Here is a 144179-nt window from a genome sequence, read left to right on the forward strand (position 1 = left end):
TCACCAGGCAGAATGCTCAGCAAACTCTGCTCCCACTGGCACCAGCAATGAAACACTTCACTCATCTGCAAGTGGAAACAGGTAAAATATTTCCCTGATTTTTGGAAGAGCTCTGTACTCTGTTAATTTGATTCAAAGAATTGACTCTTATGTAATGTAGTCTGCAAGGGCTTCACATTCAAAGTCAACAGCTGGATTACTGCCAGAGAAATGCTAGGCAGATGTAGCCTGCAATCTTTTGGTCTCCTCCTCTCTTTCTCTTCATCTCCTTTAAATGCAGTATCACGTTTTACATTCCAAATACCTGTGCTGTCACTGTCATTTTACAGGTAGATATACGGTACACACACCAATTTCACAACTTCCCTAAACAAGAAACAAGCAAGCAAATCTGAAAGCAGGGCTGCACCCTCAGAACTTAGACACTCCTTTAAATCTCCTACCTAATAGTCATTGTTCCAGTTACCCTACATTAATGTACAACAACAATACAGGCATGCCATTACTCTATGTAATCATCACAAGTACAGACACACACTCCATAATATAGCTTTAACTGTCACTGTGAGTCCTTGATCTTGCACAATGCACAATGAGGGAATCCAGCACTGATCCAAGGACAGTTTGTTATATGAGAAGTTTGACTATTGTCCGAACTGTTTGTTTTGGGTAGGTGCAAGGAACCCCACTATCCTCGTTCAATGATGTCCCGGGAATTCTACCAATGACCAGGTCAATATTTATCCTTGAATCAGGACCACCACAAGATATCAGTTGGTTGTTTAATTCATTGCATTTCATGCAATTAAGATGAGTTCATTTTGGTTGGTTTCCTTTCCTGCAGAAATAAGTGACTTCATTTTAAAATTCATTTATTTGCCATCAAGCACTTGAGAATGGATGAGGTGTTTCATATTTCTTTACTTGTATCTGTACTATGAGAAGACTCATAAGGACTTCACCAAAGACACAGAAGTTGGTGAAGGTGCTTAAAACTTGGTAGATTTAAAAATCCAGGAAACAAAACCTCAAGGAGATAGGCAGCCAGAGCATTCAGTAACAATATTGGAATAGACAAAAGGAAGTCAGAAGAACAGGGAGTGGCAGAACAAGACCATTTGGAGATGCCAGATGAGAAGAAGAGCTTTGAAATGGAAACGTTGGAGGACTGAGAACCTGTTGATCAGTGATTGAACCCTAGATGAAGGTAGAAAATAGCAGGAGATTCCTGGATTTATTGGAGTTTGGACAGGTAGATTTCAGAGTGTCAAATAGAATATTTTAGAAGAAGACAAAGTTTGGAAATCTAGAAGATATGAATGAAGATTTTATCAGTGAGCCAGAGATAAGAGAGGAGGAGAAGTAGGATACTTGGAAAATAGGAAGTGATGGCCTTGATGGTGATTGAGATGTTGGCTTTGATGTTTAGTTTAGGACATACATATATTAGCATATAGGCTGTTAAGTGAGATTTTCTGTTTCATTTGATTCTTTGTAAAAAGAAGAATGGCTCCACAATTTAAATTTTAGCAGCTAAACCATTGTTATTTTACCTCATTGTGATATTCACCAAATAATTTGCAGCTTATTTGAATGGCTGAAACAGAGTCTGGAGAAAGTGATTCCACAACCAACAGGGATCTCCACGCCTGCCTCAGCCAAAGTGGAATCTGAACCAATAGCAGAAAACAAGGTGGGTCTGAAAGCTCTTGATACAACTCTTCCAATTGCTTAGAACATATTGACAAACAATTGCTTGATAACTGCTCCATGTTTCTTGAAGTATTTCATTTTTTGGGTGAATGTCATTGTCTTTAATTTGAAATCTTTCTGGTACGTACTTAGTTTGAAGAAACAGCAAATGAATTGAAAGCTATTTATGGCTTGCAAAGGACCTTGTCAACATCTCATATGTGTAATTACTTATATTACTGATGTAAGTTTAAACTCAGTAACGTGAAAAATCCCATCAGTGAAATGGTAACGGCCTCTCTCGCCATAAATCCTACCTGACCTACTAAATATTTTCAGTATTTCTTGCTTTCATTCCAGATTTCCAGTGTTTTGTTTTTGAGACAAACAATTATGAGGAATCAGAATATACATTCACCACATTTTTCCCATTGAAGCAGGTCAAGTTAGTAATATGGGGAAACCCTGAGGACTGACATGGTCATTCTGTCAGAAACCTCAAAACATAGTAAAACTGACAGTTCCTTGGGAAGACCGGCTTGAGGAGGCATTTGAGCCTAAGAAAGCCAAATAGCAAGAGCTGGTAGAGCAGTGCCAGAGACAGGGGTGGAAGGCATGATGTGAGCCTATACAGGTGGGGTGCAAAGGTTTTCCTGACTATTCTTTCTGCAGAACATACTCTTTCCTTGGCACTATGAAGGCTGCAAAGAAAAGAGCCATCAGGGCCGTCACAGAGGCTGCTGAGTGAGCCTCCAGATGGCTATGGATGGATACTGATGATGGATGGATGCTGATGATGGATGGATGTTGATGATGGATGGATGCTGATATGGATGAATGCTGATGATGGATAGATGTCGGTAATGGATGGATGGATGTTGATGATGGATGGAATGTTGATGATGGATGGATGTTGATAACGGATGGATGTTGGCGATGGATGGATGTTGGTGATGGATGGCTGTCGATGATGGACCAATGTTGATGAGGGATAGATGTTAATGATGGATGGATGCTGATAATGGAAAGATGCTGATAATGAATGGGTGTTGATGATGGATGGATGTTGAAGATGTATGGATGTTGACAATGGATTATGTTGGTAATGGATGGATGCTGATTTGGATGGATGTTAATCATAGATGGATTTTGATGATGGGTGGATGTTGATAATGGATTATGTTGGTAATGGATGGATGTTGATGAATAGATGTTGATAATGGAATATGTTGGTGATGGATGGATGTTGGTAATGGATGGATGTTGATGATGGATAGATGCTGATGATAGATGCATGTTGCTATTGGATATATGTTGCTGATGGATGAATGCTGATGAATGGATGTTGATAATGGATCATGTTGGTAATGGATGGATGTTGGTTATGGATGGATGTTAATGATGGATGGATGTTGATAATGGATGGATGTTGATGATGGATGGATGTTGGTAATAGATACAGGTTGATGATAGATGGATATTGAATGATGGACTGATGTCGATAATGGATGGAGGTTGGTAATAGATGGATGTTAATGATGGATAGATGTTGATGATGGAAGGATGTTGATAATGGAGGAGATGGGGACATTCTCTTAGGGAATCAGAGGGATTTGAACAAGCCAAGTTAAGAATAGTGTGCACAATAGGCATATCCTTTATATCCCTATGTCTGCGCTATCTGCTCTTGTGGACTAAAAGAATATCAGATGAAGTCTCCTCTCCCAAACGTGGAATTTGGGAGATCTCTTTATAGCAAACTTGGTAAATGAGATATCAGAGCAGAGTATCAGCAATTAGTGCAAACAGAAGAAATGAATTTAATTCCCAACAAATGAACTTTCAGAGTGCTTATTTCTCATTAACTCCAATGCGAAGTTAATAATTTGGAACACTAATTCTGTTTCCCTCTTTACAAATGCTGTACAATTTGATGAGAAAATCCCTTGCTATCTTTACTGTAGCAACAAAGAACTAAAGAGGTTGTTCTGATTACAGTTTGACCTAATCATGTGGGTCTATGTCTTCTCTTTGAAGATATTCATGTTTTGTACTGTCTCCTTTAAAGGTTCCAGTGCAAGAGAAGGACCCAGAGGTGAAGGTGACGGAGATTATAGAGGAATTATCGAAAGCAGTCACTATCATAGAAGGTATTAAATAGATTAGACATCAATTTTATCAAAAAACACAAATAATTATTAACTCCTCAGGAGGTCAGGAGTAATCCCCGAATTCCCATTTTTTCCAATACAATTTGATCCAATCCTTTTAATAGTAATTCCATTTCTTCAAACCAGTCTGCATTCCAGGTTGGGTCATAGCTAAATTAAGGTTTGTTATAATATGTATCACGCCTTTGTAGAGATGCTCAAAGATGTTCAGGTTTTACACCAGTATTATAATATGACTGTTATAATTAATTATGATTATGTAATTAACCATACATATTAATTATTATAATAATTATAATTGAATGACATTTGTAGGGTGATGGCATCAATGGTACTGATTCAACCATTTCTATATTTCACCAGTTGCTCCAGCAGAGCCCACCCCAGATCCCGTAGTGAAGGAAGAGAAGCAAGCAATGCCTGAGGCAACTGCGAAGACCAGGTATCAGTGTGTAAACAGTTGCTTGAACCTTATAGAGTCTTGCCTCAGATTCTAAAGTTTCCACATAAGATAAGCTCACTGAAAGTATTCCTGATACTTTCCTGATTTTAGCCCTTCTCCAGTTTCTAGTTGGATCTGAGGCTCCATTCATTTATCCAACAAAAGAGGAAGAACATGGAAATGGACACAGGGATTGGGGGCGGGCAGGTTGGTGTGGGACAAATGTGTTCTGTGAATGAAATAATATAGACTGTTCCATTTCCTGGACCAATATGCATAACACACTTCAGAAATTCAGACAGGTAGCTCTGTTCTTTGCTCATTGCCATCTATATGAAAATGATTTCTATACCGGCATTTGAGTCAATTTTGATTATCTGTGTGTTGCATTACACCACCCCCATAAATTCATTTGGGTATATCATTCTGGTAATGTTCTTGCACAAAGGTGGAGGAGCAGTTAGACCTGCTTCTGTACACCTCCAGCAACCTGGGTTCAAACCTGACCTCAGGTGTGCATGGAGTTTGTAGGTCCTCCTTGTGATCCATATGGCTTTTCCCTGAATGCTTTGGCTTTCTCCCACATTGCAAAGGTGTGTGGGATGGTAGGTTTCTTTCTCCCTGCCATGTCTTTCATAAACCTGCCCAAGTTTCCAAATGAAATTATGAACAGTTGCCCATCTTAATCTCAACTATTAAAATGAGTAAGCATTATACCTGGGTAGTGAGTTGGATTAACAGAAGATCTAAATCAGTAATTGACGCAAATGCAAAGATAAAAGTTGGCACCTGTCTACCCCTGCCCATCCCAGCCCCCTCCCTTTCAGCTATTGTGACATTTAGAACTAGTGCAAAGATATATTCAAATAATTATGAGACTTATTGTTTTTTTTCTTGCGTCAGTGAGGATGACAAAAGGTATTGTGTATCCTGTGTATTGTATTAATTTCTATGTGTTTTATTGTTCATCATGTGCCAGTGCTGATAAGTAGTGCCACTGAGCAAATAAGGTGTTGCCTGACAAATAAAAGTCTTCACTTCTTCCTTTGGACAGAGCTGAGCCTTTTGAGTCACTCATTCTTTAGACCAGAGTTCTACTGGAGACTAAACATTATTCCAGATCATACAAACCAACTTTCCATTTTTGATGTGGTGTTAAAGACAATGCCTGCATGTTTATTATGTGCTCCCTCAACTTTTTCAGACTCTGTGTGTAGGTCTTAGCATTGTTGTTGCTCTGAATTTTGGTATAGATGCACTCTGAAAACAGGAGAACTGTCATACATTCAGATCAACACAACTACATTTTTTCCTGAATATTCAAACACTTCAGAAGGATTCCCACCTCCTATCCTTTCCACTGACCTTGAACACTGTTTCCTCATCTTATAATGAAATGAGGAGGCCCCATGATATTAGGGGACACAAGGTCGAGGTGTCCCAAAAGTATATCTTGTGCAATGGAGGGGTGGTAAAGAGAAAGGGTAAGAGGGAGAAGTTAAAAGTTGGGGGAGGTCTCAGTATGTGAAAAGAGAAGATTGTGAGAGCAGTCCTTGGTTGAGAGGCTGAAATTTACCCCACAATAAAAATGTCTACTAATGTTAGATCTTGAAGTGTGAAAGTCTTGATATCAGAACACTTCTCTCTTCTACAAGTGTGTGTGATGGATTTAATGTGTCCAGTACTAACTTAGCATTGGAAAGAGCACTATGAATGAATATCCTGCTACCAGGAAATCCCATATCTGTCTGCCATTAGGTTAAGGGAGCAGACAATGTTGGCCTCTTAAGAAAATGGAGACTAAGTGATGGAAGTATACACTAGATTATTGACACAGTCAAGGCCAGTTACTTTCTTTTTGATGAGTCATCAGAGCTCTCCGGGCTGCAAGCCCTGCGACTTCACGCCTGTTTTTCTCCATTGATGCCATTGGTCATGTGGACATTTCCACCACATTGGAAGCTAACTTGGAGCTTCCGCTGTCAATCTGTCAAACTGATAATGTAAGGTCTACAGCAGCAAAGTGAGGATTTATTGGATTAGTGTGTAGTACCCATATATTCTGATTTGGGGCCACAAGGTCAAATTCACAAAGGGAGTTGGAAATTTAAGTTCAATTGATTAACAAACATTTGGAATTACAAGCTGTTATCATCCACTCATGTCCTTCAAAGAAGGATTTTTTCTGTCTAGTATAGACCATACATTATCTGATGAATTCTGGACAAGTCAAGATAAACAGTAATTTCTAACATCACAGTGTTTGCTAACAATGTCGCCTTGTTAGTGATGCTCTCACTAAATGAATTAAATGAATGAATAAAAAGACTTGGGATCTAGATCCAAATCAATTTATTCCTAGTCATTGTAAAATTAATGCGATCAAATTGTTGCTAAATATCTTATAATAGCACTTATTATTATATATGTTCCTCAGTGTCTTCAGTTGGCTGGTACAAGGTCTTGGGAAAGTTGTGCCACAACCGGTCACCAGACCCCAGTTACCAAAGGAGGTACAGTATGTTCTGAATTACAATGTTGATGTCAGAATCAGAATAAGAATCAGGTTTATTATCACCAGCATTTAACATAAAATTTGTTAACTTAATAGCAGCAGTTCAATGCAATGCATAATATAGAAGAAAAAAATAATAAAAAATAAATAAGTAAATCTTATTCAGTATACCTTATACCGTATATGTATATTGAATAGATTAAAAGTCATGCAAACAACAGAAATACTATATATTTTAAAAAAGTGAGGTGCTGTCCAAGGGTTCAATGTCCATTTAGGAATCGGATCACTGAGTGTGTACCTTTAGGCTTCTGTACCTCCTACCTGATGGTAACAGTGAGAAAACGGCATGCCTTGGGTGCTGGAGGTCCTTAATAATGGACGCTGCCTTTCTGAGACACTGCTCCTTGAAGATGTCCTGGGTACTTTGTAAGATAGTACCCAAGATGGAGCTGACTAAATTTACAACCCTCTGCAGCTTCTTTCAGTACTATGCAGTAGCTCTCCCATCCCAGACAGTGATGCAGCCTGTCAGAATGCTCTCCACAGTACATCTATGGAAGTTTTTGAGTGTATTTGTTGACATACCAAATCTCTTCAAACTCCTAATAAAGTATAGCTGCTGTCTTGCCTTCTTTATAACTGCATCGATACTTTGGGACCAGGTTAGATCCTCAGAGATCTGACACCCACGAAGTTGAAACTGCTCATTCTCTCCACCTCTGATCCCTTGATGAGGACTGAGATATGTTCCTTCATCTTACCCCTCTGGGAGAATCAGAGTCATTATGAACTAAACTTAGGAGCCTAGGTGTTGGAAACCACCGTCTCTTGGTGGCCTCTATTGGTGTCATGTAGAACAAAATGGATTCATGGCAAAATTTATTGAAGTTGTGTCAAATATGTAAGAAAAACACATTATAGTAGTTTGTACATGGAGTCTTGCTTGAAAGATTGTAACTGTCTCATTATTGTCATGCTGAGAGAAATGACATATCTTAACAGAACTCTCCCCAGAGCCCACAGATCCGCTGCATAAGAGATCCATGGAGACATGGAGGAGGGACACAGAGGTCTGCTGTGTGTGGAAGCAATATTCATAGAACATAGAATAGTATAGCACAGTACAGGCCCTTCGGCCCACAATGTTGTGCTGACCCTCAAACCCTGCCTCCCATATAAGCCCCCACCTTCGATTCCTCCATATACCTCTCTAGTCGTCTCTTAAACTTCACTAGTGTATCTGCCTCCACCACTGACTCAGGCAGTGCATTCCACGCACCAAACACTCTCTGAGTAAAAAACCTTCCTCTAATATCCCCCTTGAACTTCCCACCCCTTACCTTAAAGCCATATCCTCTTGTATTGAGCAGTGGTGCCCTGGGGAAGAGGCGCTGGCTATCCACTCTATCTATTCCTCTTATTATCTTGTACACCTCTATCATGTCTCCTCTCATCCTCCTTCCCTACAGAGAGTAAAGCTCTAGCTCCCTTACTCTCTGATCATAATGCATACTTTCTAAACCAGGCAGCATCCTGGTAAATCTCCTCTGTAGCCTTTCCAATGCTTCCACATCCTTCCTATAGTGAGGTGACCAGAACTGGACACAGTACTCCAAGTGTGGCCTAACCAGAGTTTTATAGAGCTGCATCATTACATCACGACTCTTAAACTCTATCCCTCGACTTATGAAAGTTAACACCCCATAAGCTTTCTTAACTACCCTATCCACCTGTGAGGCAACTTTCAGGGATCTGTGGACATGTACCCCGAGATCCCTCTGCTCCTCCACACTACCAAGTATCCTGCCATTTACTTTGTACTCTGCCTTGGAGTTTGTCCTTCCAAAGCGTACCACCTCACACTTCTCCGGGTTGAACTCCATCTGCCACTTCTCAGCCCACTTCTGCATCCTATCAATATCTCTCTGCAATCTTTGACAATCCTGTACACTATCTACAACACCACCAACCTTTGTGTTGTCTACAAACTTGCCAACCCACCCTTCTACCCCCACAACAAGGTCGTTAATAAAAATCACAAAAAGTAAAGGTCCCAGAACAGATCCTTGAGGGACACCACTAGTCACAATCCTCCAATCTGAATGTACTCCCTCCACCACCATCCTCTGCCTTCTGCAGGCAAGCCAATTCTGAATCCACCTGGCCAAACTTCCCTGGATCCCATGCCTTCTAACTTTCTGAATAAGCCTACCGTGCGGGACCTTGTCAAATGCCTTACTAAAATCCATATAGATCACATCCACTGCACTACCCTCATCTATATGCCTGGTCACCTCCTCAAAGAACTCTGTCAGGCTTGTTAGACACGATCTGCCCTTCACAAAGCCATGCTGACTGTCCCTGATCAGACCATGATTCTCTAAATGCCTATAGATCCTGTCTCTAAGAATCTTTTCCAACAGCTTTCCAACCACAGACGTAAGGCTCACTGGTCTATAATTACCCGGACTACCCCTACTACCTTTTTTGAACAAGGGAACAACATTCACCTCCTTCCAATCCTCCGGTACCATTCCCGTGGACAACGAGGACATAAAGATCCTAGCCAGAGGCTCAGTAATCTCTTCTCTCGCCTCATGGAGCAGCCTGGGGAAAATTCCGTCAGGCCCCGGGGATTTATTTGTCCTAATGTATTTTAACAACTCCAACACCTCCTCTCCCTTAATATCAACATGCTCCAGAACATCAACCTCACTCATATTGTCCTCACCGTCATCAAGTTCCCTCTCATTGGTGAACACCGAAGAGAAGTATTCATTGAGGACCTCGCTCACTTCCACAGCCTCCAGGCACATCTTCCCACCTTTATCTCTAACAGTCCTACCTTCACTCCTGTCATCTTTTTTTTCTTCACATAATTGAAGAATGCCTTGGGGTTTTCCTTTACCCTACTCGCCAAGGCCTTCTCATGCCCCCTTCTTGCTCTTCTCAGCCCCTTCTTAAGCTCCTTTCTTGCTTCCCTATATTTTTCAATAGACCCATCTGATCCTTGCTTCCTAAACCTCATGTATGCTGCCTTCTTCCACCTGACTAGATTTTCCACCTCACTTGTCACCCATGGTTCCTTCACCCTACCATTCTTTATCTTACTCACCGGAACAAATTTATCCCTTACATCCCGCAAGAGATCTCTAAACATCGACCACATGTCCATAGTACATTTCCCTGCAAAAACATCATCCCAATTCACACTCGCAAGTTCTAGCCTTATAGCCTCATAATTTGCCTTTCCCCAATTAAAAATTTTCCTGTCCTCTTTGATTCTATCCTTTTCCATGATAACTATAAAGGCCAGGGAGCGGTGGTCACTGTCCCCCAGATGCTCACCCACTGAGAGATCTGTGACCTGACCCGGTTCATTACCTAGTAGTAGATCTAGTATGGCATTCCTCCTGGTCGGCCTGTCCACATACTGTGACAGGAATCCATCCTGGACACACTTAACAAATTCTGCCCCATCTAAACCATTGGAACTAATCAGGTGCCAATCAATATTAGGGAAGTTTAAGTCACCCATGATAACAACCCTGTTATTTTTGCACCTTTCCAAAATCTGCCTCCCAATCTGCTCCTCTGTATCTCTGCTGCTACCAGGGGGCCTATAGAATACCCCCAATAGAGTAACTGCTCCCTTCTTGTTCCTGACTTCCATCACATGGTGATTGGTCCTGACCAAGATCTCATGTATTTCTTTACAATGCAATGGAAGACCATTTGACGTTTCAAATCTATGCCAACTCTCACACAACTATCTCTCGGTAACCTATCATCGCCCATATGCCCATTAACACCTCTATTTGTTCCCCTGCCACCCACCCACTCTTGGGGTAATATACAGTGATCAGCATGTCTTTGGGACGGTAGAGGAAAAACAGGTCAATGTACAAACATCACCAGAAGTCAGGATTGGACACAAGATACTGGATCTGTGCAGCACTCTGCCACCCTAAGTTCTGTGTGAGGAATCCCACACCAGGGTGAGACATGGAATGACCAAGGGAGAAAAGATCACCATATGTCCCTCTGTCATGATTTGTACAATAATTCTGCAAAGAGTAATGGAGTTACCATTGATGATATCTTCATAATATAACTGCAGAATTCCTGGGGATTATCCTGGTCCCAAAGAAGTAATTCATCAAATCATTCCAGTATTTTACACAAGATCTGTTTTCCAATGATTCAGTTCCATTTGTACTGTAATTCATTAGTGAATGAAGTCTGCTTATCCACAGGTGCAATTAGATGTAATAGGACGTGGACAAATCTAAGCTTAGGCTGCTACTTAAGGGAGCCATGTAATGACCATTCCCAACATCCCCTGAGACTTAATACCATTACAGAATCCCATTGACCAGAAAGTCTGCTGAACCAGTAACCAAATAAAGAAGCAAGATCAGAAGTTTGGTTTGCTACTATAGTGACCCACCTCTTGACTTTCTGAAGTCACTGTCATAGGTTAGTTTCTGGAGCAGATGTGCGAGTGGGGTGTGAGAGAGTGGGGGGTGGGGGGGGTTTTACAAGTGTCATATGACTCAAGGTCCACCTAATTGACATCCCTTCCACCAGCCTGGACATCCACTGAGAGGGCTCAGGAAGAGGAAGAATACTCATCCCTAGCTCCACATGAGAAATCACTGCCTCCTATTCCTCAGATTCCTCACTCCATCTTTGGGATTCTCCCAGACTACAACATCATGACTGATGTACTAGATGAGAATTCTTCTCCCACCAATTAGTGCCCTCTGGCCTCCCAAGCCTCCTTATAACTCAAATCTGGAGAGTAAAAATTAGGTTAGCAAAGTCATTTCCCTTCCTGCTCACCCTACATTGAAAGGCCTATTGAATATTGAAAAGCCTAGGTAGAGCGGTAAAGAAGAAAATGTTTCCATTAGTGGAGGAGTCCAGGACTGGGGGTACAATCTCAGAATAGAAGGATATCCCTTTAGAACAGAGATGAGGAGGAACCTCTTTTGCCAGAGGGTGGTGGACCTGTGGAATTCATTGGAATAGATGGCTATGAAAGCTGAGTGATTGGGTACATTTGAATCTTAGGTTGATAAGTTCTTGATTAGTAAGGGTTCAAATGTTGTGGGGAGAAGGCAGGTGAATGGGGTTGAGAGGGAAATGATATCAGCCATGATGGAATTGCAGAGCAGACTCAATGGACTGAATGTCTTATGGTCAGTGAAAGCTAAACACTTCGCAGAATAAACAGGCCAGATGAAATGTCTCAACCCAAGTTTATTTTTCTTTTCAGATGCTGCCTGACCTGCTGAGTTCCTTCAGCAGTTTGATTTTTGCGAGAGCTGAGCTCTCTGGTATCCATAGAATAAAAATAGGGGAGTTCATGGTTTAGCTTTCTCTAACATCACTGTTTCTCCTCTCTTCTACCCAGGATGTTGGGACGACTGCTGTATGTTCTGCAGAAGAAGGTAAGTACAATTGTTTCAGAAAACTTCAAGTTAAATGGGCAAATAATCTCAAATAAAAATTAGTGCAAGAATCACAGAGCAGGTTACCGAGAAAAAGAGATCTGCTAAGTGAACGGTAAATTGCAATGATTTGAAACTCTGGCAAAGCACAGAGTAGATCCTTGGAAGGAAGTAATTGGAACAAATAAGCTATAGAGGATACTGTATCACCAAGTTGTAGGCTTTGAGCTACTTGAGCTCTGGTTTAGATTCACAACCCTCCAACAAAAGTATACCACTTGAACATCAGCATTTGCAGAATCAATTCAGTTTTTTATTAACATTAGGTAAGCATCTTGCATTGGAGATCACAATTAGGGTTGACAACCCATAGGCAAGAAATATCATTATGTGGAAGGAGGGGATTTTGAAATTTACATTCCATGGTATAATAGACAGGATCCTAAGGGAAAAAACCTTGACCATATTATTTCCACATTGTGTGTGGAGGAAAAATACTAAGCCTGAAGATACAATGGTTCATTAACTGAACTGACAGCTAGATGGTTTAGCATTTAAGTCCATCTCAGACTTGATCATCTTGATGTTTTTAAATACCCTACCTCTAATTTTCATTCCATGCTTGCTGTAATACTTAATCAATATTAATGGAACAGGCTACCAGGTCGGATGCAGAAAAAGGCACTCTTCACGAGAGCCGACTGCAGAGCTGAGTGGAATTTCTTCTTTTATCTGTTTTTGCTATTTTATCTTCTACAATCCCGCTTGTTATGTTGCTGAATGCAAATAAGAATGTAATGGCTTGTTTGAGAATTCTGTGTCACAGTCCACACCTACTCAAACTCATTCTGGACAGGACTTGTAGCTGAAAGAGGAAACACTCACTGCATTGATCAGTAAATATATTTAAGACAAGGTTGGATAGATTTTTGCATAGTAGGGGAATTGAGGGTTATGGGAGAATAGGCAGGTAGATGAAGATGAGTCCATGGTCAGATCAGCCTCCTCCCAATTCTTATGTTCTTATGATCATGCAGACATTGGCTCTGAAACTAATTGAAGCCTAGAAAATTAAATAAACTAATATGAAATGGTCTCAGACAACATAGGGAAATTGAAGACATTTCCTTTCTTAACGTACACATACTAATGTGTTGGTACCAAGCAAGCTTTGCCAGCCTTTGCCTGTTGGAGGTTTGGGTGTGGTGGTGTCAACTCTGCATATCTGCCAACCCGGGAGTCTTGGTATAATCGTAGTTTAAGATGTAAGTAACTTTTTGTGCTGACTTCAACCAGAGGGCTCAATACTTTAACAAGGATTGAGCTTATGCCAATCATGCCCCTCTTACAAGACAAGCATCCCCAAAACAAAATAGATCAGCATTTCTGCCCCGAAATGAAGGTTAGACGATAACTATTATGGCTAAAGGAGAAATATCTCACCGCCTTTGGGGTTGTGGTTCTGGTTCTGGGAAACCAGTAAATGATGAAGGACGATTGACCTGAAATAAGTTGATTTATTAGTTTAGAAGAAATGTTATCCTGCACCTAAAAGGGAGCTTAAAGGATTACTGTAAAAGTGTGATGAGAGACTTTGGTGAGGATGGTAAGGACCCAAGTGCTGGAGTATCTGAGACTAGAATCAGGACTGAGATGTGTTACGTACCCCGTAACTGGGTTGCCAAGCCAGCAGAAATGGATCACTCAGTTGGAGTCTGGATTACTGGAACTAAGAAAGTTTTATTAAAGAAATAAACAACACAGTACTCTAATAGTAAGGATATAAATGCAACAAGTTAGCACTGAATAAACACACATGTACACAGAACTAGGATAATAGGATCAATCAAGCTCTATCGCAGTCTAGGGGTAAAATGTTCAATCACAAGTGACAGAGTTCAGTTTAGTTCAGTTCGCAGCAATCGTTGTTGTGCTGTTGAAGACAGAGAGAGAGAGAGAGAGAGCGAATGCTGATATTCAAAATTGGATTCAACAGATCTTTGATATTTCCCGCAGTTAGCTTTCGGGCGAGCCCTTTGTAATGTCTTCTGAGGTCACCGACTGTGACCCCTCCGTTTTCAGATACGATCATTCCTCTGCAGTGAACCCGGCACCCAGGCAAGGGTGGACACACACACCAGGTTCCCGCCGACCGAATCTTTCCACTCTGTGTGTCTATGGCTGGTCCCGTGACTAACCCGCCAAAACTCCCACCGACTTGTGGGGGCACACCGCTTCCAGGGTCTCGATACCTCGTGGTGTCGTGAGTGGTGTCTCGTGTGGTGTGTGTTGCCTTAGCGAACCCGTCCCTTTTTATCCCCCTGTTGGGGTATCGCCTGTCCATCACTTCAAACAGTTCAGGTTCAAAGCAAACCAGTCTTGACAATACCCAGACCGGTGTCTCTTTCCGTTAATCTCTCTCGTCTCTTCATTAACATTTCCAAATGCTGCTCCATTGTCTTACTTATCTCTCTCCTGAAGACAGGTGGCAGATCAACTGTTGATCCCACTGGTGATAGCACAGGACAGTCAACATCTTAGTCTATGTGTACTTTCGTCACGGACGAGAACAGGGTTCTTGTCTGGACGCTAGACAAGAACCTGATGAGACTAGACAAGAATCCAAAAGAGATAGAAATCCCAAATGCCACAACATGGCCGCCAATTAGCGGAGTGGGTCAGAATCTTTAAGAGGACCGCACCATTTATCTATACTCTGGAGAATCAGAGCATCTAAATCATGGAGGCTGGCGTGGTCATGTGCGTACTGTAACAAAAGGACCTTCATACCACCCATCATCCACTGATCTTTGTCTCAGTACACTTAATTCTGAACTTGACTGCAAATATGAGTAATTATTCTGTTACTATACATTGGCATCCTTCCAACACTATCAATATTCAACAATATTTTTGTTGGTAGGAGCAAAGTCGTCCGGGAACAGCTAGCCGCAGCGAGGTAGAAGAGTGGGGGCAGGATGAGCGCAAGTAGTGTGCAGTTGTTTTCCCTAATTGTGTCGTCTTCTCCTTTGTTTCAGGAGGGAAGCTGGTTCTCATCTCTGAAACAAAAGGAAAATGAAGGCTTTGGGAAGATATCAGTGTGTAGTGAGCAAGGGCTGCCTATAATCACTCCATCTCCATGACTGGGAGCTGAAACCCAAATTCATCTGAGATGAGACGTTTCTTGGAGGGCAGAATCTCACTCAGTCTCTGGGTGTCCTGGGGCACTTGCAGGAGTAATATGGACCAGGGGAGGGCAAATCTTTAGCAGCCGCTCCTGGTCTTCATGTGACACTCATGCTGTTAATTAGGCTGCTTCTAACTACTAAATTTTTTTTCTACACACTTAGCTGAGTTTTACTGAAAAAGATTCAAAACCAAAATGTAAATGACTGAATTTACATAAGTCAGTATGAGATTTATAGATATCTAGTTTGAGACATTTATGAGACAGTGTGGCCCCATCCATCTGAGAGGCATCCATCAAACGTTGTATCTCCAGCCCCCCAGGGAACATCTATCAGACAGTGACCCTCAGTGTGCAAGGCATCCATCAGACAATCTAACACTTTCAGTTACGGCATACAGCATCTGTCAGGTAGTGTGATCCCTCAAGATGAGGGACGTCTTCCAAACAGTTAACATCTCCTGTCTGAGAGAAATCTAACAGTCAGTGTGAGTGTCCCCTCTCCACATGAAAACCATCATCAGACATTGGACTCCTCAGCCTAACAAACATCCATCTGGCAGTCTGTCCTTATAGCATAAGGGGTAACCATCTGTGCCCTCTCAGATATCATACAATATCATTTCACTTTGGTTTGAAATTAGTTGGTCAGACAGGTTGACACAGCAACACACCTTCAATCTTCGGGGTATCTATCAGAGAAGGTTATTTCTCCCAGTATAAGAGGCATCTATCAGACAAGTGAGGCCACATCTGATGCCAGTAACACTATTTGGATATATTTGCAGGAGAATCTATCATGCCAAGCAATAAAATTCCTGTATATAGTTTCAGTTATGTCATTCATAGCTTCTTAATCCTATGATGCATAATTTACTGTAATGTGGAAGATAGAAACTAACCTTCTCCAATCTCAGGTCATTCATTACTCCCTTGATTTAATCAATAGTATCTCTACCCTTTGTTGAAAGCACTGACTTCCCCTTCACCCCATCCTCATGGGCAATAGCCAATTCCTCACCCACAGACAAGTGCAAAACACTGCAAGTTTTGGAACTATGCATATCCAATGCCATAAGTACTGGAAATTCTCTGCAGGTCCGATTGTCTCTGGGAAGAGAGCAACATTGTCAGTTTTTAGGCTGGGTATGTTTTAAGTTGGAGCAAAAGACAGAAAGAAGAAAGATTCTTTGGGTGGAGTGCAGTAGAGATTAAATGCCAGTGGGAATGAATATCAAGAGATGAGCTCAGGGTTAATGGGGCATTATAAAACGGGTCCAAGCAGAAGAAGCAAAAGTAGAAGTCATTCAGTCGCTGCTTTTACTGCCTCTCACATGAATGTGATTCCTGAACCTCAGGTTCAGCAGTGATTTTCAGAATTCTCATCTATCTCTCATTGCTCCAAGAATTACAAGACAGGTTCTGTTTAGAAGAAGATAATCCCTTTCATTTATTGTACTGGATGAAGGGGAAGCAACTTAATTGTCCCTAATCATTCTGCATAGTCTCTGTATGTATTAATCTCATTCTCCCCAGAATGCTGTAATTACCATGTCTATTCTCAGTACAAAGGATAGAACTATATTGTATCCTTCATTATATTCCCCATACTGACAATATTATTGCCCTATATTCTCCGCCACACTCTCAAACCCTTCAAAATATACTTACCCCCGATCCTCCTTATGAAGCAATTTTTTCCACTTATATTTTATTTATTTACATCTTTTCTGGTTCCTTTCTGTATCTCAATTTCACAGGAAACATAAATTTATCCATTGGTCCCCTGACCTTCACCATCAGTTTCCACTGTCCTTTGCTCTGATAAACATTTCTGTGTGTAAGCTGAGAGAATCACAGGAGTTTAAATAGCTTCTCTTCTTCTGATGAAGATGTTCCCACAAAAACTGATGACAGGGCACAACCATATCATGTCAGAACCCATAATGGTTCCTGTTGTTTTGGTGCTGCTAGATTTAATGGCCAGGTCCTCTGATTCATCAAATTAAGTTCCTTTTCAATGCGGTTCTTACAGTGCTGGACCAGATGTGAACTCTCTTATCCTGTGTACATCTACACTACAAGATACTCTGCAAAAGTCACACTGTCTCTCTTAGCCGTGAGAGAATTGCCTCATGAACTTGCCCCGTATCCTCTCCAACCATCCTGCTCCCCCTTCAGGTGCAGAATCTAGCCAATATTCTCCCCTTCGCCCACAATTCTCAGCGCCACTCAAGATTAGCTGCAACTACATCCACTGGTACTTCAAACTTTCAGTGAGTTCGCAAGTGTTGTCAACTGGCCTTGGGGCCTTAGAGTTGACTGGAAGTCTGATGTCTCCATTTCTTCTTGCAAAGTCTGTTCCTTACAAAATCGTTGCCTATTTGTAAGATCTGTGTGGGCTCCCACTCATGTAGTGTGCAGAATATAATAAAACACCAAAAGGCATGGACAACTACTAAAATGTGTGTATCTTGTTCATTCCACTCTCTCCATCTGCAACATGTGTACACAAACCATCATGCATGTACATCATTCACTAATGCACACCACAATCCCTGCTCCAGTGACCTGAATGACTTGCTATATGATCCTGTGTTTTCTGATGAGTTAGGACTTTGGACTTCGATGCTCTGGACAAAATGACATTTATCTTTAAGCAGTTCCACTCTGTAGGCATAAGCAGTGGGGCACATTGACATATCTCATGACATTGGAAAATTTGTTTGGCAGATTGCTCTACAACACAGGGATTCACACTCCTGGAAGAGACGACCGTGGCCACCTCTACCGCAGCTTCCTATGTTGGGATACAAAGCCATAGCGTTCCAGAGCATGGAAGCATGCCCATTAGTCCACAGTATTCACGCTGGCCATTGCACTCATCTACATTAATCTTGTTTACCTGCATTTTATTTGAAGCCTTCTGTGCCTTAGCAAATCAAGTTCTGGTCTGAACGCTTCTTAAATGCTGTTGAAGTGCCTGCCTTCACCACCTCTTCAGGTAGCTTGTCCCAGATTCCAAACACACTCTGTGTGGCAAAAAAAAACATGGATTCCTGCTGAACCTCCTACCCCTTACCTTCTATCTGGACATCCCCAAACATAAGAAACAGATTCTTACCATCAGCTCTCTATCCTACACATAATTTTGTACAGCACTACCAGGTATCTCTTCTGCCCCTGGAAAAATTCATCAGGCTCATCTACCCTCTCCTTATAACTGAAATGCTTCAATACAAACACCTTCCGGATGAATCTCCTCTACACTTTCTTTAGCCCAATCACATCCTGGGTAGGGTGTTAGGTGGTGGTCTCCCGATGTCCAGAACACAGGTCATCCCTCCAGGCAAGTGTCTTGTTGACCTGGATTTTGACGTCTCTATTAATCTGAGCATTCTCTCTCCTCTGCTGCCTTCTCTACGGCAGTCCTAATGTGCACTACTGCTGTGTGGCTGTCATGGGAAGTCATCAGTCCTTTCAGGACTGATGTCATTCTCTCACTTATGCACAGCGATGTTCCCAGAGTTACACCAAATAAAATAATTGTTGGGAATCATGCAAGTGTGTTCTTGAGTATCTCTTTCTGGGAACAAACCTCCATTATTGACGTTAGCTTTGTATTCCAGATTTTGTGAGTTGCTCACATTTAAATTCCACTGAAGTCGGGTTGGGATTGGAACAGTGATCGTGTTATCATGTGGCTGATTGTGAGGAATTCATGTTCCACCAGTAACTGCACATCAAAAGGATTTTGTTAGCAGGGGGAATCCTAAGGTCACAGCTGATGGCTTGAATCTGTCCTCACAAAGGAAGCAAATGATTTGACAGTTAAACAGGGTGCAGACTATGTTCAAGAGAATACTTAGGCAGAGAAGGCTTATTAAGAATAACATTTCTAAAAGTTGATCTTGTCACCCAGCCTAGAGGCGATGTCTACTGAAAGAAGGAAAGACTGTGATGGCCAGTACATTGCCATAATCTTTAAGGTCCCACTGGATGTTGGAGTGTGAGAGTGCTGAAAATTATTAATATTGAACCAGTAGTCAGGAAAAGGGAGCAAAATAAAGAATGAAGAAACTGGCCTGATTCAGAACTTCACATAAAATCCCACCATGGCAGTTATAGATTTAAATTAATATCAATAATGTAGAATTTTTAAAAAATCATTAGTAAAGATGACCACAAAATTATTGTATTGTTATAAGAAATCAAACTGGTTAACTAATGTCCTTCAGGGGAAGAAATCAGCCATTCATCTCCAGTCTAGCCCATTGTGTGACTCTGGAGTCACCAATAGGGTTAAATGCTCCTTGAAATGGCCCAACACGCCACTAAGACCAAGGACAATTAATGTTGGATCTGCCAATGATATCAAGATTCTGAAAAATAAACAAATAAAATGAAAGGTTGTCTAACATTCCTGATGAGAAGTTATTGGAAAACATCAAGAATATAATAATCTTTAATTTAATCAGGAATATCCATCATAAATAACTAATGTCAAATCATACATGTCCAGTTTGATTGAATTTGTTGATGATGGAACTGAAAAGGTTGGAAACAGGAGCTTTTAGAAGGTATTTGATGAAGTACCATATAAGAGGTGATGGCTGATTTACTGTCACTCTCAACTCCATGCATAATTAATATAAACAGTAACTGTGATAAACCAGTTCTGTTTTCCCCAAATTCTTGATTTGATCTACGTTACCTTCTTCCCATAAAGAACATAAAACTGTAAGACAAAGGAACAGAATAATGACGTATGGCCCATCGAATCTCATCCACTATTCCATCATAGCTGATTTATTATCCCCCCAACCCAATTCTCCTGCTTTCTCCTCATAAATTTCAACATGTTTATTAATCAGAACTGATCAACTTCTGCTTCAAATGTACCCAGTGACCTCGCCTCCACTCCCAGCCATGGCAATGAGTTCCACAGATTCACCACCAACTGGCTAAAGAAATTCTTCCTCATCTCTGATCCTGCAGTTCTAGACTCTCCCACTAATGGAAACATCTTCTCCGCATCCACTCTATCTAAACCTTGCAGTATTCAGTAGGTTTCAATGAGATCCTCCCTCATTCTTCTAAACCCACATGAGTAGCCCAGAGCCATCAAATGCTATCCATCCTTAACCCTTTCATTTTTGGGATCATTCTTGTAAACCTCCTCTGGACCCTTTCCATCACATCCTTTCATAGATATGGGGCCCCAAAACTGCTCACTATACTCCAAATGAGGTCTGACAAATGAGGTCAAGAGCCTCAATATGGCAGAATTCCTAGGAATTAAGGAACTGTGACATTATTAGGAAATGGCTTAGTGACTCAATCACATTGTATGGTGATGCTTGGATCTTTATGAGTAAATTTGGAGTATGTTTTTCTTTCAGTTTCTGGAGATGTTCTTGGTTCAAATGCAAAAGAGCAAGAACATGAAATTTTGGAAATAATATGCATTAGATATGGGTGAGGATAATAGTAGTTTTCAGAGAAAAAGTAAAAGGCATCTTAAAACAGACTGTAAAAAAGATGAAGTGATGCATTTAACAGAGGACCAGTATGAGATGACTGGCTAGATCAGGGGTTCCCCAACCTTTTTATGCCATGGACCCTTACCAGTAACCAAGGAGTCCATGGACCCCCAGGTCGGGAATCCCTGGGTTGGATGACAAGAGGGAATTTGGAGTCGATGTAAGTAAGTCAGAACACTCTGTCAAAGTGGATCTAAGTGCTCGTGGCTTACTCTGGTTTCTAAACAGAGACTTAAAAATGAAACATGAAGTCAACCAGAGCTTTAAAAGTCATTAGAGTTAGATCTCAGCTGGATAATTCTGGATGTCAAAAATGATGAAACAGTTTGCTTTTCCTCATTTAGTCCCCGTGATTTGAAGACTTTGCATGCCACTTCACTGAGCTTTACTCTTCCAGCTCCAAGTGAGATGGTGTTAGAAGATGTTGATTCTGATTGGGATGAAGAGGTTCAGTGCCACGATGCTGAAGCACAAACAAGTGAGTGTGAGACACTGGAGCAGCTCACAAAACAAGCCATAAGAATTGAAGTGACACCAGTGGGTTCAAGGTACTTCTTTCATTTTTATAAAGTCTTACCTCTACTTCAATCCTGATAGAACTACTGAAAGTGAGCAGTGGAATAGGGTCCAATCAGTTGAAACATGCTTATTATCATTTTAGGTGAGGTACAGGTACAATGAAAATCTTGCTTGCTGCAGTGTCACAGGGATAGAGGTTCATTGACACATTCTTGCTAATAAAAACACTTCACAAAGAGACTTTGGACAACTACCATCAGAGTGAACTTTAGTTTAAAAATAATTGTCAAAGCACAAAGACCTTAAAACCTGCAAATCTCTTTCAAATCTTGATAGAGAAGGTCCATGCAAATAAAAACGAGGGTTCTGACAGTCCATTATGCTTGGGATGGGCTGGATTTTTTTGCTTTCTTGTGGGTAGCTCTGATAATGAAGTACTCAGATCAGTATGATCCTCACTCTGTACCTGTAGGTTAGAACAAAAGTCAGGAGCAACCAAGGAGTCCTTTGCATCTGACTTCCTGTCCAGTTGCTAAGTTCACCTTTGAATAAGCCTATCACGTCTGTGCTGCTTAAAAAGAACCACTCAACTTCCAACACTAGGTCCATAATTCTGCACACCATCACTCTCCAAGTGCACGTCAGAGCACAGTTTAATTGTGCTGAGTGCTTTTGCCTCTACCATGAAGGAAATTTTCCTTATCTTCTCTAAACTTTTCTACTACAAGAAATCTATGCCTCTTCTTTTTTGTTCCCTTGTTAAGGAAGGACATCCTTCTCTTTTATTCTATTTAAGCCCCTAAAAATTTTTCATACATTAATTAAAGCTTTTATCAGCCCTCTCATTCCAAGCAAAACAACCCTATCCTATCCAATCCTTCTCCACAGCTGCAATTATCCAGTTCTGGCCATACCTTCATTAATTTCCCTTACATCTTCTCAAATGCAATCTTTATTTTCCTACCATATGATGACCGGAATAGTGCAGAGTTCCAAATCTGTGTTCTGGTTTGTATGCAGTTGTAGCATCAACTCTGTTGTCTTATATTTCATTCTTCAGAAAATAAAGGAAAATATCTTGATTTCATTGTTAACTGCCATATCCATCTTTAAGGACCTGTGAATATGTATTCCAATACCTTTCTGTTCCTCTGAACTAATCAATATTGTATATTTCCTTGCCTTGTTGCATCTCTCCAAATGACTTCTGTTTCCCTGTGTAAATAAGTGGCTATGTGGAATGTGTTTATTAGTACCCTAAAGGACATCAGGTTGCAATTTTACAAAACACTGGCCTCTGCATCACAGGAAGGATGCGTTTGCATTGGAGAGAGTGCAGAGGAGATTCACCAGGACTGGTGTTGCCTGGATTGGGGGACTTTAGTAATAGGGGAGAGATTAGATTGGCTAGTGCTATTTTCCCTGGAGTAAAGAAAGCTGAGGAGTACAGACATATAAGTAAGTTAGATAGGCTCGTCATGATAGCGGTATCAAAAACAAAAGGCATTTAGGTTTAAAGTAAGAGCAAGGAATTGTAAAGAGGATTTGAGGAGAAAGCTTATTTTTCCACAGAGGAGAGTTGATATCAGGGCTTACTACTTTTGCAGTTGGTGAACCAGGTGCAATCACTAACTTTAGAGACATTTAAACAGGTCTGAAATAAGCTGGTCATAGAAGGAAATGGACCAAACGCAGGCAAATAGGATTCATGTTGATGGGGAGAAAGGCCGTTGTGGAGATGGTGGGTTGAAAGCCCTGTTTCTGTGCTGTACAGTTCTATGACTCCACAGAGGGAGCAGAAGAGATAAAAAGAAAGCAGGAAAGCAAGGGAACGCAAGGTTCCGAGTCAGAGTGTCAGGGAGTGGATGTGTGAGAGAAACATGGAGGAATGTGTGCATAAAAGAGAGAGGAACAGGCTCATGGAAAGGGAAACAGGAAACAAGATCATCAATAGGACAAACTAGAAAGAAAGATAATGAGAAGAAAAGGCAAAATGGAATGAAAGAGATTACATATTGATTTCCTCACACATTAAACTCCATCTGTCAAGGTCTTGGCCACTCACTTAACCGATTCATGTGCCCCCTCTTTGTCTGTCCTGACACTTACTAACCCCACTATTTTTATATCCTCATCAAATCTGGCAACAATACACTCATTCTCTTCATCCAAGTCATTAATAATGTATGAAAATAGTTGAGGTCAATGTGCTGATCCTCTTAGCAACACAGTAGTTGCTGACTACCAATCCAAAGATCATCCTTTTGTCCTGACTCACTGTTTTCTGTTAGTTAGCCATTCTCCTGCCATTGCCAATATATATTCCCCAACCCTGCGTACTCTTCTTTTTATGGCATCTTATCCAATGCCCCCTGGAAAGTCAAATTCACTATATCCACTGGGTCCCTAAAACCACACTTTATAGCATTCTCAAGGAGCTCCTGCAGATTTATTAAAAATGATTTTTCTTTCATGAAGCTCTGTATAATCATTCTGTATGTGTTACTAAATGTATGTGTTACTAAATGTCCTGTTACCCACCTCCTAAAAAATAAATTCCGGCAATTTCCTAATGACAGATGTGGTCCAATCTGACCTACAGTTAACAGCTTTCTGTCACTTTTCTTTATGGAATAGTGCTGTTACCTTTGAAGTTTTTCTGCCCTTTGCAACCTTTCCAGAAGACTGGTAGTGTTGGTAGGCATGGCAGTAGAGCAGTTTGCGCAAAGCGTTCCCGTGGCTGCAATTGCCTTGGGGTTTCAATTCCCTCCGCTGTCTGTAAGGACTTTGTGTGCTATTCCCACACCTGCACGAGTTTCCTACAGGTGCTCCAGTGCACCCCCCCCCCCCATTCCCAAGACCTACAGGTTAAGATTAGTAAATTCTGGCCTTGCAGTGTTGGCACTGGAAGCATTGTGACACTTATGGGCTGACCCCAGAACATCCATGGACTGTTTGTTGATGCAAATGATGGATTTCATTTAAAGTTTCAATGTATATGTGACAAATAAAGGTAATCTTTCCTTACTCTTTAATGCATCCACTATCTCTACAGCCGCTTCCTTCAAGACTCACATTAGTGGATATCACTGCTCGGACCAAGTGTGGGTGCTGAGCAAAGACATGGGTACGTGCCAGAGTGCCAGGCAATATGCTTGTGTACAGGCAGTTGCACTGTCTCCACATACTGCACTGAAATTACCATTACCAATAGCAGTATCTGTGCCCATCGTTTTTCTAACAATGGAACCGAACCTTTGCCTTGAAGTTTCAACGCTTAGGGCTCATGTTAGAGTATTGGTGATATTTTAGATATCCTTTCAGCTTGCTAAGCAACAGAAGCTATATATGTTAACAGTCAACTTGGAAACTAATTGCAATTCCATTCCATGCACACTCTTGGAACATTTATTTATAGGGAATGTCAGGGAGACAACCCTTAAGTTGTTTTTCTATTTCAAATGGATGTGAATTGTATGATATGTGTGCTAATAATGGAATTTGTCTTTGTGTAGCCAGCTGTGGAACATCACGGAGGAACCAGAACCTGAGACAGAGTAAGTGCTTACGGGTGACGTCTTTACAGGGAACTGACTTTACACAGTGTGACCATAGGCCTAGGCAACAATGCTAAGGACCTAAGTGCTGGACTAGAATCAAGACCGAGATGAGAACAGGGTCCTTGACTTGACGCTAGACAAGATCCTAGACGAGACTAGATGAGAATCCAAACAAGACAGAAATTTTAAGTGTAATCGCAGACTGAACCAAAGTTGAGCTGATGACTGAACACTGAACTTGAGTTCAGGTACTCTTCAAATATCCAAATCCTGGTGCCAAAATATGGCCGCCAATTAGCGGAACGGGCCAGAATCTTGAAAGGAACTGCGCCAGCTCTCTATACTCCAGAGAATCAGAACATCTAAACCCCAGAGGCTGGTATGGGCAGGTGCATACCTTAATACCCAGGTTTACTGCAGAGTTCACCTTGTACAAGGTTCACTGCAGCAGCTGACAAAGGCTCCCTTGTCAGTGTAACCAAAGCCTGAGACTACTGTCATTTCAGAGGGCAGTTAAAAGGCAAGGTTAGTATGGACCTACTAAGGCCATCTGAAGCAATGGCAGGAAATCCCCTTCCTTTAAGGATAGTAGTGAAGCAGCAACCCATTGAATTAACAATAACCATTGCTGTCATACAACTTTTAATACTTTTAAAATATTCCTAATCTGAATTTATGTAATTAACTGACAATCAGTCCAGATTCTGGGCATTACTCAGAAGGGAAGACATCAGCTGTGTACATACATCTATTGATGCTTCTGGACACATCTTCAGTGATGTTCCTGGAATCATACAATGTCCTCCAGGTGACCCAGCTGGGGCTGATCAGACACCAGCTTGTGTCCAGATGGCTAGCTACTTATGACTCCATGGCTCCCCTCTTTTGAGCCACAGCCATCTTGAGGCCCTCTCTGCCACATCGGTGGTACTGCGGATGGCTCTCCTCTTCCTCTCTCCCTCGATGCCCAAAATGCTGAAGGCTCTAACTAAAGAACGGGCTACAAATCCCCTACAACCAACCTCCACTGGGAGACACCTCGCTCTCCATCCAGCCTGCTGACAGTTGCTGACTAGTCCTGAGTACTTGGAGAGCTTCCTTTCAAAGGCCTCCTCCAAGCTATCTTCCCATGGGACTGTCAGCTCCAGCAGCACCACTTGCTTAGTAGCCTCAGACACTAGGATAATGTCTGGTCGCAGGGTGGTGGCTGTGATATGGTTGGGGAACTTCAGCTGCCTTTCGAGGTCCACCAACAGCTGCCAGTCCCTTGCAGAGGTCAGAATGCCTGCAGATGTTCTTTTGGCAGGTATTTGCTGCTCCCCAGCTCTGACAAAGGCAATGGTCTGCTTGGAGGGTCGGGACCGCTTCGCCCACTCAACTCCTGCGCTGATGGCTTCAGTGATGGTCTTCAGGACCTGATCATGCCTCCACCTGTACCGTCCCTCACCAAGTGCCCTTGCACAGCTGCTGAGGATGTGCTCCAGGGTTCCTCGCTTGGAGCACAGTGGGCACGCAGATGACTCTGCCTTGCCCCATGTGTGCAGGTTTGGAGCAGGCAAAGCCTCTCTTGCAGCTACATAAGCCAAATGGCCTTCTTCCACGATGCTATAAGTCCATACCAAAGTTAAATCTTTCAATAAAGAAAGTGCTGTGGTGTTACAGTGCGGTATCACGGACATCTGTGCTTAAAATTGAAAGAATGGGAGGGGATGCTGTGAAATTTTGAAATATCGCACAAATTCCATACAGCAAAAAAGCACAATGAGATGAAAAGCAGGACATTTTTCTTGATACACAGAGGAACTTTGATTGGAATAATCTTCTGCCTTTTTTTAAATAATGTTCTGAATTTTTAAAATACACTCACGTAAATGATTACTAAATTCTGGAAAGCAACTCCAACAATGCAGCACACCTTCAAAACTCTTTTGAAGTGCAAACTGAGATTGTATGTTCAGATAACATATAGAGTGGCTGAAGATACACAACCTGAGATCATTTAAAAAAAGAAAGTTCAGTGAAGATAGAATTCTGATGATTGTGTAGAAGATGTCAAATTACCTGAGAAATGTAATTAATTATTGATTTTTCTGAGTGCTGTGCCTTTCTCTGTCTCCAGGCTCATGCCCACCTGTGAAGAAAACAAAAGAAGTGATGATCCACCCAATGAAATGTAAGTCCCTCGCCTCCAATGGCTCTGAATAAATCCGACAATGAGATGACTTTTCAATATTCACAATATCTGTTCCTATGAAATGGCAAGCAAAACATTCTAGAAAGAAACTTACTGCTGTTTTTTCAGATTACGTTTCGAATAATGTTTCATTTATTGTCAAACTTAGAATGTCTTGAAGCAGCTGCTCTCCTGCATAATTTGATCTTGCTGCAAAATACCAGAAATATTGATTTTAATTCGCCAGTTAGACTACTCCCAAAAACTTTTTGCATCACACAATTAACAGGCTGTGGCCCCAAGTGTTGTTTCTAAACTGTTCAGTCTCTGAATTAGATTTCTGTCCCCCTCAGCAGCTTGAGTTTCATTTCACTGAAATCCCTCCCTTATTACTGCTCACATTAGTTTGTTTGTGTATGTACATTGACCTACACAGCAGCTCCTTGCCTGTAGAGATGTACACTTGTCAGGATTAGCCAAGCAGGCAGCCTGCTGATACTTATTATTTGTTTTGCTTTTACTGTCAGTCCAATGCTGCTGTGTGAGGATATCAAAAACAATGAAGACATGCAATTGACAGGGTGAGTTCTCTACCTTCCTTCTCAGGGAGAGAATGATGGAAAGAGGGAATTAGGGATCTAGTGGGAAGAAGTGATAATTGCTGGCTATTGTTTTTACTGTGGTCACTGGCAACTCCCAAATCCATTAACAACTGGAACAGATCCATCATTGGCATAGCATTTAAGGATATTTCCATTTGGCTCTGGAAATTCTACAGCTGAAATTCCCAGCAAGCGGTCCCTCTCCCAAGTGCCACGGATTTTTGTCCCATGTGCTGTGCAGCTGTTTATTTCATTTCATACTTTCTATTAGGCCAGTGCAAATACATGAGGAAGTCAACTGCTATGAGGATGCACCAGCAACAGAGTAAGTCTTTCACATTCTTTCCCTTGGTGGGGGGGGGTACGGGGGGAGTGAGTAATAGGGCAGTGCAGCAGCAGAAATGAATAATTTGACTAAAGGTCAGGACAGGGTGGGGGGCCGGGGGTGGTGGAAGACAACGTGAATATCCCATGATGAAAGAAGGTAATTCAGAATGAGACTTGGGAATCCAGAAAGATGAACAGGGCTTTTAGCAGCTGAAGCCTCTTCAGCTATTCAATGTGATCCTAAATCCATTTATCTAGCTCTTCCCCTCATCCCTTTATTAAAAGTGTTAATAACTTTTGGTTATCAAAAAGCTATCAACATTTGACTTAGGTTTGTTATTTTGCATAGCTTCCTTTTCCACTTGAGCAAGAGTTCCCAATTTCCTAACTTCACTCCTGAAAGACTCTGTGTCGTATTTATGTAGAATATATAAACAAAGTACATTGGTTTGATGCCATCATATGCATGTGTGAGGTAAGAACCATGTACTGGTCTACATTGTTGTTAGACGAAAATAACACACAGACCATTGTTAGCTGAATATTATTGGCTTCTTGGTCTTAATACAATCATAGCTTACCAGCAATACCAGCACAGTCCAAGTAGCTGAACTGTTCTGTGGTACAACTGTCCTCATTCTGGCAGGAGTCCCCAGAGTTTGTGAGGAGCACTTTTTTGGGAAACGCAGTTAACTATGGAAAAGCATACTGCCGTACTGAAGGGCAATTCAAGGTGATAGGGACAGAGAGACAGCACTGCTGCCACTATTGTGAGTGTTACCTGATGTACTGTTTTAGTGGGGGTGGGCGATGAGAAAAGGCACTAGTCCATGTTGGGATCAATGATGGAGGGAGAAAGAGAGCTCAGGTCATGTAGTCAGAGTTCAGGGAATTTCATCGTAGCTGCATCTAAATTCTGGAACCCCCTGCCCAATAGTAATGCTGGGCTCTTTTCACTAGAAGCTCGAGAAGATGGATCACCACAACCTTCTGAAAGCAATGAGATTTGGCCAATGAATGCTGCTGTTGCCAGAAACTTCCACACCCTGAAAATGAACAGGAGGAAGAACTTGGATTTCTGAGCACTACAGACAGTGCAGTGATAGGACAGCCCTGTTTTAACAGATGTTCTACATCTGAACTGATCTGGGGCCAATATCTATTGTGAATATTGTTGAGAGAGTTTAATTTTACAGGGCATTAGACACCACAGTGTAAAGGTAACAAAATAGGAAGAAGGTGCACAGTGAGAGTTAGCGAGAGTTAGAAATAACATTGAATTAGGAAGCATATAAAATATGCAAAGGTCCAAATGGGGTCAGGAGTGCATGAGTGTAAGTGTAGTTATGAAATTTTGAGGCCTGGAAACACAAAGCTCTTGATGGGAATGTGTCATGGTGATGATAGCTGAGACCAGGATCAATCAGCAACCAATGATGAAAGGTCATTGACCTGAAACATTAAATCTGTTTTCCTCCCTAGTCAGATGCTGCCTGACCTGCTGAGGGTTCCAAGCATACAGTGGCATGCAAAATTTGGGCATCCCGGTCAAAATTTCTGTTACTGTGAATAGTTAAGTGAGTAGAAGATGAACTGATCTCCAAAAGTCATAAAGTTAAAGATGAAACATTCTTTTCAACATTTTAAGCAACATAGTGTATTATTTTTGTTTTGTACAGTTTTAGAGTGGAAAAAAAAGGAAAGGAGCACCATACAAAAGTTTGGGCACCCCAAGAGATTTGAGCTCTCAGATAACTTTTATCAAGGTCTCAGGCCTTAATTAGCTTGTTTGGGCTATAGCTTGTTGACAGTCATCGTTAGGAAAGGCCAGGTGATGCAAATTTCAAAACTTTATAAATACCCTGACTCCTCAAACCTTTTCCCAACAATCAACAGCCATGGGTTCCTCTAAACAGCTGCTTAGCACTCCGAAATTAAAATAAATGATGCCCACAAAAGCAGGAGAAGGCTATAAGAAGATAGCAAAGCGTTTTCAGGTAGCCATTCCTCAGTTTGTAATGTAATTAAGAAATATCAGTTAACAGGAATGGTGGAGGTCAAGTTGAGGTCTGGGAGACCAAGAAAACTTTCTGAGAGAACTGCTCATAGGATTGCTAGAAAGGCAAAACAAAACCCCCATTTGACTGCAAAAGATCTTCAGGAAGATTTAGCAGACTCTGGAGTGGTGGTGTACTGTTCTGTGCAGCAACACCTGCACAGATATGACCTTCATGAAAGAGTCATCATAAGAAAACAGTTCCTGCATGCTCACCACAAAATTCAGCATCAGAAGTTTGCAAAGGAACATCTAAACAAGCCTGATGCATTTTGGAAACAAGTCCTGTGGACTGATGAAGTTAAAATAGAACTTTTTGGCCGCAATGAGCAAAGGTATTTTTGGAGAAAAAAGGGTGCAGAATTTCATGAAAAGAACACCTCTCCAACTGTTAAGCACAGGGGTGGTGCGATCATGCTTTGGGCTTGTGTTGCAGCCAATGGCACAGGGAACATTTCACTGGTAGAGGGAAGAATGAATTCAATTAAATACCAGCAAATTCTGGAAGCAAACATCACATTGTCTGTTTTAAAAAACAAGCTGAAGCTGAAAAGAAGATGGCTTCTACAACAGGATAATGATCCTAAACTTACCTCAAAATCCACAATGGACCACCTCAAGAGGTGCAAGTTGAAGGTTTTGCCATGGCCCTCACAGTCCCCCAACCCGAACAACATTGAAAATCTGTGGATAGACCTCAAAAGAGCAGTGCATGCAAGACAGCCCAAGAATCTCACAGAACTCGAAGCCTTTTGCAAGGAAGAATGGGCAAAAATCCCCCAAACAAGAATTGAAAGACTCTTATAAGGCTATAGAAAGTGTTTACAAGCTGTGATACTTGCCAAAGGGGGTGTTACTAAGTACTGACCATGCAGGGTACCCAAACTTTTGCTTCAGGCCCTTTTCCTTTTTTGTTATTTTGAAACTGTAAAAGATGAAAATAAAAAAAGTAATCTTGCTTAAAATATTAAAGAAATGTGTCATCTTTAACTTTATGCCTTTTGGAAATCAGGTCATCTTTTACTCGCTTAGCTATTCACAGTAACAGAAATTTTGACCGGGGTGCCCAAACCTTTGCACGCCACTGTATACTGATTGTATTCTGGTCATTGGATTCTCCAGGACCCCCTTCCCTATTAATACAGCAGCTGAACTTTCAATCCAGAGAACCCATTACATTTGGTGACTGAAGTATTCCTCTGTTCTAGCAGCAGCCAGGAAAAGAAGTGTGAAGAAAGCGACCAGAATGAGGATCCCCCGGTTATGGAGTGAGTTTACCAGCTTCCTTCTCATAAAGGCAGAATGGCAAGTCAACGAAGAAGGGAGGGGATGTTAGGAAACACATGAATATGGGGGGGCGAAAGAGTAAAATGTGAAGAGTGAGAGAAGTAAAAGTCAAAGTGTTTTGTGGGAAATATCGATACTGCGTAAGAAGAAATCTGAATGTAGAACAACACACATAAAAGTTGCTGGTGAACGCAGCAGGCCAGGCAGCATCTCTAGGAAGAGGTACCATCGGCGTATCAGGCCGAGACCCTTCGTCAGGACTAACTGAAGGAAGAAATAGTAAGAGATAATCTTCCTTCAGTTAGTCCTGACGAAGGGTCTCGGCCTGAAACGTCGACTGTACCTCTTCCTAGAGATGCTGCCTGGCCTGCTGCGTTCACCAGCAACCTTGATGTGTGTTGCTTGAATTTCCAGCATCTGCAGAATTCCTGTTGTTTGCGTTTCTGAATGTAGAACAGTTCAGCCATTCATCATGGCTTATCATAAAGTCATATAGTCTTACTGCACAGAATTAAGCCTTTCAGCCCACCCTCTACATGTTGACCATCAGGACCCCAACTGTACTTTCCACATTTTCAAGCAGTAAGTCTGTAGCCTTCTTTGCCTGGTGATTCAAGTTCTTGTCCTGATGGTTCATAAATTTTGTGAGCCTCAGCTTTCACCATTCTCGATCAATACGTTTCAGATTCCAATCAGATGAAATACTTTTTCCTTAAGTCCCCTCTATATATTTTATTCTGTACTTATGGCCTTTGGTTTATCTGTCTCTGCTAAGGGAAAGAGTTTGCTATTATTCACTCGATGTCATTCATAATTTTGTGTATCTCAGTCATAGCCTCCTCAAACCTCTCTACTCCAAGAAAAACAAACCCAACATAATCAATCACAAACAAGAGAAAATCTGCAGGTGCAAACCCAACATAACCAATATTTCTTCACAACCAAAACACTCTATCCCAGACAAAAGTGTTTGATATAGTTTTAAAAGTGTTTTGATGGTAAATTTCCTCAATGTTCTTAATCCTCTACCTTCTCACCTAATCTCCAATTCCTATCAATCACTCTGATTCCAAAGATCCTTCCCTCTCAATTTGAATTTCCTCAATTATTATCTACAGATCTTGCAACATAGGATTCCATAAATTTGCAGCCGTTTGCATTAAGAAATCTTTCAACTCACTCCTAAATGACTGACCCCATCCTAAGTCAATGTACCTCTAACTCTCAAGAGAAAAAATTTTTAGTATCCAGACTTTAACATCCTTTCAGAATGATATATGTTTTAATGACCTTTACATCACCAATGCTTACAACCACCGTAGCTTCTGTAGCTGGTGAGCATCGGCTACTGCTATCACTTTGCAGTTCATGGCTCAGACCATGTGGAATCAGATAGAGGGTGTTCCAGAACTGGATTCCTAGTCTTCCAAAATCTCTTCCACAACTATTGAGACTTTAACGAAAAAGAATGGTCTGATTCATGTCAAAAGTTTATTGAACAGCCTCTCTAGAGTGGAAACCAAGATCCCAAAATTTCACATACGTCAAATAAAAAAGAGAAGATGACCATTTCTCTTTATATTTCATAATTCAGTGCATAATTATAGGAACATGTAAAGTCTGATGGCAGGAGATGAGCTTCTATTGATGAGTCTTTAACTGCAGAGGAGCTTCATTGTCTTATTGCAGTTAACCATCCATTTCTGCATATAATCAGCAGCCAATCCAATTTTTTTCCAATTTGGGCTACTGTGCAGTTCATTGTTAAAACCTAAATAACTTTAAAAAGTAACAAGTTGTTGCCCTCTCTTCTCCTTGTATTGACGAGTCCTTTGACAATATTTCTTGTCTATCAGCACAACAGAAGAAGAACCGAGCAGTGAGGACCTGCCACCAGTTCTGTGAGTCTTTCAGCTTACTTCTATTAGTAATGAAGAAAAAAAAGAAAAGGCATAAATGAAGTCATGGACTAATAAGTTAAATGAATGAGCAAGTGTAAGGGGTGAAACGATGACAGAGAAAAGAGAAGCACTAACTAATGGAATGGAAGCTATATATTTGCAATGTGAAGTGGGTTGTACTAAATTACTGGATGGCTCCCAAAGCACCTGAAGGTTTGTATTTGTTCTGGACCAAAACAAAGCAAACATAGTTTGATCTGAACATTGTAAAACAGGCTGAAAACAGACAAGATACAAAACCAAGAGTAATGATCATATACAGTGCTGAATGCAATAGCAATAGCAGCTTGCTTTGTTCTGGATGCTGTTAAGCTTCTTAAGTGTTGGTGCTGCACCTTAATCATGCAAGTGAAGACCCTCTTAACACTTCTGACTTCTGCCTTATAAATTGTGAAAGGATTTTGGCCAGTTAGGTAAGAGTCATTTGCTCTTGAATGCCAATTACTGACATTCCCTCAAACTCAAAGTATATATGCCTAGTCTAGTTTTTGTTTAGTAATGAACCTAAAGATGTTGAAGCTGAAGAATCTGTTGTTGACACACCAGTTGATGAACAGTATTCTGACATAGGAGCCACTATTCTCCAGGTGGGACAGGACTGAGTGGAGGGCAGAAGCTATTGCATTATCAGTGGGCCATTTTGGGTGAAATGCATATTGATAAGGGTCCAATGTAGTGGGAAGGCATGATTTACCTAGAGCTTTCTAGTCAACCATGACAGAAGAGGTTGGTGGGCTGAAAGTCTCACCTCTCTCTTGTGTTCCCAGATGTGTAATGAGGAGAGAGAGAACAAGTAAGAACAAACTCAATGTGAGGAAATAAGCAAACATAAAATAAAAATAAAGAAATAGCATTGGGGAGCAGATGAAAAACAAGTCAAGTGAATGCACTTCCATTATGGAACTAGAGTGAATTTCCAAGTTGTAGTCCTTATATAAATCTGTCATTGCAAATAGTCAAACTGTTCATGGAAACTTCACAGTTCTCCTGGGTTGACTATCATCAACTGATCTAGGTTAGGCAATTCACTATACAGCTTTTAGTTAACCAAAGCTTGCACTTTATTGTCTCTGCACAGCTCAACATAACTGTGCTGACTCCAGGCCAACAACTTGAAACATGAATTCTACTGTTCCCTCCGTACCAGTACTCACTCAGACCACTTCTCCAATTTATACTAATGCGGGGATCTCCTGTTGGCCAAACTATTGATTCTTCTTCCACCCCCCTGGCATGGGGGTCTTCCTTGCAATAGTTATTCTCCAGAGTTCTTGCCGCTTTGCATTCAACACCCCTCATTCTTATACTCCTCTTATCAGTTGAAATGTTGTGTCTCAATCTTGTTGGCACTGGCCTATCAGGCCAGCTTCCCGTTGGTTCTGGTCCAAGCTAGCATTATTTTATTGTCCTTCTCACAAGTGATAACTTATAATTAATGTAAACCTTATACGCTGTTTGGGTAGCCTCCAACCTGATGGCATGAACATTGCTTTCTCAAACTTCCAGTAATGCTTTCTCCTCCCCCCCTACCCCACTATTTCCGATCCCCTTGTCTCTCTCTCTCATGTTATCTCCTTTCCAGCCCATCGCCTCCCTCTGGTGCTCTCCCTCCCCTTTTTTCCTTTCTTCCATGGCCTTCTGTCTCTTTCACCCATTAACTTCCTAGCTCTTTGCTTCATCCCTCCCCTCCAGAATTCACCTATCGCCTGGTGTTTCTATCTCCCCTCCCCTTTCAAATCTACTCCTCAGTTCTTTTTTCTTCAGTCCTGCTGAAGGGTTTCAGCCTGAAATGTCGACTGTGCTTTTTACCATTAATGCTGCCTGGGCTGCTGAGTTCCTCCAGCATTTTGTGTGTGTTGCTCAGATTTCTAGCACCTGCAGATTTTCTCATTTACACTTAGTGTTTCTTTGTTGTTAATCAGAGCAGACCAGCTAGTTGCTAGGTTTGGGTTACTCAGGTCAGACACAGACTCCCCCGTTCATAAACCTGGATGTTTTATCAAACTGAGGAATACCTCACAAATAACTTCTTATTTGGAAATTATGTCTAGATCAACAGATTATCAAGAACATCATTATGTCCAACTTTAATACAGCTATTCCTGAGCAATTCACAAAGCAGCTCATAAAATGCAGATTACAGAGCAGCTTCACAAAATGACAACCTCCACTCCTTCAACCATATGGCAAGAACTAAGACAGTTGGCATGTCTACTTCCAGTCTCTGACTCATTCGAGTTCAATTTTTTATTCCATATTTTCATCCCTTCATGGTAAAAAACTATCCATCCACTGGAAATAATTCTGTATATAGCTTATGTGTATAACCAGCAACCAATCAATATATTATGTATATTGCTGGAAACACAACCTCAATATCAAAACTTAAAAGATAATTTACATATAGAAATTCAGTACTTGTGGTAATTTGCTACACTTTGCTACCTGTAAAGCCATGTACCACTTTATTTCTGTATATTATGAAACTTTTTATCAATATGCCTCAAAATTATATACATCATATAATATTTGTAATGGTTTGTTGATGTTTAATTTTGGCTGATTGTGTTTCATTTCTCTATCAGCCTGGTGCAGGTACGTGAAGAAGACATATGCACTGAGGATTTATCACCTGCAGAGTGAGTCTACCAATACTTTGCTCCAATTTTGCTCCAGACTGAGTGTGGAAAGGCTGAGCGAATGAGAGAGTGAGACTCTGCAGCAGACTGAGTGTTTGAGAGGATGGTGAGTGAAAAGGGCAGAGGCTGAAGGGTAATTGTCTCTGAGTGGCAAAGGTTGGCATCAGTCTGAATTGAAGGATCTGGACCAGCTGGGAAAATGGACCAAAAAGAATGGCAAATGGAATTTAAGGCAGGCAGGTGCGAGGTGTTGCACTTTGGTAGGACCAACCAGGGTAGGTCTTACACAGAGAATGGCAAGGCACTGAGGAGTGCTGTAGAGCAAAGGGATCTGGGAATACAGGTTCATAATTTGACGTCACAGGTAGATAGGAGTCATTATGAAAGCTTTTGGCACAGTGGCCTCATAAATCAAAGTACTGAATACAGGAGATGGGATGTTCTGTTGAAACTGTATAAGATATTGGTGAAGCCTAACTTGCAGTATTGTGTACAACTTTGGTCACCTACCTACAAAGAAGATGTAATTAAGAGTACAGAGAAAATTTACAAGGATGTTGCTGCGTCTGGAGGAGCTGAGTTACAAGATTTAATAAGTTCCGACTTTATTCCTTGGAACTTAGAAGATTAAGAGGATATTTGATAGAGGTATACAAAATTATGAGGAGAATAGATATGTCACATTGATGGGGCATTGGGAGCAAGGGTGGACCCAAATGCAAGACACATCTTGTGAGGTGAATTAGATTTAGTTTATCGTTCAATGCCAGGAGAGCAAGGCAGGAGCAGGAAATAGCGAACTGGACAAGGTCTGAGGATTACAACTAGGCTGGGACCAAGGGTCTGGGCTAGGACTCAGAATCGGCTCCCAGAACTAGAGGAGACATGAAGAGGCTAGGGTAAGGACTCCGAGCCTGAGACTGGGCAAGAACCCAGTACCTGGATCTTGCCTTGGGCTCGGACCCCAGAACCAGGCATGGACGTGACATGGGCTAGGGAGAAGAGGAACATGGAAAACAGAGCCTCGCTCTCAGGAGAGCAGGTACATGGAACCATAGACATATACACAGAACACAGAGCCAGGACCCCTCCTTGGGTACAGGACATAGGTCAGGGACTCGTGACCCTCCACGGGGCAACGGCAAGATGGCCTGACTTGTCCTGACTCATGGAGGTGAGGACAAGACAAGACCAACACGAATGAACACCAGACAGTACCTATATAGCTCCGGTGATGGAACTAGACTGAAGTGCAGGCGGGGGCTGCAGACGAGGGCTAGAGACGAGAGGGGCAGACAAGGGATTCAGACAAGGGGGTAGGACAGGAATCACAGATCGCCAGGGCCAGGACTTGACTCAGAATTGGGAAGCTGCCGGGGTCAGGACTGGACTTGGTGCTAGAATGCCTCCGGGTAATGGCGAGCTCTCGACTCGGCCCGGGAACAGTAGACAGCGGTTCTTGATTCCCTCTGGCAGGGTAACTGATGTACCCACCTCGGTGAGGAAACTTTGCAGGCTCGCTTTAGTGGGGTAACTTGACAGGGGTGCTCCGGTGAGGAAGGGCGAATTACCGGCACTCGCATCGGGTGAAGACTAGGCTTGCTCCGGCCAGATGACAGCAGCACGCCATACCTTGGTGACTTTGCAGACGCTCCCGCGCCGAATAGCTGAAAGCCGGAGACTATAAACTACCGGTTCTGCCGAGCATTAATTGCCTCTAATTACCAAAGTCGAGGGACATGGGAAAACAGGGAATCAACGGTCCGGATTGTAACATAAACAAGGTAAATTTAAAGGGACCCTGATCCGGACCATGACAAGTAGGGCAAATGCAAGCAGGCTTTTTCTACTGAAGTTGTGTGGGACTACAGCCAGAGATCATGGATTATGGAGAAAAGGTGAACATTTTAAGGGGAACATGTGAGGGAAACTTATTCAGTCAAGAGGGTTGTCAGAGGGTGGAATGAGCTGCCAGCACAAGTGGTGCATGCATCCTTGCTTTCAACGTTTAAGAGAAGTTTGGATAGGTACATTGTGGTCCTGGTGCAGGTCGATAGGAGTAGCCAGTTTAAATGGTTCGTCACGGACTAGATGGGCCAGAGGACCTGTTTCTGTGCAGTATTTCTCTATGACTCTATGAGCATGAGGCTGTTTGGAGTGGGAGTAAAGCTGGGAGGCACTGATCAAGACATGCCCAGGTTGGATGATTCAAGCAACACACATAGCAATTAGTCCTGACGAAGGGTCTCGGCCTGAAACGTCGACTGCACCTCTTCCTAGAAATGCTGCCTGGCCTGCTGCGTTCACCAGCAACTTTGATGTGTGTTGCTTGAATTTCCGGCATCTGCAGAATTCCTGTTGTTCAGGTTGGATGATTAGTATTTTCATCTTTTATTTTCTTGCGGTCGTTGCCTCTAGATTTATTGCCTAATTCTTGAAGATCTGTTTTATCGAGTAATATATAATACGATAGATGGCTTCGTGATTATGTTTAGTATTTTAAGTGCCCGAGTATTATCCAGTTTGAACCTCCCTGTCAAACGTGTAGTGGGGCCTGTGAAACATTCTGTGATTGAAGGAATAATTGGTGCAGGTTATCACTACAGTTTGCTTGGGTGCCAAGGCGGGCTAATCCGGGTACGCTTCACACTCCACGGCAGACAGCTCCTGACGTCGCTCGAGTCCATCTTTCTCGCGAGCCTCTTGCTGGCTACTCCCTAGCAACTTGCGCAGCTCGCGTCGGTCTCCTGGCAACGGGAGCCGGGCTGGAGCTGTCCTTGCAGGGCTGGTGCTGATGAGCCGGGCGCGGACACCGCAGCTCCGCTCGAACACCACGGAGGTGTCCGATTCTCGGCGGCGGGGTGAGGATACCGGTCTTTGTGCTAACGGGAAGACGGTAATACTGATTAAGCAGCACGCGGCAGAAACTCCGCTGAGTCGTTTGGTTATAGGAAAACGTTAGGCTTCACAAATCTTTGAAGCGAGTTGATTTGTCGAGCTGTGGAGCGGTGGGGTCCTCTCGGTCTACTCTGGGGGTAAAGAGTGATGGTTAGACGGAGGCAATAACCCGCCCTTTACAGGAGCCATCCATTTTAAACTCGCACTAATAAAAAGAAGACATTTCTATAACTCGCTGATGATCGGCAAATCCGATTTAATTAAGCTGTAAATCCACCCCACACTGGGAAAGGCATTGAATGCTTGCGGCTTTAACAAGAGCTCAGCGCGATTTTATCCTACCGCGTGATTTTTGCACAATGTTGGAGCCGCTCCTCGTTCAAAACGTTCCTGCCCACTGCCCCCCAACAACCGCCCCGATCCCCTCCCCCCCCCACACACACACAGTTCTGCCTTCCCGACTACTGCGTACATCTTCTCTCCCATCTATCAAACGGACTGAGATCCCCACGGGACTCAGGCAGGAGTTTGACTTAGACCAAGAAGGCTTTAACTGCTGAAAATGACAGGAAATGGGCAGGACAGCCAATAGCCCTGGTCTACATGTCGGGTACACCTGTAGTAGTTTCCTGTCTCTTTGGGAGATTTGAGAGCTAATGGAGTAACCAAGACACAAGATACAACTCTAGAAAAATCCACTGAGTACAAATTATTTCTCCTGCACCTGATCTGATAACAAAACCAGAAGATCAACTTTGACTGTCCACTTGGATGCTTCCTATCTGCTGAGTTCCTCCAGCATCTTTCCTTTCCTGGGTTGTCACACGTGTAGAAACCTCCCTGTGGATTGGCCGTTTTGTGTTCTGTCTGGATGATGCTCACTAATCACTAAGTGTAATAGCATGCCTGCAGAGTTAGTGCTTTGTTCAGGGTGTCAGATGTGGGAATCCTGGGAGACCTCCAGCCTCCCTGATGGCCACATCTGCACCAGGTGCACCGAGATGCAGCTCCTCAGAGACGCTGTTAGGGATCTGGAGCTGCAGCTTGATAACCTACTGCTTATTAGGGAAAGTAAAGAGGTGATAGACAGGAGCTACAGGGAGGTAGTCATCCCTAGGCTACAGGGGTCAGAAAACTGGGTCACTGTTAAGAGAGGGAAGGGAAATGCCCAGATAGTGGAGAGCACATCTGTGGCTGTCCCCCTCAGCAACAACTATCTTGTTCTGGATGCTGTTGAGGGGGATAACCCGACAAGGTACACCCACGGTGACCGGGTCTCTGGCACTGAGCCTGGCGCTGTTGTGCAGGAGAGAAGGAGGGAGAAGAGAAATGCGGTAGTCGTAGGGGATTCCATAGTCAGGGGAACGGACAGGAGATTCCGTGAGCCTGATAGAGATACCCGCATGGTGTGTTGCCTCCCAGGTGCCAGGGTACGGGATGTCTCGGATCGGGTCCTGAATATTCTAAAGGGGGAGGGTGAGCAGCCAGTTGTCTTGGTACATGTTGGTACCAATGACATAGATAGGACAAAGGAGGAGGTCCTGAAGAGAGATTTCCAGGAGTTAGGAAGGAAGCTGAGAAGCAGGACCTCCAGGGTAGTAATCTCGAGATTGCTACCTGTGCCACGTGCTAGCAAGGGCAAGAATAGTAGGATCAGGCAGATGAATGCGTGGCTGAGAGACTGGTGCAGGGGGCAGGGCTTCAGATTCTTGGAGAATTGGGATCTCTTCTGGGGAAAGTATGACCTGTTCAAAAAGGACAGGTTACACCTGAACCCAAAGGGGACCAATATCCTGGCGGGAAAGTTTAATAGAGCTGTTAGGGAGGGTTTAATCTGATTTGGCAGGGGGATGGGAACCGGAATGATAGAGCGGAGGAAGGGGAAAACAGAAATAAATCTAAGATAGTGTGCAGTGGAGATGTCAGGAAAGACAGGCAGGTGATGGGGCAAATTTGTAGTCATTGGGATGAGTTGCAGTGAAATCAAAGTGAAAAGTATCAAGTACTGGTCTTAAAGTGTTGTACTTAAATGCACGCAGCATAAGGAATAAGGTGGATGATCTTGTCGTACAGCTACAGATTGGCAGGTATGTGTAATGAACCAGAGGTGATTAGAGAGATTGAGGTGAAGGAACCCTTAGGAGGCAGTGATCATAACATGATTGAGTTCACTGTGAAATTAGAAAAAGAGAAGCTGAAATCTGATGTGTCGGTATTTCAGTGGAGTAAAGGAAATTACAGTGGCATGAGAGAGGAACTGGCCAAAGTTGACTGTAAAGGGACACTGGCGGGAAAGACGGCAGAGCAGCAGTGGCTGGAGTTTATGCAAGAAATGAGGAAGGTGCAAGACAGGTATATTCCAAAAAAGAAGAAATTTTCGAGTGGAAAAAAGATGCAACTGTGGTTCACAAGAGAAGTCAAAACCAAAGTTAAAGCAAAGGAGAGGGCATACAAGGAAACAAAAATTAGTGGGAAGACAGAGGATTGGGAAGTTTTTAAAACCTTACAAAAGGAAACCAAGAAGGTCATTAAGAGGGAAAAGATTAACTATGAAAGGAAGCTAGCAAATAATATCAAAGAGGATGCTAAAAGCTTTTTCAGGTATATAAAGAGTAAAAGACAGGTGAGAGTAGATATAGGACCGATAGAAAATGATGCTGGAGAAATTGTAATGGGAGATAAGGAGATGGCAGAGGAACTGAATGAGTATTTTGCATCAGTCTTCACTGAGGAAGACATCAGCAGTATACCGGACACTCAAGGGTGGCAGGGAAGAAAAGTGTGCGTAGTCACAATTACGATAGAGAAAGTACTCAGGAAGCTGAATAGTCTAAAGGTAGTTAAATCTCCTGGACCAGATGGAATGCACCCTTGTGTTCTGAAAGAAGTAGCTGTGGAGATTGCAGAGGCATTAGCGATGATCTTTCAAAAGTCAATAGATTCTGGCATGGTTCCGGAAGACTGGAAGATTGCAAATGTCACTCCGCTATTTAAGAAGGGGGCAAGGAAGCAAAAAGGAAATTATAGACCTGTTAGCTTGACATCGGTGTTTGGGAAGTTGTTGGAGTCGATTGTCAAGGATGAGGTTACAGAGTACCTGGAGGCATATGACAAGATAGACAGAACTCAGCATGGATTCCTTAAAGGAAATTCCTGCCTGACAAACCTATTACAATTTTTTGAGGAAATTACCAGTAGGCTAGACAAGGGAGATGCAGTAGATGTTGTATATTTGGATTTTCAGAAGGCCTTTGACAAGGTGCCACACATGAGGCTACTTAACAAGATAAGAGCCCATGGAATTATGGGAAAGTTACATACGTGGATAGAGCATTGGCTGATTGGCAGGAAACAGAGAGTGGGAATAAAGGGATCCTATTCTGGTTGGCTGCCGGTTACCAGTGGTGTTCCACAGGGGTCTGTGTTGAGGCTGCTTCTTTTTACATTGTATATCAATGATTTGGATTATAGAATAGATGGCTTTGTGGCTAAGTTTGCTGACGATACGAAGATAGGTGGAGGGGCCGGTAGTGCTGAGGAAACTGTGAGTCTGCAGAGAGACTTGGATAGATTGGAAGAATGGGCAGAGAAGTGGCAAATGAAGTACAATATTGGAAAGTGTATGGTTATGCACTTTGGCAGAAAAAATAAACAGGCAGACTATTATTTAAATGGGGAAAGAATTCAAAGTTCTGAGATGCAATGGGACTTGGGAGTCCTCGTACAGGATACCCTTAAGGTTAACCTCCAGGTTGAGTCAGTAGTGAAGAAGGCGAATGCAATGTTGGCATTCATTTCTAGAGGAATAGAGTATAGGAGCAGGGATGTGATGTTGAGGCTCTATAAGGCGCTGGTGAGACCTCACTTGGAGTACTGTGGGCAGTTTTGGTCTCCTTATTTAAGAAAGGATGTGCTGACGTTGGAGAGGGTACAGAGAAGATTCACTAGAATGATTCCGGGAATGAGAGGGTTAACATATGAGGAACGTTTGTCCGCTCATGGACTGTATTCCTTGGAGTTTAGAAGAATGAGGGGAGACCTCATAGAAACATTTCGAATGTTGAAAGGCATGGACAGAGTGGGTGTGGCAAAGTTGTTTCCCATGATGGGGGAGTCTAGTACGAGAGGGTATGACATAAGGATTGAAGGGCGCCCATTCAGAACAGAAATGTGAAGAAATTTTTTTAGTCAGATGGTGGTGAATCTATGGAATTTGTTGCCACGGGCAGCAGTGGAGGTCAAGTCACTGGGTGTATTTAAGGCAGAGATAGATAGGTATCTGAGTAGCCAGGGCATCAAAGGTTATGGTGAGAAGGCGGGGCAGTGGGACTAAATGGGAGAATGGATCAGCTCATGATAAAATGGTGGAGCAGACTCGATGGGCCGAATGGCTGACTTCTGCTCCTTTGTCTTATGGTCTTACAGTCTTAAGTGTTAGAGCCTTTGTTTCTTGTGTTTTGTAGTGACCAGGATAGTGTCTGCCCTGAGGGGACAGAGCAGATTGTGCAGCCATGTTATGACGAAGTGGTCGAATATCAATTAATTGAAGCTGCTGAAGCTAGTCACCAACATGAGGTAAGGGGTTGATGGGGTAATTATCCTGTTGAATGGTAATATTAGCCTTGAGGATGAAATCCTTGATTCATCCCCTTGTGGGTTATATTAATGATCTCATACTGTATCTACAGCAGATTGAAAGATTTCTTTAACAACAGGAGAATTATACCAAGCAAAATAAGGGAAAATATTCAAATTGAAACTAACATGGGAACAGTGTCAAAGTGTGCCAGCTAGTCTGGTATCTTCCAAAGGAGCAATAATAGTGCAGTTAGTATCACCCTTAACTCTTGAATGGTGAAGGTCGTCAACCTAAGTTACTGACTTCAGAGTAACAGCCTAGACTGTTATTTTAGAATGTTGCACTGACAAAGTGCAATCCCTCTGATGTGGTATTACGATGAGTCCCATTCTGAGCTGTGTTAAAAAGTGACAAAATAGTATCTGCTCAGGTCAGTACAGCATAATACAAGCCCTTTGGCCCACAACATTGTGCCAACCCTTTAACCTACTCCAAGATCAATGTAACCCTTCCCCCTCACATAGACCTCCATTCTCCTTTCATCCACGTGCCTATCTAAGAGTCTTTTAAATGTCCCTAATGTACGTGCCTCTACCAACATCCCTGACAGCACATCCCATACACCTTCCACTCTCTGTGTAAAAAAATTATGCCTCTGACCTCTACCCTATACTTCCCCCCAACAGCTTAAAGTTATCCCCTCATATTAGTCATTTCTGCCCTGGGAAGAATCTGGCTGTCCACTCAGATCTATGTCTCTAACCATCTTCTACACCTCCATCAAGTCACCTCTTATCCTCTCCAAAGAGAAAAGTCTTTGCTCACTCATGCTTTCTAATCTAGGCATCATCCTGGTAATTACTCTCTGTGGAGCTTCCTCATCTTTCCTCTAATGAGAACTGAACAAAATATCCACTAGTGCAATCTAACCAGGGTTTTATAGAGGTACACCATTCATTGCACTGCCTTCATCAATTTGATTTACATCCTCAAAGAACTCAGTCAGGCTCATGAAGCCATGTTGACCATCCCTAATCAGACTATTTCTCCATATGCTTGTAAATCCTGTCTCTAAGAATCCTGCTCAACAGTTTGCCCACTACCGATGTAAGACTCGCCAAATGCATAATTTCCAGTTTTATCCTTATTACCTATCTTGAGCAAAGGAATAACGCTTGCTACCCTCTAGTCCTCTGCCACTACTCCTGTGGAGAGTGAGGATGCAAGGATCCAAAGGCACAACAATCTCTTTCCTCACTTTCTGTAGTAACCTGGGGTATATCCCTTTTGGGCCCTGCAGACTTATCTATTGCAATGTTCTCAAAAGTTCCAGCGTATCCTCTTTCTTAACATCAACTCTGGAGAAATTTGACAATAATACAACAAAGTGACCTAACAGCTGATAGGAAGAAAACTGTAAATTGTGTAGTCAACTGAGCATGAGACTAACAACTGAACTGATTTTATATAGAGTAATGCATTTGGGGAAAGCAAACAAGGCAAAGAAACACAAAATAAATTATAGGATCTTGAGAATGTATGACAACAGATTCCTCAGGGTAGAAAGGAAAATAGATAATAAAGGCATATGAGACACTTTCATTTATAAGCACACAAAAGTCATACCTTAACCATGATGATTTAGATTTAGATTTAGATCATATGCCATGGAAACATAAAGTGAAATGTGTTGTATTGACAACCAACACAACCTAAGGATGTGATGGGGACAGTCCGCAAATGTTGTCACACATACCAGCACCAGTGTAGCATATCCACAGTATTTAGCGACACGAGCAACAACAACAACAAAACAGCAACAGCAAAACAGGCCCCTTTCATATACACACACACACACACACACACACACACACACACACACACACACACTCACACATACACACACACACACACACAATGTCACACACATACAAATACACACTCACACACACACACACACACACACACACACACACACACACACACACACCTTCAATCCAAGTGCAGGCTGTCTCTGGGCCTCCAACCTCCAGTCCTTGGTCCAGACACAGAGTCACAGATATTGGACCTATAACCTTTGGACAATCTGACCCAGGGGCTTTGACCTTTGACCCTCAACCTCTCGTCAATTTCAGTCTTCAGACTATAGGCATTATCCTTGGGATTCTCTGCCCTTTGGACTTTGACCTTGGACTTTGCCAATCACTAGGTGTCAACCCCAGGACTCATTGATCATGGGACTTTGACCTCCAGGCCTTGACCCTGGACTCACAAGAAGCTTCAACACCAGGACTCACCGGCCTGGCAAACTGGGGTGTCATTGACCTATCTCTGGAGCCCACTGACTTTGGTCCTTGACCACAAGGATCACTGGCCTTTATTCTCCATGCCTGCTGACCCTACATCTGCCCTTGAGGATTGCTGGCCTTCAACAGTGCAGTGTACTGACCGGGTCTCTGAACTCTGGCTTCTGCCCCTAACTCTTCATTTATTACCTCTGACCTCTAATGCTCCCTCATCCCTGTCCCTAAGCCCTAACCTGAGCCATAACTCCCCTCACTGTCCCCAAAATTATCCCTATGAACCTAAATAACAACTATATCTGAGCTATGATCTTGATGGACATTGTAGCTCAATGCCATCTCAAAGGTTCGAAGGTTCATCTATTATCAAAGAAGGTATGCAGTATACAACTCTGAGATTCATCTTCTCCAGATAGCCACGAGGCAAAGAAAACTGTGGAGTTTGTTCAAAGAAAAACAGCAACCTCCTACTCAAAAGAAACAATCTCGCAAGCGCAACACAATCAACATGTCCCCACACAAAAAACTAACAAATCTCTCCAAACGACAAGAACATCAATCCCCAAACCCACAACAACCCCCCACATACACAAAATAAACTAACAAATCACTCCAAACAGGAACAAGGAAGAACGGGCAAGTACACAGAATGTAAAAAACATAGAAGTAACAGAGTCCACAGTTAAACATAGAACATAGAACAGTACAGCACATTACAGGCCCTTCGGCCCACAATGTTGTGCTGACCTTCAAACCCTGCCTCCCATATAACCCCCCACCTTAAATTCCCCCATATATCTGTCTATTAGTCTCTTAAACTTCACGAGTGTATCTGCCTCCACCACTGACTCAGGCAGTGCATTCCACGCACCAACCACCCTCTGAGTAAAAAACCTTCCTCTAATATCCCCCTTGAACTTCCCACCCTTTACCTTAAAGCCATGACCTCTTGTATTAAACAGTGGTGCCCTGGGGAAGAGGTGCTGGCTCAATTCATAAATCACAGAACTTCAGTAATATCCACCGACAGCTTCAAGGGAGAGAGAGACATCACTCGATCGCAGAACCCTTCCAAGATGTGTCACACACAGATGGCTTATCCAGCAGCAGTAAGTGATCTGTCACAGCAGCGAGCAAGTGGTCGGTTCTGAACACTCTCTCACTTCCAAATTCCTCTACGCTTCAATTGGTGAGATCGGTGAGAAATGGAGTTGATCATGGGCTCATACTCTCTAACCTTTCTCAGCTCGAGGCCACTGGTGCTTGCCTCCAATTCCCAAGAACAATGGTGAATGAACGTAAGAGACAATGGTGAGTGTTTGGTCTCCAGATTCCAGTAAATCTGTGCCACCACCAGAACAGGTGCAGAGAAAGATTATGAGAATGCTACCAGAGTTCAAGAATCTTATTTATTAAGAAAGATAGAGTAAAGTTGTTTTTTTAAGTAGAAACAGCACATGTGAAAAATACTTAGATGAGGACTTGATATGCCTCATTTTACAAGGTTATACATAAGTCTGGGAAGTGAGATTGGACTAGTTTACTTGATTGTCTACCCTGTGTGAATTGCTTCCTTCTGAGTTTAAATTACTATGATTCGATAACACACAATAAATCCCTTCCCTCTCCCCCTGCCCACACACAGGCAGTGTGTGCACATATGCATCTACATGTACAACGCAAAATAGTGCTTAAAAGTGCATGAATCATTCAATATCAAATAAAAGTCACAGATTCTTTGAAGCATTTGGTTCAGCACATCCATGGAAACCTCTCTGCCATCTGCATAAATCCCATTTAGAACCATAGAACCATAGAACATTGCAGAACAGAAACAGGCCTTTTGGTCCTTCTTGGCTGTGCCGAACCACTGACCTGCACCTGGACCATATCCCTCCATACACCTCTCATTCATGTACCTGTCCAAGTTTTTCTTAAATGTTAAAAGTGAGCCCACATTTACCACTTCATCTGGCAGCTCATTACACACACCCACCACTCTCTGTGTGAAGAAGCCCCCCCCATGTTCCCTTTAAATTTTTCCCCCTTCACCCTTAACCCATGTCCTCTGGTTTTTTTTCTCCCCTTCCCTCAGTGGAAAAAGCCTGCTTGCATTCACTCTATCTATACCCATCATAATTTTATATGCCTCTATCAAATCTCTCCTCATTCTGCTACGCTCCGGGGAATAAAGTACTAACCTATTCAACCTTTCTCTGTAACTCAGTTTCTCAAGTTCCGGCAACATCCTTGTAAACCTTCTCTGCACTCTTTCAACCTTATTAATATCCTTCCTGTAATTTGGTGACCAAAACTACACACAATACTCCAAATTTGGCCTCACGAATGCCTTATACAACCTCACCATAGCATTCCAACTCTTAATACTCAATACTTTGATTTATAAAGGCCAATGTACCAAAAGCTCTCCTTATCTACCTGTGACGCCACTTTTAGGAAATTTTGTATCTGTATTCCCAGATCCCTCTGTTCTACTGCACTCCCCAGTGCCCTACCATTTGCCTTGTATGTTCTACCTTGGTTTGTCCTTCCGAAGTGCAATACCTCACACTTGACTGTATTAAACTCCATCTGCCATTTTTCAGCCCATTTTTCCAGCTGGTCCAAATCCCTCTACAAGCTTTGAAAACCTTCTTCAATGTCCACTACACCTCCAATCTTTGTATCATCAGCAAATTTGCTAGTCCAATTTACCACATTATTGGTATTGATATAGATGACAAATAACAATGGACCCAGTACCGATCCCTGTGACACACCACAAGTCACAGCCCTCCACTCAGAGAAGCAATCCTCCACTACCACTCTCTGGCTTCTTCTATTGAGCCAATGTCTAATCCAATTTACTACCTCTCCTAGCAACTAAGTCTTCATAACTAACCTCCCACGCGGGACCTTGTCAAAGGCCTTACTGAAGTCCATGTAGACAACGTCCACTGCCTTCCTTTCATCCACCTTCCTGGTAACCTCCTCGAAAAACTCTAATAGATTGGATAAACATGACCTACGACGCACAAAGCCATGTTAACTCTCCCTAATAAGTCCCTGTCTATCCAAATACTTGTAGATCCTATCTCTTAGTACTCCTTCCAATAACTTACCTACTACCAATGTCAAACTTACCAGCTTATAATTTCCCGGAATACTTTTAGAGCCTTTTTTAAACAACGGAATAACATGAGCTATCCTCCAATCTTCCGGCACCTCACCCGTAGATACCGACATTTTAAATATATCTGCCAGGGCTCCTGCAATTTCAACACTAGTCTCCTTCAAGGTCTGAAGGAATACCCTGTCAGGTCCTGGGGATTTATCTACTCTGATTTGCCTCAAGATAGTAAGCACCTCCTCCTCTTCAATCTTATAGGCTCCATGACCTCACTACTTATTTGCCTTATTTCCATTGACTCCATGCCAGTTTCATTAGTAAATACAGATGCAAAAAACCCATTTGAGATCTCCCCCATTTCTTTTGGTTCCATACATAGCCAACCATTCTGATCTTCAAGAGGACCAATTTTATCCCTTACTATCCTTTTGCTCTTAATATACCTGCAGAAGCTCTTTGGATTATCCTTCACCTTGACTGCCAAAGCAACCTTACGTCTTCTTTTAGATCTCCTGATTTATTTCTTAAGTATTTTTTGCACTTTTTATACTCCTCAAGCTCCTTATATGTGCCCTGTTTCCTATACATGTCATACATCTCTCTCTTCTTCTTCATCAGAGTTCAAATATCCCTTGAGAACCAAGGTTGCTTATTCTTAAACAACAGGAATTCTGCAGATGCTGGAAATTCAAGCAACACACATCAAAGTTGCTGGTGAATGCAGCAGGCCAGGCAGCATCTCTAGGAAGAGGTGCAGTCGACGTTTCAGGCCGTCAGGACTAACTGAAGCAAGAGTGAGTAAGAGATTTGAAAGTTGGAGGGGGAGGGGGAGTTCCAAAATGATAGGAGAAGACAGGAGGGGGAGGGATGGAGCCAAGAGCTGGACAGGTGATTGGCAAAAGGGATATGAGAGGATCATGGGACAGGAGGTCTGGGAAGAAAGTCGTGGGGGGGGGGAGACCCAGAGGATGTGCAAGGGGTATATTCAGAGGGACAGAGGGAGAAAAAGGAGAGTGAGAGAAAGAATGTGTGTATAAAAATAAGTAACAGATGGGGTACGAGGGGGAGGTGGGGCATTAGCGGAAGTTAGAGAAGTCGATGTTCATGCCGTCAGGTTGGAGGCTACCCAGACGGAATATAAGGTGTTGTTCCTCCAACCTGAGTGTGGCTTCATCTTTACAGTAGAGGAGGCCGTGGATAGACATGTCAGAATGGGAATGGGATGTGGAATTAAAATGTGTGGCCACTGGGAGATCCTGCTTTCTCTGGCGGACAGAGCGTAGGTGTTCAGCAAAGAGGTCTCCCAGTCTGCGTCGGGTATCGCCAATATATAAAAGGCCACATCGGGAGCACCAGACGCAGTATATCACCCCAGCCAACTCACAGGTGAAGTGTTGCCTCACCTGGAAGGACTGTTTGGGGCCCTGAATGGTGGTAAGGGAGGAAGGGTAAGGGCATGTGTAGCACTTGTTCCGCTTACACGGATAAGTGCCAGGAGGGAGATCAGTGGGGAGGGATGGGAGGAACGAATGGACAAGGGAGTCGCGTAGGGAGCAATCCCTGCGGAATGCAGGGGGGGGGAGGGAAAGATGTGCTTAGTGGTGGGATCCCGTTGGAGGTGGCGGAAGTTACGGAGAATAATATGTTGGACCCGGAGGCTGGTGGAGTGGTAGGTGAGGACCAGGGGAACCCTATTCCTAGTGGGGTGGCGGGAGGATGGAGTGAGAGCAGGTGTACGTGAAATGAGGGAGATGCGTTTAAGAGCAGAGTTGATAGTGGAGGAAGGGAAGCCCCTTTCTTTAAAAAAGGAGGACGAGACGAGACGAGTCAATGAGACGAGGGTGATGTCCTCCTTTTTTAAAGAAAGGGGCTTCCCTTCCTCCACTATCAACTCTGCTCTTAAACGCATCTCCCCCATTTCACGTACATCTGCTCTCACTCCATCCTCCCGCCACCCCACTAGGAATAGGGTTCCCCTGGTCCTCACCTACCACCCCACCAGCCTCCGGGTCCAACATATTATTCTCCGTAATTTCCGCCACCTCCAACGGGATCACACCACTAAGCACATCTTTCCCTCCCCCCCCCCCCGCTTTCCGCAGGGATTGCTCCATACGCGACTCCCTTGTCCATTCGTCCCCCCCATCCCTCCCCACTGATCTCCCTCCTGGCACTTATCCGTGTAAGCGGAACAAGTGCTACACATGCCCTTACACTTCCTCCCTTACCACCATTCAAGGCCCCAAACAGTCCTTCCAGGTGACGCGACACTTCACCTGTGAGTCGGCTGGGGTGGTATACTGCGACTGGTGCTCCCGATGTGGCCTTTTATATATTGGCGAGACCCGACGCAGACTGGGAGACCGCTTTGCTGAACACCTACGCTCTGTCCGCCAGAGAAAGCAGGATCTCCCAGTGGCCACACATTTTAATTCCACATCCCATTCCCATTCTGACATGTCTATCCATGGCCTCCTCTACTGTAAAGATGAAGCCACACTCAGGTTGGAGGAACAACACCTTATATTCCGTCTGGGTAGCCTCCAACCTGATGGCATGAACATCGACTTCTTTAACTTCCGCTAATGCCCCACCTCCCCCTCGTACCCCATCTGTTACTTATCTTTATACACACATTCTTTCTCTCACTCTCCTTTTTCTCCCTCTGTCCCTCTGAATATACCCCTTGCCCATCCTCTGGGATACTCCCCCCCGCCTTGTCTTTCTTCCCGGACCTCCTGTCCCATGATCCTCTCGTATCCCTTTTGCCAATCACCTGTCCAGCTCTTGGCTCCATCCCTCCCCCTCCTGTCTTCTCCTATCATTTTGGATCTCCCCCTCCCCCTCCAACTTTCAAATCTCTTATTCACTCTTCCTTCAGTTAGTCCTGACGAAGGGTCTCGGCCTGAAACGTCGACTGCACCTCTTCCTAGAGATGCTGCCTGGCCTGCTGCGTTCACCAGCAACTTTGATGTGTGTTGCTTATTCTTATTCATTTTGCCTTTATTCCTGACAGGATCATACAAACTCTGCACTCTCAAAGTTTCTCCTTTGAAGGCTTTCCACTTACCAATCACATCTTTGCCAGAGAACAACCTGTCCCAATCCACACTTTTTAGATCCTTTCTCATTTCTTCAAATTTGGCCTTCTTCCAGTTTAGAACCTCAACCCTCATAGGGACCATATTTGCTCTCATAAGGACCATATCCTTCCATGCATTTCTTATTTAAATGTCTGTCTCAATAATAGTAATAAATGAAAGAAATTTGGAATATATTTTGTAGAGAAACTGCATCTCCAATCATTTGAAAATATTTACTTTTTCATAATAATTATGTTGTTACTTTTACATTTTAAATAAGGAGGAGGAGGTTCTGAAGCCCGAGTTAGAACAAGAAGGTAAGTGTCCTAACAGCATTGCTTAGCACAAAAGAATGATTGGGGTTATTAATAATTACATCAGTGTTGCATGGCTACATGTGCCTTTGGACAGTGTGAGGTCAGATCTGTCTCAACAGGGTGGGAATTCTTTCATGCAAAACACTTTAGGTGTTACAGTCTGACAAGTGATGCTGTCTGAGATGAAATACCTGTTACAGTCTGGGGTGAAATATCTGGTACAGTCTGTGGTGAAATGTCTGTTACAGTCTGAGGTGTAAAGTGTGTTACAGTCTGAAGTAATGTATGGTACAGTCTAAGATGTGATGTGATGCAAAGTATTGGACAGTTTGAGATGTGATGTATGCTATGCTATGAGGTGTGGTGGGCTGCAATGGCTGAGATTAGATCCATAAAACATGAAAGGCAATGTAAATTATACTTGTAGTACAGTGAACGTTGTATTGTGTGTTATGTTGTCTAGGAAGCAGTATTTAATCTCCAACTCAATATGTAAACCTACAATAAAAACAGAGAATGCTACCAATACTCAGTAAGTCAGCCAGCATCTGTGGAGAGAGAAACCTAGTTAACACTTCGGCACTGAACTGTCTTCAGAACAGATCACTGACCTGAAAAGTTTAAAAAATGCAGATACTGGACACAAAATGTTAACTCCTTTTCTGTCTACAGATACTTGCAGGCTCATCATCATCCTTTGTTTTTATTTGGGGTTTCCATCATCTGTCAAATGTTGCTTTTGACTGAAACCTGCTTTTGCTCTTTAGTTGCAGACACTCTGTGCTGAGCCATTGTCAGTACAAGTTGATGCACATTCTTAGAAGTGCCTAGTAACCAGCATCATGTCTAAACGAAGAACCGACATAGCCTTAGTCCATCTCGTTCGTGATATGCCGCTGACTCCTGGATGCTCCTCCCCCAATTCCCAGTATGCTTTAGAATTGCCCAACGTACCCAGCTACCGTCCCTCAAATTCTCGGCTACCTCCACTTAGCCCTAGGAGGCAAACATCTGGTGTCATAAACCCCAGCTTCTTGCCCGAGGAGTGGTCTCCATTGCATTGTATAGGTGAACATTATGTGTACTGTTTGTGTTTCATGATCTCCGTTTTGTGCATTTTACTTGGTTTTGTATACCTGCATGTGATTGCCTAGATTGAATCCTGTGTGTTAAGAACATCCTTGTGGTCTGTGATATGCATTCATGGTCAATATCTGGCCTGTAAGCCTCTAGCTCCTGCTGCGGCCTGAAGCCATTTTTCTGGTCAACCAACATTTTCTTAAGACCATAATGGCAGCCCATTCATCCCATGATATGTGCTGATCTTGATGTTCATTTATACTAAAATTCCTCCTGTTGTGTATTATCCATATCCTTCCATTCCTTTCATATTTATGCATTGATCTAAAAACTCTTAAACTCCACCAATCTGCCTGTTTCCACTTGTACCCACTAGTGATCTACTCCAGGTACCTACCACCCTCTGTGTAAAAAAGTTTACTCCTCACATGGCCTTTAAACTTCCCCTCTAATCTTAAAAGAATGTCCTCTGGTGTTTGACATTTCTACCCCGGGTCACAGAATCATAGAGAGGTACATTACAGAAACAGGCCCTTTGGCTCATCTACTTCATGCCAAAACCACTTAAACTGCCCACTCCCATTGATTGTAGCCCTCCATACCCCTACCATCAATGTACCCATCCAAACTTCTCTTAAACTTTCACATGCACCACTTGTGCAGGCAGCTCATTCCACACTCTCACCATGCTCTGAGTGAAGAAATTTCCCCTCATGTTCCCCTTAAACTTTTCACCTTTCAATCTTAGCCCATGACCTCTGGTTATAGTCCCACCCAACCTCAGTGGAAAAAGCCTGCTTGCATTTACCCCCCATAATTTTATATGCCTCTATCAAATCTCCTCTCTATCTTCTACATTCTAAGGAATACAGTCCTAACCTATCCAATCCTTTCTTATAACTCAGGTACTCCAGACCTGGCAATATCCTTGTAAATTTTCTCTTACTCTTTCAATCTTATTTACATCTTTCCTGTAGGTAGGTGACCAAAACTGCACGCAATACTCCAAATTAGGCCTCACCAATGTCTTAGACAACTTCAACGTCCCATCTCCTGTACTCAATTCATTGATTTATGAAGGCCAACGTGCCAAAAGCTTTCCTTACAATCCTATCTACCTGTGACACCACTTTCAATGAATTATGGACCTGTATTCCCAGATCCTTTTGTTCTACACCCCTCCTCAGTGCCCAACCGTTCACCATTTTAAGTCCTGCCCTGGTTTGTCCTCCCAAAGTGCAACACTTCACACTTGTCTGTGTTAAATTCTATCTGCCATTTTGTAGCCCATTTTTCCAACTGATGCAGATCCCTCTGCAAGCCATGGTAGCATTCCTTGCTGTCCACTACACCCCCAACCTTGGTCAGAGTCACCAGCTTTTAATTTGCTGGTTTTTGTTTAGAGCCTATTTTAAACAGCAGAACAACAGTGGCTATCCTCCAATCTTCTGGTACCTCACCTGTCACTATGGATGATTTAAATATCTCTGCTAGGGCACCGGCAATTTCTGCACTTACAACCCATAGGGTCCAAGGGAACACCTTGTCAAGGCCTGGTGATTTATCCACCCTGATTGGCCTCAGGATAGCAAACACTTCTCTGCAGTCTGTACAGCGTCCATGAAGATGATGCTGCTTTACCTCACTTCTAGAGACTCCGTGTCCATGTCTTGAGAAAACAAGATGCAAAAAAATTTACTTAAGTTCGCCCCCATCTGTTTCGGCTCCACACATGGATTACCATTCTGGTCTTCCAGAGGGCCAATTTTGTCCTTTGAAATCCTTTTACTCTTAAAATATCTGTAGAATCTCTCAGGATTCTCTTTCACCTGGTCTGCTAGAGCAACTTCATGCCTTCTTTAAGCCTTCCTGGTTTCTTTCTTAAACGTTCTCTTGTACCTCATTAGTTCTTTCCTGCCTATACCTGCTGAGCACCTCCTTTTTTTCTTAACCAGGACCTCAATATCTCTTGAAAGCCAAGGTTCCCTACATGTCTTTGCCTTTTATTCTAGCAGACAGGTACAAGCTTTGTACTCTCAAAATTTCTCACTTTTGAAGGCCACCCACTTACCAAGTACACCTTTGCCAGAAAACAGCCTATCCCAATCATTTCTGATACCATCAAAATTGGCCTTTCTCCAATTTAGAATCTCATCCACGGACCAGATCTATCTTTTTGCATATTTAATTTGAAACTAATGGCATTGTGGTCACTAGATGCGAAGTGTTCCCCTACACAAACTTCTTTCACCTGCCCTGTCTCATTCCCTGATAGCAGATCCCATATTACACATTCTTTCGTTGGGACTTCTACCTACTGATGAAGGGGACTTTCCTGAACATATCTGGCAAACTCTATCCATCTAGTCATTTTACAGTATAGGATTCCCAGTCAACATGTGGAAAGCTAAAACCACCTACTGTAACAATCTTATGTTTCTTACAACAGTCTGCAATCTCTCCACAAATTTGTTCCTCTAAATGCTTTGGACTGTTGGGTGGTCTGTAATTTCCCCCATTAACGAGGCAATTCCTTTCTTATTTCTCATTTACACTTATAATGCCTCACTAATCAAGTTCTTCAGTCTGTCTGGGATGGAGCACTGCCATGACATTTTCCCTTTATTAATAACGCCACCCCTCCTCTTTTAATCCCTCCTGCTCTATCACATCTAAAACAATGGAACCCCAGAATACTGAGCTGCCAGTCCTGCCCCTCCTGTAAGCAAGTCTCAGTAACGACTACAACATCATAATTCCAGGTGTTGATCCATACCCTGAGCTCATTCGCCTTTCCTATGATACTTCTTCCATTGAAATATATGCAACTCGGGACACTGATCGCACTATGCCCAACCTTTTGATTCTTGACTTTGTCTGCAGTCTTACCAACATCTGTCTCCACAACCTCTCCACTAACCATTCTGGCACTCTAGTTCCCATCCCTCTGCGACTCTAGTTTAAGCCCCACTGTGCAACATTAGCAAATCTTCCTGCTTGGATATTGGTCCCCCTCCAGTTCAGGTGCAAGCCATCCCTTCTGCATTTGACAAGGTTCCACAAGGTAGGCTTATTCAGAAAGTCATAAGGCATGGGATCCAGGGAAGTTTGGCCAGGTGGATTCAGAATTGGCTTGCCTGCAGAAGGCAGAGGGTCGTGGTGGAGGGAGTACATTCAGATTGGAGGGTTGTGACTAGTGGTGTCCCACAAGGATCTGTTCTGGGACCTCTTCTTTTCATGATTTCTATTAACAACCTGGATGTCAGGGTAGAAGGGTGGGTTAGCAAGTTTGCAGACGACACAAAAGTTGGTGGTGTCGTAGATAGTGTAGAGGATTGCCGAAGATTGCAGAGAGACATTGATAGGATGCAGAAGTGGGCTGAGAAGTGGCAGATGGAGTTCAACCCAGAGAAGTGTGAAGTGGTACACTTTGAAAGGACAAACTCCAAGGCAGGATACTTGGTAGTGTGGAGGAGCAGGGAGATCTGGGGGTACATGTTCACAGATCCCTGAAAGTTGCCTCACAGGTAGATAGGGTAGTTAAGAAAGCTTATGGGGTGTTAACTTTCATAAGTCGAGGGATAGAGTTTAAGAGTCGTGAGGTAATGATGCAGCTCTATAAAACTCTGGTTAGGCCACACTTGGAGTACTGTGTCCAGTTCTGGTCACCTCACTATAGGAAGGATATGGAAGCATTGGAAAGGGTACAGAGGAGATTTACCAGGATGCTGCCTGGTTTAGAAAGTATGCATTATGATCAGAGACTAAGGGAGCTAGGGCTTTACTCTTTGGAGAGAAGGAGGATGAGAGGAGACATGATAGAGGTGTACAAGATAATAAGAGGAATAGATAGAGTAGATAGCCAGCGCCTCTTCCCCAGGGCACCACTGCTCAATACAAGAGGACATGGCTTTAAGGTAAGGGGTGGGAAGCTCAAGGGAGATATTAGAGGAAGGTTTTTTACTCAGAGAGTGGTTGGTGCATGAAATGCACTGCCTGAGTCAGTGGCGGAGGCAGATACACTACTGAAGTTTAAGAGACTACTAGACAGGTATATGGTGGAATTTAAGGTGGGTGGTTATATGGGAGGCAGAGTTTGAGGGTCGGCACAACATTGTGGGCCGAAGGGCCTGTACTGTGCTATACTATTCTATGTGCTATATTCTAAAGGTCCCACCTGCCCAATGATCCACAAATTTTACGTCCTCCCTCCTACACCAACTCCTTCACCATGTGTAAACTGTAAAATCTTCCTAGTTCCGGGCTCACTAGCATGTGGGATAGGTAACAATCCTGAGATCACAACCCTGGAGGTCCTACCCTTTAACTTAGCATTTAACTCCCTGAACTCACTTTGCAGAATCTCGTCACTCATCCTACCCATGTCATTAGTACCTACGTGGGGAAAAGATTCTGACTATCATAATTTTTTGAAAAAACCCTTGTTAGGTCTCCGTTCTGCCTCCAATGCTCTAGGGAGAACAAATTTGTCCAATCTTTGTTTATTGGTCACACCCTCTAATCCAGGAACATCATGGTAAACCCCTTCTGCACCTTTTCTATAGTCTCCACACTCCTCCTGTAATGGATCAATCAGAACACTTAATACTCCACTGAAGTTTAATATAGATAAAGCATGACTTTCTTACTCTTATACACTGCCCTTCTCAATGAAGGCAAGCATGCCATCTGCCTTTTTTCCACTTATACATTTGTGCAGGTGCTTTCAGTAAACAATAGAGCTGAATCCCAGCATCCCTCTGTACCTGAATGCTATTAAAGGGTCTACCATTAACTGTATACTTTCTCTTTTCCTTTGACCTCTCAAAAATTAACACCTCATATTTGCCCAAACTAATCTCCATCTGCCATTTCTCCATCCGTATCTGTAACTAATTTATTTTCTTTGTTAGACAAAGTATATTTATTATTAAAGTATGTATGCAATATAGAACCCTGCGATTCATCAACCCTGCGATTGTGGAGTCCTTTACGCTGTCACAACTCCACAAGTCATAATGTCACCCGTAAACTTGCTTATCCATCCATCTACATTTTCATCTGAATCATTTATGTATATCACAAACAGGCCCCAACTTAATTGCTTAGTTATTATGTGTTATGTGTGCTTTAGGATAATTATTGGTGTTTAGTTTGGGGTTAAGAATTGTAATGTTGGGCAGGTCACTTTGATTTGGGTCTACGATTTTGGAAGCCCCTTTCTCTCGCCCCCAAGTAATGTTATCCTTGCTTAGGTATCATCTCTGCATTTAGCACTATTAGGAGGTGATAGCAATTCACCAACCAGATCTCTGGGAAGGCATTGAATATTTAAACATAGAGGGGGGTGTCTAAAATCAGAATCAGAATCAGGTTTAATATCACCGGCATATGTCATGAAATTTATTAACTTTTCAGCAACAGTACAATGAAATACATGATAAATAAATAGAGAGAAAGCTGAGTTACATTAAGTAATGTTTGTCTATTAAATAGTTAAGTTAAAATAAGTAGTGCAAGAAAACAAATAAAGAAATAGTGAGGTGGTGTTCATGGGTTCAATGTCCATTTAAATATCAGATGGCAGAGGGGAAGAAGCTGTTCCTGAATTGTTGAGTGTGTGCCTTCAGGCTCCTGTACCTCCTTCCTGATGGTAACAATGTGAAGAGGGCATGTCCTGGGTGATGGGGGTCCTTAATGATGGATGCCGTCTGCCTAAGGCACCACTTCTTGAAGATGTCCTGGATACTACAGAGTAACAACTCTTCATGACCATCATAATCCCCTCTTTACTTTATTAGAGCCTTCTAATGCCTCATGGCCTTCAGTGAAAATTGAAGATGTGGATTCTGAAGTGGATTCTTTAAAATCAGGACAGAATAAGTTGCCTCCAATTGAGTCACCCTCCTCAACAAGCAAGAGCAGGACACTTGCAGTGCCCAACGTCCACAAGGCAACACGAAGGTATGAGCACCAACTGGTAATGAGTATTTGGAAATTAACCCAGTAGTAAGGTCAACTTGCTGGAGTTCCTTGTATATGGATTAGTATTTTCAATCCAGGTGACATCAGACTAGAGATATGTAGATCAAGTTGGCAGCCAAGAACAAATGAAGAGCACATGGCTGGAATGCAGTAACAAATAAAATTCAGTAAAACAATGATGAATGCTCGGTGTAGAAGTGACAGGTTTTACAGGTGAAATGGAACTTTGCAAAGGCGTCGGAGGTGGTCATTCACTCACCATCCGAAAAGTATATGAGAATCAGTCAAGATGAGAACATTTCATGGAAAAATTTAGATTAATTTAGCAATTTAACAGGCAAATGAAATTAGTTTTTAATCATGATGAATATAACATATTTTACATCGGTAGTATAAAGGAATAGTATGATTTCACAATGAAAAAATTATCAGTAATGAATTGAAAAGAAGCTAGAAATTATAGTAAGCTTGTTGTTTTCTCTGCTGAGATTAAGAAAAGTCTCTTAACTGTCTGCTGACATAGCATCGCATTCCTTAATAATGGTGCCCAGAAGCTGAGGGCACAATGTTGCTCAGTGCAGGATTCATTAGTTTTAAAGGAACAATGGAAAGGACAGATGCATCAAAGGCATTGTAAGAGGTACCTAAAAAATTATAACATAACATAATAAATGTACAAATAAAGGAGCTGAAATAAAAACAGAGAGCAGAAAATACTTCATTATATTTAGAACAATTAAGAACTGCAAGAGGCTGAGGAATTTTCATAGGTTATTGATTTAATTTACTTGTTTTTTTCAACACCTTGTCACAAAAGATAACCTCAAAAGAAACTAAGATGTGTATCACGTAGGAACCTTTTACAGTGACAGATACAGAACTGTTATAATCAAGGCAGTAAAAGTAGGTTTCTGAGACATCTTTACTTGTGGTATTGTTATTTACATATGCTCTCCTTATAGGTGTATGCCCCATAACTAAACCCACAGAGCTCTGTCCCAATCAAGGGCTGGGAACACAATGGGTGCTTGAGTTTAATTGGTTAAGCCAGCAAAACTTAGAAATGAGAAAAGGCTTTCTCCACATTTTTCAGACAGCATCTTTTTTACTTACCATAAGTTTTCTTAGTCCATTTTATTATTGGAAAACAGAGACCTTTCTATTTTCATTAGATTTCAGTGAAATATAAAACATAGCAAATAATGTCAGCTCCTCTGTGTCAAATCAATCACAACTGCTCCCACATGCCACTTTCAGCTGCTCTCTTTCATAGCCACCTATCCACATAATGCTTAACTCTCATGGACAGTCTCATTATTTTGTTTCTGCTTTGCTTTATGCTTTCAGTTCTGTTAAGGATTTGGAGTAAGTGACCAGCTCCTGGTTTTGTAGTAGTGAAAATGTATGAAATAGAGCATATTAATGGTAGAACCTGTACAATATAGAACACCGTGATTACTGACCAGGAATAAGCAGTAGTGTTATTAGAAGAAAGTGCAATACAGTAGTGCAAAAGTAATATTAGACAAATAGCATGCCATGTTGCAGTGGAACAGTAATTTCTTCATTTTTATTGTTTCACTTTCTATGCATTCATTGTTCAAGGGGAAATGTATCTGGAGGCTGGGGTTTTCAAAGGCAAAAACCTGTCACAGCCGCAGATCCATCTGGAATACTCTGCTTGTAGAAGATTGTTGTTACTTTGAACCACTTAGCTTTAACCTTAGGTCAAGTCATAAAACAATGCTGCATTCAAGGTACTTTCCAATTAAGCGTGGAGAATTTATGTCCTTCTTGGAAAGAATTAAACATAATTATCAGGAGCGGGAGTAGGCTGCTCAGTCCTTCATGCCTGCACTGCCATTTAATAAGATCATAGTTGATCTAATTGTAACTTCAACTCTCCCTGTAACCTTTCACCTCTAATCTGCCCAACTGTTCCTCCCAAGACAATCTACACAGTCCAATCATTAGCTTAATAAACCTTCTCTGAACTGCAATCTTAAGTAAGAAGATCAATCCTGTACACAAGACAACCAGTATCCTATAGCCTATTGAAAATTATGCACAAGGATATCCAGATCCCTCTGCATTGCAGAGCTCTGCAATCGCTCACCCTACATATAATATGATTAATTTATTTTTCCCCGGTGAAATTGATGGAGGATGTGAACTTTGTGTTTGTGTGCACTGGAGCAGAGTTTGTTGGTGAACATGATTTGCTGCAGTTTCAGTCTACCATAGCAAGCTATTAAACTGTAGTTGCAACTAGAGCCAGGTGCTCAGACAGTTACATTTCCTAATGCTGCTTCATTTCAGCTCGTGCGGGCTTCCTGAGCTTTCAATCACACAGAACTATTTAGCCAGGATGTGAAGGTTCATGTTGATGAAATGAGGCATCTGTTGTTGAATTAGCATTGCCACTTTCCTCCAGTGCTCCCCAAGCTGCACATGATAGTCGTTGGACTGAATTATTTTGATTGTTTATGAACAATAAGCATTAATTACGCTTTTTTCGTTAAACAGAAATAAGCCACCATCCCATGAAGCCAGTGCAGAGCAGCCAGCCCAGGAGTTACACGGTGAAGCTTGGCAAAGCCAAACAAGTCTTCAGGTTGATGATAGGTCAGTAAGACATCGTTTTTTTTGTTTTGACCAACAGTTGTTCAATGATTGATTTTGTCCAGGTTTTTCCTGCTGCTTATTTTTGATGCTGTTCCTTTCCATCACTGTTCCTGTAATCTATCAAAGGGTGTGGACTGAAGTAACATTGAAAGGGCAAGTCTGTGATTCTAGAGGGTGTAGAGTTGGGACATTGTGCAGAGCCAACATTGGCACCCAACCATCCAGCAGATTTCAGGCACCCTGAAATCAGCTTTGTTATTCAGTTTCTGAATTTGACAAGATTAAACATGAAGTACAGTATTACTGGTGCTGTGAAATTACCAGTGTGAAACAGAAGCTGGTTAAACAAGTTTCACCTTGATCATCAGGATCTGACCTTCTGTAGAAGGACTGTAATTTGTCTTAGGTGTACCTTGGAAGATGTAAATACTAAATTAAATTAATTCAATAAAATAGCCAATGAGAGTGAAACAGGGAGCAGGAAATCCAACATCCGTACAGCCTATATGGACTAGCCTATATGTTCACAGTTCAAAGTAAATTTATCAAAGTACATATATGTCACCATATACAACCCTGACATTTATTTTCCTGTGGACGTACTCAGCAAATCTATAACAAGATAAATGAAAGATCAACTGGAGTGCAGAAGGCAACAAACTATGAAAATGCAAATATAAATAAATAGCAATAAATAATGAGAACATGAAATAGCAAAATGAAGAGTCCTTAAAGTGAGATCATTGATTGTGGGAACATCTCAATGGATGGGCAAGTGAGTGTAGTTATCCCCTTTGTTCAAGGATCCTGATAGTTGAGGGGTAGTAACTGTTCTTAAACCTGGCGGTGTGAGTCCTGATGGCAGCAGTAAGAAAAGAGCATGGCCTGGGTGGTGAGGATCTCTGATGATGAATGCTGTTTTTCTACAACAGTGTTTCATGTCGATGTGCTCAATGGTTGGGAGGGCTTTGTCTGTGATGTACTGGGCCAAATCCACTATGTTTTATAAGATTTTCCATTCAAAGGGATTGGTGTTTGATGCAGTCAGTCATTACGCTGTCCACTACATATCTACAGAAGCTCCTAAGACTTCAGAATATGTGACTTCAGACCCAATAATGTAGTTGATTCTTCAGAAAACTCAACAATGTAGGACAGCAAGGAGAGAACAGGGCATCATAGCCTGATGGCATGACATTAATTATTTAATCAGTTACTTTTAATATTCATAGCCTGAGATTTGATTTGGTTTATTTAGGGCACACATATTTACTTCTGACTGGCACTCAAAGGCAGAATCTGAATTTCCTGGACAGCCGGATTTCTTGAATTCTGGCTGGATCTCCTGTTCCCTTACTGCAGCTTTCAATGATGGAGCAGTGCTGCAGTGCTGAGTTGAGGCAGAGGCTGGAAGCCAACATGAAGGAGCTGTGATCGTTGTCAGTGAGGTCCCTAGTGCTGGAAAGACAAGCATCTTACACCAACAGGTTAAGCAGCTATAGGCATTTGCCAGATGAAAAGCCAACAGTAAAACAGCAGGGCTGAAAGATGACAGAGCCAGAGACTATGTGTTGGGTGTGTTGGTAGTGCTAAATGGTAAATGACTATGCCAGTATCCAAGGGCAATATTTCATAGCTCCATGAACAAGAATAGTCCACTCTCCCATCAGTTCATGCTATTGTCTATATTCAATATTTCTACCTTCTTTTTTTTGCCTAAACCTATCAGGGTAACCCTCTAATCCCTCCTATATAGCAATGAGTTGGAAAAACTAATGGACCATTGAATCATTGAATGTTGGCCCTTACTACATGCTGTTTTGTGTTTCATGTACCAGGACCCAGGGACCTATTTAGACCATAAGATAAAGGAACAGAATTGACCACTTGGTGCATTGAGTCTGCCCTACCATTTGATCATTTTGGGCTGATTTATTTTCCCTCTCAACTCCATTTTCTTGCCTTCTCCATGTAATCTTTAGCACCTTTACTAATCAAGCTTTAAATATACACAATAATCTCATCTCCACAGCCTTCTGTGGCAATGAATTCCACAGATTCACCACCCTCTAGCTAAAGAAATTCCTCCTCATCTCTGTTCTAAAGGGACATCCTTGTGTTCTGAGGATGTGCCCTCTGGTCCCTTAGTTTCCTGCTTTCTGGCCATCTCCTTTCTTGTATAGTGGCACTGCATTTGCGGTTTTTCCATCTTCTGGGACTGTCCAGGACATTTTGATAGGTGACAACTGATATGCATAATAATGAAGCCCTTGGATTGTACTTTGATATACAGTAATTGTTTTTGGTGTTGCCATTTAGGTTACAGTTTTAACACTGGCACATATCATAACCTATTTGGAAAATCAAAGTGACTAAATGCAGCTTAACTCCTCAGTTTCAGATCTCAGCAGGGTTCAACATCAAGCATTACCAGTGCTATTGTTAACGAGCGCCTCCAGGAATTGGTTAAACTCTTTAAAGAACGAACGGAACAAGTCAAAGAAAAGCTTATTGACCCTGATGCATCCGAGGATGAGGGAAGCCCAACTGCATGTAAGTAAAGGGGAGTTTGGGATTGAGTTCGGGACATGATGGTTGCAATGGACCTGTTCAGAAGTGTGAAATGGTCAACTGGCTCTACTTTATGGTCTGTCTGGACCACTGGCTGATAGGCAAGAGTGTCTCAGGAAACACGACAGACAATGGATGTGGAAGAACACAAGAAGTAGCAAACATGACAGGAGAGTTTGGAGCACAGTGCTAACTTGACTGACTGTACTTTGAGTACTTAGTAGGTTGGATGCTCTCTGATGCCTACAGCCAGGGAGAGAGCTCTGTGGATGTGTATGGGTGAGGGGTTTGGGAGGGTGGGAAGGGGAGAGAGATGTGGAGAAAATGCAGAGTTGATGTTTCAGTTACTGAACTGGTCAATCTCCTGCACATTTTCTTTCATTTTTATGCCATCATTGTGGTTCACTGTTGTGTTTTTAAATTTGGTTTCTAATTCATATAAGAATTTCTTAAGATTTGGAAGCATTTGATCATAATTATTATTTAATTATTAATTGCTTATTTTCCCTTTAAAAGTTGTACTAGTGACTAGTGAGCTGTCATATTGTGAAAGAATAATCTGTTTCTATTGCATAGCAAATACATCTTTTTCTCCTTTTGTGGATAACACCATATAAAATACATCTTTAAGTGAGGAGCGTAGTTAAAAAAGAATATAAATACGCCTGACAGAAGGCGCTTAGCACAGCCTCAGTGGTTGTTTCTGTCACGTAACCTTCCACCTGAATGACCCCAGCCAGAGGAAGGTGGAGCCACTCCCATTTCTATTGGTGCAGAAATTCCAAACAATCTCCAACTGGTGAATATCTGTAGAGGTGGGTAATATTTCCCTGTAGACATGCTGTTAAGCCAAATGGCACTGTCTAACCAAGCATGCTTACTCAATTTTACTTATTCTCTTCACTTAAACATGTCTTATTGATATAATTTACAAAATAAGATTTTTTAAACTGTCCATTCTATGCAAACAGATTGATCACTCTAACGATATTCTTCCATTCTTCCTTTGGAAGTTCATGAGGTCACGATGGGCAGAATATAAAAGCACTTTTTCTATTAATTTATTCTGTTAGAGCCACTCACTCATATCCCTGTTTACATAATGCCACAGCACCCTCGAAGGCGGCTCCGGCAGCTCCTGCCCCACCCCCAGAGGAGAAAAAGGAGGAGGAAGAGAAGGAGGAGGAGCACTACTGTGAAATGATGTGCTGCCGGTTTAAAACAAGACCTTGGCTCAGGCGGATCAAATCCGTGGGACTTCCATCCAGCGTTGATCCTTTCAGCAGTAGGTTTAATTGAATCTGTCTTTCAAAGTTTGAAACTGTAGTCAGAATAGGAACTGAATCTGAGTAACAGCCAGTCAACAGTTATGCTACCAAAAGCAAAATACCTAGTTGGGCAGTAACTGGTCAACAAGATGTTTTCTGAAGAAGAGGTAGTTAGCAGATATATGTGATGGGGCAGGATCTTAGCCAAAGAAAGACTGGATTGTAGGGATTTATCTGAGCAGTGCAAAGGGAACGGAGCCTGGGCAACAGGAATCACCCTGTAATAATCAGGTTTCATCACAGCAAGAGCTGTTCAGCATAAACTAGTGAACATTTTTGAGTCTGAGGGTTAACTAGTCAATAGAAAAGAATCAACAAATGAATGATCAGCACTCTTGATCTTTAGCCATCCAGTCTGGTGGGGAGTAGTCTTCCTTTTGGGAATGGGCAAGGGCAGGATGGCCACCCTGGGGCCCAGGAAGTACGCAGAGGAGAGGTCATCTGGCTCAGCTCTCAGTATATTTTCGGAGACGTTATGTGGGCTGTTATTTGTCCCTGGAGAATATGCAACATTTGTCACTGGTACACTGAAGAGACTGAGCAAGTCATTTACACCCAGAACCAAATTATATTTTAATTTATCAGATTCGTTAAAATACTAACTACTGGCATTTTATTGTTTGTGCTCTTCTGAAAATGGCAAATCAATAAACTCTCAATGATAATGAGAAAGATCTTTCTTGATAGTAATTTAAATGAAAGAGTATTCAGGTTTGAGCACCGTGTGTTAATAATTTAATCAGTTACTTGTCAACAGGATCTAATCACAACCATAGTGGCAACTTAATTAGTTAAATACAGTTAATCTGGTAGGAGCTTGTTCACTGAATTTCCGCTGATCATTTTTAGTGTATATGATCCAAATTAGGTGCATTTATTTCATGATAGCACAAAGTAAGAAGTAGTCAGCAATAACATGTTTTGATATTAAGTGTACTTTGTATCTTTGATATGTTACGTAACCGGCAATAATGACTATCAATCGAGACAGGTTATATCAAAACCAACCAAACATGTATTAAACATGTATAAACGATAAGGGAAAAAAAACAAAGGAAAACTTTAACCGGAAGTTAACAGGTACACAGCCGTTCACCAACTCCACTCGGCTCTGGTTCTTAAAGCGTTAAATGTGAAACCAGTTCTTAAAGCGATACAGTCAGATATAGTTCTTAAAGCGATAACTTTGAAAGTCCAACAGTTTTACACATTCAATTGGGAGAGACTTCTCTGGAGAAAGATTTCTTCACAGACGCACCTTTACTGCTGGTTCTGTCCACAGGATTCACGATGCCGAAAATAAACAGTTTAAATCGACTGACCTTAAATTCCTTTAGAGAGAGAGCACCTTTTTGCATGAACTCATTGCCCTTTTGCAAGAGTTATCTCGATGCAGGTTCTCTCCAACGAAGACTCAATAAGGTCGATTCTTTATTAAACTGCCAAACGATGCCAACTTCTCTCGATCCTTCGATGAATTCTTCACTCTCCCTTCAAGTGTCAAAATTGAGTAAATTGGCACTTCCAGTCACAAATTTCCAGTCCAATAATACAATATCTTGTAAGAGAACACACCTTCCGTTTTAAAAATGAAACTGCGTCACAAAAAGAAACACGCAACAGAAATGGAGGCACAACACGTTCTACCTGGAAATCTACAAACTCAAAAACTAACTAACTGCGTCACCTGGATCGACACTTATATAGTCATGGGGCATACGTCATCACGTGACCTCACATCGGCAGGAAAATCACATCAGGTGACCTCCAAAAGACCATTACATCATTCTCACAAAAAAATAGATCTCCTTGAGCATGTAACAGATAACATGCCAATAATGAATCTGAGCTATAGTGAGACGTTATCTTATCAGTGTTATATTAAAGAAAGAAACAACCAACCTACCATTTGATGGAAGTAACTTCCTTTTACATACACAGTGGATTCTGGGCAATTGGGCCATCGTTAATCAGTGCAGCCACTTACTTGGGACAAATCTTAAAGAACAAAAACTGATTGAGAGAATAGCTGGGATTCCCTTCATTTATTTGGAACACTATATTGTTTAATTGGGCAGGAGATTGCTGCTAAAGTTTCTACCTAGTATCGGTTGTGTGCACATGTATGGCCAGTAAACATTGCACTATGCTTAGCACAAACAGTTTTAAATAGCGTCAGTTGTGTGCGTTTCTGTTCTAAAAACAAATGATTTTTGTCACTGAAAGCAATAAGACAATTTGGAACTGTTTTGTTCACTGTAGTTTAGAGCATTCAGACTTGGAGTTGCCAGAAATTGCCAGGAGTGAAAATGAAATGATTTCACTACTTCAACAAGTTAGGAACAACAAATAGTTTGAAGGTATCAACAAATGAATGTTACAATAAGAATGAATTGTCAGACAATGCAATCATCGAAAGCATTTATGTAGGCGGCCCATTATTGACACTAGGTGTCTGTGCTCATTTACATTCAATCAATAGAACACAGCAGTGTACTCTGGATGAAGTCCAACCTCAATAACTATTAGGACCAAAACACAGTTTTATAGTACTGTAGTGGTATTGATAGTGTTTTAATTTGTTCTGCATTTCATTTAAATACTAATTTGTTACTCAGTTAAACAGTTGTTTGCCTTTTTAACTACTTCCATGAAACTTTGGCTAATTGGGCTAAAATGTACTGATCCCAATGTATCCCAATTAACCAGAATCCACTGTAGTTTGATCATGTTCCTCTATAACTGTAACTGTTTGAAGTGTAGTGGGGGTATGGGGGGGGGGACTGAAAAATAATCATATTCTCCTGTGACATGGTTCAGATAAACATAACTTCATATCTTGCTGCGGCTTGAACAGATCCCAATTTCAATACCAAAAATCGACAGATTATCGTACGGCCGCGATGGGTGCAAATGCTGCCATTGGAATGCTAACAAGTAGTGCAATGATTTTATATTTGCACAATAAAATTTTGAACCAAAGCTGTACTCTATCTGTAATGGGTATGTAGCACTCTATGGAGAATTGCATATAATGTGTTTTTATATGGAGGATCCTGGGTTAAAAGAGCATAAATGCAAGGTCATCATTGTGGCAAAATTCTGTTGTGCACAGGCAGTAAGCCTCAAATACTGATGCAGACCTTAAATGATGCCACTTTATTCCCCATCTAATCTTTGTCATACTCTCAGAGAAGTGTAGATCTCTCGTACGTAACTCCCGCTTAGATTATCTGTGAGTATTTGTTAAAGCAATGGACCATACATTTTACAAACTAGTGCTTATTGTACATCATCAAGAAACCTGATTGGGTAATTAATAGAGTGCATCTCTGAAGTGTTGGTTTTTGAGAAGGATTTTAAGCCAATGTTTCATCTGCCCTCCTATGTGAACATAAAGGTTTTACAACACCCTTCTGAATAACAGTATGATAGTTGTTCTGGCCATTATCAGATTAAAATTAGTGGGAACCTCTTTTGTGTATTGTGTATCTGACATTTTCTTTTTGTCAACACTGGTAGTGCTTCAAAAGAATTTCACTAGTGACCGAGGTACTGTGAGATGACCAGAGACTGTGAATGGTATAATATAAATGCAAGTCTTTCTTTGGCCTCCAACCTGTGCTGTTGCTATGCTGGGAGAGCTTGGTATGGATGCTAGATGTCAAAAATGCTCCATCTAGAACATGATACTCTCCAGAAGTCAAAGTGCAGATTCTAGAAAACTGAAATAAAACACAAAATGCTCGATACACTCAGCAGGTCGGACAGCACCTTAGAAGAGAGAAACAGAGTTAATGTTTTAGGTCTGAGACCTTTCATCAGAATTGTTGTGTTTTGTAACTCCAGAAATTAATCAAAAGAAAAGCATGAGCTGATATCGTCTACTCAGATTTTCTTTCCTTTTCTTTTTCAGTAAGGTGCTTACATATGACGTGGTGACGTATGACATAAGCCATTCATGTATTTTTTACTAGAACCTATAATAAATTATGTAATCAACAAAGAATGCTTAATCAAACAATATATTTATAATTTTACTCAAATGTTACTGAAATATTAAATACACTCCTCCAAGCTTAGCTATAAATTACTCAATATAGAATGCAGCTCAACACAAAAACGTATTGCTCTCTAGTATACTATATAATACAATTACTATACAGACATCCACAGGACATTTAATTTTAAATTGTCCCATTCAGGCCTAAAGATTTAATCACTGTGGGGAATTGTTGCCTTCCAGAAAGGTTTGCAAAGATATCCTCTATCCTGGGCAGAGGATATTGATTTCAGTACTGGTTTGATGGTGACCTTAAAATCTCCACAGATCCTGACAGAGCTATCCTTCTTGGCTACTGGGAAACACTGGCATTGCCTACGGGCTTCACTCAAACTTTGGAAGAATTCCTTCAGCCTCCATGCAATCTAGCTACTTTGTCATAGATGGTATACGGAACTGGACGGGCCCAAGTAAAAATTGGGTGTGCAGTTTTCATTTAACATTATTTTACTCTTGATATGTTTGAGTTTTCCAATGCCAAACCGGAACACTGCTGTGGCCTCATCCAGTACCATTCTTAATCCGCTTTCAGTTGACTCTTTTGCAGTGGGTGTGGCATGCAAATGATGGATGGATGTCCAATCAAGTTGTAGTTATCTCAGCCAATCATGACCCCACAATGCTGGCCCTCCTGTTTTACCACATACAAACCGATGTGGTTTATTGGTTGTACTTCAGTTACATTCCCACAGGAGTTATCTTTTCCCCAGTATAAGTTCTTAGTTGGATTTTTGCAGGATTCAGTTCAGTATCTTTGAAATGCCATTCAAAATCATTTTGTGGAATGACTGAAATATCAAAGCTAGTGTCCAATTTCATTTTCATTAACTTGCTGTTCACTTCTGATGTAAACCATATTGCTTGTCTCTTGTTAGTTTTCATAATGTAAATCATCAGACTACTCAGTCCTGTATTCTCATCATTATCAGATTTTTCATTAACAACATGTTCTTTTTAAAACTTCAACTTGGCTTTTTATCTTTTTCTCTTTCCTCTGCAGTCCATTTATTTTTGTCTACCCAACATGCTCTTTGTTTCCTACTTTGTTGCATTTTCTGCAAGTTTCACCTTTAAATCTGTATTGGTCTAGTACATGTGAGCCCCTGCCACAACAGTAACGCTATTTATTTGGCCAGGCATTTTTATATTTAGACATGGTAATTTTGTTTACTCTCATTTCATTCCTGACTGCAACTCAATTGCGTCTCTGGTTGCTATTTCCGATAATACAGTGATTTCAACTGCTTTTTAACATATGAGTTGTGCCTCAGTTAGGAGCCATTTTTAAATGCTTTCTTGTAAGATTCCACAAACTAAACAATCTATCAGTGCATCATTAAGCCAAATTCTGCTCAATTTGTTCAGTATACATCATCCAGTTGTTTGTTGTGGAATCAAACATGTCTATTTTTCCAATGTAGCCGGATATTTCTGTTTTTCTTTTATTTATTATTATTATCACCTGGTGCTCACTATTTATGAACCCGTGGCCATATTGGTTGCTTGTTATTTTGTCCTTTTTCTGCCTTTTTTTAAAACTCCAACATCTCTCTCCCCCTCCAACAAAAAAAAACGTGCTGTGCTTCAACAGGTAGGTAGTCATCTCAGGTTTGTTTTAAAACTTACTCATCACCACTGTTTTGTTTTGTAATTTCAGAAAAACACAGGAGCTGGAACATTCATGCACTTAGCTTTTCTTTCCTCTACTTTTTTAGGGATGCGCTCACATGTGATGTGGTGACGTGATGTGTATGCCATTCACATACTTCTTACATATAACCCAGAATGAATTATGTAAGGAAACAAAACGCTTAATCAAACATATTTACAATACTACTGAGATATTAAATACACTACAAGAACTATTTTGACAAAGGATCTTGGACCTGAAATGTTAATTCTTTATACTCCCCGACCTACTAAGTTTTCTAGCAATTTTCTGTTTCCATTATATCATCTGAGTGGGTCGTAATGCATGTATAAAATAATCTAATCTATTGCTCTGTTTTGTCCTTTCACCACAGCATAATCACCTTTAATCAAAGCAATCATCATTTGCTGAAGTCAGGGTATATATATATCTACTGTTCAGTTGTGTGGATACATCCAAACACCACATTGTGTGTATCTGAACCACTCAGATTTACTGCTCTCATGATTACATGATTAGACCCATGCCTTTTAGAGTGGCTGGGAGACGTATCTACATGATGATAGCAACACACATAAAAGTTGCTGGTGAACGCAGCAGGCCAGGCAGCATCTCTAGGAAGAGGTGCAGTCGACGTTTCAGGCCGAGACCCTTCGTCAGGACTAACTGAAGGAAGAGTGAGTAAGGGATTTGAAAGTTGGAGGGGGAGAGGGAGATCCAAAATGATAGGAGAAGACAGGAGGGGGAGGGATGGAGCCAAGAGCTGGACAGGTGATAGGCCAAAGGGATCCCGGCCTGAAACGTCGACTGCACCTCTTCCTAGAGATGCTGCCTGGCCTGCTGCGTTCACCAGCAACTTTTATGTGTGTTGTTTGAATTTCCAGCATCTGCAGAATTCCTGTTGTCTACATGATGATAGTTTGGAATCTCTTCCACAAATGCCAAATGATGCTGGGTCAGTTGATGACTTTAAATCTGAACTTTTTTTTTTAAGTGCAATCGTGAACAATAGCCAGATCAGAAATGCTGATCAAGTCAACTAGTTCCCAAGGAGAACTCTGATAGGCCAATCAGATGGTTCACTGCTGCTCAGCGATAGAACACAAAACAGACACAAGGGTTGCCAGCCCCTGTACCCCAGAAACACACCTGAGCAGTGTGGCAGAGGTATGTGCTATGCATGACCTGATCTGAAAGCATCATGTTGACTCATACCAGATCGTGTTCACGGTGGAACAGCTTAGTCAAGGATGGGGTGATCAGCACAGATGGACAAATTATACCTCCACTACCCCTTAAACTTGGAAGATTTTTTGACAGGGAAAAAAAGTAAGTGGTTGGAATTGGGTCATATATTAGCTGTGATGGCAGGATAGGCTTGAGAGGTTAAATGGCTTCCTTCTTTTTCTATATTTCCTTACCTACATGGGTTTGCTCTACCTAAGGGAGAACAATCACCAGCTGAGATATCAAAAACCTACCATCTGCTTAACTACAAAGCAGAATTCAGCCTGCATGTCATTCTTCATGTGACCCATCTCCACAACAGCTCACTGTAGGTCTGCCAAATTCAGATTCCTGTTTTGCCACCGTATGGACAGCTAAGCAAGATACATAATTAATTCTAAAGTTTGCTAAACAGTAAAATTAAATTTCCACTCTTAGGGATTCTGGAGTCTGTTTCCAGAATCCAAAAAGGTTTCATTTCAAACCTGCCCGGGCTGCTGGAACACCAGCAGTGATGCCTTGATGTTCTTACTACTGATCTCTGTATCCACATGCTATCTTCTTGAGGCTGAGGCCTATGGCCTGAAATGGTTTTAGCTGGCAGGCATTCCTCCAGCTGCCATCTGCCAGGTAAGTGTACTGTGTATCTGTTGACATTGTGTTAGGTTGGCTTTGTGTAAATGTCATCACTCCTGTACAGATGTTCAAACTGGTGACATGTTGATAGTGGTGGTTATACTCTATTAATTATAGTGACTGATCACACTAGTGTTGCTGATATTTAATGTTGTCAAGGTGATGGTGTAGGTGCTTATTGATACCGTTTTGTGGACCAATTAGTCCCTGTGTGTCTGCAAAGCAAGGAATGGTATAACTAGGCAATGCCACATCATCTTCAAAGTCATTAAATATCAGGACCAGAAATGTTTATTGACATGAAGTAATGAATTGGGAGTATTACGTACTGTATTTTCATGGTGGTATTAGCTTGTCCCTGTACCACACACAATGCTAACAATAGTAAAGCATGCTTGCTTTGGTAGTTACACTGCAACCTGCCAATGTGCTGTGACTATATACATTATACTGTTGCTGCTTTTAAATGAAGAGTCAATTTGTCATTAAATGACCATCTTCACTCACTCAGCGCTAACTGAATGGAGTGACTACTCCACTGAGTTTGTAAGTAATCTGTTACATTTGGGTTTGCCCGCAATATTGAATTCATATGTAACACATTTCTTTTTTATTTTCTGCCTTAGACCCTCTGTATGTTCTGTGGTTGTCCATCGTGGTATTAGCCTGGAACTGGAATGTTTGGTTAATCCCAGTGCGCTGCACCTTTCCCTACCAAACACCCGATAACATCCACCTATGGCTATTAATGGATTATTTCTGTGATCTGATCTACCTGACGGACATGATTGTTTTCCAGTCTCGTCTCCAGTTTGTAAAAGGAGGAGACATTATAGTGAGTGATCGTATCAATTTCTCGCTTCATGATTAATAGAAGTTATTCATGCAGTTGGCTGCCTCAACCATATACGGCCTTATAGATTTTAACTTTTCTCATTAACAACAACTACTCAATTAACAACCAGATTCTTCTTCAAATTCTTACAAATCTTTAGTCATTCTCAGCAAGTTAAAGAAAGGTAGCAAGGACCAAAAGCAATTTCTAAATGTAGATTCTAGTCACATGATTAATCTGTTCATTCCAAAACATTGCTATGTAACAGAAGATTCCAGTAACACTGAAAATGGCTACACAGGTTGATGGGGTGGTAAAGAATGCATATGCCATCTTTGCCTTCAAGGAACTGAGTTTAAAAAATGGGGAAGTTCTTTACACAAAGAGTGCAATATGCTTTCAGGGATGTAGTGGAGGCAAGTATGACAGAGGCATTTAAGAGGCTCTTAGATAGGCACATAAATGAGCTGATAGTGGAAGGATATGGACATTTTGTAGGTAGAGGGGATTAGTTGTGTTGGATATTTGATCGCTAATTTAATTTGTGGGCCAAAGCACCTATTCCTGCATTGTTCTATGTTCTGCGTTCTAACACTAAACTCCATGCAACTAAACAAGAGGGATAGATTCACTGAAATTCTACCTGATGTTGAATAAACTTTGTTCTTCTCTATTTCAGACAGCAAGGAAGCTTATGAGAGAAAACTACCTAAAAACCCAGAAATTTAAAGTGAGTTATTACACTGATGGTTATGAGTCCTTCAAAAATAAATAATGACAATCTGCATGAGTATATTGATGAACGGCTCTTGCCTGGAGTGGTATTGATGTGCTCTGAAAATAGATTAGAGTGTGTCAACATCACCAGGAGCGCCTCTAATGAAAGGTGGATAAATGCATGACGGAGGAGGTTCTGCCAAGGTCATTGAAGGGAGGAGATGGGGAAGAGGCACATGTGGATCAAACACCACTCAATCCAAAAAGCCTTTATCCACAATGTAAACTTTCAGTGTCCCTAGCTGCTGTTAGAGCCACTCATGTGCACAGTAATCTTATGTAGAACTCTTGAACAGTATATTAGTCCTAGCTTTGCTCCCTGGTCATTTCAACCCATCGTAGTTTCCCTGTTAGTTCTGATGGGCAGTAGGTCTATGTTCCGCTCCAGCATCTCACATGGATACCAATGGGGATTTTTAACTAAACAGTAGCAATGAAACAACACACTCAGTTATGCTGCCACCTCAGTAAAATTACACCTCTCACACTGGCATTTAATGAGTATAAGTAGTTATTCGGCAAATATAAATAGGATCACTGAGTAAGAAATTTTGTCAAATTCAGTGGCTAAACTTGTCCAGTTGAGCAGTTCTTTAGCTGTTGCTGCACGTTGCCCCGCAACATTCCTCACCCCATCATCATTTATTCCACCCCCACCCCCTCCATCCAGCATCACCTCTCCTTGTGGAGTTGGTGTCTCACTGCTCCAGTGACCCAGGTTCAATCCTGGACCCCTGATGCTGTGCTTTCACTCCCTTATACAAACTCATCCATGTTCTTCCTGTTGCCAGGTGGCTTTTCCCTGATACTCTGCTTTCCTCCCATATCCCAAAGATATGCAGTCTAATAAACTAATTGCACACAATAAATTACTGTTTTGTATAAGTGAAATATCAGGGGAATTTTTGGGAATGAATAGGTTACAGGGAAAGTCTGTGTTTGTTCTATGAACCAGAATACACGCAATGGGCTCAAATACCCACAAAGCCATAAGACATAGGACCAAATTAGGCCAGTCGGCCCAATGAGTCTGCTCCATCATTCAATCATAGCTGATTTATTTTCCATCTCAACTCATTCTCCTGCCTTACCCCCAAAACCTTTGATGCCCATACTAATTAAGTACCTATCAACCACAGTGTTAAATATAACTTTGCCTCCACAGCCACCTGTGGCAATGAATTCCACAGATGGCCCCTTTTATGTCATAATATGGAAATATAATAAATATACTGACAGCTTCAACAAGTGCAGTGAAGTGGGAAGTATTACCTGAGGTGATTAATAGTTAAATTGTTTTAATATATACCGTATGAACATCCACTTTGTTAACAGTGACCCTTTAATCCATTCTGGAAGTGATTCTTAGAAGAAAGGTATAAGATATCTAATGTCTACCCTTGGTCTTTTCACCATCATTTCAATCAAGCTCCCAAAGATTTTACAGATTTCTCACTTATAATATTCTTCATCTGACCAAGAGACAAGAATTGTTCATCATCATATCACCCTCCCAGTTATTCAGCAGGGTGAATTGGTCCTCCGTTGTTCTGTTGCTGGTGAAGAAACATGTTTTCAAGAATCACTAGGCTGAGGGGTTGCATTTCATTGAACAATCGAAGCTCTGATGAATTTTGATACACAAGAGAGAAATCTTTGAAAATTAATAAAATCAATAAAAATATAATCACTTTAATTCTGTCTCCAGATGGACTTGGTGTCCCTTTTGCCTTTGGATATTTTGTACCTTAAACTAGGCTTCAGAGTATTGCTGAGAGTTCCACGCCTCTTGAAGGTAAGTGTGCTCGAAGTTTTCCTTCCTCAGTGAAATTATACCCAGAATTTGAAGCTTACTTGACCAAAGTCACCATAGGTACAGATTTACAAGGTGGAATATTGTTCTCATCAGCGGTGCTCGAGTACAACTACAAATCAATTAGAAAGGAATAGAATCAAACTTGCCTCATGTAGCACATTTGAGAACCTTAAAACACTTTTAAATAACCAAATAACTATTTTAAATGTAGCCAATATTGTAAGTTAAGAAATTTGATATTCAGTTTGAGCAAAACTGGCTTCTATGGCTGCTTAGTACAGGGACAAATTCATCCTTAGCTGAACTCTTTCAAAGCACAGACAGACATGAAATGTCTAGCTTTCACAGTGAACTAGAAAGGCTGAGCACTCCTGTAAGTGGAAATTTGTTGGCCACTGTATAGTCAATGAGCAAAAGGTTTCCTTCACCTACTCCTGAAACAGGTTGTTAGCAAACACTTAAAAATGCAGGAACTGCATTAACAGGCATAAAATGCTGAAGGAACTCAACAGGTCAGGCAGTATCTATGGAAACGTAAAAACAGTGAATGTTTTGGGATGAGTCTCTTCTTCAAGACTGGAAAGGAAGGGGAACAATGCCAGAATAAAAAGGCGAGGGGAGGAGAAGGTAGCCTAGAAGGTGAAAAGTGAAGCCAGGTGGGTGGGAAAGGTAAAGGGCTGGACAAGGAGGAATCTGATAGGAGAGGAGTGTGGGAGAAATGGAAGGTGGTGGGGGGGGGCACCAGGGTAGGTGATAGGCAAGTGAGGAGAAGAGGTAAGAAGTGGGGAATAGAAGAAGAAGGAAGGGAGAGGGAATAAAATTTACTGGAAGGAGGAATCGATGCTCATGCCATCCGTTTGGAGGTTACATAGATGGAATCTGAAGTGATGCTCCTATACCCTAAGAGTGGCTTCATTGTGGCAAAAGAGGAGGCCATGGACTGATATGTTACAACGGAAATTGGGGTAGGAATTAAAATAGTTGGCCACCAGGAAATTCTACTTTTGTTGGGATGAGTGAAGGTGCTCGACAAGTTGGTCCCCCAACTTTTGTCGGGTCTCACCGACGTAGAGGAGGCCACATCAGGAGCATTGGTAAATGACCCTAACAGATTCGCAGGTGAAGTGTTGCTTCACCTGGAAGGACTGTTTGAGGCCCTGAATGGAGCCGATGGAGGAGGTGAACGGGCAGCTGTAGCACTTTGGCCACTTGCAGGGATACGTGCCAGGAGGGAGATTAATGGGAAGGGACAAATGGACAAGGGAATCATGGAGGGAGCAATCCCTGAAGAAAGTAGAGAGTTTCGGGGGGGGGGGGGGTAAAGATGTGTTTGGTGGTAGGATCCCACTGGGGTTAACAAAAGTTCCAGAAAATGATGTGGGGGCTCATGGGGTGGTAGGTGAGGATAGGAAGTACTCTATCCTTGTCAAGTGGCGGGAAGATGGGGCAAGCATAGATATCCGGGAAACGGAGGAGATGCAGGTGAAGGCAGCATCAATGATGGAGGAAGGGAAATCCTGTTATCTGAAGGAGGAGGACACCTCTGAGGTCCTGGAAAGGAAAACTTCATCCTGAGAACAGATATGGTGGAAACAAAGGAACTGAAAAAAGGGAATAGCATTTTTACAAGAGACAGTATAGGAAAAGGTATAGTCAAGATAGCCATGGGAATCGTTAGGTTAATAAAGATGTTGGTAGACAGTTTGTCTCCCGAGATGGAGACAGAGAAATCGCAGAAGTGGAGAGAGGTGTCAGAAATGGACGAAGTGAATTTAAGGGCAGGGTGGAAGTTGGAGACAAAGTTGTTGATATTGATGAACTCATCATGGGTGGATGAGGCAGCACCAATGCAGTGGTCAATGTAGTATAGGGAAGGATTGCAACATGGACTGTTCTATATAGACAACGGAAAGGCAGGCATAGCTTTGCGGGGGGGGGGGTCATGTGGGTGCTTCGGGTTGCCGATTGAGTCTGGAGAGAAAGTGGGAGGAGCCGAAAGAGAAATTGTTGAGGGTGAGGACCAGGTGGAGGAGGGTGGTGGTGATGGGGAACTGGCTGGATTTTTTGTTGGGAAAGAAGCAAAAAGCTGCATCAGGTCCCCACTTCCACATTATTGCCTCAGGAACAAAGCACCTTTTATTGTGATTACATAGAAAATTATGTCATTATGTTTGCCTCTATTATTGATGCCAAATGTTCCCACCTCCAATTTCCTTCCCTACCATGGACCTGATCACCAGGTCCCGGCTAGTCACCCAAGTATGAGCCCATTCACAGTCTCTTGGACCTGAAATCTTCTTCTATGGCTCAATGACATCCATAATATCCATCCTGGTCGGAAGGTGTTGATTTATTGTGGATAGAGCTAAGGGTAAAGAGATCCTGATGGGAGTTATATACAGATCCCGAAACAGTTGTAAGGGTGTGGTCTACAAATTACAACGGGAGATAGAAAATGTATGCCAAAAGGGCAATGTTACAATAGCCAAAGGGGAATTTCAATATGCAGGGAGACTGAGAAAATCAGGTTGGTGCTGGATTCCAGGAGAGGGAATTTCTAGAATGCCTGTGAAATAGCTTTTTAGAGCAGCTCGTGTTTGAGCCCACTAGGGGATCAGCTATTCTGGATTGGCTGTTGGGCAATGAACCAGAATTGATTAGAGAACTTAAGGTCGAAGAACCCTTAAGGTCAAGTGATCATAATATGATCAAATTCATCCTTTACTTTGAGAAGGAGAAGCTAAAGTCAGATGTATCAGTATTACAGTGGAGTTAAGGGAATTACAGAGGCATAAAAGAGGAGTTGACCAGAATTGATTGGAAAAGAACACTGGCTGGGATGATGGCAGAGCAACAATGGCTGGAATTTCTGGAAGCAATCAGAAGGCACAGGATATATACATCCCAAATAGGAAGAAGTATTCTAAATGCAAGATGACATATCCATGGCTAACAAAAAAGTCAAAGCCTACATAAAAGCCAAAAAGAGGGCATTTAATAGAGCAAAGCTTAGTGGGAAGTTAAAGGATTCGGAAGCTTTTAAAAACCAACAGAAGACAACTAAAAAGGGCATTAAGAAGGTAAAGATGGAATACAAAATAGGCTAGCTAAAATATTAAAGAGGACACCAAAAGTCTCTTTAGATACACAAATTGTAAAAGAGAGGCAAGAGTTGGTATTGGACTACTGGAAAAATGATGCTGGAGTGGTAGTAATGGGGGACAAGGAAATAGACGATGAACTGAATAAGTATTTTGCATCATTCTTCACTGTGGAAGACACTAGCAATATGGTGGAAGCTCCAGGTATTAGGGGTCATGAAGTGTGTGAAGTTACCATAACTAGAGAGAAGGTTCTTGGGAAACTGAGAGGTCTGAAGATAGATAAGTCATCTGTACCAGATGGTGTACAACCCCGGGTTCTGAAAGAGGTGGTTGAAGACATTGTGTAAGCATTAGTAATGACCTTTCAGCAATCACTAGATTCTGGAATTGTTCCCAGTAGACTGGAAAATTGCAAATGTCACTCCACTCTTCAAGAAGAGAGAGAGGCAGAAGAAAGGAAACTACAGGCTAATAAGTCTAACATCAGTGGTTGGGAAGATATTGGAGTTGATTATTAAGGATGAGGTCTCAGGGAACTTGGAGGCACATGATAAAATAGGCCATAGTCAGCATGGTTTCCTCAAGGGAAAGTCTTGCCTGACAAATCTGTCGGAATTCTTTGAAGAAATAAAAAGTAGGATAAACAAAGGAGAGGTAGTTGATCTTGTGTATTTGCATTTTCAGAAGGCTTTTGAAAAGGTACCACACACGAGGCTGCGAGTTCATGGTACTACAGGAAAGATTCTAGCATGGATAAAGCAGTGGCTGATTGGCAGGAGGCAAAGAGTGGGAATAAAAGGTGTCTTTTCTGTTTGGCTGCTGGTGACTAGTGGTGTTCCACAGCGGTCTGAGGTGGTGGGACTAATTTTCTTTACATTGTTTGTCAGTGATTTGGATTATGGAATTGATGGTTTTGTTGCAAAGTTTGCAGACAATATGAAGATAGATGGAGGGGCAGGTAATTTTGAGGAAGTAGACAGACCACAGAAGGACTTGGACAGATTAGGGGAATGGGCAATGAAATGGCAGATGGAATACAGTGTCGGGAAGTTTATGGTCATATGCATTTTGGTAGAAGAAATTAAAAGGTTGACTATTTTTTAAATGGGGAAAAATACAATAGAATGGAGGGACAAAGGGACTAGGAAGTCCTTATGTAGGATTCCCTAAAGCTTAATTTGCAGGTTGAATCTGTGGTGAGGAAGACAAATGTGATGTTAGCATTCATTTCAAGAGGACTAAAATATAAAAGCAAGGATGTAATGTTGAGGCTTTATAAAGCACCAGTAGGCCTCACTTGGAGTATTGTGAACAGTTTTTGGCCCCTTATCTTAGAAAGGATGTGCTGAAACTGGAGAGGGTTTAAAGGGGGTTCACAAAAATGTCTCCAGGATTGAATGGCTTATCATATTAAGAGCATCTGATAGCTCTGAGCCTGTATTCACTAGAATTCAGAATAATCAGGATGACCTCATTGAAACATTTTGAACGGTGAAAGGCCTTGATAGAGTGGATACGGAGAGGATAGAGAGGATGTGTGGACACCTCTGATTTTACCCCTAGAACCTTAGAGTAGAAAAAGTGATCTTTGAAGTAATCTGCCTGATTAGTTCCACGCCCCAATATTTCCCCAGAAGCCTGCAATATTTTCCTTTACAAGAATATATCTAATTCCTTCTGATATTTAACACAAGCAATCTTTCACACAGTTCATTCCAGTTCATAGCAACTTGACTAGATTTGACAAAAGATAGCGCTGGTTAAGTTCATGATGTAAGTTCTCCTTTAGAAAGATTCTGAATTGTATTTTGTTTAATCTATAAAATACTTGGCATTGTGATTGAAATGCCAAGTGAATGGTACTTTCTGTGTAGTATTATAAACATGAGATTATTTATTTATTAAGAGATCCAGCATGAATAGGCCCTCTCGGCCCTTTCAGCCTACTGCCCAGTAACCACGACAACCCCAATTTAACCTAACCTAATCACGGGACAATTTATAATGACCAGTTAACCTACCCTATACGTCTTTGGACTGTGGGAAGAAACCGGAAGACCTGGAGAAAACCCACACATTCCACAGGAAGGACTTACAGAGGATTCTGGGATTGAATTCTGAACTCCAACTGTATTGGTGTTGCGCTAATCACTCCACTACCATGCTGTCCATGGTATATTAAATATATTACACTTTCAGAGTAAAGTATATGGTGGCATTACTGAATCTGTTCCAATAATCTTTTGTAACAGTACATGACCTTTCTTGAATTTAATGATCGACTGGAAGCAATAATGAGCAAGGCTTATATTTACAGGTGAGTAAAACTGTTTTACTGCTCAGATAAACCTGTAATTATACATTGAGAGTCCATATTGTACAACTCACTGACACTCAGAAATTCTTGTTCCCTTCTGTGAAACAGTGATGCCCTTCTGGTGTCTTCACTGTTCCCTTTAATCTTTACCCATCTTTAACATAGTGACAAGCAGGAATTAACACCCTTAAACATAATTGAGCACTGGCCCTTTCAAGCATAGTGAAGCAAAGGCACTGGCCCTATAATTACATTGATGTTCAAATACAATTCCCTTTAACACTGTTAATTAGATGCTTTAAACAGGTACTCAAAATATTTCTCCCTTTCTCAGGCACTGTCTTCTTTAAACAGAGTACAAAGCTGTCCCTCCGCTGCAGTTGATATTATCAGGGTACATTTTTGATACTTAGGGTAGCACCATGTACAGTTCAAACTTCTCTCACGTCAATGCCCAGAGATGCAGCTGTAGCTTATTTTGAATGAAGGGTAGGAAGATCAGACACAAAACCCAAGCAGTGTGGCTTCCTAAAAAGAAATGGAACTCCCTCACGGATCACTGAACTCTAAAAATACAGTTACAGATTCTTCACTCTAAGAGTCAAGATGTTTAAGAAAGGGAACATACCTACTCACTAATCGCTGGGGAATCGTTGATGATACATATAACAATCTTCATTACTCAGAAAAGAACTATCCAGAACTATCCAATTACATTGAAAGTAAATTAATGCTTTGTGTTTTACAGAGTGATAAGGACGACAATATACTTACTGTACAGTCTCCACATAAATAGTTGTCTATACTATTGGGCATCTGACTATGAGGGCATTGGATCCACAAAGTGGGTTTATGATGGCGAGGGGAACAGGTGGGTTTGATTGTCAGATCTGATCTGATGCTTTTTCTGAGTTTCTTGTTTGACATGTTTGTATTTATACATAGTCCAGATGAAGGGTCTTGTCCCAAAACATTGACTATTTATTCCTCCCTATAGGTGCTGCCTGACCTGCTGAGTTCCTCCAGCACTTTCTACGTGTTTCTTGTACTTATGCATGCCAGACTCTCCACCCAAAGTACACCAGTGATCAATTGTTTGAAATAGAAACTCTGTCCAAAACAGTTTGCATCTGATAAGGAAAGAAAAATTCTGGAAATACTCGGCAGGCCAGACAGAAGCTGTCCAGAGAGAAGTAATTCACACCAGCAGAATGGACTGAAAGAGGCAAATCCTGTTAGAGAGGAGAGCAGATTTTCTTCAGTTGGGAATTTCTGGAACACAAGTGACAGTAAACTCAAAAAAAAACCCCAAAAGCAAACAACAAAAATGCTGGAATCTGAAGAATAAACAGGAAATGTGAGAAGTTCCAGGAGTATCTGTGGAGAAAGAGTTAACTTTTCTTCAGAACTGCTTCTGTAAATTGCCTCACTCCCACAATTTCCTGTAGAAAATCATGATATTTCCTTCCTGTGTGGACCTTAACATGTTGATCCTATTAAATTTGTCCTGAGTCATGTGCACTAAATACATAATGTAAAAGCTTTTTACATGCTCCATTTCCAAAATTTGGAACTATTGGTTTTAATAAACCCCAAACTTTGGAAACTGAAATTCAGAGGGCTACGTTAACATTTCAGGCAACATCGATGGAGGGTAACAAATAGTCAAATTTTCAGGCAAAAACCCTTTAGTGGTCTCAACCTGAAATGTTGACTGTTTATTCCCCTTCAAAGATGCTGACCGGCTGACGGAGTTCCAGGACTTTGTGTGTTTCAGCATATACAGGACACCTTGTATTTTATGTTATTAGCACACAAGGATATCAGGATGGAATTTTACCCCGCAACATCACTCCACTGCTAAGCACAGAGGATGGAATAGATCTGTTATGCCAGCCGTGTCTCAGTGCTACTACACACGGATCTGCCTCAGAGAGTGGTGTATCCATGTCCTGTTCTAGAAACTGAGTATAACATCAACACTCCAATCCTAATGCCACACTGTCATTTAGATGAGATGCTAAATAATGAGCCTGAGTTAACTGTAAATGATTTAAGGTTCCCTTTTTCAGGAACAGCAGGAGAGTGCATCTGAATGTTGTGGCTAATATTCCAGTCATTATCTTGCAACTGCTTCTGGATCCTTACTCTGCACAAATTAGCAGCCATAATTCACACATTCCAAACACTGGTACATTCCATAGGTAGTTCAGAAGTTGCAAAGTATTTTTGGAAATCTTTGTTTGTTCATCATCTGCCGTGTCATATGACATAGACAATCATGGTTTTTCTATGACTATAATTGTTGTTGGCAATTTTTTCTACAGAAGTTGTTTGCCATTGCCTTCTTCTGGGCAGTGTGTCTACAAGATGGGTGACCCCAGCCATTATCAATACTCTTCAGAAACTGGCTGCCTGGCCTCAGTGGTCACATAACCTGGATGTGACATACACCAGATGCTCATATGACCATTCTCCACCTGCTCCAAAGGCATCATGTGACCCTGTTTGAGAAGCTAAGCAGATACTGCACTTTGCCCAAGGGTGGCCTACAGGCTAGTGGAGGGAAGGAGTGCCTTACACCTCATTTGGTAGAGATGTATCTCCAACCCACCACCCATTGGATTTAATAAGGATGTTAAAAGTTCATTACCAAACGTAGACTGAGTAAAAAGTAAAATGTTACCCTTGAAATCCTAAATTATCATATAATCTCTTGATGCCCACAGCAAGACTCAACATCAATGATGGCCACTTGGGTGACCTATCAGGTCTTTCCATACCACAGAGGCATAGATCAGTTAGTGTTCCACCTGGAGAATAGCGATGCAGGAATGGTAGAGATTGAGATTGTTCCTAACTCTTTGTTTGAAGTGTTTCTTGAACACACTGAATTTTGTTTTGCCCCCTTGTTCTGGACTTCTCCACCTGATGTTGCAATTTCTTTCTTTTTAATCTAAGTACATAATTGGGAGTTAAGATTACTTACTACCTGAAACCTGAGGTTTTAAACATTCTGCATCTTCTTTCCTTGCAGTTATATGAGGTGCTATTACTGGGCTGTGAAGACCCTGATTACAATTGGAGGGTTACCTGACCCAGAGACAGTGTTTGAAATTTTTTTTCAGCTTGTCAACTACTTCATGGGAGTCCTCATCTTCTCTATCATGATCGGCCAGGTACGGACCTAACTACTAAAAGTGAATGAAATGGCAAGCGTTGTAAATCTAAATGCATCTGAAAAGATAGGTTAGGTAATGTGCTCATTAGGACTGAAGTGTACCATCTTTGTTTCAAGACCAAGTAGACCTTATTGGGATATTTTACCTTAGTCTGGGTCTAGACTTCATTGTGATATTTTACTTTAGTCTGGGTCTAGACTTCATTATGGTATTTTACCTCAGTCTAGATCTAGACTTCATTGTGATATTTTACTTTAGTCTGGGTCTAGACTTCATTATGGTATTTTACCTCAGTCTAGATCTAGACTTCATTGTGATATTTTACCTTCATTTAGTTCTAGACTTCATTGTGATATTTTACTTTAGTCTGGGTCATGGCACACCTACCCAAGAGATCAAACGTGCTGTGGCTGAATGGATAGAATTCATAAAGGATGAAAGATGTACAAAATCCTGTACAGTATACTATTACAGAGAAATGTGGCTGGATTTAATAAACTGGAGAAAAGGTGATTAAATTAACAGTTATCGCTTCACCTCACTGGTGACTCATTGCAACAGCAAAGGTTGAAAAGGAAGTCATCATACATTGGCACTGAATGTTGCAAGTGAGGACCATAATTTAGAAAGAATAATAACGATAAAAAAGGGATGCAATTTTTTTTTAAAAAGCAACAACTTTTTCTATCTAACCATTTTGACTACAGCTACGAGGTGATAAGTTTTTAATTCCCTCTTTAAAACGTTGCTCTTGGTCAAATGACATAATAGTTATGAGTGGGATGGATACACTTTAGACAAAGTAGGTTGAGTATTTTCAGAATCACTGCTTGTAGACCCTTGCAGAGGTTGTGATATATGTCAACCCTCAGCACTATTGTATCCATTATTTTCTTAGCACACTGACATGCTTGTCTTCTATATTTTCTGTCTGATCTATTGTGCTACTGTTGTACATTCGAAATTGAATATTATCTATAATTGAGGATTTGTCTTATACTGAATATGGATATCCATAGCAGAAATGGTGAAAATCCAGAGTGTTTTTTTGCCTCTTAGATGAGAGATGTGGTGGGTGCAGCAACAGCAGGACAGACTTACTATCGAACCTGTATGGATAACACCGTGAGATACATGAACTTGTACAAAATTCCCCGAGGTGTCCAGAACCGGGTGCGGAAGTGGTATGAATTCACCTGGGAGTCACAAGGAATGCTGGGTATGTCTAATGTATTTACCTGCAGTCTTGAGTTGTAATCCTCCAACCAGCATAAGTGAATGAACATCGTAAACTCAGTGGGCACATTATTTGGCATCTCCTGTACCTAATAAAGTGTCCACTAAGTGTATGTTCATGGTCTTCTGCTGCGGTAGCCCTTCTGCTTCATGGTTCAATGTGTTGTGCATTCAGAGATGCTCTCCTACACACCACTGTGTAAAACTTGGTTATTTGAGTTACTGTCGCCTTTCTGTTAGCTTGAACAAGCCTAGCATTCTCCTCTCACCTCTTTCATTAACAGAGAACTGCAACTCACAGGAGTTTCTCACACCATTCTCTGTGAACTCTAGAGACTGTAATACATGAAAATCCCAGGAGATCAGCAGTTTCTGAGACACTCAAACCACCCTGTCTGACACAAACAAACATAGTCAAAATCACTTAGATCATATTTCTTCCCCATTCTGATGTTTGGGCTGAACAAAAACTGAACCTTTTGACCATAGAGTCAGAGAGCCATAGAACACTACTGCACAGAAACAGATCGTTTGGCCCATCTAGTCCATGCTGAACTCTTAATCTGCCTGGCCCCATAGACCTGCACACAGATCACAGATCTGTACCCCTCCCATCCATGTACCTATCCAGTTTTTCTCTTAAATGTTGACATCGAACCCTAAACCATCATTTCCATCAGCAGCTCATTCCACAATCTCACCTGTTTCTGAGTGAAGAAGTTCTCCCTTCATGTGCCCCTTAAACAGTTCACCATTGACCTTTAACCCATGACCTCTAGTTCTCGTCTCACCTAACTTCAGAGGAAAAAGTTTGCTTGCATTTATCCTATCTGTACCCCTCATAATTGTATATACTTCTATCAAATCTCCCTTCATTCTCCTAAACTCTAGCGAATATAGTTCTTACCTGTTCAACCCTTCCCTATAACTCAGGTCCTCAAGTCCTGGCAATATACTTGTAAATTTTCTCTGTACTCTTTCAATCTGAATACTCGTATGCATTGAAATGTTGCCATCTGTTTGGCTGACTAGATATTTGTATTAATAAGCAAGTGTACATCTGTGCCTAATTAACACTTATATAAGACATAGGGGCAGAAATAAATAATAAAGTGGCCACTGGGTGTATGTTTGATCCTTGGGGTTAAGCTGTATGTCTGTTGTACTTTTTAACCATAAAGAAGGCTGGATTCTACAGACCATGATCTTTAAAACTATTGTTAGGTGATAGAAGAGAAATGTCCTGTTATATCTACATGGATTACCAAAGCTTTCAGGTATTCCATTGTTTCTATTGCAGGTGCAGGAGACCAAAAGTTGTCCCTGGGTATTTCAGGTTGGGCCTGGTTCCATGAGATCATGTGACTAACAGAATTTCTTTCCAATTCTTAGAAAGCAAATGATCATTCGGAGATACAAAGATTGGAGAGGATAGATGGCTGTGCTTTAGAGTTTCCTGGTGGTCAGGAAGCCACCAAAAGTAGACTGATGGAAGAGGGCAGTTAATGCAGATTTTAAAAATTAGTGACTTTTGTGGCACTTTCATCTCTAATCTTTCATAGACTCTTAACTATGGCTAACAAAAAAAGTTAAGGATTGCATTAGAGCCATAGAGTCATAGCAGATCATCAGACAAAATAATGGACCTGAGGATTAGTTATATTTAAGCAAAGGACAAAGAAATTAAGAGAGCAATAATAGAGTAAACTTGGAGGGAACCTAAAAGTGGACTCTAAAAACTTGCAAAAATATGTAAAAAGAAAAAGATTAATAAAATTAAGTATGGGTCTTCTACAGTCAGCAATGGGTGAAATAGTAGAGTACTAAATACTTTGATTTTGCCATCAATGAATTGGACACAGGTACCTTTTCAGATGTGTTAGGGAAACACGAATCTAATGAAGGTGAGGGATAAAAGGAAATTGTTTTGAAGAGAATAAGAGCTTGGCCACAGCTCTCTCCCCTCCACCGCCTTTCAAATCTACTCCTCAGCTTTTTTTCTCCAGTGCCGCGGAAGGGTCTCAGCTCAAAATGTCAACTGTACTTTTTTCCATAGATACTGCCTGGCCTGCTGAGTTCCTCCAGCATTTTGTGTGTGTTCCTTGGATTTCCAGCATCTGCAGATTTTCTCTTGTTTATAATTGCCTGAATTCTTAAATCTTTCCTCAGTTTATGGGTAAGTAGAGATGTACGATCAATGCTGGCATTGTGGACAGTATCTTTAGCCTGTTAATGGATTTCCCAAAAAAAAAACCTGAAAAAGGTTCAGTTTTATTCCTGAAGAAATAATCATTGAAAATTCTGATTTAAGCCTCTAAATGTCTATGTCACAAGGTGGGGAGCAAGGGTGGACCCAAATGCAAGACACAAACACGTCTTGTGAGGTTAACTAAATTGAGTTTATTGCTCATTACAAGGAGAGCAAAGCAGAAACAGGAATAGCGTAATGGACAAGGACTCAGGCCCGGGACTAGGCTGGGACTAAGGGTTCCCGGAGCCAGGGCGTGATACTTGAAACCTCCAGAACCAGGACTTGATACTTGAAACCTCCGGAGCCAGGGACTCTTCTTATTCATTGGACAGACTCAGACACAGGACATAAAACACTGAGCCAGGAATCCTCCTTAGACACAGGACGGGGTCGGGAATCCTTTCTCTCTATCGCCTTTATCTTATTCTTTACTGTCAGGGCAATTTCACCTTCTTTTTGATTTTGCTTGTCTTCGCTAAAAGTGAATTATCTAGGAATATCACAAACGCAAGAAAATCTGCAGATGTTTGAAATCCAAAGCAACACCAAAAATGCCAGCGGAACTAAGCAGGCCTGGCAGCATCTATGGAAAAGAGTAAACAGTCGTCATTTCAGGCCAAGACCCTTCATCAGGACTGAAAAGGAAGAGGTTAGGAGTCAGATTAAGAAGATGGGAAAGGAGAGGATGCGGTAGAATGCAGAAGATAATGGGTAAAACTGGGAGAGGAGAAGGGGTGAAGTAAAGAGCTGGGAAGTCGATTGGTGAAAGAGATAAAGGGCTAGAGAAGAGGGAATCTGCTAGGAGAGGACAGAAGACCATGGAAGAAAGGGAAGGGGAGGAGCAATAGAGGGAGGTGATGGGCAGGTAAGAAGATAAGGTGAGAGAGGGAAATGGAAATGGTGACTGGTGAAGGGAGGGGCAAATTATCTGAAGTCTGAGAAGTCAATATTCATGCCATCAGGTTGGAGGATACCCAGATGGAATATAAGTTGTTGCTCCTCCAACCTGAGTGTGGCCTCATCATGGCAGTAGAAGAGGCCAAGGAGTGACATGTTGGAATAGGAATGGGAAGTAGAATTAAAATGGGTGGTCACAGGAAAATTCCACTTTATTGCGGTGGACGGAGCGAAGGTGCTCAATGAAGTGGTCTCCCAATCTGCATCGAATCTCACCAATATTCAGAAAGCCATACCTGGAGCGCCGGATGCAGTAGATGACCCCAGCTAACTGACCAGTGAAGTGTCACCTCATTTGGAAGGACTGTTTGGGGCCCTGAATGGCACTGAGGGAGGAGGTGTATAGGCAGGTGTGGCATTTGTTCTGCTTGCAAGGATAAGTACCAAGGAATATTTTCTTCTCATCTTTGGTTACTCTACAAAGAGTAGTGCCATAAATAGCTACTAGTTTTCCTAAACAACAGGAATTCTGCAGATGCTGGAAATTCAAGCAACACACATAAAAGTTGCTGATGAACGCAGCAGGCCAGGCTAGGAAGAGGTGCAGTCGACGTTTCAGGCCGAGACCCTTCGTCAGAACTAACTGAAGGAAGAGTGAGTAAGGGATTTGAAAGTTGGAGGGGGAGGGGGAGATCCAAAATGATAGGAGAAGACAGGAGGGGGAGGGATGGAGCTAAGAGCTGGACAGGTGATAGGCAAAAGGGATATGAGAGGATCATGGGACAGGAGGTCCGGGAAAAAAGACGGGGGGGGGGGGACCCAGAGGATGAGCAAGGGGTATATTCAGCGGGAGAAAAAGGAGAGTGAGAGAAAGAATGTGTGTATAAAAATAAGTAACGAATGGGGGACGAGAGGGAGGTGGGGCATTAGCGGAAGTTAGAGAAGTCGATGTTCATGCCATCAGGTTGGAGACTACCCAGACGGAATATAAGGTGTTGTTCCTCCAACCTGAGTGTGGCTTCATCTTTACAGTAGAGGAGGCCATGGATAGACATGTCAGAATGGGAATGGGATGTGGAATTAAAATGTGTGGCCACTAGGAGATCCTGCTTTCTCTGGCGGACAGAGCGTAGGTGTTCAGCAAAGCGGTCTCCCAGTCTGCGTCGGGTCTCGCCAATATATAAAAGGCCACATCAGGAGCACCGAACGCAGTATATCACCCTAGCCGACTCACAGGTGAGGTGTTGCCTCACCTGGAAGGACTGTTTGGGGCCCTGAATGGTGGTAAGGGAGGAAGTGTAAGGGCACGTGTAGCACTTGTTCCGCTTACGCGGATAAGTGGCAGGAGAGAGATCAGTGGGGAAGGATGGGGGGGACGAATGGACAAGGGAGTCGCGTAGGGAGCAATCCCTGCGGAATGCAGAGAGAGGAGGGGAGGGAAAGATGTGCTTAGTGGTGGGATCCCGTTGGAGGTGGCGGAAGTTACGGAGAATAATATGTTGGACCCGGAGGCTGGTGGGGTGGTAGGTGAGGACCAGGGGAACCCTATTCCTGGTGGGGTGGCGGGAGGATGGAGTGAGAGCAGGTATACGTGAAATGGGGGAGATGCGTTTAAGAGCAGAGTTGATAGTGGAGGAAGGGAAGCCCCTTTCTTTAAAAAAGGAAGACATCTCCCTCGTCCTAGAATGAAAAGCCTCATCCTGAGAGCAGATGCGGCGGAGATGGAGGAATTGCGAGAAGGGGATGGCGTTTTTGCAAGAGACAGGGTGAGAAGAGGAATAGTCCAGATAGCTGTGAGAGTCAGTAGGCTTATAGTAGACATCAGTGGATAAGCTGTCTCCAGAGACAGAGACAGAAAGATCTAGAAAGGGGAGGGAGGTGTCGGAAATGGACCAGGTAAACTTGAGGGCAGGGTGAAAGTTGGAGGCAAAGTTAATAAACTCAACGAGCTCTGCATGCATGCAGGAAGCAGCGCCAATGCAGTCGTCGATGTAGCGAAGGAAAAGTGGGGGACAGATACCAGAATAGGCACGGAACATAGATTGTTCCACAAAGCCAACAAAAAGGCAGGCATAGCTAGGACCCATATGGGTGCCCATAGCTACACCTTTAGTTTGGAGGAAGTGGGAGGCGCTAAAGGAGAAATTATTAAGAGTAAGGACTAATTCCGCTAGATGGAGCAGAGTGGTGGTAGAGGGGAACTGATTAGGTCTGGAATCCAAAAAGAAGCGTAGAGCTTTGAGACCTTCCTGATGGGGGATGGAAGTATATAGGGACTGGACATCCATGGTGAAAATAAAGCGGTGGGGGCCAGGGAACTTAAAATCATCGAAAAGTTTAAGAGCGTGAGAAGTGTCACGAACATAGGTAGGAAGGGATTGAACAAGGGGGGATAAAACCGTGTCGAGGTATGCAGAAACGAGTTCAGTGGGGCAGGAGCAAGCTGAGACAATAGGTCGGCCAGGACAGGCAGGTTTGTGGATCTTGGGTAGGAGGTAGAAATGGGAAGTGCGAGGTGTGTGAACTATAAGGTTGGTAGCAGTGGATGGGAGATCCCCTGAGCGGATAAAGTTGGTGATGGTGTGGGAGACAATGGCCTGGTGCTCCTTAGTGGGGTCACAATTGAGGGGTAAATAAGAGGAGATATCCGCGAGTTGTCACTGTGCCTTGGCAAGGTAGAGGTCAGTACTCAAGGTAGAGGATCTCCCAGTGCCCACACATTTTAATTCCACATCCCATTCCCATTCTGACATGTCTATCCACAGCCTCCTCTACTGTAAAGATGAAGCCACACTCAGGTTGGAGGAACAACACCTATATTCCGTCTGGGTAGCCTCCAACCTGATGGCATGAACATCGACTTCTCTAACTTCCGCTAATGCCCCACCTCCCCCTCATACCCCATCTGTTACTTATTTTTATACACACATTCTTTCTCTCACTCTCCTTTTTCTCCCTCTGTCCCTCTGAATATACCCCTTGCCCATCCTCTGGGTCCCCCCTCCCTCCTTGTCTTTCTTCCCGGACCTCCCGTCCCATGATTCTCTCGTATCCCTTTTGCCAATCACCTGTCCAGCTCTTGGCTCCATCCCTCCCCCTCCTGTCTTCTCCTATCATTTTGGATCTCCCCCTCCCCCTCCAATTAGTTTTCCTATTTTGTTTTAAATATGATGTACATTCAGAAACATCACCATTAAACTCAATTGAAAACTATTTGGCATTTTAGAAGCAGAATACAAGGCATCACTCAAGATACATTGACATCCAATCTTTCTGACTGAATCCTAATTCTATCTCCAGATGAAACTGAGCTATTGGTACAGCTCCCTGACAAAATGAGACTGGATATCGCCGTTGACGTCAACTACAGCATTGTCAGTAAAGTCGCACTCTTCCAGGTACGGAGATAGCCAATAGGAACAGGTGTCGAGGCTCCAACCCATGAACACTGCCTCACTATCTTTTAATCTTCTTTTTACACTATTTATGTCTTATTGTAAATTTATTGTTTTTTTTTACATATTGCACTGTACTGCTGTCACAAAATATACAATGACAACTGAAGGTTCACACTTGGCAAAAGTCACCCTGATTGCTTGACAGTTAAGATATCTAAATCTCTGTTCTAAATCCAAACTGTTAACCTTAGTTAATTTATTCAATGGACGAGGATTATAGCTCTAAAAAAACAGATGAGCCGATAACGTTTGGGAGGGCTGGAGGGGCATATGGTTTATAAAAGTTCTGTTTTATTTTATACCCAGGAATATAAAGTGCCACAGTGCACCCTCACTGTGGTTTAACAGAAGCATGCTTCTTTCAACTGTGACAAACTGACTCAGTGAATCTCCAGAATCTCTGTGCGGTTGCAGGCAGGCACTGGCCAGTCAACTTAACATCATTGAATGCTGTTAATGCCATATTTTTTTTTGCTTATTTAATTGAGCTTATCACCCCTCCTGAGGCACAGGCCACTGACAACAGCTCTTCAGGGGCCTCTGTCCTGGTCTAGTCTTCCAAGCTATCCCCAGGTATTGCCCATCTTCAAAGATCCTTCCTCTCCCAGGGATGAGCTCTTTGGAGTTTCTGTTGACATCTCTATAGCACTGGGTTTTTAACAGGATAGGGCTGCTGTGTGGTTCGTCCATCGTCGTCGACGAAGACCTCAACACCATTAGTCACTTTGAGACTGGATGCGGTGTGTCCGAAGATGACTAGTCAGGCCAATTCGGGCACGGAATGTCCTGGCACATGTTGGGCAGACATGTGGTGCATTTATATAAAATAGCAATGGAACTTTAATGTAAAAAGGTTAGACTGAAAACTGAAACTGTGATTGCAAGAGGTATATAGGTTTTCACTGAAATGTTATTTAATTTTACAAAGAAATCAATTTGAGTTTTCTGAGAGATCTGTGTGTGGATGTGACATGGGAAGTCGTTCCTGTAACTCTGGCTCCTCTCCAGCACCTTCTCCACTCCTCTGGCTTACTGCTATGTATTGTGGTCATCTTCTTTTTCTGATGAGCTAACAAATATGTTCTACACTCTACCCTGTCTGAAATTTGAACTTGTCCACTGGTGATAAATGCTGTATCTACATCAGGCATTTGTCAGAGAGCGGCAAGGAGCAGTTTTAGTAAATGAGATTTTACTCAGATAGGACAATGACATGTTTAATAACCTACCTGAGCTGATGCTGAAACTCATCTGAACTTCCCCGAGTCTCAGGAAACTGTCACACAAATTAAATTTGGAGCCAATTTAACAATAATTTAAAAAACACAACTTGGCCACAGACAGTCCCAAGCCCAGCTGTGAAAGGAGGAGGGTTTGGCTTTGGTTTAGCACCTCTGGTGGGGGAACATGAGGTGGCATAGGATCGAAAGATAAAGAATCCTTGTGGGTAGAGTTAAGAAACTGTAAGGGTAAAAAGACCCTCATGAGAGTTAGATACAGGCTCCTGAACAGTAGCTAGGATTTGGGATATAAACTTCAATATGAAATACAAAAAGCATGTAATAAGGGCAAGACTATCAATGCCATGGGGGATTTCAATTAGCAGGGGGATTGGGAAAATCAGGTTGGTGCTCGATCCCCAGAAAGGGAATTTGTAGAATACCTATGGGATTTTTTTTAGAGTAGCTTGTGGTTGAGCCCACCAGGGGAAAAGCAATTCTGGATTGGGTGTTGTGTAATGCACCATATTTGTTAGGGAGCTTAAGGTAATGGAACCCTTGGGAGACAGTGATCACAATATGATAGAATTCACCATGCAATTAAGAGGTAGAAGATAAAATCAGATGTATCAGTATTATAGTGGAGTAAAGGGAATTACAGAGGTATGAGAAAGGAACTGGCCAAAGTTGATCAGAAGGGACACTAGCACAGATGACGACACAAAAGCAATGGCTGAAGTTTCTTGGGAGCATTTCAGAAGGTGCAGGATTAAAATGATGAACAAGTATTCTAAAGGGAAGATAAAGCAAACATGGATGACAAGCGAAGTCAAACTCAGAAGCAAAAGGGAGGGTATACAATATAGCAAAAACTAATGGGAAGTTGGAGGACTGGAAGCTTTTAAGACCAACAGAGGGCAACTAAAAAGATGAAATGTGAAGTTAAGCTAGTCAAAAATATCAAAGAAGGTGCTTGGAAAGCTGAAAGGCTCTGAAGTCATCTGGACAAGGTGGACCACAGCCCAGGATTCTGAAAGAGTAGCTGAAGAGATTGTGGAGGCATTAGTAATGATCTTTCAACAATCAGTAGATTCTGAAATGGTTCCAGAAGACTGGAGAATTGCAAATATCACTTCACTCTTTAAGAAAGGAGGGAGGCAGAAGAAATGAAATTATAGGCCATTTAGCCTTAATTCAGTGGTTGGGAAGATGTTGGAGTCTATTATTAAGGAAGTTAGAAGACTGGGAGAGGGGAATTCATTGATTCCTGTTAAATATTGAATGGCCTAGACAGTGTGGATGTGGAGAGGATGTTTACTATAGTGGGGGAGTCTAGGACCAGAGGGCACAGCCTCAGAGTAGAGGCACATCCATTTAGAACAGAGGTGAGAAGGAATTTCTTTGGCCAGTTGTGAACCTGTGGAATTCATTGCCATGCACAGCTGTGGAGGCCAACTCACTGAGTACATTTAAAGTGGAGGTTGATAGACTCTTGGTTAGTCAGGGTCTCAAAGGTTCTGGGGAGAAGGCAGGAGAATAAGGTTGAGAGAGATAATAAATCAGCCCTGATGGAATGGCAGAGCAGACTCAATGGGCTGGATGGCCTATTTCTGCTCCTGTGCCTTATGGTCTTCTCTCTCCAGGCTTCTCAGCAGGATCGCAAAAGATCAGTATTTCCCTGGGTTGAAGTTATCACATCCATTGGTGACAACTCGTATTCAGTCCTGACCCCCCCCCCTCCCCATCATCATTTCTTTCTCATAACTAGGGACCAAAATACAAGTCTGTAAGTGAGTGGCAGTGTGATGACTTCTCAGTATGAGGCTGACTCTGAGACAAACACAAATTACAAAATGTTTGCAAGGAGCACCAGCAGTGGATGAAAGATTGAGAAGATAATGAACTATTTCTATTGTGTATTCTCATGATAGGTGGGAATGAGGAATTATGCTATGGAGAACACCTAGCATGAGAGGTTGATAGGGGTTGCTCATTGCCATAGGTAGTAGTCCTATAAATTTTACTTTTCAAATATCCAGTTCCCTTTTTAAGTGTTACCACAAAATCTGCCAGTTTTCAGATAGTTAATTATTAGAAGTGGGAATGCACTATGTTAAAGGAAAATTCTCCTCACCATTTCTTCTTCTATTTCCAACCACATTAATTTTCTATCTTCTGGCTGCCAGTGGAAAAATAAAGTGAATAACCCTCCATAGCTCTGCACTCCTCTATAAAATCTCCCCTAACCTTGTCTTGATGCCTCATACATCTCCTTTTGATAAGTCTTTCTTTCACTTCGTGGAGTTACAGATGACTATCCAAGGACTAGAAGTGCAATTTTCATTCCATTTGTTTGACTTCTGTACAGGGCTGTGACAGACAGATGGTTTACGACATGCTGAAGCGACTTAAGTCAGTTGTGTATCTGCCTGGAGACTACGTTTGTAAGAAGGTAACCTCTAAACTCCCTTTGGATACCTGGCATGTTGACAGGCCATTTGATCCAATGAGTTCATGGTGGTATCTGTGCTTCACTCCCATGCCCTCCTGTGTCTTCCTCTCAATCTATCTGTGACACCCTTGGTTTCTTTCTCCCTCACATGTTTATTCAACTTCTCCCCAAGTTCATTCTTATAACAATTGGAGTACTGTAATTCAGTATGGTCACCAACTCCCCTGCTCTCCTTTTAATAAGGTTTGTTGTATTTATCTGTGGCAGATGATTTCACATCTTCTGTGAAAATCCCCACTCAGCACAGGACCACAATCCCTTAGAACAGCAGTGGTAAGATCAGCTCTTATGCTCAAATCTCGGGCATGGGAACCAATAATCTTCTGACTCTGAGTCAAGGGTGTTACTACTGAGCCAAGGTTCAGCCAGCAGACTTTTGCTGAATGAGGCAAATAGCTCTGAGAGTAATCAACCAGCTGAGTTGCCAAAACATGGACAATTTTACAAGTTTAGTCACATAGCTGACTTCTCCTGTGTTTCCATTCTCCCTACAGCCAAAAATTCACTGGCTATAATTTGGATTAGAACCAGCAGCTGTTTTTACTTTTCTTTCAATTTTATTTCCATTGAAATATGTGAAAGAGGCGCAACCACACTGCTGAAATACCTCCAGTTGTCTCACATTTGCATATGTCACGACCTTCCTCACTAAGTTGTAAATGGAAAAATCAGCACGATTCACTTCAGCCTTTAAACTTATACAGGTGTCTTTATTTCAAATGCTGCATTAAAGATGAAATAAATTTTACTTTTCTTTCATTAATCTCAGAATATTATGCTTAGGAATGTAATTTACATCTGCAACCTTTAAAATGAGATAAAATAATCCCTTACTTTGGTTTATATGCACTGACCTCCTTTTGAGAGGAATCATTTTATTACCGACCTGTTCAGGAACTAGCAGAACAGTCACGCCATGAACGTTAAATAGAACCAGCCTTTCCACTGTCTATACACAGAAGTGGATCAGTTTGAACTAATTGAGTTGTTTCTGATCGAATACCAGATGAACCTCCGATCCTAATTATATGCCACTCAATCTCAATCTCCATTGATAGATTAAAATCAAGAGAACACTGGCATTGGAAAACAAAATCAATGGGTGAGACATGTATGTGTATGCATGCTTATGTAACTATCCTTGCATTAATATATATGTACTCATATGCACACATATTCATCTTTTTGAAGAATTATCTCTAGTTCTTGATGATAATATTTTAAGCTGACTGCTGAATAGAAGCTGTTTGTTTGTTTCAGGGGGAGATTGGGAGAGAAATGTACATCATTAAAGCTGGAGAGGTCCAGGTTGTTGGTGGCCCTGATGATAAGACTGTGTTCGTGACTCTGCGAGCAGGCTCCGTGTTTGGTGAGATCAGGTGAAGCTCCAAGTGCTTCTCTTAATCTAGTTCAGAATTGTACTTTCCTTTGACTTAACTAAATGGTGAAAAACATTTTTAAATAAAATCTGGAATTGTATCCAGGGCAGTGCCAATGAAAATAAAGTTACTTCTATTAGCAAGTTGTTAATTTTTCCAGAGACAGAACAGTTGAGCATCACCTTAAAAACCAGACCAGATATCCTCTGAATCCTCACCCAAAACAGCAAGAGTAATCAGGTTGCTCATCTATAGGGAATTATTATACCCAGCCTTGATCCTGTGGATATTTCATGCCAGGTGTCCACCACAATTACTTGTCAGATTGCAAGTGGGTATCATTCAACTATAAATGGATGTTAGCTGGAAAACAGAAAGTAAATTTAGGAATAAGCACCCAGTCCAATTTTTGAAGACTGGGACAGTGAGGCCAAGCTACTACATGTTACCCATCAACACTGATCAGTTATTGAGCTTAGTGATCAAAGAGCCTGGGGATCTCCTATCCCTATCTGGACAGCTCAACGATTTGTGGACTAAAATCACTGTTAGAAACCACTGTCCTTTTTAAAATAATACTTTTTATAAGATTTGTACTTTTTAACAAACTCGTGTATTTTTCACACGCACTGGCAGAAAACAGTATAGCAGCTAAACTAACGGCAGAAAACAGTATAGCAGCTAAACTAACGGAGAAGCAAAAAGTACTAAGGAGAAAAGTAAAAGTGGCAGGCCGACAAATCCAGGGCAAGCATTAAAAAGGGCCACTTTTCAACATAATTGTATAAGGGCTAAGAGAGTTGTAAAAGAGCGCCTGAAGGCTTTGTGTGTCAATGCAAGGAGCATTCGTAATAAGGTGGATGAATTGAAAGTGCAGATTGTTATTAATGATTATGATATAGTTGGGATCACAGAGACATGGCTCCAGGGTGACCAGGGATGGGAGCTCAACGTTCAGGGATATTCAATATTCAGGAGGGATAGACATGAAGGAAGGGGAGGTGGGGTGGCGTTGCTGGTTAAAGAAGAGATTAACGCAATAGAAAGGAAGGACATAAGCCGGGAAGATGTGGAATCGATATGGGTAGAGCTGCGTAACACTAAGGGGCAGAAGACGCTGGTGGGAGTTGTGTACAGGCCACCTAACAGTAGTAGTGAGGTCGGAGATGGTATTAAACAGGAAATTAGAAATGTGTGCAATAAAGGAACAGCAGTTATAATGGGTGACTTCAATCTACATGTAGATTGGGTGAACCAAATTGGTAAAGGTGCTGAGGAAGAAGATTTCTTGGAATGTATGCGGGATGGTTTTTTGAACCAACATGTCGAGGAACCAACTAGAGAGCAGGCTATTCTGGACTGGGTTTTAAGCAATGAGGAAGGGTTAATTAGCAATCTTGTCGTGAGAGGCCCCTTGGGTAAGAGTGACCATAATATGGTGGAATTCTTCATTAAGATGGAGAGTGACATAGTTAATTCAGAAACAAAGGATCTGAACTTAAAGAGGGGTAACTTTGAAGGTTTGAGACGTGAATTAACTAAGATAGACTGGCAAATGACACTTAAAGGATTGACGGTGGATATGCAATGGCAAGCATTTAAAGGCTGCATGGATGAACTACAACAATTGTTCATCCCAGTTTGGCAAAAGAATAAATCAAGGAAGGTAGTGCACCCATGGCTGACAAGAGAAATTAGGGATAGTATCAATTCCAAAGAGGAAGTATACAAATTAGCCAGAGAAAGTGGCTCACCTGAGGACTGGGAGAAATTCAGAGTTCAGCAGAGGAGGACAAAGGGCTTAATTAGGAAGGAGAAAAAAGATTATGAGAGAAAACTGGCAGGGAACATAAAAACGGACTGTAAAAGCTTTTATAGATATGTAAAAAGGAAAAGACTGGTAAAGACAAATGTAGGTCCCCTACAGACAGAAACAGGTGAATTGATTATGGGGAGCAAGGACATGGCAGACCAATTGAATAATTACTTTGGTTCTGTCTTCACTAAGGAGGACATAAATAATCTTCCAGAAATAGTAGGGGACAGAGGGTCCAGTGAGATGGAGGAACTGAGCGAAATACATGTTAGTAGGGAAGTGGTGTTAGGTAAATTGAAGGGATTGAAGGCAGATAAATCCCCAGGGCCAGATGGTCTGCATCCTAGAGTGCTTAAGGAAGTGGCCCAAGAAATAGTGGATGCATTAGTGATAATTTTTCAAAACTCGTTAGATTCTGGACTAGTTCCTGAGGATTGGAGGGTGGCTAATGTAACCCCACTTTTTAAAAAAGGAGGGAGAGAGAAACCGGGGAATTATAGACCGGTTAGCCTAACGTCAGTGGCGGGGAAACTGCTGGAGTCAGTTACCAAGGATGTGATAACAGCACATTTGGAAGGCGGTGAAATCATCGGACAAAGTCAGCATGGATTTGTGAAAGGAAAATCATGTCTGACGAATCTCATAGAATTTTTTGAGGATGTAACTAGTAGAGTGGATAGGGGAGAACCAGTGGATGTGGTATATTTGGATTTTCAAAAGGCTTTTGACAAGGTCCCACACAGGAGATTAGTGTGCAAACTTAAAGCACACAGTATTGGGGGTAAGGTATTGATGTGGGTGGAGAATTGGTTAGCAGACAGGAAGCAAAGAGTGGGAATAAACGGGACCTTTTCAGAATGGCAGGCGGTGACTAGTGGGGTACCGCAAGGCTCAGTGCTGGGACCCCAGTTGTTTACAATATATATTAATGACTTGGAATATATATTATTCCAAGTCATTAATATATATTAATGAGGGAATTAAATGCAGCATCTCCAAGTTTGCGGATGACACGAAGCTGGGTGGCAGTGTTAGCTGTGAGGAAGATGCTAAGAGGATGCAGGGTGACTTGGATAGGTTGGGTGAGTGGGCAAATTCATGGCAGATGCAATTTAATGTGGATAAATGTGAAGTTATCCACTTTGGTGGCAAAAATAGGAAAACAGATTATTATCTGAATGGTGGTAAAAAAGGCGAATGGTATGCTGGCATTTATAGCGAGAGGATTCGAGTACAGGAGCAGCGGGGTACTACTGCAGTTGTATAAGGCCTTGGTGAGACCACACCTGGAGTATTGTGTGCAGTTTTGGTCCCCTAATCTGAGGAAAGACATCCTTGCCATAGAGGGAGTACAAAGAAGGTTCACCAGATTGATTCCTGGGATGGCAGGACTTTCATATGAAGAAAGACTGGATGAACTGGGCTTGTACTCGTTGGAATTTAGAAGATTGAGGGGGGATCTGATTGAAATGTATAAAATCCTAAAGGGATTGGACAGGCTAGATGCAGGAAGATTGTTCCTGATGTTGGGGAAGTCCAGAACGAGGGGCCACAGTTTGAGGATAGAGGGGAAGCCTTTTAGGACCGAGATTAGGAAAAACTTCTTCACACAGAGAGTGGTGAATCTGTGGAATTCTCTGCCACAGGAAACAGTTGAGGCCAGTTCATTGGCTATATTTAAGAGGGAGTTAGATATGGCCCTTGTGGCTACGGGGGTCAGGGGGTATGGAGGGAAGGCTGGGGCGGGGTTCTGAGTTGGATGATCAGCCATGATCATAATAAATGGCGGTGCAGGCTCGAAGGGCCGAATGGCCTACTCCTGCACCTATTTTCTATGTTTCTATATTTCTATGTTTATCACCTTTCTGATTTTTCATTGGCTGAGGATTAGCACATAACTAATCCACGTAATGAAATTGTTTTAATTATGTAGCCTATTGATTAATTAATTCTTAACTAACGAATTTCTTTTATCTTTTCTATAAAAGTGACAGATTTTTCAGAAGTGTCATCTTTTATTTCCTTGTCTTACACTCCTTAGTGTGGGCACATGGCCAAGTGGTTAAGGCATTGGACTAGCGACCTGAAGGTCGTGAGTTCGAGCCCCAGCCAAGGTAACGTGTTGTGTCCTTGAGCAAGGCACTTAATCACACATTGCTCTGTGACGACAAGCTGTATGGGGTCCTAATGCCCTTCCCTTGGACAACATTGGTGTTGTGGAGAGGGAAGACTTGCAGTATGGGCAATTGCTGGTCTTCCATACAACCTTGCCCAGGCCTGCGCCCTGGAGAGTGAAGACTTTCCAGGTGCAGATCCATGGTCTCGCAAGACTAACGGATGCCTTTACTTTACTTTACACGCCTTAGTATTAATTCCCCTCTTCGCATTGTTTTTGAGCTGGTTTAGCATTTCTATGTTTGTTGGTATTCTAAGATAAACTGAAATCTTGGAATTAAGACTGCTTGCCATTCTTGACCCAAAGGATCAGAAATTAAACTGAGATCCAACCTCACATAAATGTGTGATACATTCTAGGAATCAAATCTATGCTATTATGTCTTGAATTAACAAAGCAATCCAAGGCTGAAAGGGTGAAGAATTAGAACGTTTTAATTTCCTGTTCTCCTGATTTCCTCCTCTCTCACCTTTGTTAATCCAATAGTTTGCTGTCAGTGGGAGGCGGGAATCGGCGGACTGCAAATGTTGTTGCTCACGGATTTGCAAATCTTTTCATCCTCGACAAGAAAGACTTGAATGACATTCTCATCCATTATCCAGATTCTCAGAAACTGCTCCGAAAGAAAGCTAAGTCTGTGCAAATTGTTTTAATAATTATTACTTTTTATTCATGTAATATGAATACTTCCTTTGATATGTCATTTTATGCAATTAAGCAATTAAATGTAACTCTACATAAGGGGTTCTAAATTCACACCACAGTACCAGCAGCTTCTAGTACAGTAAACCTCACCCAGGCATCTCAGAAAGTGATAAGCCAGTTTGCTAGAGTCATAGAAAACTACTGGACAGAATCAGGCCCTTCAGCCCATCTAGTCTGTGCCAATTATTATTCTGCCTAGTTTGATCGATCTGCATCTGGACCATAGACCTCCATAACCCTCACATCTACGTACTTACCCAAACTTCTCATAAATATTGAAATCACCACTTCCACTGACAACTCGTTTGACACCCTCACCACTCTGAGTGACGTTCCTGGATTTGATTAGGGAGCTTGAGGTAAATAAACCCATAGGAGCCAGTGATCATAATAAGATACAACTCATACTGCAAATTGAGAGGGAGAAGCTAAAGTAAGACATATTAATATTTCAGTGGAGTAAAGAGATTTACAGAGTCACGAGAGAGGAGCCGGCCAAAGTTGATTGTAAGGGGACACTAGCAGGGATGATGGCAGAACAGCAATGACTGGAGTTTCTGGGAGCAACTCAGATGATGCAGGATAGTTAGATCCCAAAGAAGAGGAAGTATTCTAAAGGCAGGATGATACAACCATGGATGACAAGAGAAATCAAAGCCAACATAAAAAAAAGGGAGGGCATATAATACAGCAAAAATTAGTGGTAAGTTAGAGGATTTGGAAGCTTTTAAAAACCAACAAATGGTAACTTAAAAACCATAAGGAGAGAAAAGACAAAAACTGAAGGCAAGCTAGCCAATAATATCAAAAAGGATACCAAAAGTTTTTCCAGATATGTAAAGACTAAAAGAGAGGTGAGAGTACATATCAGACTGCTGGAAAGTGTTGGGGGACAAGGAAATGGCAGATAAACTGAATTAAGTATTTTTCATCAGTCTTCACTGTGGAAGATATCAGCAGTATGCTAGATGTTTGAGAGTGTCGGGGGCAGAAGTAAGTGCACTTGCTATTACTAGGGAGAAGGTACATGGGAAGTTGAAAGTTCTGAAGGAAGATAAGTCACCTGGACCCAATGGACTACACCTGAGGGTTCTGAAAGAGGTGGCTGAAGAGCTTGTGGAGGCCTTAGTAATGATCTTTCAAGAATCACTAGATTCTGGCATGGTTCTGGAGGACTGGAAAATTGTAAATGGCACTCCACTCTTCAAAAAGGGAGGGAGACAGAAGAAAGAAAATTATAGACCAGTTAGTCTGACCTCAGTGGATGGGAAGAAATTAGAGTCAATTGTTAAGGATGTGGTTTCAGGGTACTTGGAGGCACATGATAAAATGGGCCAAACTCAACACGGTTTCCTTGAGAGAAGATCTCGCCTGAGAAATCCCTTGGAATTCTTTGAGGTAAAAACAAGCAAGTTAAACAAAGGAGAATTGGCGGATTTTCAAAAGGCCTTTGACAAGGTGCCACACATGAAACTGCTTAGCAAGATAAGAATGCATGGTATTACAGGAAAGATACTAGCATGGATAGAGCATTGGCTGATTGACAGGAGGCAAAAATGGGATTAAAGTGTGCCTTTTCTGATTGGCTGCCGGTGACTGGATGTATTCCACAGAGGTCACAGAATTGACGGCTTTGTGGCCAAGTTTGCGGATGATATGAAGATAGGTGGAGGAGCAGGTGGTGTTGAGGAAGCACGGAGGCTGCAGAAGGTCTTAGCCAGATTCAGAGAATGGGAAAAGTGTGGCAAATGGAATACAATGTTGTAGAATGTATGATCATGCACTTTGGTAGAAGGAATAAAAGGGTAGACTTCTAAACAGCGGAGGGGGGCGCGGGGGAGAAACTTAAAAATCAGAGGTGCATCGGGGCTTGGGAGCTCTTGTGCAGGATTCCCTAAAGGTTAACTTGACTGGCAGTGAGGAAGGCAAATGCAATATTAGCATTAATTTTAAGAGGATTAGAATATAAAATCAAGGGTGAAATGCTGAGGCTTTATTGGTGAGACATCCTGGAGTACTGTGAGCAGTTTTGGGCCCCTTATCTGAGAAAGGATGTGCTGATAATGGAAAGGTTTCAAAGGAAGTTTATGAAAATGATTCCAGGATTGAAAGAATATGAGGAGTGTTTGCACTCACTGGAATTTAGAATGAGGGTGGATCTCATCCAAAAACATTGAATGTTGAAAGGCCGGGGCAGAATGGATGTGGAAAGGACATTTACTATAGTAGGGAAGTCTAGGATCAGAGGGCACAACCTTGAAATACGCGGATGTCCAGAGATTAGGAGGAATTTCTTTAGAGAAAGTGGGTAATCTGTGGAATTCGTTGCCACAGATGGCTGTGGAGGCCAGGTCATTGACTGTATTTAAAGTGGAGGTTGATAGATTTTTAATAAGTCAGTGCATGAAAAGTTACAGGGTAAGGCAGGAGAATGGGGTTGAGAGGAAAATGCTTGACCATGATCAGATGGTCCAAATGGCGTAATCCTGCTCCAAAGTCTTATGGTCACATGTACTCCTTAAAAATTTCACCTTTCACCCTTAACCGATGACCTCTAGTTCTAGTTTCACCGAACCTCAGTGGAAAAAGCTTGCATGCATTTACCCTATCTCTCTCCCTCATAATTTTGTATATCTTTATCAAATCTCCCTTCATTCTCCTACACTCCAGGGAATAAAGTCCTATGAGTGCACCCCCACCAGGAAATGGCCTGGTCCCAATAGCTTAGACTTTTCTTGATAGCGAGTGAATTGGGGAACCCACAAGCTAGCCTGCCAATCATGTCACCAATGTCAGGAAATTACATGTCATTTGAATATTTTGAGCAGTCTTGCTGGCAATAATACAGCTGAAGTTAAGGAACTCATCCTAGGGAGGATGTAGAAACCCTGGTCTTGCTGCTGAACTTGAACCAGAAACAGAAACACTGGACTGCTCAACTGGTTAAGTTCTTCCAGCATTTCCAATTTTGTTTCAAATTCCAACATCTGCAATTTTATTTTCCATTATGGCAGGATTTGATTCACTGCTGTAATCTTTGAATCCCACATGTGAAATTCTAATCCAAATCCCAATGCTAGCAGTTTTCTTGTATATGTAAATCCTGTTCATAGAACTCAGAGAGAGAGAGAGAGAGAGAGATCAGCCAATTGAAACACTGCTGTAGGCATACATTTTAAACACAATGTTATTGAGAGATGTGTGCATGATCTATGATAGAAGCAGTGGTATGTTAGAATGTGCAAATCCAGAGGTTAGATGAAGCCTGTGACGAGAGCAAAAGGATTTAAATGGGTAGTTTGAACGTCCATGTGCTCTGGCTGACAACCTGATGCTAGAAAGGAAGTGAGTTTTAGGAGTGTGTTTTCAAAGTTTCTCACTGAGTTTAACAATGTTTGATGGTGAGAAAGGCAAAATAGCTAAGGTTCTAGGCTGAATTCAGTCTGGCTTTAACCCAATGAGACAATATATCTACAATACACTGACCAAATCTGCTAGTGGGTAAAATGGCAGTAAATCATCAGGAGGTGTTCAGAAAAGTACTTAATGTGCTCCAGAACCAGCTTTAATTATTCAGGGACCAGATACAAAAGGGGCAACACGGAAGTAAAACAAAACGCCTACAAAAATAGGAATTATCAGTTCGTGTGCTGAGGACATGCAGAGAATGACTAAAAGCAATGAGTGGATCTGTAGGGAGCAGTTTGCAACTAGTCACTGTGCTCCGGTGAATGCAGAGTTGGATTATAATCAGATCAACTACAATCTCATTAAATGGCAGAGCTGACATAAATAGTTATGTGACCTACTCTAGCTCCAAAACTACTGCTAAAGAGGAAAAACAGAATTATAGATCAGCTGGCTGAAAATCTGTTGTTGGGCAATTAGTACAATCTATCATTAAGAGTAAATCAACTAAACACTTAGAAAGTGCTCATCTGCTCTTAGAGAACATGAATACTTTTGTAAAATGCAGGTTTTGCCTAACAAACATCACTGATTTCTTTAGGAATGATGTACTGGCCCGACAGATGTCAGAATAATACTGGAACCCCAAGAGTACATTTAAAATGAGAGATTACACAAACTAGGGTTGAATTCTTTAGGAGAGAACTTTAATGATGTTTTCAAGATATTAAGTGCAACTGTTAAGGTAGAAAGGGAGTCTAATCAGGAGGCATTGTGTAAGAATTAGAAACATGTCCTTTATGAATGAAGCTGTAAGTGTCCTTTAGATACAAAGATTAGTGGTTTGAAATACTTGATACAAATCACAATTGATGCTAAATCACGTGCTAATTTCACATCTAAGAATGATAGATTTCAAATCTAGTGAATCCAGGTCTATATGGTGCCCCTAAACTGGGTAAGATCACTGATGAATCTTCATCCGTACAATGCCTCTCAGTAAAGTTGTATCACAGGAGAATATTAGTTATTCTACACTTTGGATATGACTAGTGAATGCTGATCTGAATCTTATCCCTGCACCTAGATGCACTGTTAGTTAATGCTACTAGTCACTTGTCTGTAATCTAAATAAACACTGTATTGGCTGATTTTTGCTAGATTAGAGTTTATACTGATAAAATGATACCAAGTAATTACCTTTGCGATTTACCTGCAGAAAACTTCTTTCTAAGGATGGTGGAAAACCAGTAAAGCCAGGACCAAAAGGATTCCAGCACATCATCCCACCCAGACCTGAGACTCCTAAATTATTTCTCGCAGCCCTCTCAGTAGCAGGAAAATATGGAATCAAAGGAACATTCTCTCTTATTAAGAAGAAACTTATGGAATCTGCCAGCATGCAGGTAGGATTATGTGAAGATCTTCTAGAAACAAATGTTCATACTTTGAACTGTTAGTAATAGATTTTTTTTTAAAAAGGGCAGAAACTTAAACAGTTCATCACTGTTAGGGGTAAACCTGACAACAGTTTGACAGCATAAATAACAAGATGAATATGGGAACATGGAAGGATATTTAAAATTCATTGACAAAACCTCTCCAGAGTTTTAAGTACAGATGGTAATGGACTATACACATTTCTGTCCGAAGTTGAGTTAGTTGTAGTCAGCTTGGGAAACATCCGCCTAGCTTCCAATACTGTCCAAAGATCCCTACCAAGAAATTCATCTGGGCAAACGAACCAGGCTTATTTTATGATTCCACCCACAGTTGAACGGCATTTCTTAATGGGAAGATCTTTTAGAGTTCACCTCAGCAGAACCTGTAATGACAGATATTTAACTCAATCTGCTTTCCAGCATTTGCCGTATTTTACATTGTCTGCTTTTACTGGATTTGGCAGCAAACTTCACACATGCCTTTGGAAGCACAAAGATTATAATGACACCATGGAAGAATGCTGTCTGATTATTTTCCATCGTTTATGTCCAAGCAAAACTGAGAGAGTGGGAATTAATCTAGTCTCCATCAGTAAACAAAATGGGCTCCTGATGAATTGCTGCCTGTGATAATGCCAGTTCATTATGAACCTGGTTTCATGCCACAGCTGTAAACAGTTTCATCCATACCATCTATCCACCCCATCACCCAGCAGTAGCAATGCCTTGATCTCCCTGTGTCAAGCCCCAGTAAGAAAACAACAACACAAACACGAGGAAATCTGCAGGTGCTGGAATTTCAAGCAACACACATAAAAATGGAGTTCTGGGACTGCAAAATTCAATGCCACATTCCAACAAAAGGAACTTCATCCTGATGAAAAACATAGTAAAAACACAAACTAGAGTGAAGTATCTCTTTGCGTCAGCACTGAGAGCATTCTACTAACAGAGAGGAACTTGCTAATAGAACTGAAGAAATTACCCTGCCTGATATGGTAGTGTAATATTTATGTTGCTGTAAGTCAGGGCCCACGAGTTCCAATCCTACGAAAATAGAATGAGAACTGGAATTCAGGTTTTAAAATGATGTAAACAAAAAGCTGGCACAATTGCCAGTAACCAAGAAGATGTTGGATTGTTATAGTAACAATGTCAGCCGTGCCCTTTGGGAAAGGTAAGCTGCATTTCGCAGTCAGTTTGGCTGGTATGGCTTCTGACCGGCAAACATGGAGCTGTCAAGTCAGTCATTTGTAGCAAAGGCCATTGTTTACCCCACTCCTTATCCCATGTAACCCTGTTTATTTACTCCTTTATTCATTTTTCATGTCATGGGCATGACTCACAGGAGCAGTTTAATTGCCAACACCTGGTTACCTTTGAGAAGTGATGATGTGCCACCTTCTCTAACCGTGCAAGATACTGCCACAAGGTTATTGCCTTCTCTGAGCCCATACTTTGGTAATGATGCAGGGCTTATGGAGAAATCTGTTGTCCAATACTAGAAAAACAATCAGGGAAATGGTCCAAACTTGTATCATCAAGGACCTAGGAGAATTAAAAAAAATATTCACTTGCGGCATCTAAGCATAAAACCAAATTAGATTACCTTAAAACCCTTCCTGATCTGCCTTCTTGAAGTGCTGGTGCCCAGTTAAACTACTCTCACAATGTTATTGTCCAGAAAGTTTTGGGTTTAGAACCAACAAAGTTGAAGAAACAGTGATATATTTTTCAAACAAGGATTGTGTGTGACTCAGAGGGGCACTGCTGTTGGTGATGTTCCCAGTCATTCACTGTCCTTGGTGGCATGAGCTGCAGGCTTAAGACATCCTTTTGAAGTAGACTTTGCCAGGTAACTGCAGAACATTTTGTAGATGCACACAGCACAGAGCAGCTACAGTGAGCTGGTGGTGGAGGGAGCAAATGTTTAGAACGGTGGATGTGCTGCCAGTGAAGCAGTCAGCTTTGTTCTGAATGGTGTTGAGCGCACGAATGTTGTTGGGGGCTGATCTCAACCAGATATGTGGAGAGTATATGATTTGCATTATATAGAATGCAGAAATATGAGAGGCCAGAGTGGTAAGTTAGTGAGGAAAATAAGAGGAAATGTGGGTAAAGGTTACGTACAAAAATGACCCTATTTGAAAAACTATTCAGGATTTTTCAAAATCAAATTATTGTAGATACTGGTAAACTGAAATGAAACAGAAATACTGCAGATAGACTTAGTTGACCAGACACCATCTATAGAGAGAGAAAAAGATATAATAGCTAAGGTCACTGACCTGAAATGATATCTGTTTCTGTCTTTAGCTGCAACTCCATATGTGCTGGTCAATTGGAGTATGCATGAATACTCTGCATTTTGATCTGACTTCATTTTGTTTGCATTTTTGAGTTTAAACTTCTCCCATCCTGTCAATTCACTTACAAGTAGCAATCATTTACATGCTGCTCCTCCCAAAAAACAGGGCAACAATGACAGGGGGCCATCAGCTTTCTATGCAAAAACAGTAACCTGATCTCTAGTTCCCTTAACCTGAAGTGAACCTCAAAGAAGGGATATCTTAATATGCTCTGCTTTCTAGCCATGCTGCATTTTCCAATCTAAGTGGATAGAACATAGAGCACTACAACACAGTACAGGCCCTTCAGCTCACAACGTTGTACTGACCTTTCAACCATTCTAACCCTTCCCTCCTACATAGCCCTCCATTGTACTAAGGTAAAGTGTGATCTGCATCCATAAACTCACAAAACAATGAAATTTCTCAAGAAAGTAAGTGTTCAGGAGGGAAAATGGAAGGGTCATCAATTTTAGTGCATGCCGCCGTCAAGCGCTTCATGCCCGAATATCCTGTGTGAAAACGTGTCACTTGTAACAGTTGTACTTGCTTGTCTAGATTCATAGAGTCACAGAATACTACAGCACAGAAACAGGCCCTTCAGCCCATCTAGTCCATGTGGGTCCATTAATCTGTCTAGTCCCATGAGCCTGCACCTGGACCATAGCCCTCCATACCCCTCCTATCCACATACCTATCCAAATCTCTCTTAAATGCTGAAATCAACCCCGCATCAACCACTTGCACAGGCAGCTCATTCCACATTCTCACCAACCTCTGAGTGAAGAAGTCCCCCCCATGTTCCCCTTAAACTTCTCACCTTTCACCCATGACCCAAGGTTCTAGTCTCACCCATCCTCAGTGGAAAAAGCCTGCTTACATTTACCCCATCTATTCCCCTCATAATTTTGTATACTTCTATCACATCTCCCCACAATCTTCTACACTCCAGGAATAAAGTTCTAACCTGTTCATCCTTTCCCTATAACTCAGGTCCTCAAGTACCGCTACATCCTCGTAAATTTTCTCTGCACTCTTTCAACCTTATTTATATCTTTCCTGTAGGTAAGTGACCAAACCTGGACACAATGCTCCAAATTAGGCCTCACCAACATCTTGTACAATTTCAACATAACATCCCAACTCCTGTACTCAATACATTGATTTAAAAGTCAACGTGCCAAAAGTTTTCTTTACAACCCTATCTACCTGATTCCCAGATCCCTCCGTTCTACCACACTCCTCAGTGCCCTGCTGCTCACCTTGTGAGGCCTATCCTTACCACTCTGATCTTCCAGAGGTCCAGTTTGTCCCTTGTTATTCTTTTGCTCTTAATACAGTATATCTGTAGAAGCCCTTGGGATTCTCCTTCATGTTGTCTGCTAGAGTAACCTCATGCCTTCTTTTAACCCTCCTGATTTTCTTATTAAGCATTCTCTTGGATTTCTTATACTCAAGTACTTTGATTGCTCCTGCCTGTCCATACCTTATTTTTCTTAACCATGGCCCCAAGGTTCCCCAAAGCTGTTATCCTTGCCTTTTATTCTGACAGGGACATACAAATTCTATACTCCCAAAATTTCACTTTTGAAAGCCTCTCACTTACCAAGTAGACCTTTGCCAGAAAACAGCCTGTCCCATTTGACTCTTCCCAGATCCATTCTGATACCATTAGAATTGGCGTTTCTCCAAATTAGAGTCTCAACCTGAGGACCTGACCTATCCTTTTCCATAACTACTTTGAAACTAATGTCATTCTGAGCATTAGATGCGAAGTGTTCTCCTACACCAACTTCTGTCACCTGCCCTGTCTCATTCCCTAATTGAATACTAGATCTCCGAATAGGAGATGAGAAATAGGTAATGTGTTATCTATGCTGGTCATATCATTGCTTTTTGTCTCTTTCTTGCACCCTTTCCTCCCCACTGTCTAGCCTATCCCACAACCTCCTCCCTCTCCTGTTCATCGCCGGTCACCTGTTTTGGGAAAAATGACGGAGGACGTTGATGATGACGATGATGAGGTCATTTCAGAAACAATGGATTCCTCTGTCTCGATCAAGATGTCTCCTTCACGTGATGGGTTAAAGGAACAAATTCTGTCCGTGGAGGTTCCAGATGAAGAAGAAAAGTCAGAAAAGTGATACTGCTTTGGACTTACATTTTGTTTTGTGAAAAGTAGCAGTTAAGAGTGAGCTTCATAAGTTATTAAGAATTAGGCTCACAGTGATTTGCATCTTTAAAAAAAACAGCTGCATTTATTCAGTATATTTCACATCTCAGGATGAACCGAAGTGCTTTACAGTTAATTAAGAAATTTTTGAAGTGTAGTGGCTGTCACAATTTGGAGACACACAGCATAATCTGTTTTAGGTGTTGGTTAGTGCTAAATCTATTAGGGGAAACCCAACACAAACGTCTTCTGCAGTTGCTAAAACGGTTACATATTTTACCATGTAAAACTACCTGTGTCTGTGTAAAGGAGACCCTAAAAAATACACTTATGAACACATACATCACATCTGACCTTTGCACCTCATATAAAGCCACTTCTAAATCTGATTCATCAATGGATATATTCATAAAAACAATTCATATACTTGGACATTTCACTTCAATTACCTTATCCGCATTCAGATATACATATTGCACCGCAGATATGCCATACACATCAAAGGGAGACAGGTACAGGTCTTGTCCATGGTGTTGGCAGTGAAAAAGTACACAGAACCTAATTACCTACAAAGCTCTTCATAAATATGACTCACAAGTACTAAACAGCAACATTAACGTAAACATAAACAGGGCTTAAGTACCATCAACTCGTATAAAGTGAAACCAAGCAACATAGGTGACAACAAGGCTTCACTCCCAGATGAGCTCAATGCCTTCTATGCTCACTTTAACTGACAAAACATGGAGGTACCTTCACAAACTCCCACAGCCACTGATGATCTTGCGATTTCAGTCTCTGAGGCTAATGTGAGAGCTGCCTTCAGGCAGGTTAACCCATGGAAAGCATCCGACCCAGATGGGATATCTGGCCAAGTACTAAAGACCTGTGCAGTTCACTGAGATCTTTAACCTCTCACTTAACAGCCTGAGGTACCACCTGCTTCAAGCAGGCTTCAATTATACCAGTGCCTAAGAAGAACATGATAATCTGCCTCAATGACTATCATCCAGTGTCAATTACATACACGATGATGAAGTGCTTTGAGAGTTGAGTGATAAAACATATCAACTACAGTGGGCAAATTGAAGCAGATCCAAGTTGCTTCTCAAGATGGCTTCAATTTACCCACCAGCACAACAGGTCCACAGCAGATGCCATCTTATTGGCTGTTCACTCAATCCTGGACAGCAAATATGCATGCATCAGAATTCTCTTCATTGACTAGAGCATGGCATTCAATAGTATTATCGCATCAAAACAAATCAATAAGTGTTCAAGACCTTGTCCTCAATACTTTCTCGTGCAATTAGATCCTCAATTTCCTCACCTGCAGACCCCAGTCAGTTTGGATTGGCAACATCTCCTCCACAATCTCCATCAGTACAGGTGCACCACAAGGCTGTGTACTTAGCTCCTTGCTCTACTCACTTTATACTTATGACTGTGAGGCTAAGCACAGTTCCAATACATTTGCTGATGATGCCACTGTCATTGGCCAAGTTAAATGTGGCGATAAATCAGCATATGGGGGGGGGGGGGAGATTGAAAGTCTGGCTGAGTGGTGCCACAACAACAACCCCTCACTCAATGTCAACAAGACCAAGGAGCAGACAATTGACCTCAGGAGGAGGAAACCAAAGGTCCATGAGCCAGTCCTCATCAGGGGATCAGAGCATGTGGGTGCAATTACAAAACCTCTACTGCCTTAGAAGTTTGCAAAGATTCGGCATGACATCTGAAACTTTAGCAGACTTCTATAGATGTGTGGTGGGGAGTAAACATATTGACTGGTTGTATCACGGCCTGGTATGGAAACACTAATGCCTGTGAATGGAAAATCCTAAAAAACAATGTAGTGGATACAGCCCAGTCCATTGTGGGCAAAGCCTCCCCACCAATGACACATCTACATGAGGCACTGTTGTAGGAAAGCTGCATCCATCATCAAAGACTCCCACGACCTTGGCTATGCTTTTTTCTCACTGCTGCCATCAGGAAGAAGTTGCAGGAGCCTCAGGTTCAGGAATAGTTATTAGCCCTCATCCATTAGACTCTTGAAGCAGTGGGGATAACTTCACTCAGACCATCACTGAACTGTTTCCACAACCTATGGACTCACTTTCATGGGTTCTTCATCTCATATTTTCAATACTGATTGCTTGCTTGCTTATTTATTTATTATTTCCTTTTTTCCTTTTGTATCTGCACAGTTTGCTGTCTTTTGCACATTTGTTGTCCTTCCTTTTGGGTACAGACTTTCACAGATTCTATTATTTTTCTTGGATTTACTGAGTATGTACACAAGAAAATGAATCTCAGAGTGGTAAATGGTGACATATATGTACATTGATAATAAATTAACTTTGAACCTGGAACATATAAAACACGCCACCACACTCCACATTGACGAATGTCCAAAGAACAGCTTACACTAGCATCTGCAATTCATGCACAGGCACTATTGATAGTGCAGGCATAATGCCACATGTGTATCATCATCAAATAATTTTCAATCAATGTCTCAGTTGTTTGTAGCTAATTAAAATTAATAAAACTGTTACCATTCAGAATCAGAATCAGATGTTCAATCTAGATGTTCTTACCTTTTCCAGAGGTTCCATGTTAGTTTTCCCTTTCAGGAGCAAGAAAATTGCAGCCCCACTGCAAACTGGAATTTTATGATTTGTCTCCCAGTACGTTCCCATAATGAACTGGGAAAGCTCAGTGAGGTAGGAAAGAGTACTTCTCCCCATTGTTTCAAAGAATACTAACATACCTGCCACAACTCATTTTCATTGTCCTTGGTCCCTCCACTATCAGGTCACTAAAAGGGAAATTAATAATTACATTGTGTTTTTCTGCTCTCCACCACAAACACAATCCAAAATGGCAAAGGGTGAGTGGAACTATCATTAATTACGATTACACATTTCTGATGGATTACAACAGTTCCCAATGTTCCTCGGATCAAGATTTTGTCTTAGTCCCTGTAACATTTCAGTAAATTACCTGTCAAGTCCATGAGGAAGGATATTTATGATAAAGGGAACAGTAGCCAATTCTAACAGATAAGAACACATCTTTACCTCACTACCCCCTCCCCTGCAACTCTCCACATTCCGCAGGAATCACTCCATGATTCTCCCGCCTATTCATCCCTCCCCACTAATCTTCCTCACAGCACTTATCCCTGCAAGCAGCTAAAGAGCTATCCCTGTCCATTCACTTCCTCCCTCACCCCTATTCAGGACCCCAAACAGTCCTTCCAGGTGAGGCAACACTTCACCTGTGAATTTGCTGGTGTAGTCTACTGTATCCAGTGCTCCCAATGCGGCTTCATTGGTGACACCCGTCGTAAATTGGGGGACCGTTTCATCGAACACCTCTGCTGCATCTGCCAGAAGTGGAACCTCCTGGTGGCCACACATTTTAACTCTTATTCCCGTTCCTGTTCCATTGTGTCAGTCCATGGTCTCGTCTTGTGCTAAGATGAGGCCACCTTCAGGACAGATAAGAAATACCTTATATTGCTCCAACCTGATGGGATGAATATTGATTTCTCCTTCCAGTTAAAAAAAATTCTCACCTGCCTATCACCTCACGTTGAGACTGTGGAATATTCTTTAAATGGGTGGTTGCTGTTCTTCAAGTATATTCCTGTATTATAACGCAGTAATAATTGACTGTACTAATAACATAATATTTTGTAGATTCTAGAATCTAATTTAATACCAATGAGATAAATAGCTAAAAGAAGAGGTCTCAGCCCGAAGCATCAGATGTTAATTCATTTCTATAGATGCTGCCTGACCTGCTGAATTCCTCCAGCATGTTGTGGGTGTTGCTAAAAAAAGACGTTGTCTAAATATTTTTTATATATTTTTTGGGCTAATCAAGTTCTTGTGCATGTTTTATCATTCTTCTCAGTGCCATATGGAAGCAATGCAATTTATAATGTGCTTGTAAAATCAAGATAAAATTAGCTGAATACCGTTCAGACCAAAGATCTTTCCAGTTTAAAAAATATTGCTTCACCCCCAATCCCACCCCATTCACTGTTGTGAGCTGGGCAGCCACTGCTCACAATATTGAGGTTAGATGGGAGTTCTTGCATTCATCCTGTATCAAATTCTATATTGATCATACATAGAAAAAAGGCATGGACTGGATCACAGAGATATAGAAAGACAGAACTAATCTCCCCTTTACCAGTTAGTTGAGGGCTTTTTTCTGAGCTCTCACTAAGTACAGTAGTGTGGGACAAGGGGAAGATATTCAGCAACACGTTTCTCTTCCTCTCCTGTCCACAGGTTACTGATAAATGAATTGCTCAGGCTTCACACAGTGTACACATTGCAGTTACAGAACAGAGCAGAACTTTCCAAATGAAGTCTGTTACCGGTCAAATCTCTGGTTTACATCAGATAATTGAATTTGGCAATTTTATGGAATGGGTTAGTTGTCTAGCTATGGCTGTCCCTTTTAAAAAAAATTGAAACAAGATCAGGTAGAAGTTATGCTAGTTTTATTGCTGTTTTAGATCACTTACTGCTGATGATAAATAATATTGAATAATAATTGAGTTTCAATAGTCAGTTTCATCCGACTCAATAACCACAGTAAGTGCAAGGCTGCTAACAGCAATCATTGACTCTTTTAATTTTAAAATGTCATTTGTAGGGGGACTAAGATAGGAGAGGAATATTACAATATTGATATCATGGGAGTGTATGAATCAGAGAGGGAGACATCAATTAATACTTAGAGAAAGATATGATATGTAATACTGTATTCTTACCTTAGGAGGAGAAAGAGAAGAACTCACCCTTTTATTCACCCACTCCTCAGCCTCCTAGCAATGCATTCTCCTGTAACTCAATTTCACTTGTATTGACTTTTTGGACATGGATTACTTTGCTTCATAAATCCTACCTTGGCTTTAACCTCAGCAGTTTAATATTTCCTCACCAATGCCCTTCCACTTGCTATGCACCCCCCTATCGCCTTGTTTTTTTCCAGTCCATTTTGCACTACATTCACAATTTATATTTGCTTTGTATCCCTTGTATATCTCTCGTACTCATAGTTCTTCCCAATAATCTTTAACCCAGTGTCTGTCCCCTTTTACCCTTGCATTTACTCATCCATTTCTTCTTCTTTTTCTTCTTGTAAAGTTTAATGGTGGTTGTTAGACCACCACAAGGTGCATTACCAATGTCTACCAATTCGGAGTGTGGAGCAAAAAGAAAGGATGTATACACTCACTAAGTTCCACCCTGCCCCCCACACAAAAAAAATTCAAACAATAGCAAAAATTCTAATCCTTTTCTGAAAGTCATTATGATGGCAGTGTTATCCAAACAAACTATCCATGTTAAACTGTGTCTGTCCCAAGGATCTCAATTTAGCAATTACATGTTTTCTTTGCACCTCATAGGAACTGCATTCAAACAATTTCTTGCACTATTTCTTGACAAATGCACTCCATACAGATGCCTGTATCATGCATATTAATTCTGAACAAGAAATTATTCAACCTAGTACGTCCAATACATAAATGTGTAAGTATAACTTCTTCCATTCTTTTAGCCCCATCTCCCATACAATATATACATCCTGAAATTCTTTGACTCATTCCAAGACAAAAATGATAACAACCATCTCAGATGTAAATACTGGCACTTTGTCGAATAATCTTTTCTTAGTAATCACCTGAAACTTTGGAACGTAAAGAGAAACACATGAATGACCTTTTGCGTAGATATGTAGGAAGCCATAACATCTGCCTTGCATATATTAATGAACTTCTTGTGCCATTGATCAATCTTCATCTTGATCTTTTCTTGAAGACTTAAATCAACCCCAGGCAAAGGGAAAAGCCATGGAGGAGTGGGACCATAATTCACATTAAACAACCCAAGATTTTGTGCCCATTCATTTTCCAGCCAGCCAAAACTGAAGACATTATGAATACAGTGCCCCCAGCACTCTGCTAGTGTTGCCAATATTGGTTGACTAACAATATTATAATTTATACTTTATTGTCGCCAAACAATTGGTACTAGAATGTACAATCATCACAGCAATATTTGATTCTGCGCTTCCTGCTCTCTGGAGTACAAATTGATAGTAAATATTAAAAATTTAAATTATAAATCATAAATATAAAATAGAAAATGGAAAGTAAGGTAGTGCAAAAAAACTGAGAGGCAGATCCAGATATTTGAAGGGTATGGCCCAGATCCGAGTCAGGATCTGTTCAGCAGTCTTATCACAGTTGGAAAGAAGCTGTTCCTAAATCTGGCCGTATGAGTCTTCAAGCTCCTGAGCCTTCTCTCGGAGGGAAGAGGGACGAAAAGTGTGTTGGCTGGGTGGGTCGTGTCCTTGATTATCCTGGCAGCACTGCTCTGACAGCATGCGGTGTAAAGTGAGTCCACGGACGGAAGATTGGTTTGTGTGATGTGCTGCGCCGCGTTCACGATCTTCTGCAGCTTCTTCCAGTCTTGGACAGGACAACTTCCATAACAGGTTGTGATGCACCCTAGAAGAATGCTTTCTGCGGTGCATCTATAAAAATTAGTGAGGGTTTTAGGGGACAGGAAGTAAAGGCGCTGGTGGGCCCTCTTGGCAGTGGACTCTGCTTGGTTGGACCAAGTCAGGTCATTTGTGATATTGACCCCGAGGAACTTAAAGCTTTTGACCTGTTCCACTTGCGCACCACCGATGTAAATTGAGTCGTGCGGTCCGCTATTCCTTCTGAAGTCAACAACCAAGTCTTTCGTCTTGCTGACGTTGAGGGATGGGCCCATTGCCTTCCTTGGATTATATAATTATATAATATTGGTCCTCTTACATTAATCCAATAAACCACTGCTAAGTGTAACCTGCGTAGGTGCAAAGGTATTTCACCCATTTCTACCAGTAATGCCAAAATTGGGGATGGTTTGATAGCACCACAGCATAATCTCAATGCCTGAGCTTGAATTTTTTTCTCAGGACTTTAAGACCACTGGTGAAGCTGACCCAGAACCAACACATCTATAAAAATCTGAATTAAGCAATTAGAATCAGATTTAATATCACAGGCTTATGTTGTGAAATTTGTCAACTTCAGGCTGCAGTACAATGAAATACATGACAAATAAATATAGAGAAAAATGGAGTTACATTAAGTATATGTCTATTAAATATTAAGTTAAAAAAACAGAAAAAAGGTAGTGAGGTAGTGTTCATCGGTTCAATGTCCATTCAGAAATAGGATGACAGAGGGGAAGAAGCTGTTCCTGAATCGCTGAGTGTGTGCCTTCAGGCTTCTGTACCTCCTTCCCGAAGGTAACAGTGTGAAGAGAGCATGTCCTGGGTGATGGGGATCCTAAGTAATGGATATCACCTTCCTAAGGCACCGCTCCTTGAAGATGTCTTGGATACTACGGAGCTAGTACCCAAGATAAAGCTGACTAATTTTACAAGTTTCTTCAACTTATTTTGATCTTGTACAGTAGCTAACCCCTTCCCATACCAAACAGTGATGCAGCCAGTCAGAATGCTCTCCACGGTACATATGTGGAAATTTTCCAGTGTTTTTGTTGACAGCCAAATCTACTCAAACTCCTAATGAAATATAGCTGCTGCCTTGTCTTCTATATAGCTGAATCAATATAGTGGCATGCAAAAGTTTGGGAACCCCTGGTCAAAATTTCTGTTACTGTGAATAGCTAAACGAGTAAAAGATGAACTGATTTCCAAAAGGCATAAAGTTAAAGATGACACATTTCTTTAATATCTTAAGCAAGAAAACTTTTTTATTTCCATCTTTTACAGTTTCAAAATAACAAAAAAGGAAAAGGACCAGAAGCAAAAGATTGGGCACCTTGCTTGACAGTACTTAGTAACAAGCCCTTTGGCAAGTATCACAGCTTGTAAATGCTTTTTGTAGCCAACTAAGAGTCTTTCAATTCTTGTTTGGGGGATTTTCACCCATTCTTCCTTGCAAAAGGCTTCTAGTTCTGTGAGATTCTTGGGCCGTCTTGCACGCACTGCTCTTTTGAGGCCTATCCACAGATTCTCGATGATGTTTAGGTCAGGGGACTGTGAAGACCATGGCAAAACTTTCAGCTTGCGCCTCTTGAGGTAGTCCATTGTGGATCTTGAGGTGTGTTTAGGATCATTATCCTGTTATAGAAGCCATACTCTTTTCATCTTCGGTTTTTTTACAGATGGTGTGATGTTTGCTTCCAGAATTTGCTGGTATTTAATTCATTCTTCCCTCTACCAGTAAATGTTCCCCGTGCCACTGGCTGCAACGCAAGCCCAAAGCATGATCGATCCATCCCAATGCTTAACAGCTGGAGAAGGGTTCTTTTCATGAAATTCTGCACCCTCTTTTCTCCAAACATACCTTTGCTCATTGCGGCCAAAAAATTCTATTCAAAAGGTTCAAAGGAACATCTAAACAAACCTAAACAATAGGAATTCTGCAGATGCTGGAAATTCAAGCAACACACATCAAAGTTGCTGGTGAACGCAGCAGGCCAGGCAGCATCTCTAGGAAGAGGTACAGTTGACATTTCAGGCCCAGACCCTTCGCCAGTCCTGACGAAGGGTCTTGGCCTGAAACGTCGACTGTACCTCTTCCTAGAGATGCTGCCTGGCCTTCCGTGTTCACCAGCAACTTTGATGTGTGTTGCTTATCTAAACAAACCTGATGTATTTTGGAAACAAGTCCTGTGGACTGATGAAGTTAAAATTGATCATTTGTTTTAAGTGAGCTCCTGCTCGCACCCCAGTCACACCCAACTAAGCACCTGAACACATTCAAGGCTTTTTACATTTTTCGAGGATTTTATTCACACGCATAGCCTTATGTCCAGCCACATACCTAGAAACTTTACCACTGACTCTTGGTCAAGAGATTTACCATATAACTTGAGATCAATTGTGGGCGTATTGTTCCTTTTAGGGAAAAAAACGATTTCTTGCAACAGAAAATTTAAACCGTCACTTACTCGTTCATTCCCAAAATGTCTTAATTTCCAATCCATGAAAGTTTTCCCCCTTTTGATCATCGCCCTTGACGCAGATTGGCGGGTTTCCCACCCGATGCTCGACGTGATTGGTGGAGGCTGGCTGTCAGTCACAAGGCTGGGTTCGACTCTCTAGGACCGTGCGGGTGGCTGGCTGGTTGACTGGCTGGCCGGGAGAGTCGGGGGCTGGGCTGGGGCCGGGATTGCGAGTGCTGCAGTGGGCAGACGGGTGGCTACAGCTTTGATGTCGGTAAGTGCTAGACCGGAGGTAAGGCAGTGTGGGAAGCACCCGCCTGGCAGATAGTCGCTGGAATTGTCTACTCCCCCACCCCCGTCAAAAATACTTTGTCGGCGGTAATTGTTGCACTTTCTCCCTCCCCTCGGTACGGGCAGGCGTTTCCTCTGGCCCTGACCCCTCACCTCTCACGGGGAATGCGGGCTGCCGTGACCGGCTGAGTGTCTGTGTCAGATGGCATTGAGACCGTTTCCGCGTGCCTTTGCTGAAGTACAGGGTGCAAGGGAGCCGGCCGAACCTTCTCTTCGGCTTCTTGTACGTAGCTCTGCAGTGGCATCCAGGTGCCAAAATGACAAAGCGGCTGCATAAAGTGAGAACATATTGTCAGCAGAGAAAAATCAAACAAACGTGAAAAGCGATGTCAGTCTCACCTAACCTCTCGCCGAAGATAATCAAAATCCGCATGTATTTTGTTCGGGGGGGGGGGTGTGCGCGAATGGCTGAGGGATGTGTCACCGTCTGATTTCAGTCCCCTGTCTATCCAACTTAAGAAATTTTCTGCCATCTGCTTGCTCGAACACCAGAGAGAACAGACTCGTTTCGACAATTGCATGACAAGGCTATATGAGGCTGCGGGGTTGTATGTTTAATACGTGCTTGTATATCCATAGGAAATCTATTTACGAATTCCCTTCCTCCTGCCTTTTCTGGCCCTGAGTGAAGGTATTTTTTCTCTGTTTCTTGTGTCTAGGGTGTGATTTGGTTGCTGCCAAGACTGGCCTTTTTTTTTGTTGTATTTCGGTGTTGCACCTAAGCTGTTTCCCTGGCAACAGCATCTCTGATGCGGAGCAGTGCACCTGTATAATTCCTGTACACTGCCTCAATGTAACCCTTTCAAAGCAGCAGGGCGCCTTTGGGCAGTTTGACCCTGAGTTCTCTTCATTTGAACTTGCCGTTGCCCGGCATCATTGTGATAGCATGCGGCAGAGAAAATCACGGCAGGCTGCTGCTGCTGCTGCTGCTACCTTCGACTTCATGGGTGGAAGAGCAAAGATCAGCTGTGACCTGATTCAGTCATGGAATGAGTTCAAAGATTAAGTGGCTTTCCCAAGCAGCTGTGTTTACACTTTGCCAACTATTTTCCTTGCACATGGAAGACTGCATTGAAGAACTTGCCTTGTATTGTTGGCGCTTATTTTTGTTTTTGAGTTTGGGTGGGTTCGGAAAAAGAAGTGGCTCCTACAACCGGTGGCTTGTTTGTTACAGAGGACCTTGTCATTGTCAGCGTCGTTGTGAAGAGGGATGTGCTCCACCTCCGGAGCAGAATGTCCTTTGTGCAATTTGGCAGAAGGAGCACTCCAGACGTTCCTGAGCAGAGGGTTTGTGGCCACTATGTACCACCCTCATCCATCCTGTGTGGGAGGCCTTAAAATCAGGCAAGCTGGAAATACATTTTGTCTTTGGGGGACCTTCCCTTGTACCAGCAAAAAGTGCAATTTGTGGAGCTAGGGGCTGAGAGTGATGTTGGCTAATTTCTGTCCAGTGTTGCCTTTGCCTGTCATAGCCAATGTGAAAGCGAAGTGAATCCCCTCTGGAGTGGCTTTTCATTCTGCCCAAGCTGTTGTTCACAGTTCTTCCCCTCTGAGCCCGGGTCCTCACGTTGTGGCTTCCTTTACATGTGTGTGCTTGGCTCAAAGAGACAGTCACCTCCAAGCACAATGGTGGGTGGCAACATTTCATCTGCTCAGCACGGGCTCAACATGCTCTTGTGACTTGGCCTCTGCAATGCCTGTACAGGGAATTCTCTGACGGCTTTCTGAGATAAGTTGGGACCCCCTTCACACTGCCCCAAACCTAGCTACCGGCAGAACAAACCATGAGCCCAGTGTTTTTCAAAATGCCTTATTATTTAGAGAGACAGGGAGAAACAGGCCCTAACAGCTGACTAGATTTACAACCTTCTGCAGCATCTTTCGGTCCTGTGCAGTAGCCCCTCCATACCAGACAGTGATGCAGCCTGTCAAAATGCTCTCCACGGTACAACCATAGAAGTTTTTGAGTGTATTTGTTGACATGCCAAATCTCTTCAAACTCCTAATAAATTATAGCTGCTGTCTTGCTGCCTTTTTCACTGCATTGATATGTTGGGACCAGGTTAGATCCTCAGAGATCTTGACACCCAGGAACTTGAAGCTGCTCACTCTTTGCACTTCTGATCCCTCTATGAAGATCGGTATGTGTCCCTTCGTCTTACCCTTCCTGAATTCCTCAACGAGCTCTTTCGTCTTACTGACGTGTGCCAGGTTGTTGCTGTGACACCACTCCACTAATTGGCATACCTCACTCCTGTACGCCTTCTCGTCACCATCTGAGATTCTACCAACAATGGTTGTATCGTCAGCAAATTTATGGTAACCCATTGACTTAACCCTAGCCTAATCACAGGTCAATTTACAATGACCAATTAACCTATTAACTGGTACATCTTTGGACTGTGGGAGGAAACCCACATGTTCATGGGGAGAACGTACAAACTTGTGCAACGGCGTTCACATTTAGTAAAAGGTAGAGGAGGAGAATCTTTGTAATTGTGGGAAATCAAGCCTTTATTATAATCAGCATCCTATGGTCCTGAGTTGTTGATGTTTGTGAGATCTGATATGCGTCTGATTGATGCATCTGTGCAGATGAAGAACTGCAACGGAGTTTATGTGATTAAATGTGTTTGCTGAGTCATGTTGGTAATGGTACATGCTGGACAACTTGCAATGTGGGAGTGTCAACTTGCAAGTGTGGGAAAAACATGTGCCCGCGAAAGCCCACGCAAAAAAGAGTGTCTCCTCTGTGTAGGAGGCCCAGTTAAGTGGCCGCATTTGCACTTGCCATATTGTCACCGATGATCCCGGACGGCGAAGTGCTTCCGTGCTCTCCAACACCTTGCTGCTCCACACAACACTTTCTCTTTACTTGAAAACCTCTGACCTTTTTGTTCCCCTTTGTCTATTCCAAAAAGCCGGAGAGTTATAGAGTTGTAGAGCTCCACAGCACAGAAACAGGTCCTTCAGCCCATTTAGTATGTACTGAACTAACATTCTGCCAAGTCCCATTGTCCTTCACCGGGACTGTCCATACCGCTCCCATCCATTTACTAGTTCAAACTACCCTTAAGTGTCGAATCGAACACGCAGTCTGCTGTTCCACACTCTCACCACCCTCTGAGTGTAGAAGTTCCCCTTAAATATTTCACCTTTCACCTTCATCTCTGTAAAAGAGTGATGATTGTATTTCCTGTGAGTGATCGTACTGGAGGGACGATCCGGGCATCACCTGGAAAAGCTGTGATGTCTGCAGCACCACTGTTGTGGCGACATGACAGGCAGAGTCTGCGATCAGCCCGGTCAGCAGCAGCCTCTGCTTGTCTGGAGAAAGCAGAGCAGTTGTTACGGACTGTCATTCCACTGCTTATAAGCTGGCTGAGGAGAAATGGGAGTGGACATTTCTGCTATGTACCCAGGATCTCAGTCGACAGTCTTGGCTGTCGGTCGCTAAATGTGCTCCAGACTCCACTTGCTGTTTGTACTGGCAATTGCAGGTTGCACAATGAAGCCTTATGGCTGTTATAAATCACAGGAATTGTGAGGTCTGGAATCCAAATGCACAAACAGTAAGGCTGTCTGATAACCTGGCCCTACATATTTACCTGTCCTTATTGCTCCTGCTCCTCCCTCCCCTCCCCACCCCACCCAACCCCACCCCACCCCACCCCTACCATACGTCCTGTGAATGTGAAGTGGCCGAGAAGCATCTGTTACAGAGTAAGGGTGCCCTGCACGCCAGCTGACACTAATCCTGTGTCAGATTATCTCCGTGAATGAGCTAATGATTAAGACTGGTACTCTTGGTGAATGCAGTGGGGGAGGGAGCACACGGTAATGAAGGCATGAACTCTGTGCCCACCTGGCTTCAGTCCCTGGGTTTTGGGTCAGACTATTGGAAGGTGACAGGATATTTACTGCCTTGTGCACTGTGCAGGTCTGAGAAAGAGTCAGGGTCACTTGTGCACTGTGCAGGTGAGGGAGCCGCCTCTGCATTCTGATACAGAGACAGGATCACTTGAATGCAGCCAATGTCGATTGAAGAGTACACACTCATTGTAAGTGTTTACACTTCCCGTGGTATGCTAATTCTGACAAGGTCTCTCTGACCTTCAGTCGCAGGGCTTTCAGGTTTGCTTTCTGAAGAATCTGAGCATTCAATTATTAGAAGAGAGTTGAAAGAGTTTGCCGTTATCATTTACCGGCTTGTAATCCTTTCCCTTCTCCTGCCTTCTTATTCTGGCTTCTTCCCACTTCCTTTCCAGTCCTGATCAAGGATCTTGGCCAAAGCATGGACTGTTTACTCTATAGATGCTGCTTGACCTACTGAGTTCCTCCAGTGTTCAGTGTATGTTGAGAGTATGTTTTTACTAGTTGCAACTCAGGTTGAAATGTCTCCTTTTTATGCAGGTACATTTCATGCTGAGAGTGGAGAAGTTAGATTGTCAGGGGTGGGGATTAGAAACTCGATTGGCAGATGGTGAAATGGGGGCTGGGTACTCAGGAATGGCTTGGGCAGTTGGTGTTGTGTGAGACTGGTGCTCAAGGTACTGAGATATGGGATTGCCTTGGGAGCTTTTGATAAAGGGATTTTGAAAGTAGCAGCTGGGAATTATTGAAAGCACAGTAGGCTGCAGTGCATTTAGGAGGAGCATAGTCTACAAATTCTTGCTTTCTCAGTCAGTTATCCTTCGATTCACCCTGGAGCTGTTTATCAAGGTGGTAACGTTGGACATTTTCACCAAGCTTGAACGGACTGCTCACTCCAGCTCCCGAGCAGATCACGAGGGAAATATCTGTTTCCTTTCTACCATTTCCTTTGTGGCTGGTTAGTGTGTGGGCATGGAACACACTCACACCACTATCTCCACCCAAGCCTGGCAGAGATTTAACAGAAATGCACAGTGTGGAACTAGGCCCCGTGGCCACGCTCGTCCCCATCGACGAGTGGGTGCCTTTCCGTATTAAACCCATTGTCCAGCATTTTGTGCGTAACATTTCATGCATTTATGAGATGTCTCATTTAATCTGAAGTTTCAAGAAAAGTACCTGTTCTTGAACTAAAAGGTTTGTTCAGTGCCGATTAAAGCTCTCTTAATTGGTGAACCACTGCTCTCTCAGCTGCCCTCAAGTTCTGCCTCTGGCCTCTGTTCTGTGAGCGAGGTTCACAACTTAATTCCCAAAATGCCCTCTACACTTTGATAAATCCCCTTGCTAGAAAAAAGGTCTAGTGGTTTCTCAGCGTATATGATGATTGAACTCATCCCAGACTTCCAGCTGGGTACAATTAGTGATTATTACCGACGTTTCAATGACAAACTCTGTCATCAGGAATGATGCCTGGGCATGTTTGGTCTAGTAGTGTTTATACACCCAGGGTCAATCCCTCCTGATTGGTTAGTCCTCATCCAATCAGGTTTCCGCTCTCCCATCTTGTTTACGATTGAATTCCGGGTCCTACTTAGAGCAAGACCTTCGTCTTGTTAAAATTCTTTTCCTCCATTATTTCAATGGCTGTATTTATTTATTTCTGTTTTATATTCCCCATGCTAGGTTTTCAGAAGCAGAAAGAGAGCTGCTTCTTTCAGTTTGAAACAAAAAAATGCTAGAAATATGATATTTAAAAATAACACAAGAAAATAACAGGTCAGGCAACATTTGTGAAGAGAAAATCTACTTATCACTTCAGGTTGGGAGCCTCTGACTTGTTGCGTCAGTTGATCCTGTTGTAATCAAGTTGTGTTCCATGTGAAGCCCAACTAGACTCACATTGCCACTGTCGGTTCCTCAACCTCTCTGCCTCTCTAATCCTCTGGAGAGTTAACTTAAAAAAGTCTTTTTTGCTAAGTTAATTGGTATGTGACTTGGTGCCAAATTCTGCCTTGGACAGTTTTACTAGTGCAAGCCACTATTGTCTGGACATCCAGTTGCATAACTCTTTTCATACTACACGATTGTAAAGTGAGTATTTTTCCCCTTGGAGTGAACATCGGTGCAGGAGTAGGCCATTTCATTCTTCAAGTTAGCTTTGCCATTGAGCAAGATCACAACTGATCTCTTGCAACCTGTTTTCATCACCTTCCCTCTATTCTATAACGTATTGGTATGTTTGATGAAATCAATGATGAAACTCCAGGGTAGAGAGTTCTAAAAGTTCATCACCGTGTTAGTGAAGAAATATTTGGAGTGCTAAATGGCCTGTTTCTCATTTCAAGCCTGATTCCATGAACCAGTGGTGGAAACACCCATCCCACTTCCTCAATTAGCTGATCCTGTCTTTTTGCCCTGCATTTTTACTCTCACAAGATGGAGATTGAGCCCTTGAATGGGGGAATTGACTTGAGAAGAGTTTATACCATCTTTGGTGTGGAAGAATGAGAAGTGAGTTATCAAAACACATGAAGTTCTTTCTGGTAGATGTGGAGATGATGCTTCCCTTGTCTGGGGTGTGTAGAACAGCCTCAGAATAAAAGGGCTGTCATTCAGGACTGAAGTCAATAGACCTTTGAAATTAAGAGAATCATGGGATGTAGAATCAGGGAGAAAAGCGACGTTGAACTGCAAGATCAACCACATTTTTGTTGAGTGGAAGAACAGGTGAAAGGAGCCAAATGGCCAACTGCTTCAGAGTTCTCTGGCCCCATTCTCCAAACTGCAATGACAGGACACCACTAGACTTGGATGCCTCCTTTCCCATCACTGCCCCCTGCCACATCTTCTTCCACACCACCCTCTCCCAACTTTCCATACCCCTTCCACAGCATTAGATATCCTGATCTTCTTTGCCACCACCAACCCAGACCAAGGACTGACACATGTTTAATTAAGTATGCAGGCTTGAACACCTGCTGAGGATTGTGTTTGGAAGGATGGCAGGCTCCATCACCATTGCTATCATTTATGTGTGGAGTTTGCTTGATTGTCCATTTCTCCACTGGATCTGGATTCTCCAGTGAGGTTTGGACACACAACTGACTGAACTGATTAAACCTGCATTGATGAAGTAAAGGAATCAAGTTACAAGAACTTAAAGATTGGTTTGTGAAGCGAGAGTGCTGTTGTCACCACCTCAGGTGCTGAACTGGTTTCTTTAAGATGTTCTGACTTGTAGATATTCGCAGTAGTTAATGCATTCACCTGGCAGGCTGCAGCTTCAATCCCACGGCAAGCATACAAACAAACCCCACAACAACAATGGCAGTGAGCGGCTCTTGATTGATGTTTTCCCTGGAAGAAGTTAATCACCTAGAAATGTACTTCATTGTAATTCACCCAAGATGCATGAGACTTTCTGATGAAGGGTCTCAGCATGTAATGTTGATTCTATTCCTTTCTGTAGATGCTGCAGCATCAAAGTACAGTACATTTATTATCAAAGTATGTATACTTTATACACCCTCGAAATTCATCTCCTTACAGACCGCCACAAAACCAATAGAACTCATTAAAAACAAAGGAAGACTGTCAAAGACCCAGTGTGCAAAGAAAGGGGGGAAGAAAACTAATCGTGGAAACAACAAAAGCAAGCCAAGAGCATTCAGAGCTGATGCTCACAAAGCCAGGCGTCACTGCAGCTAATCCAGAAGTCCACCAGTTGCAGGCCACAGCCACAGTCCAGCACAGAGACGAGCAAACCTTGTGGAGCAGTGCACCAAATCGGATCGTCCCTCGCATCCAACCCCGGCACCCTGGCTATTTCAATCTGGGCCAGCGCTTAAATCATCGAAACCTCGGGTCATTCCTCGCTCTCTGCCACTTTGATGCGCCCTCGGTCTCTGCTGCCTCAATTCAGCTGGTGCCCGACCTTTGCAATTCAGCTCAGCTCTTAAATCAATCTTTCCTCAACCGCTTCGCCTCGGCTCCACCACATCGAATTGTCTTCAAGACCGCTGCAGCGTATGTTGCTCTGTATTTCCAGCATCTGCAGAATCTCTTGTGTTTCTGAGAATTTCCCTTCTGGTTTTAAATTCTGGACTTGAGACTGTGGAGCTAACCGATACTCTTCTTTCTTTATCTGTGTCACTCAATCCTTTTTTCTGAGTTTAATTGGGATTAAGATTTGCCAAGACGTTTTCATTCTTTCCCCCAATGTTTTGGGTTGAAACCTTGCATCAGGAGTGAGAGTGGAGAATTGAGGTGGCCAGCATATTGTTGCCCTGGACATCCTCCAGGTCATGCCCTCTTCTCATTGCTACCCCATCAGAGAGGAGGTAGAGCCTGAAACCACTCACTCAACATCTTTTTCCCTCTGCCGTCAGATTTCTGAATGGATAACGAACCCATGTACACTAACTCACTATTGCTTATTTTTTTCTTTTTGCACTACTTAATTTATAAATATTTTATAATTTACAGTTTATTATATATTGCACTGTACTGCTGCAAAACAACATATTTCACAAGGCATGTCAGTGATAATAAACTGATTCTGGATTCAGCGTAGATAGGAGAAGGGGACTATGCTGACCATCTCGCCTCCCCATTCTCAGTCCTGACGCAGGGCTTTGTGCCGAAATGTCCACAGTTTCTTTTCCTCCCATGCATGCTGCTCCTGAGTTCCTGCAGCAGATTGCTGATTGCCTCAGATTCCAGCATCCGCAGCCTCTTGTGTATGTGTTTTACAATTACTTGGTTAATGTTTAAGCCTTCCTTTTCATGGCTCATGGCCACACAGTTGTTATCTTTTCCTTCCAAGCAGTCATTGACCTTGAGATGTCAGCAATTCAGTATTATTTTCTTCAAAGAAAAGTTTGGCTTTTGTGTTTTATCCTAGGGTGACCTCTGTCCTTCTGAGATTTGGCACATATTTCACTGCAATTAGTGGTAAACACCAAAACCAGAAGGGAGAGTTACTTGGAAAGAGGAGTTTGTTTTCAGATTGATAGAGAATTTGCAGTCATGTGAGCACAGCTGGATCGTATTTGTAGAAACGTACGGCACAGAAGGAAGGCACATGGGTCATTGTGCCCATGCTGACTAAAATGGAGTTATTCAGCTGATCCCACAACCTGGCCTTCTGCTCGATGACATTAGATGCTACACTTCAGATGCTTATTTTGTCACTTTCTAAATGTGATTGGCATTTCCATTTCCACCACGCTTTCAGCAAGTCCTGGAACAGCCCCACTCCTTGGATGGTCACACAATATTCCTCTAATCATTCTCCCAATTTCCTCAACTCTGACCACACACTTGTACCAATTATTGACCTCTCTGTTCAGGGTCACTTTCCCTTCACCCTGCCCCAGCCCCTCGTAATTTATGCAGGCAGATTAAATCTTTCCTCGGAACGTTATTCCAAAGAAAATAACCATGAGTGAATTGCTTCTCGGGGCCAACGTTCTCCAATACTGATGTCCCCCTAAATCTCTCAAGTGCCATTGCATCTTCCCTATAATGAGATGAAGCCGGTTGTGTTGGGGATTCGCCAGCCAAATGCTTTCATTGTGGTGTGGTGCTCCGTTTGTGTGATAGGTTGGGAAGGTGATGAGATTAGCTGGATGATGGAGTGGGGCTTCCTCCTGCTTCAGTGCACTTAGCTCTTGTTTCTGTGGTTTATTAGTAAAGATGGAGATTCTGGATCTCTTCTGTGGAGGAACGAGGATACAAGCTATTGAACTTGATCAATGGAAGACTGTTGTAGATAATGTAAGAATGAAGCAGATTCTGATCCTGACTCAGCTCACAGCAGCTTGGTCTGCATTTTTGTTCGATGCATCAGTTATGGGTTTCTGCTGTCCCCGTGAATTTTAGCCACTGCCTCATCAGGAACCCTGAGAGAGTGAGCAATTTCAAGTTCCTGGGTGTCAATATCTCTGAGGATCTAACCTGGTCCCAACATATTGATGCAGCCGTAAAGAAAGCAAGATGGCGCCTATTTGAGGAGATTTGGTTTGTCACCTAAAACACTCAAGCTTCTACAGGTGTACCATGGAGATCACCACTGTCTAGTATGGGAGTGGGGGCTATTGCACAAGCTCGAAGTAAGAAAATTAATCAGCTCCAGCAAGGGCACTAGCCTCCGTAGTATCCAAGACATCTTCATGGACTGGTGCTTCAGGAAGGCATCCATCATTAAGGACCCCAGCCACCCAAGGCAGGCCCCTTTCACGCTGTTAACATCAGGAAGGAGGTACAGAAGCCTGACGGCACCCACTCAGTTATTCAGGATCAGCTTCTTTCCCTCTGCCAGCCAATTTCTGAATGGACATTGAACCCCTGAACACTACCTCACTACTTTTTTTTAAAATTTCTGTTTTTGCACTACTTATTTGAATTTAACTACTTAATATACATATATAATTACTGTAACTCAGTTTTTTATTCTATATTTCAATGTACTGCTGCCAGAGTTAACAAATTTCACAACATGCACTGGTGATATTAAACCTGATTCTGACCCCCAGCACTCGATTCTAAGCCGTCAGTTTGCTTGGCTAAGATTCCAATCTGGATGAGCAGAAGTTTTCTCAGATACAGGGAAGACTGAAGGTAGTCTCTGAGCCATTGAATCACTCCCCTCCCTAGCACAGTGAGTTTATTTATTTACTCATTGAGCTATGGGCCCTCCTGCCCTGCGATCCCCCAATTTAACCCTAGCCTAATCACGGGGCAATTAACCTACCAGCCAGTACATCTTTGGACTGTGGAAGGGAACCGGAATGCCAGGAGGAAGCACTGGCATCTCGGGGAGAATGTACCAACTGCTTACAGGCAGCAGTGGGTCTGGAGCACAGGGTTGAATGCACTGAGTCATAGAACAATACGGCACATCACAGGGTCTTCAGTGTGTTGGATCCAAGCTGGCCATGGTGCCCTCCAACTCATCAGTTTCCTGGATTTAGTCATATCCCTCCAAATCCTGCCCCTCCATCTACAGATCCAAGTGTCTCCTAAATGATACTACTGTACCTGCCTCAGCCACCTCCTCTGGCAGCTTGTTCCACATACTCACCACCCTCTGTGTGAAAGCATTGCTGCTCCGGTCCTTTTTAAATCTTTCACCCCTCACCTTCAACCTATGCTCCCTAATTTTGGACACCCCTAACCTATGGAAAAGACTGTTACCAGCCACCTTATGTGTGCTTCTTATAATTGTAAGCATTTCTGTAAGGCTCCCCACCCCCACCCCCACATCATTCTCCTGTGTTCCAAGAAACAAAGACGTGCTCTGACCAACATTTACCTATAACTCAGGCCCCCTAGTCCTGGCAGCATCCTTGTAATTTTTCAAAACTTCTGGAACACTACTTCTCCCCTGCTGGTCTCACATCCGTTATACCATTGTCAATAAGTTTGACTTGTTAATGTACTCTCCTTCATTCTACTCTCTGTAAACCTGGGAGTATCCAAATATCTCCAACTCATGTCCACTCATTGCTACCCCTACTTTAACAAGTTCTCTTTGGAATGATGGCTCTTTTATTTTAAAAGAAAGATTTTAGAAGTATTTTTATTGTTATGTCAGATATCATCACTGCTTACCTTTTGCTGTTATTTTAAAGTTCCTGTACCTAATAAGGTGGTCGCAGAGTGTATTTTGTTTTGAGTATTCTGCACTTCTAGAGTTCTATTATCTTGATTGTCTGACTTGAGAGTCTAGCTGGGTATTGGGAGACTAGCATGGGATCACCTCAGAGCTGTCTCTATCTCTTCCGTTTCCCAAGACCTTTCATAGATTTGTTGGGCTTGAAGGGCCTGTGCTGTGATGTATCTCTTTAAATAAATTAAAGAAAGTAAGTCCAACTACCTTTGAGCATTGTGGATGTGCAATGTCAGCACTGGAGTGTGTGCCAACATTTGTAGGTTGCCCCAGGACACCCTGTGTGTTGGCTATGAAGGCAAATGACATATTTTACTGTCTGCTTTGATGTACATGCGATCAATAAATGTATCATGATTTTTAGAAGGTTTAATTGTTTGCTGTAATCTTTTTGATGGGTTGATGCCCATTTTTGCTTGATAAGGTTCTTGTGAAGTGGCTGGGATATTTTGCCGTTGTTACTAAATGCAATGCATATTGCCACCAGTATCAAGTTCACAATGATAGATTTAAGCACTTGGTTGGTTTATTTTGCTTTAGGCCATCCTTTTTCTTTCTACCCGTCTGACTCTTACTCTGTGACTCCATGAATGTCCTTCAAGCTTTAAGGGGATGGTCACTGATGGCCGCTGAGGTACGAAGAAGGAGGGTTGAGGATACCTTCTGCTGGAGTTGGCAGAGGAGAGTAGGGAGCTTTGCCACATTGTCTGGTGTGGTGTGTGTTCGGGCCTGGGGTGATTGGATATGACCACATAGGAGAGAGCTGATTTGGGAATTCCAACCAGTTTAATGCTTTGACCTGGGGTGTGTTGATTATAGTTGAGTTAAATTTATTTGAACTTTGATTATTCCAGTGGTTTCCTACCTGGCCACCCACCCTGATCTTCGGTGTGTCTGCTCTCTGATGTGGACTCTGACTTGTATCAAATCCCATTTGCCCCTTGTTTCTCTGCTTCCATCAGGATAGGCTTAGCAGTTCTCGATGTTAAGATCCTCATCCATTTCTGACATTTTTTTCCCTCTTGTTGTACCCAGTGTAGTAAATGGCTGTTGTGTCTTTGTGTTGGTTGTTGGAGTCCTGGAAGATCCAGAGTCTCCCAGGGAACTACATCTATGTGAAGTTCATCCAGCTGCAGCTCCTTGAAGACCATGTTAGGGATCTGGAGCAGCAGCTGGATGACCCTTGACTTGTATGGGACAGTCAGGAGATCATTGATCAGAGTTACAGGGAAGTAGTCACTCCTGAGTTGTAGGAGGCAAGTAGCTGGGCGACCGTCAGGAGAAATGTAACTGTGAGTTAGCGGTTAGCACAGAGTACCCCTGTGGCCATTCCCCTCAATAATAAGTATACCGCTTTGGATACTTTTGTGGGGGATGACCTCCCAGGGGAATGCCACAGAGACTGGGTTACTGGCATTGAGCATAAGTCCATGGTCCAGAAGGGAAGGGGGATAATGATAGGGGACTCAATAGTGAGGGGAACAGACAGGAGATTCTGTGGACGTGAACAGGATACCTGAAAGGTATGTTACCTCCCAGGTGCCAGGGTCAGGGATGTCTCGTATCGTGTCCACAACATTTTGGAGAGGGAGGGAGAGTAGCCAGATGTCTTGGTACATATTGGTACCAATGACATAGCAAGGAAGAGCAAAGAGGTCCTGAAAAGCGTATTTAGAGAGCTAGGCAGAAAGGGATGCAGAATGAAAAAAGTAGCAAATACAGTACTCACAAAGTGTTATATCTCAATGCACGGAGTATAAGAAATAAGGTGGATGATCTTGTTGCACTATTACAGATTGTCAGGTATGATGTTGTAGCCATCTCTGAATCGTGGCTGAAGGATGGTTGTAGTTGGGAGCTGAATGTCCGAGGTTACACATTGTGTTGGAGGGATAGGAAGGTAGGCAGGGGGGTGGTGAGGCTCTGCTGGTAAAGGATGGCACCAAATCAGTAGAAAGATGTGACATAGGATCGGAAGATTTGAATCCTTGTGAGTTGATTTTAAAAAACTGCAAGGGTAAAAGGACCCTGATGGCAGTTATATACAGGCCTCCCAACAGTGGCTGGGATGTGGTCCACGGTTTACAACAGGAAATAGTAAAAGCATGTCAAAAGGGCAATGTTATGATAGTTATGGGAGGTTTCAACATGCAGGTTGATAGGGAAAATCAGTTTGCTAATGGATCTCAAGAGAATGAGTTTGTTGAATGCCTAAGAGATAGCTTTCTAGAACAGTTTGTCATTGAGTGTTCTTAGGGATCAGCTATATTGGATTGGGTGTTATGTTAGGAGCCAGAGGTAATTAGGGAGCTTATGGTAAAAGAACCCGTAAGAGGCAGTGGTCACAATATGATTCAAGTTCAACTTGAAATTTGATAGGGAGAAAATAAAGTCTGATGTAGCAGTATTTCAGTGGAGTAAAGGGAATTACAGTGGTATGAGAGAGGAGTTGGCCAAAGTAAATTGGAAGGAGCTGCTGGCAGGGATGTCAGCAGAGCAGCGATGCATGCGTTTCTGAGAAAAATGAGGAAGGTCCAGGACATGTGTATTCCAAAAATGAAGGAATACTCAAATGGTAGAATAGTACAGTTGTGGCTGACAAGGGAAGTCAAAGCTATTGTAAAAGCAAAAGAGAGGGCATACAACAAAGCAAAAAATAATGGTAAGATAAAGGATTGGGAAGCTTTTTAAAAACCTACAGAGAGCAACTAAAAGAATCATTAGGAGGAAAAAGATGACTATGAAAGCAAGCTAGCAAGCAGTGTCAAAGTGGATAGTAAAATCTTTTTCAAGTATGTTTCAAAAAAAAGAGAGATGAGAGTAGATATAGGACCACTAGAAAATGAGGCAAGAGAAATAATAACGGGGGACAAGGAGATGGCAGATGAATTGATGAGTATTTTGCAACAGTCTTCACGGTGGAAGGCACTAGCAGTGTGCCAGATGTTGAAGGATGTGAGGAAAGAGAAGTGAGTGCAATTACTATTACAAGGGAGAAGGTGCTCAAAAAGCTGAAAGACCTAAAAGACAAGTCACCTGGACCAGATGAACTGCACCCTAGGGTTCTGAAAGAAGTAGTGTTAGAGATTGTGGAGGCATTAGTAATAATCTTTCAAAAATCATTGGACTCTGGCATGATGCCAGAGGACTGGAAAATTGCAAATGTTGTTCCACTCTTTAAGAAAGGAGGAGGGCAGCAAAAAGGAAATTATAGACCAGTTAGCCTGACCTCAGTGGTTGGGAAGATGTTGGAGTCAATTGTTATGGTGATGCAGGACAAAATAAGACAAAGTCAGCATGGTTTCTTTAAAAGAAAATCTTGCCTGACAAACTTGTTGGAATTCTTTGAAGAGATTACAAGTAGAATGGATAAAAGGGATGTAGTGGATGTTATATATTTGGACTTTCAGACGACCTTTGACAAGGTGCCACACATGAGGCTACTTACCAAGTTAAGTGCCCATGGTATTATAGGGAAGTTACTGGCAAGGTTAGAGCATTTGCTGATTGGTAGGAGGCAGTGAGTGGAAATAGAAGGATCCTTTTCTGGTTGGATGCCAGTGACTAGTGGTGCTCCACAGGGGTCAGTGTTGGGACCTCCTCCTTTTTATGCTGTACTTCAGTTATTTATATGATGGAATAGATGGCTTTGTTGCCAGGTTTGCAGATGATATGAAGGTAGGTGGAGGGGCAGGTAGTGTTGAGGAAACGGGTAGGCTGCAGAAGGGACTTAGATTAGGAGAATGGGCAAAAAAGTGGCAAGTGAAATATAATATTAGAAAATGCATGGTCATGCACTTTGGTAGAAGAAATAAATGTGCAGCCGATTTTCGAAATGAGAAGAAAATCCAAAAATTTGAGATGCAAAGGACTTGGGAGACCTTGTGCAGAACACCCTAAAGGTTAATGTTCATGTAGAGTCGGTGGTGAGGGAGGCAAGTACAATGTTAGCATTCATTTCAAGAGGTCTAGAATACAAGAGCAGGGGTGTGATGCTGAGGCACTGGTGAGACCTCACCTTTAGTATTGTGAACACTTTTGGGCTCCGCATCGAAGAAAAGATGTGCTGGCATTGGAGAGGGTTCAGAGGAGATTCATAAAGATGATTCCGGGAATGAAAGGGTTATCATAAGAGGGATGTTAGATAGCTCTGGGTCTGTACTCGCTGGAATGTAGAAGGATTTGGGCGGTGGGGGGGGGGAGAATCTCATTGAAACCTATCGAATGTTAAAAGGCCTGGACAGAGCAAATGTTTCCCATAGTTGGGGGAGTCTAGGACAAGAGGGCACAGTCGCAGTATAGAGGGGCGTCCATTTAAAACAGAGACGCGGAGAAATTTCTTTAGTCCAAGGGGTGGTGAATTTGTGGAATTTGTTACCGCAGACAGCTGTGGAGGCCAAGTTGTTGGGTGTATTTAAGGCAGATCTTGATAGGTTCTTGATTAGACATGGCATCAAATGTTACGGGGAGAAGGCCAGGGAGTGGGGCTGAGGAGGGAGAAAAGGATCAGCCATGACCTAACTCTGCACCTATGTCTTATTTTCTTATGGTAAATGGTTGGGTTCAGAGGGATGTGAAGCCATGGAGAAGTTGGCAGGGGAGTTGTGATGGCTGAGCCCATAACTACTGAAACTCATCTTTCCTTTTGATTTTAGGGCACAAGCTCTGGCTGAAGCTCTGGGTGTTGATCGGCCCTTGCCAAAGTGGGGATCAAAGCTCCACCCCATCATTTCAGGAATTGCAGATGCCAGGGCACTCATTGGACCAGAAGTATCTGGAGGAGTGGAAGAAACTGGTGGAGCTGCATTTTTGAGATGGTTAACTGAACTGGGCGTGTCAAGTAGCTTTTATTTTAAGTGAGAACAAATTCTGGTTCTTTCATCAATCAGAGCATGGTGTGGAAAGTACTGCATTCGGAGACATTGGCATATCCATTTCCATACATCGATGCTTAAATCAGAGCGGAGGGACTGAGAGGTAATGTCTATGACTTCTGGCCTTTTTTGCAGGTCGGGTACTATAAGTATATTTTACATCCCTCCCCACCCAGCTGCTCTTTAGTAATCTTCCTCCTACCCTGGGTTTGGGAGTTTGTAATGAATTAAGCCAGAGATTAGAGCATGAAAAATACTCTGGGAAAGGAGCCATGCTTAGCAGTTAAACTCTGATCTTAGTGCAGCTATCTCCCAAACATTATTCCCGGTGGTTTACTGTCTTCAGGTAGTGGCAAAAGGTCATTGTTCATTGCTGCTAGTTACTTTACCATGACTTTTTGATTTAATTTGGTAAATTGGTTTATTATTGTCACTTGTGTCGAGATACAGTGAAACTTTGTCTTGCATGCTATTCATACAGATCAGCTCATTGTATCCATGCATTGAGGTAGTACAAGGTAAGACCAACAGAATACAGAATAAAATGTTGCAGTTACAGAGAAAGTGCAGTACAGGTAGACAATAAGTTTCAAGGTAATGACAAAATAGATTGTTAGGTCACTTGTATCATATTTAAGAGTGTGCAGTAGTCTCATCACAGAAGGATAGAAGCTGTGGTAATGGTATACGCTCTCAGGCTTTTGTATCTTCTGCCCGATGGGAGAGGGAGAGAATAGACAACGTCAGAGCTGGGTGGGATCTTTGATTATGCTGCCTGATTTACTGAGGCACTAAGAAGTGTAGACAAGGTCCATGGAGGAGAAGCTGGTCTCTATGATGTGCTGAGCTGTGACCACAACTCTGCAATTGCCACACCAAGCCATGATGCATCCAGTTTGGATGCTTTGATTTTAAAAAAAACTGGTGAGAGTCAAAGCAGAGGTGACTAATTTCTTTAGTCTAAAGAAGTAGAATGATGAGCTCTGCTGGACCAGGGCAGACGATTAGTGACGTCACTTCTGGGAACTTGGCGCTCTCAGCCCTCTCAATCTCAGCACTATTCGTGCAGACACTGACTCCTTCCTGAAGGCAATGACCTGTTCTTTTGTTTGGTGGCATTGAGGGGAAGGTTGTTGACGTGGCACCATTTCACTCTCCTCTCTACCTCCTTCATGTGTTCCAACTTCTCATTGTCTAACTTACAGCCCACTATGATGGTGTTATCTGCACACTTCCAGGGTATTGGAGCCAAATCTTGCCGTGCAGTTGTGAGTCTGTAGGGAGAAAGTAAGGGGCTGAGGACACAACCTTGAGGATAATTGTGACAGAGGTGTCGCTGCCTATCATTACTGATTGTGATCTGTTGATCAGGAAGTCAAACATCCAGTTGCAAGGGAGGTGTTGAGTCCCAGGTCTAGGAGTCTGGAGATGAGTTTAAAAGCAGAGCTGTAGTCAATAGATATTAGTCTAAGATGGGTCTCTTTACTGTCCAGATGTTCCAGAGGTAAGTGTTGGGCAAAGGAGTTGGGCCCCACCATAGACCAATTTCAGCGGAAGGCGAATAGCAGTGGGTCTCTGGGACCCTGGAGCTGATGTGTGCCTTGACCAGCGTCTCGAAGCACTTCGTGATGGTGGATGTCAGAGCCACCGGGTAGTAGTTGTTAAGGAATATTACCTTGTTTTTCTTCGTTACAGGGATGATAGTGGCATTAAAGCAGGGAGAGGTTTTAAAAAATCTGCAAATGCCCCCGCCAGCTAATCTGTGCAGGATCAAAGGACACCATCCAGGCCAGATGCTTCCTCCTCCAGAAGACTGAACTTACATCTGCAATAGTGACCGTGGGTTTGGGTGCTAATATTCTAATCCCCTTCTATTCATACTCTTCCCCCCCCCCCCCCCATATATCCTGTCTTTGCTCTACCTCGAGCCTAGGTTTTGCTCAGTAAGTTGATTTACATGGTTGTCAGAATTTGTTTCATTTCACGGGTTTGAACCTAGTTTTTGAAAATTTCCTGTAGAAAGGGGGTGGTGTGGGATCACTGATGTCTCAGACCAGAAATACTTTTACTCGTTTTAATATAAGTTATACCACCCATGAGACATCTGACCATTACAGCTCTCTGGTCCTTGTGAGGTCAGAAGCACCAAGAAAGATAGTTGTCTGGACTCTTAACTTTATAACTGATGCAGCACTTTGAGGGAACAGTTCAGGCTGCAGGTCAGTGGTGTACCAGCGTCAGAAGCAGGTTATTGCCCAGGGGAAGGTTGGACTTGAGTACAATTTATCCATCCAGTTGTCATACTTGCATTACAGAGTGTTAAGTGGGACAATCAGATCAACTGGCTAAACAGTAAGGGATGGTCAGACCAGTGAATGAAAGTCAATGCCGAATCACTTTGGAGTTAAGCCATTAAATTATTTGATATTCAATTCTTCCAGAAGATGTTTGAAATAACGTAACAGATTTGTTAATAAAACTAAAGCTATGAGATTAAAAATGAGCTTGGGTATGAAATGGGCTCAGGAAGAGGACGGATAGCAGTGAATCATTTCTTTCCACAGTGCAGCAGAGAGGTGGGGTGTGCTCAGAATGTGGTATTGGATCACTGCATGTTAATGACCCAGATTTCAGCACTCTGACTCAAGGTTACAGCTGATGCAGATCTCAATTACAGTGAATGTTGTGGAGACTTCACAGAAAGATATGTACGGTGTGATGGTAGAGTGGTGTGTGGGTGATGACATTTAATGCAAAACAGCTTCACTTATTGATAGGGAGCATGAGAGATGTCCCTGTTTTAGAAGGTGCAGAGACAGCCACTGGGTGACCTCGTCAACAAACCTTGCAAAGTGGTGGGATAGATTGAGAAATCGCTGGGGTTGGAATCAGGTTTGTTATCACTGACGAATGCCCTGAAATTTATTGTTTTGCAGCAGCAGTACAGTGCAGTCTATAAATACTAACGATTAAAATAAGTGTATATTAGAATCAAGTTTAATATCACCAGCATATGTCGTGAAATTTGCCAACTTAAGCAGCAACTGTACAATCCAATCCATGATAATCTAGGAACAACAATAATTAACTAAATCAATTAAATCAATTACAGTAAGCATATCTTGCATATTAAGTAGTTTAATTAAAAATGGTGCAAAAACAGAAATAATGAAAGTGAGGTGTTTGTTCATGGACCGTTGAGAAATCTGATGGTGGAGGGGAAGATACTGTTCCTACAACGTTTGTGTGTGTGTGTGTGTGTGTGTGTGTGTGTGTGTGTGTGTGTGTGTGTGTGTGTCTGTCTGTCTGTCTGTCTGTCTTCGGGCTCCTATTCCACCTCCCTGATGGTCGTAATGAGAAGAGGGCGTATCCTGGGTGGTGAGGGTCTTTAATGAGAGACACTGTCTTTTTGAGGCATCGCGTTTTGAAAATGTCCTCAATGGTGGAGAGGTTAGTGCTCATGATGGAGCTGACTGAGTTTACAACCTATGAATGGATCATTGCATCCTTTCTTTATTAACGGAAGAATATTGTTTAAGGAAATTGTGCCCAATCTTTAATTCACTGATCAGAGTCCAGCTGAAATGTTAACTAATTCTGCGTACTGCACTTGAAACCAGAACTTTGAGGTTTTGCAGAAGATTCAGCAAGTGCTTAATGGTACTGTATTAATGAGAGGAAACTCAGCCGTCTCAAAGAATTGAAACATTCTCTATTTATGTTTGGATCAGAAATATTACCTGATTTGAGATTTTGTGAAAGTGTTCAAGAGCATCAGTGGCTTTGGTAGGAAAAATCTGTGGCAGAAGGGTTAGGATAAAAGAATTATAAGTAGTGCAACACACACCAAATGCTGGAGAAACTCAGCAAGTCAACAGCATCTACAGAAATTAATAGACAGTCAACGTTTCAGGCTGAGACCCTGCATCAGAACTGGTCCAAACCTTGACTGACCTGCAGAGTTCCTCCAGCATTTTGAGTATGTTGCAATATACACAATCTGCAGAATCTCTTGTGTTGCTTATCAGTAGTGTGATGATTTTTTTTACGATTATGCAGCAAGTTTTGTGACTTAACAAAGAAAAATAATGGAGAGAGTAGGGGAATGTGACTAATTGAAATGTTCTTTCAGAGAGCCTCAGCTGTGCTTTACTGTCCACATCCTCCTCGTCCTGTGGATTGGAATACCAGCACCTTCCAGGTTAGCTGGCCTGACTCTGGTTGCAGACAGGCAGTTCATTATCTTACTAGTTGGAGTGAGGGAACCAGATCATCATTAATGAAATGCTGATGATCTCAGCTTGTTTGATGGAATGGGGAACAAGGGCTTGATCTGGGCTATTGAGAGTTGGTGTTAATCTCCTCTGGTCTCTCTGTGCTTTACAGAGAAAGTGATGCTGCTCAGTCTCTTGTTCTTTTCCATTGGAGTGTTTTTCCCCCTCTGCTCTCCAGCCACAGGCTCAGATGTTTTCCTTGCTGTTCATTTCCTTTCTTCCTCTATGTGAGCTGACTGTTGTACTTCCGACCTCTGGAATCCTGAGAAGTCTGTACCTCAGTACCAGCTGGTAATTTCTAAATCAAGAAAGACTACAGGTCAAAATTCCAGCAAAGCACTGAAGAGCGAGATGGTGGATTAACCTTGCAAATAAACTGAATTAAGGTACAGTTGCGTTTGGGTGCTCCAGGGTATAGGAATTGATTATAGACCAGAAGATCATGTTCACTTTGACACACAATGTATTTCCAACAGAGAAAATTGGCAGGAAGAGAAGAGAGATGCAACAGTCTAGGCTTGAGTAGATAAACTTAAGGATGCTTAAGTCTACAAGGACTTCCCAAATGACGTGGTGAAGAAAACTTTTATTAGAATCAGTTGTATGGTCTGTGTTTTTTAACTAGGATCCAATATTACATTGGAGTGACACATCCTGGCCTTGAAATTGAAAGAGGTTTGATGTTGGTTTTGGCTGGATACCTGGTGAAGTAAGAGGAATTGTAGAATGTTTTCAGTAGTCATCTTTTTCTTGCATGAAAAGTCACAGTTGGGCACAGTTGGAAAACACTCGCAAGGACAGACATCCTGCAGATTAAACTTTCCTAAAATGCTGAGTATGAGTGAGCAGCTGAATAATTCTTGATGGTCCATTGTATGAGTAGCGGTGTTTCAAATGAACTGAGAGTCCTGGATGTTTCTTTCTGTAGCCCCAAGAGTCCTGAAGACCTATGAATGAACGAGATTGATGAACATCCATCTGCACCTCCTGAGCCAGTCCATGCCAAGGCAGGGACGTTGGATGGGAAGGGTTGCCTTCAGGAGGGAGATCTGCTCCACATTGTGAAGGTGAGTAGTGAGCAAGTGAACATTGAGTCTGTGGTCTCAGAGAGTGTCACGTGACAGCATGTTGCTGCAGGAATTACTGTGTATGGATGATAGTGTACGTTCCACATTTGAGAATAGATAGAGGTGAAGAGTGACAGGGCTGCATTGGGAATAGGGAAATGCCCATAGTTTTCCAGGTTAGGTGGTGGCTTTGTAATGTGAATACTGAGTGTATCTATCCCTCTTCCTCTCCCCCCTCTCCCCCCCCCCCGATCCCAACCTGCCCCTCCACCTATCTTTATATCATCTGCAAAGTTGGCCACAGAGTCATTAATTCTGTCATCCAGATCATTAACATATTGCATGAAAAGTAGCTGAGTCAGCAATGACACTTGTGGAACACCACCAATACCAGCAGCCACTCAT

General features: G+C 42.2%; 2 protein-coding genes across 9 annotated transcripts in view; both read left to right on the forward strand.

Annotated features, from left to right (window-relative positions):
• Positions 1-21417: 21417 nt before the first annotated feature.
• LOC140210387 (cyclic nucleotide-gated channel beta-1-like) lies at positions 21418-112632 on the forward strand. Its single transcript, XM_072279305.1, has 24 exons — positions 21418-21557; positions 25044-25085; positions 27208-27261; positions 28135-28188; positions 31455-31514; positions 43495-43606; positions 52407-52443; positions 59325-59487; positions 62035-62133; positions 64535-64686; positions 65816-65989; positions 74236-74448; positions 75128-75174; positions 76930-77016; positions 82394-82458; positions 83207-83329; positions 85496-85637; positions 86700-86859; positions 93325-93422; positions 97071-97154; positions 98475-98593; positions 103072-103218; positions 107918-108104; positions 112423-112632. The coding sequence occupies exons 1-24, from the start codon at positions 21418-21420 to the stop codon at positions 112630-112632; spliced, it is 2769 nt and encodes a 922-aa protein (XP_072135406.1).
• Positions 112633-121814: 9182 nt separating this feature from the next.
• kifc3 (kinesin family member C3) overlaps positions 121815-144179 on the forward strand; it is a 78062-nt gene continuing 55697 nt past the window's right edge. For 5 of the 8 annotated variants that reach the window (XM_072279350.1, XM_072279355.1, XM_072279357.1 and 2 more), the window contains exons 1-3: positions 121815-121937; positions 138215-138536; positions 143636-143774. In XM_072279350.1, coding sequence (XP_072135451.1) covers positions 143661-143774 — 114 coding nt within the window. In that variant the 5' untranslated portion in view covers positions 121815-121937; positions 138215-138536; positions 143636-143660. Of the gene's footprint in view, positions 121938-138214; positions 138537-140128; positions 140273-143635; positions 143775-144179 lie in introns of those variants that run through there. The other 3 variants (XM_072279351.1, XM_072279352.1, XM_072279353.1) reach the window with 3 other exon arrangements.

Source organism: Mobula birostris, chromosome 15, assembly GCF_030028105.1.
Source record: "Mobula birostris isolate sMobBir1 chromosome 15, sMobBir1.hap1, whole genome shotgun sequence".
In the NCBI taxonomy this organism is placed as follows: Eukaryota; Metazoa; Chordata; class Chondrichthyes; order Myliobatiformes; family Myliobatidae; genus Mobula; species Mobula birostris.

Excerpts from the sequence above, each read along its gene's own strand:
- LOC140210387 (XM_072279305.1), top strand. The coding sequence starts at position 21,418 with ATGGTGTTAGAAGATGTTGATTCTGATTGGGATGAAGAGGTTCAGTGC. Across the intron at positions 83,330-85,495 it reads TATGATGGCGAGGGGAACAG|TTATATGAGGTGCTATTACT; the intron begins GTGGGTTTGATT and ends CTTTCCTTGCAG. Across the intron at positions 93,423-97,070 it reads GTAAAGTCGCACTCTTCCAG|GGCTGTGACAGACAGATGGT; the intron begins GTACGGAGATAG and ends ACTTCTGTACAG.